The 144,179-nt window shown below is 42.1% G+C and overlaps 1 protein-coding gene across 1 annotated transcript; it reads right to left on the bottom strand.

Annotated features, from left to right (window-relative positions):
• Positions 1 to 54,786: 54,786 nt before the first annotated feature.
• NUF2 (NUF2 component of NDC80 kinetochore complex) lies at positions 54,787 to 104,828 on the bottom strand. The gene is made up of 13 exons (XM_063133277.1): positions 104,705 to 104,828; positions 95,701 to 95,775; positions 86,690 to 86,766; positions 86,191 to 86,252; positions 85,151 to 85,248; positions 75,489 to 75,562; positions 69,588 to 69,684; positions 68,729 to 68,791; positions 66,010 to 66,147; positions 62,838 to 62,978; positions 61,288 to 61,463; positions 57,445 to 57,580; positions 54,787 to 55,437 (listed from the first exon to the last, which is right to left on the bottom strand). The coding sequence occupies exons 1-13, from the start codon at positions 104,825 to 104,827 to the stop codon at positions 55,318 to 55,320; spliced, it is 1,380 nt and encodes a 459-aa protein (XP_062989347.1). The 5' UTR covers position 104,828; the 3' UTR covers positions 54,787 to 55,317.
• Positions 104,829 to 144,179: the final 39,351 nt, after the last annotated feature.

Below are 144,179 nucleotides of genomic sequence, written 5' to 3'. Positions count from 1 at the left end.
AGGGAGTCCCAGGTTCAAATCCTCCCTCAACCATGGGAGGATTTGAACTGGATGACCTTGGATCTGTCACTGATTCTCTCAGTGTAACCTACCTTGCAAGGTGGTTGTGAGGATAAAAATGGGGAACAGAACCATGTATGCTTCCCCTGAGCTCTGGAGAAAGGCTCAGGTAAATAAACTAACTAAGGGCACAAACCTATGCATGGTTAGACAGAAAAAAAGCCCGACAGTTCCCAGCATTGTGTCCTTCACTGAATTTTTAAACAAACAAACAAACAAATAAATAAATGCAGACCAAGGGGATGAGGAACCTGAAAATATAATCTGCTGAATCTATTTTGCACATTGTGATTAAAGTTGTAGAAGCATTGGGGATGCGAAGGATGCTAAGAGCTCTAAGCGCATACTGTACGAGTGAAGCTCTAAAGATTAATTATGATAAAACCAAAATCTTAGTTTTTTGGGGGGGAAAGGAAGATCCTATATTTTGGAATTCTGTATCCAAAAGATCAAAGAGAGAAGAAATGTCCAGAAATGTGAGCCAGAAAGGGAAGGAAAGAGGGCACATGTGGAACCAATCCCCATTGGGACTGCAGGAGTCAGTTGGAGAAATCCTTCCTTCACAATTTGAAAGGGGATTTCAGCAACTCTGTGTAACACATCCACACCTAGCTCTTCTGGGTGTTTAACTCACCCCTCTTCAGAGTAATTCAGCATTTTCATAGACAAAGAGCAAGGTGGTGAAGGTCACAAGGTGCCCCTCTACAATGAATTCTACAATTTATTTTTGCCCATGGAAGATGAAAAATACTAGAGATTTGTGACCATGACATGCCAGTAAAGAGGATAGAAATAGTATGAGCTCTGTGGACCGAACTAGATATAATGGAGGCAGCAGCAGTAGTTGTTCTCATGTCTGCCCCACCCACCTATAAGGTAGGGCCCATTTTTTTATGCCAAAAGTGGTGTGAAGGATCCCCCCTTACCTCCCTCTGCTTCGTCCCAGCCCAACTGAGAACAACTCAGAGAGAAACACAGCTCAGAGAGATGGGCTGCTGTGAAAGGGAAGGTTGTTAACTGGGACTAAGGTGTTGCAAACATATTAAGTCTGGTGGCCGGGTTGTTGGCCGGGAATAGGTGATGTGAACATATGAAGTCCGGTCCTGACTCACCTGCACTGATTGCCAATTTGTATCTCGGCCAAATTCAAAGTGCTGGTTTAAAACCTATAAAGGCTTACATGGCTCAGGATCCCAATACCTGAAGGACTGCCTCTCCCCGTATGAACCTACCTTGTCTCTGAGGTTGATTTCAGAGGCCCTTCTCTGAGCATCCCTTCTGAGAGAAGTTCAGAAATGGCATTTCAGGATAAGAACATAAGAAGAGCCCTGCTGGATCAGACCATGGGTCCATCTAGTCCAGCATTCTGTTCACACAGTGGCCAACCAGCTATTGACCAGGAACCCACAAGCAGGACATGAGTAAAACAGCACACCCACACCCATGTTCCCCAGCAACTGGTGTACATAGGCTTACTGCCTCTGCTACTGGAGATAGTACATAGCCAACAGGACTAGTAGCCATTGACAGCTTTTTCCATGATAGCCCTACATTTATGACATGTTCTACCCTTGAAAGCTCACCTGGCACAAACACTGTCATGTACTAGACAAAGGTGTAGTTATTTATTTTCACAGGGATTTGGACATTAGTTATGTCCCAAATGTGGTGTGCTGCTTTTGTGACGTTCACTCTAGGCTGGGGCATGTGGTTGAGGGGGAGTGTGAACTGTGGATGCACTATTATTATTATTATTATTATTATTATTATTATTATTATTTATATAGCACCATCAATGTACATGTTTTGTATTGTTTTAGGTTATGTTTTATGGTCTTTATTTGAAATTGTATTGTACTATTTATGGGTTATATTGATTTTGGTTTTTCTGTTGTGTTATAGGGCTCCATCACACCTACTTTTTGCCCCTGGTTTGCTTCTACATTTTTACCTCCATTTCATAAGCGTGTCAAGGTAATGGTCCCTTTCACATGGGTTTGTGGCATTGCGCTGCACTGTGAAACCTCCCTTTCGCTTGTTTGCTCCACCCCGCCCCTTCTCCTTCCACCTCCAGTTCATTGGTTGTGGTACTCTGATGGGCATGGGCTCCTCCCCCCGCCCCCCCCCCCCCCGCTTTGGCTTTGTTGTCTAGCAATTTACTGATTTAACATTTCATTGGCTGGGCTCCGTTTCTGTAGACAATGAGGGTGGGGTTGGAACAGTAAAAAGTCCATTTAACTGACTAATCTCAAGTCCTTTTGTTCGATACAGCATGCTGGAGGAGGAGAACCGCCCCACCCTCCCCTTTCATCAACAAGACTCCATTCAAAGCGCACACTCCAACAAAGGAAAAAGTGAGAGGACAGCAATACACGGAGGCTTAAGGGTGCATTAAATCCGCTTGGGGAAAATCATCCAGATTTTACCCACACCAAAATAATACACTAAATGGAGGAAAAGAGGTGAGTTGGGTGCAGGACAGGGATGACATCATGTGAGTCCCATGCTGCGAAACCAGATACCAGATGTCGTGAGAGTACCTTAAACCACTGGTGTGATGGAACTCATAGAATTTCTGTATTTATGTGCATCAATCACTTCAAGAGTGTTTTTGCAGTGAGAAGTGACACAAAAATTTAATAAATGTAATAAATTATCACCATCATCTATGGAACACATTAAACATGTGATGGCTACAAGCTTAGATGTTTTTTAAAAGAGTTCAACAAATTCATAGAGGATATAGGTCTATCAACAGTTGTTAGCCATGACAGCTAAATGAAACACATAAATTAGAGGGGGGGGGGCTTCAAATTTGGAGGAGATCAACCTCTACCTGCCAGAAGCTGGGAATAAACTGTGGTGTGTGGCCATCACCAGTACAGTCTTGTGGTTAGAGTGCTGGACTAGGACTTGGGAGATCTAGTTTCTAGTCCCCATTTGGGCATGAAGCTCACGGGGTAACTTTGGGCCAATCACTGACTCTAGCCTACCTCACAGGGTTGTTGTGAGGATAAAATGGAGAGGAGGAGGACCATGCAAGCCGCCTTAGCTTCCTTGCAAGAGGAAAAAAAGTTGGGGTGTAAAATAATAATAATAATAATAATAATAATAATAATAATAATAATAATAATATCACCTTCATGGCCATGCTTGTGTGCCTCCTGGAGATAGTATTTCTGAAAACATGGTCTTTGAGGACTGCAATCGATGCCCCCACCCAAAAAAGGTGTGTGGGGGAGTCTCTTGGCATGGAGATTCCTTCACAGGGGAAGGCAGTGGTGGTGCAGCAGCAGCAGGAGCAAGAGTTGAATTCCCATTTAAATAAAATGCCAAAAGGCCGTCAGTGGAAGTGACATTTATGGTGTTACTACAAATGCATTCAGTGGGAAAGCTGAGTAGCAGGAGCTGGAGCAGGGGGGAGAACAAGCTGTAGTGAAAACTGCCATCTGTATATTGTGCCCCGTTTTTAATATTCTGTATTCTCATAAAAAGTGTTGTTTCTGTCACTATTCAATCTCACAAACTCACACGGAACACTGTTAAAAGTCAGCAGTGTGTGAAATGGTATTTTAAAATAAATGAAACCAGCTCACAGAGCTGCGGAAGAATATTGCAATGCTGGGGTGCTGACAGACAGGCACTGAAAAGTAACAACCGTTATCATCTTAAAGCAAAGCGGATTAAATAAAAACCCACAGCTAGTGGTGCATTACCAAGTCTGATATTGACACAGCTGCTGGGGTGGTTATTTTTCATTGTCTCATCAAGACAAAGCATCATGGGATATCAATCTTCCCTCTGTCAGGCCAAGCCTGGTATAAAGTTGGTTTTTTGTTGTTGTTTACATTTTCATTATATTCCTTTTATCTCAGCAGGCAGTAATTTTTTAAGGGGGAACAAGAATAAGGTCCGTGCCTGGGGATAGTTCTGTGGGGTGGAACTGACCCCCAGGATCACTCATGGGTTAAAAAGTATTTCTTTTCTCACCCACTCCTACCAATTCTTCAAAGGACGTGTTGGTAGTTATTCTTGTGATTTGGTGAGAGATTAAAATCTGTGTAAGAATGGGCTGAGTGAGAGGTGGGATGGAAGATACAAAATACTTCTTTTGCCTCGTCTATCAGCCAGAGATGAGGTTGGTAGCAGGAAATTCTTGTTCCCCCGAGGCGAGAAAGAGCTGAGAAATATGATTAATGGGCCCCCCCGCCCCCCCCCCCCTCACACACACACTTCCTCCTGTGGACTTGCCTTTCCCTGTAACCAGCTTTAGTTCCCAATGAGCCTGGCTGGCCTATGAAATGTAATTCAGCTTGTAGTGAATTATTTCTCATTTCACATCTGTTTGCTGTTATACATTTTCTGTTCTGCTTTGTGGGGGTAGTCCTGACTGCTTGATAACTCTTCCCTTTACATCATGGCATATAGAGCAAAAGGGCTGTATCTCTATTTTAATGAGCCATTTCTGCATGTATTGCAACACAGCCACCTTTCATTCATTTCATACAGCCACCAGAAGTATCCTATTGCCTTCTTCAAGAGGCATGAAACTGATCCCAAAACAAAACAATTATTGGGCTAAAAAGTGCAGAAATGTCATAAAGACCACACATCCCCCTTTAAGAAAGACACTGTGTATCTCAGCGAGGTTTTGAACACATCTTCTTGTTATGAGTATTTAGAATTCCTGGTAATTCTTGACTTGTGTGCTCAGGAATATTCATGCCAGCATGCTGAAGAGGTTGGAGAAGTGGTTGGAGTAGTTGCCTCATTTTCCCCTCCCAGGCTCTGGTCCAATCTTTACCCCCAAACAAGAGTATAACATCCACAGGCAAAATCTACAGATCTTAGATGCCTTTAATTGATTGTTTGTGTGTAGCTGTTTGAATTAGGTGATTCTTCTAAGGGCTCAGATTTAGGAATCATCCCAAGCAGAGATCACGTTAAGGATTGCTTTCTTACATGCTCTGTGGCTGGAGATAGATGATCTATTTTGGAGAGTGTTAAAGAAAGCATAAAATAAACACCTTTCCTCATTCCACTATCATCTTTGGTAAATAGGTTTTATTATTATTATTACTTATTATTATTTATTTATATAGCACCATCAATGTACATGGTACATTTTGCAGAATCTTTCAGTGCTTCAAAAACCTGCAAAACCTATTTGACCAAAGTAACCATGTAACAAAAGAGAAGGTGCATGCACAACAGTTAATGGTGCTGCCATACCACCTTCATATCTCAACGGTTGCTTCCAGACAACACTTTTATCAAGCAACTTAGTCTTAGTCACGGAATTCTACAGGGCATCCAGGAGATGTAGTTTTCCCACTGCTTCTTTCATCTTTTTTCTTTCCATAAAAATTCTGTTAAAGAAGAAAAGACAGTGCATTTTGATTGGCAGCATTAGGAGCTGTCCATCTGGAAGCACCCTTACCAAGTATCCCTTATTTCAGCCTAAATTTAAAATATTTGTAATTCTTTAAAATGCAGTTTCCGTGACATCTACAGAAGATAACTGTTATGTATAACAATTCCATATCAGCATTGAGCACTGATGGTGAAACTGTTGGTGGAGAAGTTTAAGGAGCATACTATAGTGAGTTGGAAAGTGTTTTTCACTTTTTTATGGGGATTATTAATCTGTTTGTTACCAACTACATTTTTGTATTTTGATTCATTATGATTGATGTTTTCACAGTTCAATGAACAAAGAATTTTAATATTACTATTAGATAACTTCTTACGAAGATCCACGATGTGAGTACACCAGCAGATGGAAACGAGGGTGCAAGGTGGGTGAGCATTCAAGATGTACACAGAAAAGGAGAGAAATCACAGGATGCAACAGAAAGGTTTATTATACAAAAGCCCAATGCCTTTTGGCCTCTAGTTTTTCAGGCCTTCTTCAGGGGGTTGTTCGAATGTCTGCAGAAATTATTAATAACAAATTGTCTTGTGCAGACATTCAAACAACCCCCTGAAGAAGGCCTGAAAAACTAGAGGCCGAAAGGCATCGGGCTTTTGTATAATAAACCTTTCCGTTGCATCCTGAGACTTCTTTCCCTTTCTGTGTACACTAGCAGATACCCTTCCCTGTGTACTCTTAGAATGCATCTCCTTTTGTGCATTTTATAAACTGAATCCATGTTTAATTGTATGCTCCTCTTTGTTCTTCGTGGGCCTATTGTGCTTGATTATGCACAATTGAATTTTATCTTATTGTACAATAAATTGCTCAGATGGAATTGCTATACAGAAGAGTTGGGTGCTTTATAGTATTTCTTGGTGTTGTTTAGCAACTGTCACCCTTCCCTTTGTTCTGTTCTTCAAAAGACAGTAATTCAGATTCCCTGACCACCATTTTTCTAATTTATTTTTAGTCAAGGTTTCAGCCGGAGCATCATACAACGTCCCCAAGATTCAGGCTATGTAGAGAGGCACATATCTGGAGAAGTGAGCCTTCTGTGGCTCCATACCCATGTCTTGTTGGACATTTGTACAAATGTAGGCAGAGTCTCAGTGCTGCAATGTAGCATCCGTATTGGATTTTTAGGAGGCAGAACTCAAGACTACAAGTTCTGCCAGAATCAACTCCAAGTGTGCAGAAAAACAAACCGTTTTCAGCAATGTGGTTGCATTGTCTGCAGTAGTCCACATTTACAATGAACACATTGCTATGTACTTATACTCGGAAGTACATCTGATTGAGTTCAATGAGACTTACTCTCAGGTAAGAGTCTGTAGGATTACAGTACCTGTGTCCCATCCCCCCAGTTTGAAAAAATTAGGGTAAAGAAGGTACTTTGACAGATGCAAAGTAGCAGGCGCAGGAAAAGTATTTAAAAAGTTGATGCAGTGGGTACGATCCAATAGTTTTATAGCACTAGCGCTAATGATATTTTGCTAGTGAAAACCAATGCCTGTGCAATGTCATTAGTGCTTGCTAGTGCAACAGAGAAAGCAGCAATTTTGCGGCAAATCACCACCTCTTTGCTTCGCACTAGCAAATGCTAATGACACTGCACTAGAATTGGTTTATGTTAGCACAACATCGTTAGTGCTAATGCTATGACACCATTGGATCCTACCCATAATAAGCAAAGCAACCAACTGGGCAAATAATTCCTATCCATATGCTCAACTTCTGTCATTACCAAACCTGCATCACATTATTTGGGGGTTCGTGATGGAAATTTGCAACAGAACTGCTTTCTTAAATGTAAAGTTGTTTCTGGCTGGCTTTGGCCCTTAATACACTTGCTAATTTACAAGCCTAGTGCTGCTAAAGACATGGAAGCATTTTCCACCTCATTCCTAAAGCTGGAAAGTGTTGGCTGTGAATGGCAAAGCTAGTAAAGGCTGCCTATTTGGTAGCAACTATACCTAAGGGGCAATTAAAATAAAGTGGAGCTTTAAGACCCAAGCGCCGCTCCGTGCAAGGTAGTTGAGGATGGCCCAGCCCAAAGCCATGTTTAATTGGCAGCCAAGCATGAAGGCAATATTTTATTTTATTTTATTATTGCATTTATATCCCACCTTTTTTTCCTCCAAGAAACTGAAGGCAGCATCCATAATCCTCCTCCTCTCCATTTTATCCTCACAACAACCCTGTGAGGTTGGGCTGAGAATCTGTGACTGACCCAAAGCCACCCAGTGAGCTTCCATGGCTGAGTGGGGACTAGAACCTGGATCTCCTGACTCCCATACCAGCACTCCAGCCACTACACCACACTGGCTCTCAATACATCTCCACTCCCACCGAACAGGACGGCACTTTCCTCCAAGGATGGCTGTTGAGGATCCCACTGGGGCACTTTGTTGGTCTCTTCTCTCTCTCTCAATCTCTCCCAAGCTCTGAGTGAGAGGCAGCAGTTGCTAATCTGCATCTTTAATAGCAGTATAATCAAAAGTTATGATGCATTTTTCAGTAATCACAAGAAATTATCACCAGTTAGCTTTAAATAAAGGAAATTTGCTTGTGGGGGAGGAAAAGGGCAAATGTTCGATGTTCATTTGAACTGAATGAGCCAGACTCAATTTGGTATAGCAGTTAACAGTACTTGTACTCACCCATCCCTGTCCCTGTCTTGACAGCGGTGCTTTGGCATCTGCACTGGAAGGAACGCAAGTGCGAACTTTCCCTGTGATGCTGAAAGGAATGAGGGGGCAGGAACGAGGCAGCCAGGAGGGCAAGGACCAGGACACCGGGCGCCCGAACCACCTTTCCTCCCTCTGGCTGCCCATTCCTTCCCTCTTTTTTATTTTTATTATCTGTATCTGTGCAGCTGCACAGATACAGGTAATAACAATTAAAAAGGGGGGAATGGGCCTGGTCCTCTCCTCCCCCCCCCATTTTTTTATTTATTACTTTCCACGGGGCACAGGGCTCTCCAGGGCTGGGCAAAGCTGGTCATAGGCCCGGGCCAGATGGGAAATATAGGCCCCATTTCAAACTGCTCATTAAGTTTTTTAAAAAAAACAGTTCTAAATACATATGAACTGGAATGATTTATGTATATAAAAAGGTAATGGCAAGCACTTTTATTCAAGATGTATATAAGAAATTACTTCTTCACATTCAGAAATACTTTACATGCTTTTCTTTGGGCAAATTCATCATCAACAACAACAACAGAAAAATCAAGCAACTTTGCCTTGTCAATGTCAGTGTTCAAAACTGCTAATCCATTCAAACGTTCTTGCACCATTGAGTAGCCCCCCTTAAAATCATAGGCCCGTGCCAACTGGCCCCACTGGCCCACCCTCTGCCCAGCCCTGGGGCTCTCCTGAGGTCCACCCCTTTCCCCGTTCAGCCCATGGCAACCAATCAGGGGTGCCATGGGCTGTGACAAGCCTCCACTGCCCAAAAAAAGTCAGGGTAAGTGCCCGACTTTCTGGGAGTGGAATTTCCAGGGTTTGCCCCTGGATGGCTTTGCAATGGCAGCTGTGTCATGTAGATGATGTGCCGCTACTGCGAAGCCACCCTGGGACAAACCCTTCGTGTAGACGTGCCCCCTTTCTCAGGTACAATTTGCATTTAACAAACAACTGCCCCTGCACCACCTTTTGTAGAGATAGGCAGAAAAGCCTTAACATAAATGTTAAGAGGCAGCATAATTTTCAAGAAATTAAAAAGAAACTTTTGAAAAAAGAATAAGAGATGAATAAATTTGGCTGTTGCTTTGAGATTATTTTGGAATAGATGTTGTTTAAAAGTCCCCAATGAGGCCATTGCAGCAGCCATGCAAAGTCTAGAAGGGCCGGCAAAGAGTAAGAATCTCCCTGTGTCTGTGAACCTCAGCATCGAATGTTTCTTGTCATCCCCCAAATGTTAATCATGATAAAAAAAGTCCTATATTTGGATTGGCTATAGCAAAGCTTCTCTGTCTACAGTATATGAATCTACTTAATCGTTTCAATTTATAGTATTATTTATTATTTTATTTATTAATTACATTTCTATACCGCCCAATAGCCGAAGCTCTCTAGGCGGTTCACAAAAATTAAAAACATTCAAAGTATAAAACAACAGATTTAAATGTTTTATTATCATTGATAAACATTTTTAAAAATAATTTTACACACCACTAAAATAGCACTAACATTAAAAAGTGTAATTTTTTACCTTCTCTGTATATGAAATACACATGACATACTGTATTATATTCATATCTTCAGATTTAAATATGTTAAAAAAATCACAATTTAAAAACTTTACCCATCCTCAGGAAATGCCCTATCTTTGTTGGAACTCTAAAGGGCAGTTTCAAAACCAACAGGATCAGCCATTAATGTCCCTTCTTTGCTGTTCATATCTAATGCAAGGAATGAACTATCAAGAGGTCCCTTCCTAGAGACTGTTGTAGAACAAAGGCTGAGAAAAATGCCCATGATATGAAAGGCCAAGTGTATCTCGAGACTTTCAAGACCCTTCAGTTGTGTTTGGAAAGCCATTGATATAAACCTGGAGTACACCGTTTTCAACAAGTCATGTTTGTGAAGATATAAGAACATAAGTGCCATGTTGGATCAGACCAAGGGTCCATCTAATTTAGTACTCTGTTCACACAGTGATCAACCAGCTGTCAGCCAGGGACCAACAAAGCAGGACACAAAGAGACAGCACCCTTCCTATTGGGCGGCCTGTTATTGTCCTTCATCACTACATAGCCACCTGACTGATCTAGAACAACCTCAGATGTTGTACATAACAATTGCCTGGCAATCAAGTTAAAAATAGCCGATAAAGTATCCACCATGGAGAATGCTTATCACTGTGCTAAATTTTCATAAGAGCCTCAGAAAGTCCTGCTGGGTCAGATCCCTAGCCACATGTTTGTTGACACTCTCAAAGAACTCTAAAAGATTAGTGAGGCAGGACATACCTTTGTAGAAGCCATGCTGATTCTTCTTCAGCAAGGCTTGTTTATAATGCGTTTCAACTGGGTAACTTGTCTATAATTTCCTGCCCTTTGGATCTTAAAAAAAAGTGTTGTATTGACCATTTTCCAGTTTTTGTTCAAATGCTGATTTTAGGGATAATTTACATATTTTTGTTAGATAGTCAGCAATTTCAATTTGAGTTCTTTAAAATATCTAAGGTAGATACCATACAGACCTGGTGATTTGTTATTTTTTTAATTTTCAATTTTCAATAGAGCTTTTTGTTTTCTTAAGTATTGGCATGCCTTGACATTGCTAGATTCAATGTTTTATCCTCCATACCGTTACAAGGAAGATTTCAGGGTCTTCTTTTTTTGCTACATGTTTGTATCTTTGTGGAATTAGGGAGGCTGAATCTGTTACACATATGTCTTATTATACTGTCCATTTTATGCAGTGACCAGATTGGAATTATTGTCAGATTTAAGGATATCCTTGAGTGAGAGAATTGGAGGGAATAAAGGCATCTGGATAGCCACTGTGTGAACAGAATGCTGGGCTAGATAGGCCTTCGGTCTGATCCAGCAGGGCTCTTCTTAGGTTCTTATGGATGTTTCATTCTGTAAAAGAATGAACCCTTCTGTAACCCTTATCAGATTGAGGGTTTTGCTTCTTCTTCATCTTTTCTTTTCTTTTCTTTTGTAAATGGAATGAGAATAAAACTGGAAATGCTGATTTAGGGTGCAATTCTATGCATGTTTAGACAGAAAAACATGGCTGGCTAGGGTATGCTAGGAGCTATAGAACTCTCTGGGCATGTCTACGCCCATATTTATTCCAGGGATTGTCCCTGGATCCTCCCTGTGACACACAGGGGATCCTGGGAGCAGGACGGGATGATCACTCCATTTTAGCCTGATTCTTCCCGTGGTCTTGGGATCATCCCGGCTTTGTCCCACCTCCTCACGAGTAAACCTCCTCACAAGAGCACAGAGCTCTTCAGCCTCTTTTTTCTTTTTAATAAGTTTCCTCATTTGAAGTCAAATTTGACTGTGTTGGACTTTCTAGGCTGTTGGTCACATATATAGAGCGAGATCTCAAGTTTGATAACACTGTGGCCACTGTTTCCTACAACACTCACGTTTCATGCTAGGTCCCGGTCATTGTGGTTGGTCAGTTTTTGATGCCAAAAGTGGGCTTTTGAAGAAGTAGAAAAGATTTGAGCCTGTTGGCAGCTTTATCAATATTTTTATGGCTGTTTTCTTCTTCCCGTCCATTCAGGGATCATACTATATGCATTATGATGTTATGGCATCATGTGTCAATTGAATTGCCTATGTAACATCAGTGAGGGCAAAATAAGTTCTTCTATTGTCCTCATTGGGATTTGGAGGGAGGAAGAAAGCACATGTCCTTGTTGCCCAGGCAGCCAGATCAACACTCCCTGTTTCTTTTTCTGGTGGTTATATTGCCTTTGGTGGCAAGACTTTTGCCCCCAAAGGCAAAAAGGCAGCTCTGATCATGAATAATTGCACATGACAAGTTGGGGCAGAATGTACATAGGATTATGAGTCATCCATTGTTTATTATCAATGAGTTGTGAATTACCATACATGCTGTGCTCAACTGTAGAGTCCTGTCCCCATGAAGGGTGTCTGGGACTTATTTGATTGATTGATTGATTGATTGATTGATTGCATTTATATCCCACATTTTCCCTCCAAAGAACCCAAAGTGGCATACATAATCCTCCTCCTCTCCATTTTGTCCTCACAACAACAACGCTGTGAAGTAGGTTGGACAGAGTCTGTGACTGGCCCAAGGCCACCCAGTGAGTTTCCATGGTTGAGTGGGGACTAGAATCTAGATCTCTCGACTCCCAGTCCAACATTTTAACCACTATACCATACTGGCTCACCACACTTGTAAATCTCAGTACACTCCTCAGTGGGAAAGGGTGTTCTGCCAAGGAGGTGGAGCCCTGACTGTTGCTTCCTCTTTTTTCTGCCCCAGGTAATTTTGGTGGGCCCTGGGGGGGGGGGCAGGGGAATGGGGAGGTAACAGCAGAGTTGTAAGATTGGGTGACCACTTCTCATAGCAGAGCTTTATGAGTGCTCCTAGTCAATTACTTGCGACATCCCTGTTTACTTATAATTGATGAGAGCCTAAGATAAGTTTATAAACTGGGTACCAAACTACTTTCATGAGCCCTAGAACTCAGGATGTAGAGCTTCTCTAAATGAGTGATTTAGTGCACCCTCGTGATTGGCCACTCAGAAGTTTATGTATCCATTACATGATGTTGTCAACAGTCACATGCTATGCCCTGGAAAACTCTCATTTTAAAAAACCAAAGATAATATGGCATTATCCAAAATATTTTTAGATCTCTCTTCCACTAGATGGCGCTGTCTCATTAAAACACAATAGGGCCTTGGGGGGCAGGGTTTGGATGCCAACAGAGATGGTATCATGAACAAGGGGCTCCTCTCCATCTTTAAAATGATTTAAGTTAAACTTGCTTTCCCCTCAAAGAAAAGCCTCCTGGAACCAATCTCTGGAAAGATACAAATGAACTTTTCTGGAAAGGCAGAGAACAGAATAAAAAACTTTTTCAAAGTAATAAATAGAGAAGGAAAAGAAACGGAGCAAAACACACCACCAGCAGCGAGCAGAATAAACAAACTGTTGGGAGAGGAAGAAGGATCTCTAATGGCGATAGCCATAACAAAAGAGTATCTCTTTGAACACTTTAAGGTATTTAAAGATGAATTATCTACATTTAAAAAAGAGCTAATGGCTTCCTGGCAAGGGATACTTGAAGATAATCTTAATGGGATTAATGGACGGTTGGATGAAGTAGAGACCACAGCCATAGAGAATATTGAGAGAATGACACATTATGAATCGCAAACTGAAACTGTCAGAAGACAGACTGAAGTAAACAGTCTGGGGAAATGGCTCACGGGGCTGCTTCCAGCATGTGTAAACGAGGTACAAGATATGGACAGAGTATATCAGATGAGGGGATCCAGAAGGCAAGTCCCAAATTACTCAAGGGATATAATAATATGTTTTACAATATATTCAGTGAAATGGAAAATAATGAAAAGTACGAAAATTAGGAGAAATCACCTACAAAGATAATTCAGTGATGTTTTTACAAGAACTTGTGCCAGAAACGCTACAAAGGATGAGGGATCTGAACAGCTTTACAAAAATATTAAGAGAAGAAGGCATCAAATACTATTGGGGATTTCCTTCTAAATTGGCAATTATATATAAAGGAAGGACATATGTAATTACATCCAAAGAGGAAATTATAGGACTTTTTCAAGAGTTGGGGATACAATTTCATGAAGGAGAAGGGGTTGGGAGAAGCAGAAGAAGAGGAACCTACAACTACAACTTTAGCCCCAAACAAGTATTTAACATCAGAAGGAATGGGGGAAAGAATGGGGGGGGGGAGAAGGATATCTTCAGTCAAGGGAGCCAAGAAAACTAAGATCCTTCTCTCTAAAATGGAAATAATAGCAAGAATAGACAGACAATAAAACCAGAAGGGTGAGGACTCTTAACAGATAAAAGAAGAGGGGGGATTTAAAAACTAAGTGGGGAGACCCAGTACACGGAGGCCAACTTATGAAGGAAATAAGTTTGGCTGAACACCCAGTGAGGATAGGGAAATAAATAATCCCCTCAAAATGTAGTATAAACCCTGTTTTACTTTAAAGTAATTTCTTTATAAAAATCTATTACACTATTCTCTTCTTTCTGTGATTAACTGTATTAATGCTTATATTTACCTTTCACTTTATTTTTGGGAAAGGGGGGATATATACTTATTTTATTTATTTATTTATTTATTTATTACATTTTTATACCGCCCAATAGCCAAAGTTCCCTGGGCGGTTCACAAAAATTAAAACCATAATAAAACAACCAACAGGTTAAAAGCACAAATACAAAAAATACAGTATAAAAAGCACAACCAGGATAAAACCACGCAGCGAAATTGATATAAGATTAAAATACAAAAACTGAATAATATATAAGAGAAAATTAGAAACAGAGGTGTTTTTTTAAAGACTTTTGAAAAAAGGAAACAAGGAACCAAACCATGAGAGTGATTTAGCTCTAAGAGATTAGAACATAACACTCTACTAGGAGAAAAAGGAGGAAGGGAGTATTTGGGATGGAGGCAGAGTAGAAATGTGGGGGAAGGAGGGAGGGAATGAAAAGCCTGGAAAACACACATAGAAGGGGAGATATATATATATCCCAGCATAAACAAAAGGAAAAGAGAGACATCTAGTGGTAGAATATTACAATAATAATAGGAAAGGAACCTCTCGTGCAAGCCCTGAGTCATTACTGACTCTTGGAGGGACGCCAGCTTTCACTGACGTTTTCTTGGCAGGCCTTATAGCGGGGTGGTTTGTCGTTGCCTTCCCCGGCCGTTATTACCTTTCCCCCAGCTAACTGGGTACTCATTTTACCGACCTCGGGAGGATGGAAGGCTGAGTCGACCCGAGCCGGCTGCCTGAAACCAGCTTCTGCTGGGATCGAAAGTAACAAGATATACTTCTTTAAATATAAGAGGGATGGGAGATTATATAAAAAGGAATAGACTATACAAACTAATTATGGAAATGAAACCTGAAATATTATTTTATTTATTTTATTTATTTATTACATTTCTATACTGCCCAATAGCCGGAGCTCTCTGGGCGGTTCTTACAGGAACTCCACAAGCCAAAGATAAGCAATGGTATTTTAGGAAGTAAACAATGGGGACTTAAACTTTTAGCCCGTGGTACAAAAAAAGCAATCAATCAATCAATCAATAAAATAAATATTTTAATTAAAAGAGAGGTAGACTTTCAAATAAAAAAAATCCTAAAAGATAAAAAAGGAAGATATATATTTGTAGAGGGGGTATATAACAATCAAGAAATGATTACATTAGCCTCAATATATAGCCCCAATACAAATCAACTAAATTTCTTACAGAAGATATTGGGAAAAGTAAACAGATTTCTAAATCTGGGGAAATTATTGCAGGAGATTTAAATTGGAATTTACAGGGGTGGGGGGAGAGATCAAAGACTGATAAAAGAAAAAGAATCTCAAAACAAGATAAAAAAGTATATAGATATATGGACATTATATTAAAAAAAACATTTATATGACACATGGATTGAAATCAACTCAAATGACTATAGCATACCTACTATTCTGAAACACATAAAAGCTTCAGTAGACTGGACACAATTTTAATGACAGAAAACATGTTAAGAAAAACAAAGAAAATAGAGATATGGCAGATAAAAGTAACAGATCATGCTCCAATTGGGGCAGAGGTAGAATTAGAACAAAAAAATTCAAAGTGGTTACATATGGAGACTAAACACCATTCTATTAACTAGGGAAACATTAAAGGATTTTTTTTAAAAAAAGTATTGAAAGATATTTTGAAGAAAATACAACAGGACAAACAACACAATGTGGGGTGGGCAACGTGTCTTTAAGGAACTTGAGTTCCCTCCTTGTCTCTTTCTGCAGAAATAAAGTTGTTTTGTACCTCACCTCTTAAATGCTGTCATTCTTAGTGGAAATTGGGCACTCACTGGGAGTAGAATCTGCATTTTTGCAACATTAGGACATAAAGTCAAACATATAATAGAGGCAATATATATACAATCAACAGAAAAAATACGATATAATGGAATAGAAACAGAAGAAATAAGACTAAACTCAGGAATAAGACAAGGATGCCCTCTATCCCCTCTATTATTCACAATGGTAAAAGAATTTTTCAGACAGAATAAGGATGAATAAGGATATTAAAGGAATACAGGGAGGAGGGAATTTAAATTAAATCTCTATGCAGACAATATTTTACTTTCAATACAGGACACAAAGAATGGAATAAAGGAATTGACAGAAGAACTAGTGCAATTCCAACAAGTGGCAAGTTTAAAAGCAAATATGAAGAAATCAGACCTAATGTGTTTAAATATTAGGTTTTGTGAACTGCCCATAGAGCTCCGACTATTGGGCAGTATAAAAATGTAATAAATAAATAATAAATAAATAATAAATAAATAAATATAGAACCCCCAAAACAAATAGAAATTTCAAAGCAGACAAATATACCTTTAGTAACAAAAGCTTTTAGATATTTGGGAATTCAGATACCCAGACAACAGAAAAACTTATGGAAATTAAATTATGGGAAACTGTGGAAATATATAAAAGAGGATATAGTAAGATAGGAGAAGAGACAGTTATCACTTTTAGATTGGATTATGATGATAAAAATGATGATATTGCCAAAATTTACATATCTGATTAACACACTACCGCAGGAAATACCAATCAAAAACTTTAAAATACGGCAAAATAAGATAGAAAAATTCATATTTAAGAGCAAAAGACCACAAACAGCTAAAACATTTAGATATAGACCTGGGCAGGAAGGAGGTTGGGGTATACCACACTTAAAAACATACCATGATACGTACTAATTAAGACATCTATTAATGATAATAAAGGAAGGAACCAAGGCACAATGGGTATATATAGAAAAAGCTTTGATGGAACTAAAGGAGGAAGAAATACAGAACATTTTCCATTAAAAAAAGATATAAAACAACAAATAGGAAGGAAAAGAAGTACAATCAGAGGATTACTAAAAACGTGGTATTTTAAAAAAGAGAAACTGATGCCAGGGTTTTCATACACCCAGATTTTGATATTAAAAATAAAGCAGTAGATTAAAAAAATGAAATAGGAATGATACAGATTAAAGATTTTTGTGAAAAACAACGCCCTATAACACATGAAGTATGGAAGAACAGAACACAAGATACAGAAATGTCAGGGATAATATGGGCACAAATCAACAGATTCATAAATAGGGGAATTTATTTATTTATTTATTATTTATTTATTACATTTTTATACCGCCCAATAGCCGAAGCTGTCTGGGCAGTTCACAAAAATTAAAACCATAATAAAACAACCAACAGGTTAAAAGCACAAATACAAAATACAGTATAAAAAGCACAACCAGGATAAAACCATGCAGCAAAATTGATTTAAAATTAAAATACAGCGTTAGAACAGTAAAATTTAAATTTGTTAAAATTAAGTGTTAAAATACTGAGAGAATAAAAAGGTCTTCAGCTGGCAATGAAAGGAGTACAGTGTAGGCGCCAGGCGGACCTCTCTGGGGAGCTCATTCCACAACCGGGGTGCCACAGCGGAAAAAGCCCTCCTCCTAGTAGCCACCTGCCTGACTTCCTTTGGCAGGGGCTCACAGAGAAAGGAAGGATAATAAGGCAAAATACAAGAGATTTAATGGGATGGGGGGAAATTATAGAGAACTATAAGGTAGGAGACAAAGGGTTAATAACACAAATATACAAAATATTAAAATGAGATTTGGGTAAATGAGTCAATAAAACAGATATGGCAAAGGGATATAGAGGAAGAAGAATGGGAATTTTTTTTGGAGAGATTCCCATTCAAAATAACATCCACAAGAATAAAAGAAGGTGCTTTAAAACTAGTCCAGAAATGGTATTGGACACCAGTTAGGCTGGCAAAAATTAACAAGACTTTGTTACCCTCTTGTTGCAGAGGATGTAAGGACAATGGAACCCAAATACATATGTGGTGGGACTGTGGGAAAGTAAAGAAATTTTGGGACAGGGTTTTTAGAGAAATTGGGGGGGAAATACCGATCAAAAAATATATAAAAAGCCAGAGCTAGCATTATGGAATATTTTTGTTAAAGAAAATAAAGAGATAAAAGAAAATTTTTAATTGGGTATATGCTGACAGCTGCAAGGCAATTAATAGCAAGTAATTGGAAAACAGCAAAGATGCTGACAGTAGCTGTGTGGAAAAGGAAAATCTGGGAAATAGCAATCAGTGAAAAATTGACACGGAAATTACAATTACAAAGAGGAATACAACAAATAGATAACTTTAAGAAAGATTGGCAAAAATATATAGAATCTATGAAGAAAGAAATGAATAGAACAACTCTGGCAGAGGCCTATAGGCTCTGGGACTCCTGGAAAGAACTAATGTTAGAAAATAACTATATATAAAATAAAATAAAGGAAGAGATGAATAGAAATGATATAGCATCTCAGAAAAAGAAATGGGACAATCTATGGGAAACGTACCAGGCTGGGGGGAGGGAATGGGATAAAAGATGAAACCTGAATGAAAAGTAATTATGTTTATAACTTTGGGTTGTAAAAAAGGTTACTGTATAATGAACATTCATACTGGAAATAAAAACAAACAAACACACACCACAATAGGGCTTTTCTGAGAAGGGAAATGTTCAATTCCAAATCATGTGTTTGCGTTTGAAGGAGCACATCACAATGGTGCGAATACTGGAGGATGAAAGGGCCAGTAAGGCTGCAGGACTTTTCCTGTGTGTAGAGAAGCTCTCACTTTCCTATTTACCATCCACAAGCATCTTGGTTGTCTCAAGGACCAGCATTTTGAAGAAGACTCCATACAGGACCGGCGCTACCACTAGCTGAACAAGGCAGTCGCCTAGAGCACTGACCCAGAGGGGCCCAGGCAGCGCATGTTGTGTGTGGCGGCAGCGATACCCGGGTGCAACCCCACCCTCCAGCACAGCTGCCACCCACCATACGCTTCGGCTCCATCGCCAGGATGCTTCCCTTCCCAGCCGTACACCTGGCCGAGCCGCCGTCCAAGCCCCACCCATGCACCCATTCTGGCTGCAAGAGGCCAGGTGAGAAGGCAGAACTCCGGGGGTGGAAGGCATGCTCGTGTGATGCGGTGGGTGGCAGCAGAGCTTGGCCGTTGGTGGGCAGCATGGGGCTGTGAACCGGCTGAGCAGTGCCCAGGCCCTGCCGTGCCCGCCATGCCTGGCAAAGGCCAGCACTTCCAAGGGGCCCAGGTACCTGCTCTTTGCCTACAATGTGCTCTTCTGGGTGGGTGAGCGAGCGCGACGCGGCCCGGCTGGGCTGGGAAGGGGGCAGTGGGGAAGAGTGGAGCGCTGCTCTTATCTCGGGGTGGGGTGGGGAAAGGACAGGAGCTGGTTTGGGGCATGGGGAGGGGGGGACGCAGCAGCAACCATTCTATAGAGAAGGCAAATACAGGCTTGTCATTTCAAGATCATCCTTGAAAAATGGAGTGGGGGCTGCAGGGAAGAGATCCACACAGCCGCACCTTAAAGTACTCCTTTGAATCCACACTTTCAGCTCTACTGGAGGGGGGGGACCCCATTTAACAGGAAAAATGCAAACTAAGGTGAGTAACTTTGAGACCATGAGTGGGAAAGTAGACTGAAAAATAGAGTGGGGGGAATGGGAATAGATTGGGGGGGGAGAGAGGGAAGTATCAGGTTGTTGGGGATGCTTATGACACCTTCACCCCCTTTCACCACCACCCCATCACAAAAATTAAAACCACAAGTACGGCATAATAGATTTTAAAAATGAAAAATCTAAACAAAATAGGGCGGAAATACCAAGGGTTTGGTAACTCCACGGACACCCACACACCCCATGATCAGTAACATGCCCCCAATGTTGAACAAAGTACATTTAAAAATAGCTAGGGGCTTCCAGGGCCCCTTCTGACCTCCACATAAACACACACACACACCACTTCAAACTCACAAAGGAAGCAGCCCATACTCTGGCTGCAAGTGCCTCCCACTAGTTTCTCTTGAAAAACAAGCAGGAACAGGAAGATTTTTTTTAAAAAAAAAACCCAGAAACACCTCATTAGCTGTGAACATCTTGAGGAAAAACAAATGCCTGGGTCCTGGTTAGCTCTAGGAGAATGGATCAGAACCATATCTGGAAGTCTGGCAGAGCAGTCCTCACAGATGCTGTGATTTGGGGCCTTGCTAGACTTACCTGAAAACTGGTGCTTCAGGAACGGCGAGGCTGCACTACAATTAGCATGGGCCGTCCCGCCTATCTACACGTCAGACATGATGAAGCCCCGTTGCGTCCGCCATTTTTGTTGTTTTTTGTTTGTTAAATGGGCCACGTGCGCAGGAGCGCACCACCGGAAAGGTAAGGGTTGGTGTTTTTTTTTTTAAAAAAAATAGGGTTTCCCATTCCCCGCTGCCCCCAAGTCCTCCCCCAGCCACGAATCCCCCCCTGTGATCTCCCATTCCCCCCTGGCTGCCGATTCCCGTCCCCCCCCCATGTCACTGGCCGCCGATTCCCCGCCATGTCGCCGGCCGCTGATTCTCATCCCCCCCATGTTGCCGGCCACCGATTCCTGTCTCACCAGCCACTGATTGCACCCCCCATGTCCCTAGCCTCCATTTCCTGCCACCGCTGATGTCCCACATCTGGCGCTGTTCCCGGCTACTCATGTGTAAGTGCAGTAGCTGGGAACAGCAGCGGAACGGGCTACACGCCTGCAGTCGAGAAAAAATGGGCTAAATGGGGTTTGACTTACCCCACGTCCAGGGAGGTTTCACCCCTGCCTGACCCCGGGATCCCCTGTGCGACATCTGGACCCACAGGGGAGAGCCCGGGGAGAGCACTGGGCTAAACCTCCATCTAGCAAGGCCCTTAGACAGCCTTAAGGATGTAGAGAGAGAGTCCCTGAGCCACAGAAGGAAGGAGACAGAGGGTTTGCTGCTCTCAAGCACCAGCCAGCCACCCGCCATCACGAATGGAGGTTGGAAAGGGAGGAAAGGAGACAAGAGACCAATGCTACACAGTCAGAGTCAGTGACTTGCTCTCTCCTGGTGAAAGGAGGAGAGAATGGACTTGGCTGGCAGATCACGACAATGGAACCAGATACCCAGGGAGGTTGTGGGCTCTCCCACACAAGAGGCCTTCAAGAGGCAGCTAGACAGCCATCTCTCAGGGATGCTTTAAGGTGGATTCCTGCATTTGGCGTCATCTCCCTGTGGTTGCAAGGCCATCACCTCTGATCTCCCCGGAATTGTGGTAACATGATGGGTTGGTTACATTAAGTAACCTTAAATAGTATATATACTTAAAGGTATGTGAAGTAAAAGGTTTTAATGTTGTGTTGCCAATGGCGGAGATATACATTATACCAAGTGCCTTTTATTTCAAAATCATTTGTGTGCCAAAATATTTTCTTTTGTAATTGCGAAAGATAATCAAAATGTGATTATTACTTATTCTTGCAATTTAAAATAAATTTGGCTTTTTTAAGTTTTGTGCTTATTTTTTCTACAAAGCATCTGTTGTTAGAAATCAAAGTTGGCAAGTGTGTGTGTGTGAGAGAGAGAGAAAGTATCTTGCCTTGCCTAGGATGCAAAATAGTCTGGCATCAGCCCTGACTCCATAGCAAGAAGAGGACTTTCTGCCAAAAGGCAATGGGTGCATCTGGCAAAATATGAGCATATAGTCCCCTAGATTTTGATGGGAATCAGTTAACACTAAGAAGTACATACTTTGTGCTGGATCACACCCAATATTATCCCAAATTCTTATCTTTGCTGCTTCTTTCTTGTTCCTTAATGAACTACCTCTGGTTATGCAGCTAACCAGAAGAAAAGTGACTGTGCCTTTATTTATTTATTTATTACATTTCTATACCGCCCAATAGCCGGAGCTCTCTGGGCGGTTCACAAAAATTAAAACCATTCAAAGTATAAAACAACAGTATAAAACCATAATATAAAATACAATATAAAAGCTCAACCAGATAATGATGATTATGCCAACAACTCCCTCTGGCAGTCTTCTAGAGTGAGAGTGGACTCAGCCCACAGAGGGAAATGCAAGAGGGCTTGTAGCATTTTTATTTGGACTGCAAGCATTGAAAGTGACTGGACATATGCAATTACTAGAGTGTAATCTGCTGGAAATGAAGTCAATGCAATAAGGCAATGTTCTCTTCTCTTATTTTTTCCAGACTTCAAATAAGTGCTTCCCAAATTTCAGCTGAACTTACTGTTAAAATCAATATTGTCAGGACTCTAAGCATAAGACTCAATTAATAGGATGCTGGCAAGGGCTTGCTATTGATTGCAGCCTGATCTAAAGCACTACCCAATCATTTTGCAAAAGCATCTTGAGTTGATAGAGGAAAACGTAGTACTTGGATTCTACATTTTCAAGCTCTGCAGAAGGGCAGTTCTTAAGTTATATCTTAGAGCAGATTAAAAAGAAAAGAAAGTAGCAACAGTCAAATGGAAACTAAGCATAGTCTTGCCCTGAACTCTCCTTTCCTTTGTCATTAATCATGCTTGCTATTGTGACCCTTAGCATCCTTTAATCCTCCTCTTAATTGGCTAACATGCAGAAGAGAATATAGCCGACAAAGTCAGAGCCCTGGTCCACCAGGCCAAAATGGAGGAGGTCAGAGCAAGCAGCAGTAGCAGCAGGGGCTTGTCCAGACACTATATATACTCCCTTGTGGCTGCACAGTTATGCTCTGTTGTTTCTATGATGCAGCCGCCAATTCACAGCCACAGCGTAGTATTCTCCGCGAAGCCGTGCATTTTGATGTGTCGATTTACCATGAGTTTTTACTTTGATCCAATGTCACTATGGTTGTTTGCGCGTATCAGTGACAGCTTCAGTTTGGATTAAGAGAGTGGGCGTAGTTAGGAGGATTCCAGTGCAGGGTACACCTGAAAATGCAGGGCGGGGGAGGCTTCAGGTGATTGTTTGGTAAAAGCCACAATGGCAACATTACAGTCTCATCCTGGAATGAAAGTAAGGACAGTTATTATGTATAAATTCAGTGAACTGTAGCAGTGCAGCTGCACAGCTGCAGGTTTTCAAAGGTACAATATTGCACAGATTTGCCAGAAAACCACAAAGAAAATGCTTTGGGACATTTTCAGTCACTTGATATTTGCTGCACATTGCCACTGTGTGACAAAGGCACTGCAAATTTTCCTGGCGCTCACTCCTGCCATCTAACCCTATTGTTGCTGCTTCATGGCAGCAGTGTTATGAGTTTTGGGAGAAGTAGGAGCTAAAGTGGTGCCATATAGATACCACCACCCCCACCCCCCGCAGGTCACAGCCAAGTTCTGGAGAGGTCAAGTACGAGGGAGGACCAATGGTCAGGAATTCAGGAAATTCCAGAGGGCGCTCAATTAAAGAGCAATGTTGGAAGTCAGTACAACGTTAGTAGGGATGCCGCTACAGCTCATATAGTAGGATCACTTTGTTGAAAGGGACCAAGGCAGTGCAGCTGATCCCCCTGAATCTTTTGTATATCAGCCTTCCAAAGATCAATAGGGCTACACAAAGAAGCATGAGAGGAAGGCTGTACATGGAGATGCATTGCCACAGTTCTCTCCCTAGCGGTATTTGATTAAGTTAATTACATGCCAGGAAAATTACTGACAGGAGCAAACAGAAAAGACAAACTAGAAATTTTAGGAAAAGCATGAGGAAATATTTGGGCATAGCAACATGGTTAATAATGTCTGTAACGTGCTTCACATACATTATCTTGTAATCTTTACAGCAAGGCTTGGCAACTTCAGGAGATCTGTGGAGTGCCCAGGAAAAGTCAGTGGTTTGCCATTGAAATTCAGCAACAAGCCACTCCATAGCACTAAAAGGGTCAAATTTCACTTCAGGACAAGCTAAATTTGACTCTTTTAGTACTCAGTTGCATTAAAAGCCTGCAATAATAATGTTTCGTCACTGCCAAAAAATTTTTGGGGGGGCATGCAGCCCACAGGCCACACATTGCCTAGCCCTGCCTTACAGCGATCTTGCAAAGTAGGCCGGAATTATCCTCATGCTAAACATTGCCAAGAGAAAGGGGCTTCCGAAGGTTAGAACCAGGAACTGCCGGACCTCGTCGCACAGCCGCTTTATGCCACACCGCCTCCCGATTTGCCTCTTTGGTGCAGCTCTTTCAACGGACAAAGTGCTCTGCATTAGGGTTGTGCACGGACCCCCCGCTCCGCCCCGCGGGCCGCTCCGTGCCGCTCCGCCCATACTCCGCTCCTCTTCGCCGCGGAGCTCCGGCTCCGAATCGGAGCTCCGCAGAGGAGGGGAGTGGTGCCAGGTAAGGCCGGGAGAGGAGGGCGGGTGTGTGTGGTTACCGGGCCCTGCCGCCGCCGCCCGTGCGGCGATGGCGGCAGAGCCCGGTAAGGGACCAAGGGGGAGGGGGGCCTTACCTGCCTCCGTCCACGGTCCGTCGGCTTCTTCAATTGAGCCCGCGGTTCAACCAGGAAGTCTGGGCCGTGCGGCCTAGACTTCCTGGTTGAACCGTGGGCTCAATTGAAGAAGCCAACAGACCGCGGATGGATGCAGGTAAGGGAGAGGAGGGGGGATTTACCGGGCCATGCCGCTGTCGCTGCATGGGCGACAGCAACAGCGGCAGGGCCCGGTAAACCCCACTTACCTTTCCGGCGGAGCTCCGGATCGAGGCGAAGGATCCACCTTCACCTCGATCCTCTTCGCCACACTCTGCCGGCTCCCAAACCTCTTCGCCTCTGCCTTAAGGGCAGGTGAAGCCCCCCGCTCCGCTTCGCCTCCCCTTAAGGCGGATCGAGGTGAAGGCGGATCCTTCGCCTCGATCCAGAGCTCTGCCAGAAAGGTAAGTGAGGTTTACCGGGCCCTGCTGCTGTCGCTGTCGCCCATGCGGCAACAGCGGCAGGGCCCGGTAAAACCCCCCTCCTCTCTCTTACCTGCCTCTGTTCACGGTCCATCGGCTTCTTCAATTGAGCCCGCGGTTCAACCAGGAAGTCTGGGCCGCACTGAGGGTCTGTTTGCCTTTCAATCATTCATAAATGGTTATACTGCTTTACCACCAGTCAAAGCTCTGCTGTTCCTATTTTACATAAGGAAAAATTAAAGGTGTGCGGGTGAGAGAGGGGGGTGGGAGGGAGACCTGTAAATGACCTGTAAAGGTGAGTCTTGAATCCGTGCCTCCCACATACAGCCAAGTCCTTACCTGCTGGATATCGCTTGTATCTTGTACCTTTCCTCTCTTATATTTCCATTAGCTCACAGAGATGTTGTTAAACAATAGACTATTCGGGAGAAGTGCATTGTACTTGATAATTTGTGATTTACCAACATTGGGAATCTAAAAGAGCAGCAGTGAGTCTTTTGGCAGGGCAGCTATACCACCATGCTCCCCTCCACCCCCACCCCCCACCCCCACCCCATAGTTAGGATCTACAGTGCTTTCGCTGCAGTTCTTTCCAGGAGGAGGGGGGGAGAACATTTCACTGGCTGCATTGAAATGGAAATTTGTTCAAATTATTTAGCACAAGAGAGCAGCTCTTGCCAGCCCTTTGTGTCACAGCCAGAATGCGTAATCAAGGAGAATAAATAGCATCAGATCTTGGCTAAACACAGAGGCCCACACCATACATATTCAGCGCCTCTTCCTCTGCACAAGAAGAAATTCCTCCTAGCCCTGGTGCCAGGCACTGGGCACTTTTTGTGGACCACAGTCAGACTCACAGCAATTCACATTGTGGCTTGGAGTTAACTTGCCTCTGGGTGGTGGTTCCCCCCACCCACAAACTCTTCCCCCATCACACACCTTCCCCGGATCTACACCACTGCTTTAAAGCGCTTTATAACAGTTATAAAGCGCTTTAACTGCTTTAAAGCGCTATAAAACTGTTATAAAGCGCTTTAAAGCAATAGTGTAGATCCGGCCCTTGTCACGTCTGAGAAAAGTGCCACACCACAACACCTACCCAAAGCTTACAAGCCAAGCTTGCCCAACTGCTCCTAAACAAGTCATAAGCTACTCAACCTACACTCCACACACACACACACACCCGTGCGCCAACCAAACAACATTTGACAGGGGAAATAAGAGTAATGATTTTGCCTTAAGTCTGCAATCCTAAGGAAATTACATGGAACTCATAAATAAATGTGGATAGAATTGAGCTGCATGTGAACAAGGTATTCATAGAATGGCATAGCGAAGCGTCATGAGGAAATTACTATTAGGCCTGTGCTCCGCTTAGGGTCGTAGAAGCGGCATCAGAGCACCCTGATTCGCCTCCATTAAAGGCAGAGGAGAAGCGAGTCGGGGCGGGGCGAAGCATAACGAAGCAGAGCGCCCACAAGTGGAGTGCTCCTCTTGTAGTGGAGTGATCCGCCCGCCATTTTGGAACTTTTTCCCCATAGGATTGCATGGTGCAAACTAAGCAGCAAGTATAACGTTTTTGTTTTTCAAGCTACATCCTTGAAACTTACTGTGCTTATAGAGTGATCATTAGGGGTCATTTGTATCAATTTTCAGAAGTTTTCGTTGTGCGGTTTGCTTGCTAATTTTTTTAGAATGGGTAAAAGTGGGAGGGGGGACAGTTTTTTGAAGCAATGACAGGCAGATTCAAGTCCCAATCGTGTTGAGAAATGATCACCTGATGTGAAGCATACTCCAATCCCAATGTTGGAGGGGGGGACTAAGGCAGACCCACCAAGAGACTCCTTTCTCTCTCTTTGTGGGCTTGGACTTCGTGGAGATAGGAGTTAGGTAGTTCTCTGCTGCAGCTGCATTTGTTTGGAGGAGATAGGATTTAGCTTGGGGTGTGTGTGTGTGTGTGTGTTTCTGACTTCCTGCTTAGCTTTCCTGTGCTTTGTGTTTTGCCTTAGTTTGGTTTATAAATTTATAATTGTTCATTTTTGGAGTGTTTGTTTGTTTCCCAACTCCAAACCCTTCCCTGCCTTTTAAACCCTGTGTTCTGTGACTGTGTTTATTCATTTTCCTTATTTCTTCTATTTATATATTTATTTATTACAATAGCCGGAGCTCTCTGGGCGGTTCACAAAAATTAAAAACATTCAAAATATAAAATAACAGTATAAAACCATAATATAAAATACAATATAAAAGCTCAACCAGATAAAAACAGCAGCAATGCAAAATTACAAATTTAAAACACCAGGTTAAAATTTATTTATAGACTGTTAAAATGCTGGGAGAATAAAAAGGTCTTCACCTGGCGTCTAAAAGCATATAATGTAGGTGCCAAGTGAACCTCCTTAGGGAGCTCATTCCACAGCCGGAGTGCCACAGCAGAGAAGGCCAGCTTCTATATAAAAAAAGATTAAAAAAAAGAAAATTACCCCCCCCAAAAAATCTATCCTCCTCTCTTTCTCTCTCTTACTCTGTGTGGGTGTGTTTGTTGGGACTGTGAGTGATTGTGTGAGTGTGTTTGCTGTGCACTGCTTGTTAAGTGCAAAAAGCAAATAAAGTTTGACCATTCAATTCAAGTTTAGGCAAAGCACTACACAGTTTTGTCAGTTCCCCAAATATTAAATATTATTATTATTATTATTATTATTATTATTATTATTATTATTGATAATGAAAATAGGCAGCAGGCACCCGTCTGTGGCTGGGCGTGGTGAAAGCAGTGGGCAAGGCAAGGCTGGCACCAGTAAGCAGGCAGCCTCTCCTGCTCTCCTGCTGTGAAAATCAAACGTGCAGCTCCTTGGCTGGGTGCTGCTCAGCAACAGAAGCAGGAGAAGAAGCAGGCAGACGCACCCACTTCTCCAACTTGCACCTGGCGTTTGCTTTTTGAGGGTGGGAAAAGTGCCCCTTTGCAAGAGGCAGGCAACAGCAGCACTAGTGGGTTGGTTAGGAGTAGCTGCTAGAGAATAACTTTAAAAGCAACCTTCCCCAACTTGGCACTGTCTAGATGGTTTGGACTACAACTCCCAGCATTCCTGACTATTGACCATACTAAGTTCAAAACCTCTGGAGAGCACCAGATTGGGGAAGACTGGTTTAGAGGAAGAACAGCTGGCAGTCTAAACACCCCTTACCAAGATGCCTTCCTCTCTTTCTAATTAAAACTTTCCACTTATTTCCATTTAAGGATTTTTTAAAAGGCAGAACTTTCAGGAAAATGTTTACATTTTATATTGTAATCTATAATGTGCTTTGTGGTTTTAATTGTTGCGAACTGTGTTTCATTGTAAGAATTGGTTTGTGCCACTTTTTAGGATTATCACACAATCCTATGCATGTTTACTCAGAAATAAGTTATTACCAATGGGTATTAGGAGCCCTTCTGGGCAAGGAAATTGGTATTTTTCCTCCCCTCTTTGCTTTCTGTTCCCCCAACAGTTGCTAGGTTCAACAGTTTGTAAATATGGCCTAGAAACCATTTTGTTTTGCTGTAATGCATCTCAGTAATATTGTGAACATGTGATTTTAAAAAATCCTTTCTTTCCTTTTTGTGATGGAAGTTAACACATATTCCCGGCTAAATTCCTTCTGTTTCCTTCTTTTTTGAAAGCCTTTTTCCTTACAGTAATTTGAATTTGGCTAATACATGCTATATTTGAAACAAACAAACAAGCAAACAAAAAATCCTAAATTTATCAATATAAGACTTATTTCAGAATATATTGTTAGGATTGCAGTTTTAGTGAGAGATACACCATTATTTTTCTTTCAGAGATCTTAACATGTGGGATAAAGCCCACCTACCTAGAAATATACTTTGCCCCTGAATTTCCCCCCTGGATGTTAGAGCAGGTAATAAAGCAGGTCATTTTAAAACATTTTGAAGGCAATGCTGTGATTGCTAAGAGTCAGCATGGTTTTGTCAAAAATAGGTCATGTGAGACAAATCTTGTCTCCTTCTTTGACAGGGTAACTATTTTAGTGGACAAGGGGAATGCTGTGGACATAGGGCTCCATCACACCAGCATTATAGCCAGCTGTCAACGTGGGTTATGTGCATTGGACTCAGATGATGTCATCCATGTCCTGCCCTGACCTCGCTCCCCACCCCCCCAGCACTGTTTTTTGGCACGGGGAAAGACTGGTTCTTCTGGTAAATTAAAAGGACAATGCACTACCCTCAACATGTATTTTCATCCATCGTTTTCAATCCCATGTTCTGTGGGCGTGTTTCAAGGTGTGGAGAGGGCCATGCCTTTTCTCCAGTGGGCATTTTCACCTTAAAAGACTCAGTATTTTAACTCAGTATTTTAACACTTAATTTTAACTTAAATTTAAATTTTACTGTTTTAACTTTGTATTTTAATCTTATATCAACTTTGCTGTGTGATTTTATCCTGGTTGCGCTTTTTATATTGTATTTTGTAATTGTGTTTTAACCTGTTGGGTGTTTTACTGTGGTTTTAATTTTTGTGAACCGCCCAGAGAGCTTCGGCTATTGGGCGGAATAAAAATGTAATAAATAAATAAAAGAGATAAAAATTGGCACAGTGATAGCTCTTAAGGAAGGCTTTCAGGATGCCCAATTTGAAGCCGATTGGGTCATCCCTTGAGTTTAAGGGATTTTTTAAATGGAAATTAAACAAATGCTTACATCTGCGTAAGTTTTAAAGATAAAGAGATCAAAATTGGCACAGTGATAGCTCTTAAAGAGGGCTTTCGGCATGCCAAATTTGAATCAGATTGGGTCATCCTTTGATTTTTTTAATGATGTTTTTAAATCCCCCCTTAAACCCTTTTCCTGGTAGTTCACTAATGCAAAGGATCAATCTTCCATTCCTTTGATCATATGAAGCTGGGCTTCTTCAAGTTCATAAACTACAGATCTGCTGGTTCCCTTACTCAAAAGTAAATCCCACTAATTTCAACTGCATTTACATCCCACTCATACTAATGCATATTTACCTATAAGTAAATCCAATTGAATAGAGAGAGACTTACTTCTGAGTAAACACATATAGAACTGACTTTTAATAGCGTGGTCACTCAGAGGCTTTCTTTTTGAAGTCTTAAAACAGCAAACAGGAAATAAGTGCTCTGCAACCCCATGCTTACTTCTGAGGTCTTACTTCTGTTTACTCAGAAGCAAGTCTCTTTCTGTTCAATGGGGTTTACTCAAAGGTAAGCCTCCAACTGATTTTACTATATTCACGCTTCAGGGTGAGGGGAATGGGTGTAGCCTAGGCGACAGAGAGGGAGGGTGCGGTGCCCAACTACCACCAAGCATTCTGCCTGAATTCCCCATGTGGCTGCTGAGTCTGGTATTGAGATTTTACAATGTGTTGTCTACAAACTTTCAAACCTAATTTCATATCCATAAGGGCTAGAAAATTGCTTTTAAAAATGAAAACAGATCCACAGAATTCTGAATTCCACACCCTGTCCCTATTTCTGTGCTTGTGGAGCAGTGCTGGCAGATTCTCTCTAATCCCGGTTGGAGGTGAGGGTGGGGTAACAATGACATCCTCCACATACCTGCTCAGAAACAAACCTAGTTGTGTTTGGTGGGTCACACACCCAGGTGAGTAAGTATAGGATTGCAGCCCAAGGTTTTCAGGTCAAAGAATAAGACTTACAAGTAAAGTGAAATTTCAGAAGATAACCAGTGAGTCTGACTTCTAGGGTGGCCAGATACAAAAAGAAACAGGGCTAGAAGAGGGAATTTCAGCAGATTGCAGGTGCTTGCAAGGGTTTCTCTTTGAAGAAACCACATTGAGCTGTCCTCAGCAAGGTTTGATCTGCTGTGTATTTATCAATTCTAGCTGTAATCATAATTTCTGCCGATTTGCCTGGGACCAAAGGTTTCAAATCTATCTTCAAAGAAAAATTATTTCTTACAAACAGTTATGACTCATATTAATTAGGTGACTATTTGAAGGATGATGTAGCCTCTGCCCCCGACTCTTCTAGAAGATGGTAGACAGACAGACAGGACTATAATTTCCCAGAATCTCCCTGGATCCCTTTTAAAAATTAGTCTTACATTGGCTACTCTCCAGTCCTCTGGTAAGTTGGGTGATTAACAGTAATTTGCATATTTTAGTTAAATTATCAGTAATTGCACATTAGTTCTTTAAGAATCCTCATGCGAACACAGTCGAGGCTTGGTGATTTGTCAATCTGTAAATTGTCAACACTCCTCAAATTTATTCTTTGCTTGCTGTCACAACCGCTCCCCTTTTACCTTTCTCTATAAAGGATCCCAACCATGGACACAATCAGTATACTTCTGTCCCCTGGTTCTGTGGTTCTATGACTCCTTTTTGGTGCGACAGCAATCAGCTTGGCACTCTGTGTATCTTTTAATTCACTCCAGAATGAAACAGAATAATATTTATTTAACAAGAAGTTTATGCATTTGATCAGGCTTTGTGGTTTCATTAGTACAATACTTATTTGTTAAATTAAATATGTCACATTTTTCTTGCCTACTCTACCCTCTATCTCAATTCTAACTCCTCCTGGCCCTCTTCTTCTCAAAATAATAAAACGCAGACTACACTATCTATTCCCTTCAGCAGACAAAACCCCAACTCTCTCTCACTGCCAACTCTCAACTTTCTCTTCAACTTCTCCTACTAATTGCTAACCCTTAACTGTCATTCCCCTTCACACACTTTAATCCAACATCCAATCAGCATTCATTCCATACACTCACTCCCCCTCCAAACAGAATTAGCTACTTACCATCCCTACCATATGAAGTCCAAACAGCATTTACAATACAGATATATGGAATAAAATCAGATCAGTGAAACATCACACTTGCCTTAGCATCAACTTACCTTTTTTTTTATAGCTAGATAATGGTGAATCCATATCTGGCATAGTGACGGAGCAATGAGGTAAAACACACCTCCTACACTGCTGTCTATCATGCAAGGTTTAGTAGGGTGACCCTTTGAAATGGAGGACAGGGCTCCTGTATCTTTAACAGTTATATTGAAAAGGGAATTTCAACAGATGTCATTTGTATATATGGGGAACCTGGTGAAATTCCCTCTTCATCACCGCAGTTAAAGCTGCAGGTGCCCTGCCTTCTTTTAAATCTGGTGACAGTATAGCTGCAGTATAGCTCCTGCAGCTTTAACTGTGGTGATGAAGAGGAAATTTCACCAGGTTCCCCATATATGCAAATGACACCTGCTGAAGTTCCCTTTTCTATGCAACTGTTAAAGATACAGGAGCCCTGTCCTCTTTTCCATAGGGTCACCCTAAGGTTGAGGCACAGACCCAGGAGCTTTGCTGGGGCGGGGGTGGGGAGCGTTGACAACTCCATCTGTGTGTCTTTCTTTCAGAGCCGTCTCCATTTCAATATACGGTTTCACTTCTAATGGCTGTTCTTTTCTTTGTTGTTGAGAGGATTTCTTCCACACACCCTAGTTCTTGCTGACTTTAGCTGGACTCAGAAAGGGACGTCAAGCAGCAGGAGTGTCCAGGAATGTCTTTGCCACCAAGGCTCAGGGTCTCACCCTGCAGCCACATGAGCTATAACAAGGGTGAGGAAGGAAGGTGAGGCCTGGTCAATGAATAAGGCTGGCCCTTGCGCAGGAGGCACCAAGGTCCCTTGAGCATAATAACTAGCAACTGATGTGGCTGGGGATGGAGCCATGGCTAGATGAGATAAGTGTTGCAAAAGCCAACCTGCCATGGGAGAGCAGTGCAGTGCTCCCTCTGATTGGCTCAGACACTACCCTCTCTCAGGTGTGCCTGCACATGGAGACCCTCTCAACTTTTCCCGATGAACAGGTCACCTCCAGGGCTTGAACTGGGCCTTCTGCATGGGAGATCTGTGCTATTCCGTTGTGCTATAGCTCCTCCTGCAACCCACTTGGCCATGGGGTCTATGAGTGGGGGGGAGGACCAATGACCCATGATGTGGCCTTCTCCTGTCTGCTACTATGATTACAGATGGGAGCGGCTTTTAGTAGGCTCTAAGTGGCTGGGCTTTTGTTGCCTGTATCACAGCAACTCATGCAAGGGAAGGTATTGCGGTATCCCTACCTCTGATAGATTGTATGTGTGAAGGAATAATGTCACGGAAGTGCCACAATGGGTGACGTGGCCTCTTCCAGATACTGTTAACATGAAGTCATTGTCAGCACACTGCTCTGTGATTGCTGTGGCTAAGGATGCTGGGAAAGTGAGTGGCTGCTGACGTTACTATGTTCTCTGCCGATTATAGCGTTACTTTCTTCTCAACTTTTGATATGGGAGAAAATAGGATCCTAACAGCACATATACATGCCTACTCAGAAGTAAGCCCCATTTTCAATAGAGCGTACTCCGAAGTAAGTGGCTATGGGGTTGTAGCCTATATTTCACTGGTTTAAGTGGCCACTGGTGTTGCTGTGACCATAGGGCTGCTCTGCCTGGGCTAACTGTACAACACAGAGAGTCTCCCCCACAAAACAACAACAACAACAACAACTGTGGGAAGGAGATTGAGATTAGGGCCCGGGGTGGGGTGGGGAAGGGGTTAAGCTTTTGCCCCTGCACCAGTTCCCTGACTTAAATCACGGCCTCCCCTGCTCGGAACGGCTATTTGGCCCATTAGAGAAAATGTGCAGGACCCCATATTTTTATTAGGCATGGAGGAGAATTTCATTCAATTCACATACTACTAATAAAAAATGTAACAAAAATCACACTACCAAATCAATATATGTACCGGAACACAGGGGTCCTTCTATATTTGCACTTATATGGATTTTGAGATGCAATTTTACAATCAAAAATTGCATCCAAAAATGTGCATATTAGTGGTGAGTCCACGCAACAGTGAAAGAAATGTACAAAACAAGCATTACACAAGGGAAAACAGTTTACAAAAAATGTGTCAACTGGGAAAAAGTGCATACAAAAGTGCATATACTGGGAGAAGTGTATACAAAAAACCATATGAATTTCCATGTGGGCTTTAAAAAATAATTGCACATTGATGCAGGAACTTCAGGAGGCGACAGAGCACAATGAAAGCAGGAAAATGGGAAACAGAGAGAAAGCAAAACTGACAGATTCCGCTTCCTCTTGTTTTTATAAGGAAATTTCAGGGGTCGTCCCCCTGCTTTGTATACCAGAATGGCATAAATCCCCTTTACATTGCTTTGTTGCTGCTGTTTTAGAGTTCTGGATTCTCTATTTTTAAAAGTCTATTCTATAGGAAAGCCTACACAATAAGGCTGGAGACAGACAACAGTGTCTAAGAAAGTCAAAGGTGCACAGAAGCATCATTGCCCATTTGCTGTTGTCTCTGATAAACAGCTTTTGCAGGATTTTTAAGAACTCCTAAACCCTGCAAAGCTTGTTTATCAGTGACAACATTAGGGCAAGTGTGCACACCACACACAACCATGTCTGTTTCATAATGCTTTCCCAAAAAGCTATTGTCCCCCTCCAGCCTGGGGTCAGTTTAGTTCTTCCTCTCTCCAGAGGTCTCAATGGGGGTGGGGGTGGGGGTGGGATAAGAGCCCTGAGGGATCATTCTGACTTGCGTTCCCTGCTTTCTGCCTCCATAGAGATTCACTCTCTGTATTCCCAGTCTAACTGCCATTCAGCGCCATTAAATCCCTTCGCAAGATTTATAGAATGAGGAAATGAAATCAATGTGGCTGGGTTTTGAGTTATGTGAATATAATAAACCCAGAGTGTCCTGCTTGAGATGCAGTTTGTGCTTCCCGTAACTCACCAACTTGTTCATTAAACAAACGGACAAGCGAGGTAGGCAGCCACGCTATTAGTAGCCCAGGGGAAGGGAAGCAGTCTGGCCAGGAATGCCCTGGGTTCCTTCCAAGTCCCACTGCGTTCTCATTCCCCACTCACCAACCTGCTTCCATCCAGGCTCGACCAAGACATCTCAAAAGGCCCCGGAAGTGTGGGCAGGAGGTTCCTGAGGGCCCCTGTGCTTCAGCTGCTACTCAGCCGCTGTCATTGCTACATGCACCTGCAGGTCCTTCAAGCCTAACTAAATGAGGAAATGACCCCACTTTGAATATTATGTTCGATGTATAGGCATGACTATATTTGCATATACCTTAATAAGTGTCCTGAATTGGGCACAGATGGGGAGAAAAAAATCTGGCAAAGTTTAGGGTGACCATGTTTTGGAAACCAAAAAGGAGGACAACATGGCTGACCCTCAAGGGGGCATGCCCACCAACATGTCTGGCCCCAGGGCCCACTCATAGCCTTGGTCACATGTCTGATTTTACAGCACACAATTAAGACAAATCTGTTCTATATAACATCTCAATGTTAAAATCAATAAAATAAAGTGAGACATTCAATGTATTTGAAATTAACTTCACTTACTCCTACTTTTGTAGCTTTTGCTGTGCTTTGAAGCTTTTGCTATACCCTGTGTGGTACATTCTCCCCTTCCCTCAAATATCTTTTCTGCTTATTGCTTGGTCATGTCCGGTGACTCTTACTTTAAAACCTCTGCTGCCAGCCGCCTCCACCTCCTCTCCTCCCGCACAACTGCTCGACTCTGATGCACTCACACTCTGGTTGGCAAGCCAGCCCCTCAGGGCCAAGCTACAGGTGCATCTGGGTTGCCTTCAGCCTCTCTTTGCCTTATGCCATCCAGCCAACATCTCCAGCTTCCACCCTCAAACAATCCCCCCTCTCTCTGCCAAAGTCTCCGAATAGTCCTGCCAGGCTGTGCACTTGTACCTGTGGCCGGGAGTGCCAGCTTATAGCTTGGTCACATTCGGTGACACTTTTTTTAAAAAAACTCCACCTCTAGCTACCTCCACCTGCACCAACACTGGACTTTGAGATGCTTTTAAAAGACTCTGTGTGGCATGCCGGCCTCTCAGGGCTATGCTACAGCCATCTTTGAGTTGTGACTCTGTCTGAAACTGATGCCAGCCAAAGCCGCCAGCCAGCCAACGCCTGCACCAACACTTGGTTCTAAGATGCTCTTGAAAGGCTGTGTGTGGCAAGCCAGCCTCTCATGGCTCGACTACAGCCATCTCTGAGTTGTGTCTTCAGCCTAACTTTGTCTCTAAAAGATATGCCAGCTAGCCAATGCTGCAAATCTATCTATTTTTCTCTGACACACACTTCAAACATTCTGCGTTGCATGCCAGCAGTGCAGACAGAGCCTAGCTCACAAGTGAACAAAGTGAAGTGGAAGGGAAGGGGTAGTGAAGCAAAGCAATGACATGTCAGGTTCCAACATCCGCAGTTACAGGGCATTTGCAAATATGAGAGCCTCTCTCTCGGTTGGCACCTCACTGTTGGTTGTGAGAGTTTTTCTCTAAAGATGACCCTTCATTGCCCATGATGTGGAACTCTGAGAAAAAGGCCTCTGGCCTGTTCTGTTTTGCTCTGTGGGCTGCTTTGAGCAACCTCTCCTTTCCCACATTTTGATCTGTGGACACCTCACCTCTGTTGAACTCCAGGTGCCTGCTTGCCCACGAAATTTGCGACAGGAAAGGTGCCCTGCTCACCCAGCACTTCTTAGCTAAAAACTGGAGATCCCCCTGATGCCAAGGGCTGAAACTTCTCAAGGTGCAATAACCCAAAGAGGAGGTTTGACAATCTAAATTTGAGGGATATGACTCCAGCAGTTTTTAAAATAATAATTTTAAAACCTCAAAATTTAAAAAATCCCTAAAAATTAAAGGATGAATGGATTTGCTTCAAACTTGGCATGGCTAAAGTCCTACCTAAGAGCACTCACAGTGTCAAGTTTCATCTCTTTAGCTTTAAAAAAGGCAGAAATGTAAGTGTTTTTGTTAATTCCTATTAAAGTAGAGCTGCCCTTCGGGTGGGGAGGATGGGAAAAATCCGGATTTTTCTTCAAATTTCATAATCCCCCCTTCCCAGATTTGTTACCAAAACCCCTAACAAATCTGGTTTTTTCCTGTCATATGGTCACCCTAGCTAAGTTAGGATTGCTGGGAACGATGTAGGTTTTACAGACCCTGTTCGGACAGCTGCTAAGCCACAGTGGTTAAGCAATTTGAATTAAACATTATGGCTTAGCGTGTCATGTGAATCATTCCTAACCATGGTGGCTAGATAACTTCAATTAAACACACTCAATAACCATTTCCTGCAAAACGGTTAGCAGCCTAACCATGGCTTAGCATGTCATCTGACAAGGCCCATAGTGTAGCAATTCTCGAGCCAGTCCAGGCCCAGCTGCTGCTCCTAGGGACATGAGTGCACATGTGCAATCCTAAAGATACATTGAGGCTGGAGGGGTTACTGGCAGCCATTTGTGAGTGGTAGAGAAATCTGGTAAAGGTGCCAGAAAGGGAAGGTGGCTTGGTGGATATAATATAACCAATACGGTCAGAGAAGATGACCCATTTAACAGAAATCAACAGTGTGATTATAGGTCTTGTAAAGACCGGGTTCACATTCTAAAAACATTTTTTTCTCTTACCAGAGATCGAGAAGTGAAAGACTCCAGAGATAGTATCACCAAGTTACCACAACTTTCCTTATTCTGCCCCATTCCCATTGGGGCCCTACTATCACCTCCTCCCTTCACTCATCACAGTGCTCAGCAACTCTAATATAAAGTGATTGGGATTATTGGGATTATCCATTTACCTTTCAGGACTTAAACTTCATAACTCTTCCCACTTTGTCATTTTTCATTCTTAGAAGACATCTGGCAAGTGATTGATCCTCAGTGGGACTCCATGATCATTCACATTTGCTTATCTTTCACACGTTGGGGCAAGCCAGAGATTTATAGCAGCCGCGAACACTTGTTTCCAAAAGTACCCCCCCTCTCTCTCTATGCTAATTTCTAATAACTCTTAGGCATGATAGCAATTACTGACAAGAGTCAGCCTCCTTTAATAGTTTATCACAGTTCATCATACATCTTTTGTCAATGGAAGCACTTTGACAAGCCTAGGGTTAATTAAAACCAAGAAGACAATAAAATACACCTAATCAAACGTTACAGGTACAGAAATCAATTAACAGATTTATGATTCTTTGGAACTTTCTATAATGTGCCAAATTCAAAGAAACTGTCAGTTCTGTCTCCCCAAGACAGTGTAATTGAATTTCTAATTGAAACTACCTTTCAATGGGTAACACAATCCAGCAAAGTTTGATTTGCATGAAAGGGAGGTCTACAGAGGCCAAAAAGAATCTATAAAAACCTGCATCCTCCAAGCTGCTTCCTCATTATAGTACGATTTCAAAAGAAGTTTGAAATCAATAGAATTTGGAGAAATTGGTTCAGGTAGATCTCAGAAGACAACAGATTCCTGCAAGGTAAGCTGAGCTTTACATCAAACAAGCCTTTGGAAAAATCACCTGATCTCTGCAAATACTTACCAACAATCATTACCTCAGCTCTCCTGAGGTAATGAACTCAGGACTTGAAAAGTTCTGGTTAAAAACAACAGGAATTCCAAAGCTCAGCGCAACCCCAATGTCCTAAACATGTAGGAGCTGGTCCGGGCTATTCAGAGCCACTTTGTGTTTGCTCAGGGCACCATTACGTCAGAAGTGCTGCTTGTCAATGAAAATAGGTGCCAAAGCTAGTACTCAGCTCAAATCAAGCCCTTGAGTCAAGTGAAAAAGAGAGCAAGAGGAAACTACGGGGTTCATCAGACGAGCATTTTATTGCATGCTAACTACTGCCCACTCAGTTTTTTGTCATATTCTTAGACAACACTGTCCGCCTCCCACATACCTCCTGCTCCTTCTTGCCTGTTTTCCATCACAGAATGGACCCCTTTTAATCCGACTTTAAAAAAAACACACACAGAATGTGCCGCCATTTCCTGTTGTTTGCAGGAGAAGCGACATGATAAAAACAGCCCCTGAATGGGCTACGTGGACTTTGTTTACTTCCTCTTCCTTCTCCGCGAAGAAAGAGGTAGTAATGTGGAACAGGAGCAGGGGCAAAGAAGTGACAGCCCTGTTTAAATTAAGTATGTTTTAAAAGATTCTCCTACTTTTCTTTAAGTTACTGATATAATTTCATTCTTTAAGTCAGTCTGCTAACAATCCAGCATTCCATTTATATTATTGCTCTCCCTTATAAAAACACTTCCTAATATTGTTTGTCAGGAAAATGCTCAATACACTATTCAAATCTTCTGCACTTATTTACCCCACTTTTGCCTTTTTGTGAATTGAAACAGGTTGGTGGAATATTTCTGTGCTGGTTGCAAAAAGTTTTTTGGGTTTTTTAACATTCAGCACATTGTCTTTATATATATATTGGGGTTTGTTTTGTTTTTTTGCATGTTGCTTTTTGGAATCAGTCTGTTTTGACTAGTTCTGCTAAAGTTTTACTGTTTGCTGTTTAACCTTTGCCTATCTGGCCAGCTCAATCTGAGCGGGGGGGTGGGGTGGGGAGGCAGGCAGCTTCAAGAACATCACTATCGTCATGGCATGATCTTATTGCTATTTTTTGTAATGATTCTTGCTGGCGTTGGTTGCTGATCTCCTTTGTTCATTTCTGGGTCGGTAGGCGATCATTTCCCTCAGCACAAATACTTTTGTTTTAACAAAACCCATTCCCATCAGGGCCCAACAGATTCATGTAAAAATATTTTCTTGAGGTTGTGACTGAATAGGGAATGAATTTAAATCTGTGCTGCCATGCTGTGTAAAAATCTATTTGGGTTTGGCGTGTATGTGTGTGTTTGTTTGGGCCTAGAATCCATTTTTTTTTTGCTGCATAATTCATCTCAATTATATTGTGAACATGTGGTTTTAAAAAATAATTTCTTTGCTTTCGTGGTGCAAGTTAATACATATTTGTGACTAAATTCCTCCTGTTTGATGGGGTGATTTTTTCCCTTTAAACATGTGATTATGTACCCCAAACTCTCTCACTTGCAGTCATTGGCTCCTATTTACCTGCTGCCTCAGTTTATCTATGTGTGAAATGGGTTTCTTGGTCTCCCATGTGCATTTAATTTAAATGTTGGAGAAGTGGGCTTGTCTATAAATGCCTTTCTCTGTGCTGTGACAAACCCTGGATAAATTGGTGTGTGTGTTTTAAAGACACTTTAAAAAAGCCTGTTCTCTGTTGGCTCTGGGAACTTAGTGTACTGCAATTATGCAACCCAAACTCACTCTGTCTTGCCGTAATTGACTCTTACTTGCCTCCTGCCTCAGTTTGCCTGTGTGTGAAATGGGCTTCTTCCTTTCCCACCTCCCCTTGCTCCAATAAGTGGGCTCTGCCACAAACTGCTTTCTCTGTGTTATTCTGGAGAAGTTTCTGGGAGGGTGGTGACCCCCTTGGCTCTGTCTCCAGTGAACCCACTTTCTGCCACACCAATTAGGGTTAGGTAACTGAGGTTTGGGATGGGGGCACTCATAACTGCATCACACTTAAAACCCCTGATGCCTAAACTTATTCTTGGCAGTTCTCCAAACTATACTCCAGTGCCAGCAGCTAGAAGAACACTGGTTATTCCATGGATCTCTTCCTTTTTTTCCTCATTACAGTAGGCCAGGGAAAATGTGAGGGGGAGGAAAGCGTTAATCTGCACCTTCTCCACGTCTTCCTTTTTTTCTCCTCAGAGAATTAGGACAGGAATGGGGGGAGGGGGAGGAGAATTCACTCGCAGTGCAAGAGTAAATTGTGAGAATTTACTCAAAATGTTTGCTATCGATTAATCCCACCATATTCAAAGCCTCTTATTTTTTATTACATGTTCAAAGGCAATGGACTGTAATAAAAACACCCAGCTTCATCAGGAGCATCATCTTCAAAAACACTGGCCAGATCTACACCAGGCAGGAAATGGTTTGAAAATGGTATATGTCCTGGGCCTGTACAGTTGTCAAAACCATTATAAACCATTCTAAAGAAGTAGTGTAGATCCTGCTCAAGTCTTTTGGATCTTTAGACTACTATTTCACAAGCCAAGCAAAACTCAAGAAAAGGTCTGTTGTCACAGAAGCACAGGGTTCCTCAGAAAGTCTAACTGAACCAGAACTTGACTGGGAGGAGGAATTATCTGGCAGTAGTAGTGAGTCTGATAGTTCTGAAATAGATAATTCTGAAGACAAAAGTGTTTCAGAGTTGCCAGATGCTTATTTAGGGGTTGAGTTAATGCCTCCCTTTGTAAGAAAAAAGTTACCTGGTCTAAGTGACATTGCACAGTCTCAAGAAGAAAGTCCAATTCAGCCAGCACTAAAAAATTATCCATCAACAAAATATAGCCAATCGTCATGGAGACATTTCAACCCAGCATGGTACAAATGCTATTTTTGGTTAGAATACAATGTAATACAAAATGCTGTGTTTTGCTTTGTTTGTTGCCATTTCTCTGGAAAAGATCCCTGTACTGCTGAAAATCAGTTTCCTTATAAAGGGTACAACAACTGGAAAAAAGCTACTGCTAATGATTCAGGACTGAAGCTGCATAACAGAAGTGCAGTCCACAAAGCCTGTATGGTGGCATGGGAGAGTTACAAAAAAGCCACAGAAATCCAAAGGAGGCTCAGTTTTAGTGCAATTAAGTGATGCTCATAAAGAACTTATCAAAGAAAATAGGCATTATATAACCACACAACAACATACATTGGGTTTTCTAGGTGTACAGGGCCCACAGTTTGCTCTTACTTTCCTTACAGTAAGAGTCTACCTTCCTGGTTCTACCTGCACTAATTGAAAAGTAACTGTTTTCTAAAGAAAGTGTTCTGTCTGTTTAATCTGTATGGCAAGGAAATGCTTATATACTGACTACCTTATTTGAAAGCCTTTTTCCTTACTGCAATTTGAATTTAGCTAATACATGCTATATTAAAAAAACCCTGAATCAATATATGTTTTATTTCAGAATATATGGTTAGGATGGCAGTTATAGTGTGAGATATACTGTTATTTTTCTTCGGAGACCTTAATATGTGAGCACAGTCTGCCCACCTAGAAATATACTTTGCCCCTGCTGTGCCCCCCAATTTTTTTTTCTAGTGCCGCCACTGGGCAAGGCAATTGGTTGGCAGGTCTTGATTTCCTGGGTCAGTACCATTTAAAGCAACATTTTGAGATGAATTTAGAGGTTCTTGCTTGGATGGAATTTTCCAGAAATTTTGAGGAATGCAAAAACATTATTTGATGATTACTGAGATTTCTGGGGCAGGGTCTACATACCTCTTGGCCAAGAAAAGAAAATACATTATCTGTGGGTGTGTTTGAACTCTAACTCCTGGCCAAGGTTAATTGGGGTGACCATATGAAAAGGAGGACAGGGCTCCTGTATCTTTAACAGTAATGTAGAAAAAGGAATTTCAGCAGGTGTCAATTAAAGAAGGTGAAATTCCCTCTTCATCACAACAGTTAAAGCTACACTAGCTATAGTAGAGTGGCCAGATACAAAAGAGGGCAGGGCTTCTGCAGCTTTAACTGTTGTGATGAAGAGTGAATTTCACCCTCTTCAATTGACACCTGTTGAAATTCCCTTTTCTACATTACTGTTAAAGATACAGGAGCCCTGTCCTCCTTTTCATAGGGTTACCCTAGGTTAATGTACTGCACTTAAAAGTTTGCATTTTTTTTGTATCTTTGCAATTTGTTCATGTTCCTTGGCAACAGATAAAATAACTACAAAGCCGTTCAATGTGTGAGCAATAATGAGGTTTAAAAGAAAAAGACTTCCCCTCTTCACCCTTCTCCTTTCTACATTAAAAACCAACAACTCAGAACCCGGCATTTCACAAATATTACTCATGTCGTTCGCGTGAAGAATAGAGGAGCTGTTTAAAAAAAAGGGGGGGTTCTAATTGAACACAAGGAGCATTGTTTGCATATCAGAAAAATTAATCTCCATAGAAAAGTGTGAGAGCCTGCAATTCAGAAAGCAAAGAATTAGGACAGCCCAGCTGAGAATAATTTTCTAGCCAGTTAATTTAATTGCATAAATCATTCCTTTGTTAGCAATAAAGAGATATAATTAAAATGAGATTGCTTCTCAATTCTATTCTCTGGAAACTAAAGGAATTGATTTTGGGGCATGCATGCCCGAATACCACATTGGCAAATTACATATAACTTTTTCAGAAAGGCTACACCATCTTGTGCTAATGTTCTGGATAAGTTTAATTAGTTATAGATATGCCATATGATTTTAAAGAAATAATTTACTTAATGCCCACTGACATGAAGTTTGCAAATGTGTCTATGTCCTTTGGACAGAGGGTGCAGTGATTTCAACAAACAGGTCAGGAGGTTTAACTGGTAGCTGGCAGGAGATAATGCCAGGGAGCGCAAGGAGTAACAAGAGGAGGTGGTGTAAGACAAATTAATGCACTGAGTGAGGCCAATGGTCTCTCTCACCCAGGCTAGATCTACGCTACTGCTCTATAGTGGTGTTGAAATGCACTGATAACTGTTGGGACACAATACACATTTCTTTATTTTACAATATTCAAGAATTTTGGAGTGGTGGACAAATAAAATAAAAGAATAAAACAGATTAAAAACATGTTAAAAGTACATTTTTAAAAGAAACGGTACAATAACAAGGTGCAATAACAACATTCCATTTCATATTCATAATGGTGTAGATCTGGCCCCATTCCTGTTAGAGCAGTCCAACAATGGAACCAGTTACCTAGGGAGGTTGTGGGCTCTCCCACACTAGAGGCATTCAAGAGGCAGCTGGACAACCATCTGTCAGGGATGCTTTAAGGGTGGATTCCTGCATTGAGCAGGAGGTTGGACTTGTATATAGGACTGCTCAAAAGCAAGGCTCACTGAATTCAATGAGCTTACACCCATTGAATGCACGTGTGTGAGACAAATGGTCCCCCCTTCGATTTCAATGTTGCAGGGGTGGGGAAGGAGTTGTGTTGACCTTTTTGTAGATTTGGTTGGTTTGGTGCATAATGCACCTCAATCACACTGTGAACATGTGTTTTTAAAAATCCTTTCTTTACTTTTGGTGGTGAAAGTTAACACATATTCAAATTATTCCATGCTAAACACTCTTTCTTTCCTTCCACTTTATTCTCCTTACCCCATGATCAGCTACAAAGACACACGCACACACACATACTAGTTAAGAGTCAAAACTTCTTGTGAAATGCTGAAAATGCACACACAGAAATTTCTGTGACGTACACACACACCTTGTTAAGAGTTAAAACTGCTCTTTGAGGTGCTGCACTTCTTTCCAACTTTTAAACACACACACACTTTTCTATGCATCCCAGTGCACCTATACTTCCGCTATTGACTTTGAATATGGAACTTTCTCACTGTTGATGTATGATTTCCCCCAAATGGGGGAGGATCAGACTGTTGGGGGTGGTTGTGTGAGAGTTCTGGAGGGAAATGGGTGGCTGTAGAGGCATAAAAGGAGTTCCAAAGCCAATGGGTTTTGCAGTTTGGAATGGGATGGAATATCAGGAAAAGGGGAGGAAAGGAGAATAATTGGAGTATGGATCACTTAGAAGGAAAATAGAAGGCAAATTCCCTCTCCCTATCTGCTGTCTTGTGAAGTGATGGGGAGCTCTGCTGAGCATCTTCTCTGGGAAAGAAGGGGGAAGAAAAGGGGGGGTCTCTTGTGAGCAGAAAGGATGGAAGAGGACCTCTGCTTTCCCTTGCTGCACCTGAGTAATTCGTGGATCTGGGTTGCTGTTTTTGTCCTTTTTCTTACAGGATTTAATAATCAGAATAAAACAAGTCTTTCTTTTAAGATTGCTCTGAGAAAATGGATTTTTAGGGGAAGAAAGAGGACAATGGGCTCTTCTTTGTTTGCTGAGGTAAGGAAAAGATGGGAGTTGATGGGTACATATCTCTGGCTTCCACAGGTCCAGGGACCTTCCACAAGCTGTACTGAAGGCGCATGCATGCGCCCCAAATAGGACCCCAAAACGATAGTGTGCACTACAGCCAGAAGAGACGGAGGAGGCGGTGGCTGGGGAATCCGGGTGCGTCCTTGCCGCCGCCTCCCCACCAGCCTCCTGCTGCTGGGGTAAGAGCGACCCAGGTCGGAGAGCTCGGCGGAGAGGCAGCGGCGGCAAGGACGCGCCCAGATTCCCCAGCCGCCTCCTCCTCCGTCTCTTCTGGCTGTAGTGCACACTATCGTTTTGGGGTCGTACTTGGGGCGCATGCATGCGCCTTCAGTACGGCGTGTGGAAGGGCCCCTGGTGAGCAAGAAAGCCAGGGGGTCTTTTCTTAACTTCTAAGTGAGTCTTGTACAGTGATATTTTTCAATAGCATTATTTATTTATTTATTACATTTATATACCACTCCATAGCTGAAGTATCATAGGAGTAATGATTGGAATAAACCATTTAACTTGGAATAGCTGCCTGCACGCAAGTAATAGTTTTGCTTCAACATATTGATTCTACTTATACACTCTCAGGATCATAGAATCATAGAATAGCAGAGTTGGAAGGGGCCTACAAGGCCATCGAGTCCAACCCCCTGCTCAATGCAGGAATCCACCCTAAAGCATCCCTGACTGATGGTTGGTAAGCTTATTAAATCTATATATGCTTTGAATGCTTTTATGGCCCTCCTACACAAAGCCCTTGGGGTATGTGACATCTCACTGAGATCAATCAGGGGGCTATCTATATAGCTTAAAAGCCCCACAGTGGTGCTGTGTCAATTATACAATGCAGCTACCATGGGGCTTTCCTGTGAAGCTGCACGCTGGAAACGTCAGGGATTTACCCGGACTTTTCCTACTGGAGCAAGGTCACTATGGCTCTTCCGCCATCTGTCCTCACTCTGGCATCATACTGGAGGCGTTCCTCCCATTGGTCGCTGGAAGCTAGGCAGGGGGCCAGCTTGGCGAGCCAATTGGCCATGGGAAAGTTCATGCTGCCTCCTGCATTGGGGTTACCTGACACCACTCAGCTGCAATGAAAGCACATTTTTTTCTAAAAGTGGGGGCAAGCCAGCACTGTCAAGGCAGCCCCCAGATCTTGGTAGGACATCTCATGTAGATCTAGGACTACCCTTTTCCAAGCAAGCCTTCTCTTGTCATGTTTACCTCCAACCCCCAAGTAAAGTAACAATTCAAATTGCAATTCAAAGCTTGTATCAGACTCAGCACCCATTTTGTTATGCTTCCACACTTTAACATAAGAAACTGGCATTTTGACTAAGACCCACTGGACTGTGCCCAAGGCTTTCCTTATGAGAATATATGGGCAACAGAAACATGCCCAGTTCGTTTTGGGAGCAATTCCTGTGGCATGCAGGTCTGGCTGCATTCAAAGCTGCTTTTTGAGGGGCTGTCAAGAGGCAGGAGATTCACCTTTGTTCTAGCAGATCTATGGCTGGAAATAAATATTCGTTCAGTTCTGGCAATACATATTTCAGGGTGCAACAGTGTCACCCAGTGGACAAAAACATACTCCCTTTCTTATAGGCACACCTCCTTATTCTTAAAAATGGTTGCAAGGGAAGGAGGGAGATAAATGTCTACAACCCTCCAAGAGAACATGATGATAAAGTAATACTCATAATAGTGCAGGAGCATTTCACATCAATGAAGCACTGAATTCTAAAATAAATTGAAGGTCTAATCTGACATCAATACAACTTAGGTGTGATAATGTTTCACATTTATTTATTTGTTTCCTGTGTGTTCACATTGTTTTGTTATTATTATTATTATTATTTATTTATATAGCACCATCAGTGTACATGGTGCTGTACAGAGTAAAACAGTAAATAGCAAGACCCTGCCGCATAGGCTTTTGTAGTTTTACAAGAGCCCTTTCAGCTAGTATCATAAGGGGACCTCAAGTGAGAAATTGTAGCTTGGCTAAGGCCAGATGCTGAACTTATAGTACAGGCAAAATATAAACTTTGCAGCGACTTCCTGAGTTGTAGCTCTCTCTCTCGGCTTCTGTATTGCTGGGAGAATTGTTTAAAATTCATTGAAACAGTCCTGGTGACTAGAGTGTCTAGAACAGGGCTGCTGAGTCTTCTCCCTTAGGCCTTGGGGCTTTTTTGGGGCCGCATGCAGTGGTATATGGGGCCAAAGCTTCCCCATGTATCCTTTCATCCACACATACAAGAACCCACCCCACTTTCTTTCTCATACCCTCCCCAAACAAAATAATTAATTATTATAGATCCTGTGCATTCATATCCTTTTCTTCTCATCCATGTGGGAACAAATGATACTGCCAAGAGGAGCTACAAAGAAATCATGTCAGGTTTGAAGCTCTGGGAAGGAAACTCAAGAACTTTGGGGCCCAGATAGTTTTCTCATCCATCCTCCTAGTTCTTAGAAGATGAATAGAAAGGGAAAGAAAAATATTCTGGGTGAACAACTGGCTACGAAGGTGGTGCCAACGAGAGAGTTTTGGATTCTGGGACCACAGGTTACGCTACTTGGAAGATAGACTGCTGGCAAGTGATGAGTTCCACCTCACAAGGACTAGGAAAAATGTGTTTGGCCATAGCATGAAGAACTTGATCAGGAGGGCTTTAAACTGAATCCTATGGGGGAGGGAGACATAAACTTAGAGGCAACAAAAGATGAAAGCTCATGCACCATAACAGAGAAAAGCTCTAATAATGCCCCAAAACAGTCTTCAAAATAGTATAGGAAAGAAGCCAGACTATAAAGCTCATGGTCTTCGATGTCTATATACTAATGCCCAGAGTATGGGAAACACAGAACGAACTTGAACTCTTAATACATGAAGGCAAATATGACTTGATAGGATGACTTGATGGGATGACTGCCATGAGTGGAATACAGCAATTGAAGGGTATAATTTTGTTCAAAAAGAACAGAAGAAATAGAAAGGGAGGCGGAGTTGCACTATATGTTAAAAATACTTAATGACAGCCAAAAGTTTTATACTATCACATTGGTAGGACAAATTCACACCTCCTATAATTTATTTATTTACAATATTTATATACTGCTCCCCTTTGAAAATTTCAGAGCGGTGTACAAGATAAAATGAAATGGATCAAGGACCCAATAACATTATCAACTTGTGAACAGGTGTTATATAGATGCAACTTGAAAGTGGATAAATACAAGGATATCTGGTCTGCTTTTCTTGAAACCTTTGTATAACTCTCACCCCGTGTGTGTGTGTGTGTGTGTGTGAACAGTACATACGATGGAAATGACAATAATCCTATATATGTAATGTATATGGGGTTTCTTGCGTTTTCACGATGTATTTTCTGTTTTGTTGATATTCACAACAACAACAATAACAACAACAACAACTTATCTCTGCACAGAAATACAGGAGGATGAGCCTAGGAGCCCTACCGAGAGCATCTGGATTAAAATAAACGGGGCAAGGAAGAAAATAAGCATGATAGTCGGAGTCTACTACCGACCATCCAATCAAGAAGACAAGGATGAAACGTTTGAAAAGCAAATTGCCAGAGTTTCAAAGAAGTGCAATGTAGTAGTAATGGGGGACTTCAATCACCCCAATATCTGTTGGGAGACAAATTCTGCCAAAAGTGGCCCTTCCAAGAAATTCTTGACATGTGTGGCTGATAACTTTCTCCTACAGAAAGTGGAGGAAGGAACTAGAGGATTGGCTATCCTTGACTTGATACTGAACAATAGGGATGACTTAGAGGATAAAGTGGCAGTTACGGGAACTTTGGGGAAAAGTGACCACATCATACTTGAATTCTTGATTCTAAAGGTAGCAAAAGCTGAGTGTAGCCATACGCGTACTCTGGATTTTAGGAAAGCTGATTTTAATAAACAAAGTAAGGTCCTATGGCAAGTGATCCTAATGAAAAAAGGAGTGCAGGATGGGTGGGAGTTTTTAAACGTGGAAATTTTAAAGGCACAATTATAAACAATTGCAACTTGGAAAAAAGATAGAAGACAACAAAAGAAACCAATGTGGCTCCACATAATAATAATAATAATAATAATAATAATAATAATAATAATAATAATTTTATTTCTTACCCGCCTCTCCACTTGGATCGAGGCGGGTAACAACAATGAACATAAAACACATTAAAAACTGATTAAAAACATAGCATACATGATTAAAACATCCTAAAAACATTCTAAAATTTCACTGGGTAGGCCTGCCGGAATAGATCAGTCTTTATTGCTTTTTTAAATTCTAAAAGACTGTCAAGTTGATGAATCTCCTCTGGCAGGCCATTCCATAGTCTGGGAGCAGCAGAAGAGAAGGTCCTCTGGGTAACAGTTGTCAATCTAGTTTTGGTTGACTGAAGTAGATTCTTCCCAGAGGATCTGAGTGTACGGGAGAAGGCGATCCCACAGGTAGCCTGGACCCAAACCATGTAGGGCATTAAAGGTAATAACCAATACTTTGTACTTCGCCCAGAAACTAATTGGCATCTAGGTGTACCAGTGACCAGCCTGGCTGCCATATTTTGGACTAATTGAAGTTTCAGGACTAGGCACAAAGGTAGCCCCATGTAGAGTGCATTGCAGAAGTCGAGTCTCGAAGTCACCAGTGCGTGCACTACCAGCTTTAGGTTTCCAACTCTAGGAAGGGGCGCAGCTGGCGTATCAGCCGAAGCTGATAGTAGGCACTACTGGCCGTCGCATCTGCCTGGGCTATCATCTGGAGCGACGGATCCAGAAGCACACCCAAGCTGCTTAGAGATGACCTGAAAACAAAAAAGGATACATATCATAGTAGTGTTGGAAGGGGCCTATAAGGCCATCGAGTCCAACCTCCTGCTCAATACAGGAATCCATCCTAAAGCATACCTGACAGATGGTTATCCAGCTGCCTCTTGAAGGCCTCTAGTGTGTTAGAGCCCACCACCTCCCTAGGTAACTGGTTCCATTGTCGGACTGCTCTAACAGCCAGGAAGTTTTTCCTGATGTCCAGCCGGAATCTGGCTTCCTGTAACTTGAGCCCGTTATTCCGTGTCCTGCACTCTGGGATGTATGTCAGCCTGACTGGTCTGTAGTTCCCAGGTTCCTCCTTTTTGAAGATAGGGACAACATTAGCCCTCCTCCAATGGTTTGGCACTTCATCCATCTTCCATGATTTTGTAAAGATAATAGACAGCAGTTCTGAAAGTTCTTCCTCTAGCTCCTTCATTACTCTAGGAAGTGGAAGGAAGGCCAAGGTACAATAAAAGAGTACAGACAGGTAGCACAGAAGTGCAGGAATGTCATCAGGAAGCAAAAGCTGAGAATGAGATGAGGCTAGCGAGGAATGCTAAAAGCAACAAAAAAGCTTTCTTCAGGTATGCGCATAATAAAAGACAGAGGAAGGAAATGGTTGTTCAACTACTCAGTGAGGATGGCAAATTGATAACAGATGACAAAGAAAAGGCTGAAGTGCTCAGTTCCTACTTTGGCTCAGACTTCTCCCAAAAGCGGGAGAAGACTGAGCCAAAGTAGGAATTGAGCACCAACACCACCCCGCAAAAATGAAATACAAGCTGAAAGGGGAAGAATTGCAGTTTGAGACTGATAAACAAATGTTCAAAGAACACCTAATTTCTTTGAACGAGTTCAAATCTCCAGTGCCTGATGAACTGCATCTTAGAGTAATAAATGAGCTGGCAGAAGAACTCTGAGCCAATGTCTATTATCTTTGCAAAATCATAGAAGACGGTTGAGGTGTTGTTTTATTATGGTTTTAATTTTTGTGAACCGCCCAGAGAGCTTCTGCTATTGGGCGGTATAAAAATGTAATAAATAAATAAGTAATAAATAAGTTCCAGACAACTGGAGGAAGGCTAATGTTGTCCTTATCTTCGAAAAGGGCAAAGGAGGAACCTGGGAACTATAGAGCAGCTAGTATGTCATCAATCCCTGGGAAAATTTTTGGAGCTGATTATAAAGAAGTAAACTGATCTTGTTTTTTGATTAGGTAACCTCCCTTGTGGACTGGGGGAATGCTGTGGCCACAATATATCTTGACTTCAGCAAAGGTCTTGACAAAGTATTGCATGGCATTCTGATCAGCAAACTAGTTAAAAGTGGACTAGAGGGAACAACTATTAGGTAGATTAACAGCTGGCTACAGAATCGGACTCTGCTAATCAATGGTACCTTCTCAAACTGGGAGGAGGTTAACAAGTAGGTGCACTCCCTCCCTGAAATGCTTTGGATCCCGATCTGGACCGGGTCCGAACTGGTTCAGGTCTATCCGGACCTCCCCCAATCTGCTCCGGAATTGGAGCGAGATCCGAAGGTCCGAATCAATATTTGGCCATTTTGCCCCCCTTCCCCACTTACTTGCCTCCAAAATGGGGGCCGAATAAGCCCCCCTCCCTGCACGGACTGCGGCGGAGCCAGGTAAGCCCTCCTCCTCCACTTACTTGGCTCCATCGTCCGTAGTGATCTGGGCGGCAGCTTCAACTGCGGACCAGGCCTCAAGCCAGAACCAGGCTGCGGCCTGTTTCTGGCCTGAGCTGCAGTTGAAGCCACCGCCAGGGACCCAGGTAAGCCCCCCTTACCTGGCTCCGCCAACGTTGCACAGACTGCGTCACCGCCGCCGCCAGGTAAGCCCTCCTCTCCCACTTACCTGGCTCTGTTGTGGTCCGGGCAGCGGCTTCAACTGCAGCCCAGGCTTCAGGCCGGAAACAGGCCCTTGAAGAAAGATTCCTTGATGAATTACAGAAAGCAGCCCTAGCAGGGATGGATGGTGGTTGCACGGGAAAGGACTTCTGCAAGGACCCCTCAGCTGGAGCAGTGGGTGGAGAAGGCAGTAGGGCCAAAGACTTTCCAGTGCAACCTCTCAGTCAGCTGCACTTCCTGGAAAGTGTGAGCTCCTGTATAGGTGAGGGTTTAAAAGCAGCACCCAAATAAAAACACAAAAATTTCAGCCACCTCCTAAGTAAGGACCTGGAGGGTCATAGGCCGAATCTGGCCAAGAGACAGAAGGTTCCCCACCCATGGGCTAGAATTCTCCCAACGTGAATATACCCAGTCACTACGTTCAACATCTAAGGTCCTCCTCCGGGTGCCTACTCCGAGAGAGGCTTGGAGTGTGGCAACGAGGGACAGGGCCTTTTTGGTGGTGGCCCCCAAACTATGGAATGATCTCCCTGACGAGGCTCGCCTGGCACTAACGCTGCTATCTTTCCGGCGCCAGGTTAAGACTTTCCTCGTTGCCCAGGCATATGGCGGCACATCTTAATCACCCACATGTTTAGTTTTTTTAAAAAACGTTTTTAATGCTTTATGTGTGTATGTTCTGTGAATTTTAAATTTTGTATTCAATTTTCGTTTTTATCTTAATTTTAGAATTTCTGTAAACCGCCCAGAGAGCCCTGGCTATGGGAGCGATATATAAATGCAATAAATAAATAAATAAATAGCCAAATTCTGTGACTGACATACATCAAATAATGTATATTCATTTATACAATCATTTATACTTCCCTAATGCCAGCAAGCACGATCAAAATAATACAATGAACTAAAAGACATTAAAAATACAATTCTACACTGAAGCACAGACCACCACCCCTTAAAGGCGGTCCAAAAGTTTGGTGAAACAGAAATGCCTATCAGATGCAGAAATGTCCATAGTGAGTTTTTGAAATATTTTGGGAGTTCACAAGAAGAATGGTTTCTTAGAAACTACTGATACAGGCTCCCAGAATATGGCATACCCAAATTCCTTGTATAGAGTAAAGTAATAAAACATTCAGCCAACCGGATTTATTTTTTCTGCTTAGAAAAGTAGTAGCATTAGGCTTGAGTTCTTGTACATTGTCACAGGAAGAAAACCAAACATTAGGGGACAGAAAAATAACTCTCTCCTCCCCATGTCAGTACAGTCCTAGGCAGATTGATTTATATTTGCTTGGAGAACACTTAACTGAGTTTGTAATGCATGATTAATGAAAATACTGGCGAAAATCATTTATAGTTTATTTTGTAAATAATATCAAAAACCAAAACTGTACATAGCTGACAACTATTAAGCAAGGTTTTTAAAACTCTTCAATATAATTTTCCTTCAAATATTATGTAATGCTCAGAAATAAAATGCACCACAATAGTGGTGTTTCAAAAAGACTAACATTTTCCAGATTACTATAAATCCTCTGGGAGACCAAGAAAAAGAAGGAAACTCACATATACACTTCCTAAAATAAGTGTTCAGAAACATGGAAGCTTTACCATGAATTGATAGAGATCCCTAGATCCCTCAGTCATGGACTACTGATGGTGTTCCTTTTCACAAAATTACTCTAGAACTGATAAGTTTTCCGTAACTTCTGGGATAGCTGAGAAGACAATGCAATCAAATACAGAACCTGCCGATCGATCACAATCCAATGGTGTTAATTCTGGAGAAAGAAAAATAATTGAAGAGAAATGCTGGAGGCTGAATGGTCTACTATTGTTAGATAGACTCTGAAGTAGTAGTCAAATGTTAACAAGAATTGAAGTTATTTTCCCCCCAGAATATGACTCCAGATGTGACCTTAGCTGCTGCATGGGATAGTATAAAGGTTTTTATGAGACATTTATTGCATCAGCTTCATATTACAAAAAAAGATTAAGGCAAGAAATAGGAAAAGCATGATTATGGAAAGAGAAAGAGAACATAAAAGGACCTTGGCAATTAAAAAATAGAGAATTACTTTAAAAAAATACTTTCAGATACCAGATATTTTACTAAAATACTTTAAAAAAAAAACAAGAAATAAGATAGATTATGAACTATAAAAAGCAGATTCCTTTGATATGAAATGGGTTGAATACAAAAAGCTAACAAAGTATCACACATTTTACAGTATTTTAAAACTTTGTATAAGACCAACTGCCCAGGTGAGACAGCAATAAAAGATTATCTATCTTCTGTTAACATTCCAAAAATATGTTAGATCAGAATTAAATAAACTATTTATAAAAGATAAAATTTATACATCAAAAGTTAAATAAAGGTTCTGATAGACTTTCAGCAAACTTATAAAACCTTTAGTGTGAATAAATGAAAATATAGCTACTAAAAGTTTACCAAAATCTTGGAAAGGACTTAATATAGCACTTATTCATAAGGAAGGTAAGAATGCACCTTTACTGTCATATCACTTCTGAATGTAGATTATAAAAGGTATGTAGCAGTACTAGCTGATAGATTAAATGCAGTTCTTCATAAGTATATTTACCCAGATTTGGATTTATATGGAATAGGAAAAAGAAGGAATATAAGGAAAACATTACACATAACATATAGACCCTGTTAAAAAAAATAAAGTTTAGTATATAAGAGCCATGCTGGATCAGACTAATCTATAAGCATTTTATCCCTAGTTTCCAGTCATTTTAGATGCAGAGAAGGCATGGTGTTAAAGAATGGCCCCTCTAATTCTTCTTGATGCATTTGGTGGTGAATTAATATTCGGCACTTAGATACACACCTCAAGCTAAATTGATTACTGAGAGTATCCTATGTTGAACCTGACTACCTATGTCTGCAGGACCTACAAGAAAAGGTGGCAAAGATAAACTTTGGACTTTAAAGTGGCTATAGGAGAAACATGAGATGGAGAAGCCAGAAAAGAGAAGGCACCCAACTCCTTATTCTCTGAAAGATAGCATTTGGAGGTGGGGAGCGTGGGCATATTTTGACTGACTAGTGATGTAAACCAAGCGTGTTGCATCTAACCCTTCTTTGCACATAGTATTAATGGAAATGACACAGGATGGTGGTATCAAAAAGCTGCAGACAAAACATTAATAAACAAAAAATCCTTATTGTACACATTTTTATTGAATAATTCAAAAACATTGTTCAGAGATGCAATGACCCTAGCACCACAAATACACGTTTTTGTTTTTAAGGTGTAGCAAAGTCTCCTAGTGCACCAGTGGAAATGAACACGGACCGGGGATTGCACCTTCCCATTCCAAGGGCACTCACTGCTTGCTTGTCTCAGTGCAGCCATTCCTTGGAAAGTACAGGCATGAGGGAAACCTGGAGATGGTCTTCCTCTGTGCACCCTTCTCCACAAAGGATCTGCAAACTCTAGAACTGAACACTTGTTAGCTTAGAAAAAAAAGATGAACTAGCAAAGAAAACATACTGCAGGTGGAATGATCAACATTCTCCACCTAATATGATATATCAATCTGTACTACTACAAGATCTATCCAACATTAAACAGAACCAGCTTTTCCCCTGATCCAAGGCCAAAAAACCCAAACCTTATTTTAAATTGTTTCCTGCAATAAAAGTAGTCTGAAGGCGAAGGTTACAGTAACAGTAGCAGAATTATTAAATCAAAATAGTCTCGCTAACTCAGCAATCTTGTCTTCTCTTCCAGATGTGTAGCTGTCCACAATCCTCGCCAGATTTTCGTGATATTTCTCCAAGCCAACCCTCAGGCTAAGGTAGATCTCCTTGAGGGGGTGGGGGATGATGAGAAATGAGGGATAATTATTGGGAATGAGAAGTACAATGCCAGGCATATTTATAGGCAATATTGTGGTTGTCTGGAATATTTTCAACTGGAAAACATTCCAATGCAAATTAAGTTTATTTGCATAGGAAAAAAAATTAGTTTGCATCAGAAAATGTTGTGATGCCTAGAGGAAACTTGTGGCCATCCAGGTGTTTGGATTACAATTACCATCATCTTTCACCATAGGCTATGCTGATGTGAGTTGTAGGCTAAAACATCTGGAGGGCCATGAGTTGCCCACCCCTGACTTAGAGAGATCTAATTTAACAAGTTTATTTTATTTGTATTTAATAAAAAAGTACCCCTTGTTATTTTTTTGTTTCTAATACACCACAAGTATTTGACCAGAAATACTTGAGGATGGAAATCAAAGCACATTTAATGTGATTTGAAAGTTATATTATGTAGAAACCTATACTGGAATTCTTGGAAAAATGTAGGGACAATTGCTTGTACTTCCCTTACATTGTTTAAATATAAGAAAGAAAACACACTCAAAGGTACTGAAAATCATTGATACACTAAGGGTGCAATCCCATGGGTTGCGCCTTGGGTACTTCGTAAGCTATCCAATGCAGGGCAACTGCAGAGCGCCATTTTGGCTGTCTAGCTGGGGGCTTTGGAGTGGGCTGGGGAGTTGGATGATGCTTTGAAAGCTGTCTAAACCAGCTTCCATGGTCTCCTCCCCTCCCCTGGAACCACCCACTTTTTGCCCTCTCTGCGCTCAGTTTACCTTGGGGACATACAATTGTCTAGGGGACATAGGATTGCTCTCTAATTTATTTTAGCAACCCAAAAATCTGTGCATGATATGCTGACAACCACTGATGTATTTAACAGAGTTCAACTTTCTTCCACTAATGTTGTTGGGACCTTCAGTTCTGCTGTTACTATTAGTTCCATCTCACTCTGAAACATATGCATTTCAATGACATATATTAATGCAAGGGAGAACCACCTGAAAAACATTACAACTTTGAAACTGCCAAGCTTATCTGATATTGTATTTGAAATTGGCATTCATGTTTACTAATGAACTTTGAAACAGAAAACTTTCTGTGGAAAAATAAAGCCCTGGAAAATTTCCCATAGGAAAAACCCCTACCCCTGCAGTCACTGTTTACAGGTCTTCATATTCCTTCGATCACTGATGTATTTACTATTTTTAAAAAATGTATAAAAACAGCAGCATTACTTCTGAAATATGCTAAGTGTGCCAGGCACCTTTTGTCCCAACTATGAACTAAGGTGAACACGAAGTTGGGTCTGCTGTTCTGAAATTATTTGGGCCAATGTTTTCATAAATTTTTGTATGATTGGCAGACTCATCTCATCCATGCTATTAAACCTGTTCTAGAGCCAAGCAAGGGCTACACATGACCCTTATACACAATGAATAGCAAAACCCTACATATGATAGTTACAGCTATGTTGCTGGTTAACCTGGGATTAGATCAAGCTGTGGGTGATCTAATAAGTGAAGCTCCACCAGGCTTGTTAAACCCAATCCTTGTGCTCCAATGATACTTCCAAAATTACAGGAACACACCCCAGTTACCTTTCTTGACAGAAGGTTTAACCTTTTCTCCTCCTCTCAGATTACATGCAGAGAACTACTGCATCAGTTTTACAATAGGGTCAGAAACATGTTCATGTGTATGTGTGTGTATGCATGCACTGATTTAAAGCCAACAAAGGGAAACATCTAAAAATGTTCCATAGGTTTTTATGTGTGGCTACCCCAGGACCTGAACTGAACAGCATTGGCTCTCAAGTCAGGGTTGCCAGGTGAACCTTTCATTGTACTCCCCAGCAAAAGCCACATCAGCATGAAGCCCTACTTGGCTTCAGCTTGTTTGAAGTTTGACCTTGTAACCCTATTCAAGGGTAGGTAAATACATCAGTGCTGGATTTATCATGACATCTAATCTCTGCACTCACTCACCTGAGCTTTCAATTTCTCTTTTCCAACATTATCATTTAGCTGCTGAATAGCATTTTTGAGCCGCTTGTTTTCTGTGTGAGTTGCTGTCAGCTTCTCACAGACAGCTCCTCTTTTCTCCTGAAATTTGTCACAATACCTAGAAAACAATTAGTTAACTATTTAGGAGTACTATTCAAGTTCATAAATATATTAGACTACCAGTGAATTATTTTTATTTATTTATTTACATTTATATCACTCCCCATTCAAAATTTCAGAGCGGTGTACAAGATAAAATAGAATAGAAACAGAATAAAACACCTTAAAATAGGTTTTTAAAAGAAGCAAAATGAAAAGTGAACCGTGGCTGGTCATTAAGGAAAGGCTTCCTGGAACAATGATGGTTTCAGGAGGCGCCGAAAGGAATACAAAGTCGATGCCCGCCTGACCTTCAGAGGCAGGGAATTCCATAGGAGGGGGGCCACCACACTGAAGGCTCTTTCCCTGGTGGACTCCAATTGGAGGATGGGTCTATGTGGAACCACCAGGAGCATGCCCTTGGATGACCTGAATGACCAGGCAGGTTGGTAGGGGAGAAGGTGCTCTCTTAGGTATCCTGGTCCCAAGTTGTTTAGGGCTTTGTATACAAGTACAAGAACCTTAAACCTGGCCTGGTAGTGAATAGGCAGCCAGTGCAGTTCCCACAGCAGAGGAGTTAAGTGCTGGAAAGGGGCAGCTCCTGACAACAGCCGAGCTGTAGCATTCTGTACTAGTTCCAGCTTCCGGAGCAGCCTCACATAGAGCGCATTGCAGTAACCCAATCTTGAGGTTACCAATGCCTGTACCACTGTGGCCAAGCTATCCCTGTCCAGGAGAGGTTGTAGTTGGTGAACCAGCCAAAGCTGGTAAATGGCAGTCCGAGCCGGCATGGACGCTTGAGCATCCAGTGACAGTAATGGGTCTAAGAGTACCCTCAAACTACAAACCTGTCTTTCAGAGGGAGTGCAACCCCACCCAGAACAGGCAATGAGCCTATCCCCTGTGCTCAGGAACTACTCACCCACAGGGCTTCCATCTTGCCAGGATTCAGTTTCAGTTTATTGGGCCTCATCCAGCCCATTACTGAGTCTAGGCACTGGTCCAGGACCTGCACAGCCTCACCTGATTCACCGGGAGATAGAGCTGCGTGTCATCAGCATATTGATGGCATTTAGCTCCAAGTCCTCTAATGACTGCTCCTAATGGCTTCATATAGATGCTAAATAACATTGGGGAAAGATGGTGGCCTGCAGCACCCCATAGCTCAATTGCTAGGCTACCTAGCAAATACCTAGTTCCCATACCAATGATTTTTCACGTTGTTTATGCTTTACTTTGAAATGGGACAAAAGTGGAATTGAGTTTCTCTACATATAAATGTTTAGACAATGACTTTACTCATATATTAGCTCTTGTTCTAAGAATCCTAATTTTACATAAGATATACACAGCCAAGTTTATTAATGATGCCAGTAGTTTTTTGCAATTTAGAAAACAGCTTTAGAAGAAGGTTTTACCAAAACAATGGGTAGGGTTCTTTTCATCTAGTGCTGATTAATCTCCTTTTACTAGTATTTTCCATTTTCAGCATGTCAATTTCTGTACCCTCATCACCAAAATAAAGTCCAGATTGTTTTCTAGGGTTCATGATGTAGAAACCCTACATCCATCAAGATTTCCTGTACTGGGACTAGTCACTTTCGGATGTACATCAATTTCCATATTACACCATCATACACTGCAACCTGTTAAACATGCAGCTAAACTACCTTCCTTGAGCTCATGAAAACATTTTCAGTGTGAACAAGTTACTCACCCTGGCCTAAACTCTCTCCAGGTTTCTTCTGTAAATTAGTCTGTAAGAAGTCTTTTTTGTGAGTCTTTATGAAGAAAAGGAGGAAGAATAGGCCTGATGTTCTAAATAACCCAGGAACAATACTCCAGTGATGGGCTAATTCCTTGGAGCAGGCAAGGTTGGGACTGAAATGGACTCCTTCCACTCAAGAGAATTAAAGCAAGTTTATTTTAATTGTCTTACCTACTGGAGTAAGATATGATGTGCATATGTATCAGATATGCAGATGACACCACTTTGATGACTGAAAGCGAGGAGGAGCTGAGGAGCCTTATGACGAAGGTGAAAGAAGAAAGTGCAAAAGCCGGGTTGCAGTTAAACCTCAAAAAACCCAAGATTATGGCAACCAGCTTGATTGATAACTGGCAAATAGAGGGAGAAAACGTGGAGGCATTGACAGACTTTGTATTTCTGGGCGCAAAGATTACTGCAGACGCTGACTGCAGCCAGGAAATCAGAAGACGTTTACTTCTTGGGAGGAGAGCAATGACAAATCTTGATAAAATAGTTAAGAGCAGAGACACCACACTGACAACAAAGGTCCGCATAGTTAAAGCAATGGTATTCCCCATAGTAACCTATGGCTGTAAGAGCTGGACCATAAGGAAAGCTGAGCGAAGGAAGATAGATGCTTTTGAACTGTGGTGTTGGAGGAAAATTCTGAGAGCGCCTTGGACCGCAAGAAGATCAAACCAGTCCATACTCCAGGAAATAAAGCCAGACTGCTCACTTGAGGGAATGGTATTAAAGGCAAAACTGAAGTTCTTTGGCCACATAATGAGAAGTCAGGATACCCTGGAGAAGGTGCTGATGCTAGGGAAAGTGGAAGGCAAAAGGAAGAGGGGCTGACCAAGGGCAAGATGGATGGATGATATTCTGGAGGTGACAGACCTGACCTTGGGGGAGCTAGGGGTGGCAACAGCCGACAGAAAGCTCTGGCGTGGGCTGGTCCATGAAGTCACGAAGAGTCGGAAGCGACTGAACAAATAAACAACAACAACCTACTGGAGTGGGAGGAGTAGCTCCCTCTCCCAATCCACTGAAGAAGAATTGAGAGATTCAAATCTGAGGTCTGGGAAATAGTGACCTGGTTCACACATAGTTGTCTACACAAGCAAGAGTGAGCGAGTGCGCTGTCTCCTCCTGCATGTTCCTCCACTTCCACTTTTAATAAACAATTTACAATCAGCTGGGTTGTAGGTTGTGAGCATGATGTGCAAATCCAGAGTGCTGGGTAGTTTAGGGGCTCAGCAACCTAGTGATTAACTCAGTGACAAAACATTCCTGTTGTGCATGGAAAATCAAGGGTTAATTATTTAACCCACAATTTGCCATTTGGTGCAAACCTGGTCATTGTTAGTCAATGAACCTTTCAACTCTTACTGATCAACTTGCTTAAGAACCACTAAAGGATGGCTTCCCTGTCTCACACCCTTTGAATACAGCACTACCATCCGTTATCATGAAAATTGTGATTTTGTAAATGCTGCCATGTGAATTTATTGCAGTGACAGGAGGAGGAGGTAAGACTGCCTAGGAGGCTTTGATCACGTGCCATTTTCCCTTTTGCTAGAGAAGTGCTGTATCCCTTTGGGACACAAACCCCAGTTTCCTTACAGACCTTGAGATATTTGATAATGAGTAGTGTCAAGGAAATTATGAAAGATTCATGAAAGGCAAATAGGCATTTGTAGAAATCTTTGCCATGAAGCTATCCCAGTGTGACTTTTTCTTCAGGATGATGAAAGAATGAAGGGCCATTAAGTTAAATTAGAACTATGTTGAAAATGTTGCTTTCAACCTGCATTGCTGGTATAACCACCTGAGTACAAGAAAATACATAAATAACTAGTACACCTTCTTTCCAGAAGGCAGCATGACTGAGTGTGCTTTCTTTGGGAAGGGAAGTCTGAAGTTGTATTAAAATATTTAAACAGTAGGATAAAAACAGAAATACTAGTCATTCATACTCAGTAATTGCCTGCTTGCGCTGTTCAATATCCTCATGTATCTTTTTATATTTGAATTCAGTAGTGGCAAGTTTTTCCCGTTTAACAGTAACCAGTCTTTTCAAGGACATTTCTTCCGTCTTGGCATTCTTGAGTCCGCTTTTGCTATTCTCTATTTGGTCCTCTAAGGTTCGGATCTGGAATGCGAATGTTTTATAGAAGAAATGTGAGACGCAGTGACGGAAAAATATCTTCTCTTCTAGATAGTACAGTTTAAACAACATGATACAAACATTACCAACCTGTTTTTGAAAAAGATTCACAAAACAAAAACAAATGCTTACTTACTATCCTTACTCTCTGATACATTCAGGCAAGCAAAGGCATCATTTCACCAAGCTTTTGAAGACTGTTATTTTACTGTTTTGTTGGGTTGTTTGTTACATCAGATTAACTTGAAAATGAGATAGGTTATTTACACAATAATCAGTGAAGAAATTGTGAAGCAATATCTGTTGCCCTGATAGAGGTCTACTTTGAAAATTTACACCCAGGAGATCTGGGAGCAGGAGGCAAAATCCTGCCCCCCATGAGGATTAATAAAAACCAGCAACACTTTTGCCTCCCAGCCCTTTTTCCTGGGGCCATCCCTTCAAATAAAAGGTAAGGTAGGGACTTTTAGTACTTGTTTCTTCTTTGAAGCAAGCATTTCTAAGCTCCTGAAGTTCATTTTTGGGACTAAGCCAGGCATCTCTCCCACACTAGAGGCCTTCAAGAGGCAGCTGGACAACCATTTGTCAGGGATGCTTTAGGGTGGATTCCTGCATTGAGCAGAGGGTTGGACGTGATGGCCTTATAGGTCCCTTCCAACTCTGCTATTCTGTGATTCTATGATCTTCAGTGTTTTCAGACTTTTGGCTTTACGGTGACTTTTAGGCTTATTGAATAGATTTCCTTAACCGACTATGATAAATTAATGGATTGGGAACTAAAATTTATATCTTATTCGCAGGCAGAGGTAAGGTTCCAGGTTAGTAACAAGATTAGCTAAAATGTGTTTTGTTGGCTGTTGAGAATTAATTTCAAGATGCACATTTAACTCTGTATTAACACACACACCTACATTTTGGCAATTGGGTTTTCATAGAACAGTAGAGGTTTTCATTGTCCTTGAATATTTTTGGACTGCTAATATGAATAGAAACCAACATGGAATCAGCATTTATTACAGGTTCTCACAGTTATCAGTCAAGTGCCCCAACACTATTAATTTCATCTTATGATAGAATGCCAGCCCAACAACACTACAACAAGACACAATCCTGCTGGAACAAGGGCCAAATACAGCCTTCCTCTGAGTATATATGGGGTCTGCTCAAGACTGCTAGCTAGCACTTGCAACAGGAGGCTAACATATTTCCCATTTCACCATCCAGCGTTCTGTCTCTAGCCCATGGTCTAATCTGAAATTTTCATCATGGTAAACTCATGCCAGTAGGGATTGTGCCTCAAAACATTTGAGGAACAGCAGTTCCACAGCTAAAATTGAATTGTCTTTGCATGACACAAACCTCTGCCAATATATTCAGCAATTTATCCACGTTTGCTCCTTGGGTTTGCATTTTCTTCTGGTACAACTGTACCTCCAATTGACATGATGGAAACATCTCTACCAGATCTCTATAAGCTTCATACTTCTCAATGATGTCTTGCTTTATCATTAAAAAGAAAGAAAGAAGTATTTTAGCATTTCATAGGCTACTGATGTTTTGAGAAAATCTACCATGTTTGAGGATTTTCAAGAAGTTGGCAAATAGGGTGTGCTGAAATTATTGTTCAACTTTTAGAAAATCAGAAAAATAAAATACTGACTAGATAATTAAGCTATCATATATACATACTATTACCATCAATATTGATATAACATCACTCATGTAAAAAGTGCATTCCAAATAATAAGAAGAAAAGTATTTGCCCTAAAGAGCTTACAATTTAGAAAATCATACAAGGGAAACAACAGAGGAAAGGGTAGGAAATGAAGACAAGGATAAGCAGGGGAAGAGTTATATACACTACGACTTAGTTACCAGTAGGGTATGGGGACTAGGGGTTGTATCAAAGGCTTTCTGAAAATCTTTTTAAATTTTAAGCTGCTTGGTAAATAAATACTGAAAAGCACAATAAAAATGATGTAACTAAAAAACATACTAGGCACCCTTTTTAAAAAACGTAAAAATTCATCCTTGTTACCTATGTATTGCAACATCTATTCTGCCACTGCCTTGCATTTTCTCCAGTAAAAAGAAATATTGTAACTGGTGTACATAGGCTTTACTGCCTCTACTACTGGAGGTAGCAGAGGCAGTAAGTCATGCTTGAAAAGGCAAAAGAAACCTAGCTACTAGAATAACCAGAAACTTACCGTATTTCTTCGATTCCAAGACGCCATCAATTCTAAGGCGCACCCCATTTTAGAGATGTTTATATGGGGGAAAAATATTCTGCCATGCATGGGGAGCAGATTGCAGGCAGGTAAGGGAAGAGATGTGGGTGGGGGCCAACCGGGGAGCACGTGCAAGGGCCCGGAGGCTTTACCAGCTGCCACCACTTCTTGCAGGGAGCGGGTCGTTCGCGAGGCGCAGTTGCGAGTCCCGGAGCACGTCCCGCCGGCTCCCCGGCCCAGCAACTCACCTCCCGGGCATCGCCTCCGTCTTCCCGGCCGGCGCTGCTGCTCCTCCTCTGCTGCACAGAACCAGCATCCACAAGAAGCCGGCGGCACCCGCCCACCTCGCACAACCCTCCACGAGCCCTGCAGCGCCCGCCCGTCCGCCCCGGCCCCATGCACAAGGCGAGGCGCCCGCCAGGCCCGACCTGAACGGAACCGCATAGCCATGCCCACTAGGCCCAACCAGGCCGGCTGTGCTCGTGGTGCGGCGGGCGGGGCCCGCTTAGTGCTCGGAGCTCTGTTGGTGTGTGTGTGAGCCCAGTTAGCTCTGGGGAGCACAAATAGGCCCAGGGCAGCCGCGGATCATCGCTGAGGCCCCCAATCAGGCCAAGCACATTCCCCAGCCTAGATGGTGAGTGCAGAGCTGCTTAGGTGCTCAACAAGCCCTTGAGCTGCCTGGGCATCGAGAGCAGGGTGGAGGGATAACAGCGCACTTTGCAGGCGATTCTAAGACGCCATCAATTCTAAGACGCAGCCCGTTTTTATAGATGTTTATATTGGGGAAAAAGTGCGTCTTAGAATCGAAGAAATACAGTACAAAGTTCCACTGTTCTTCTGATTAACAGGTTAAGAGGGAGAGTTGGAATATTAGTGTGTATTAGTGAAGTTGGCAAAGAGAGAGAGCTAGAAGTCAGAAGAAGCCAGGACAAAAAGTATTGTAGATGAGCCAGACTCAAGAGACAAAAAGCTGGACTGAAAGAAGTAAGTCTGGAAGCTACATTACAAATGAGTTGAAAAAAGTAGCTTTATTGCTAGCCCTTGGCTAAAGTAGACAAGGTTTAGATTGATGTGTTTTCCCATGCAATTTTCATATCGAAATTGCTCTCGTAAACCCAGTTTGCACTTCATGGTGGAAAATCATGGGCTATTTAATCCTGCAAGCCACTTCCAGTTTCTGTAAACAGCCTCCAATTGGTTCTGAGTGTGACATGCAAGCATCGACCCATGAGTTCCAGCAGTTAGTCATGGATCAGAGGTTGTTTACAGAAAATGGGAGCGGCTTACGGCACCATCCTGGCAAATCATGGGTTAAGTAACTGTGAAATGCAAACTGGCCCAATGTTAACTAGTAAAACCATTTTAAAAACTGTTTTTAAAAATGATTTAATTTTCTAATTTATAAGTAATTTGATTGTCTTGCTCCTTTTTTGTTGATGAAATTTGAGAGCATGCACATTTTTGTAACGTAAAGTTTTTTGTTCATAAAATGTATTACATTTTTATGTTGTTCACATCTGTAGTTCCCTGAAGGATTTATTAAGGCCCTCAATAAACATTTTCCTGTGCATCTCAAGTTTTTTTTTTCCTTTACTTTTTCCTGAAATTGGTACAGGGTCATTTTGAACCAAAGCTGATCACCCAAGAACCAATTTCCAATGGTAAGTAGATATATGGGTTAGTAGTAAAGGGTGCTCTAGCTGCTGTATTCTGTACCAGCTGCACTTCCCAAACTCACATTAGTTAAATATGAGTTCAGCAAAATTCAGTATTCTCCAAATCTCACAAAAGGCAAAGTTAGCTATGTTGGCCGTCAGTAAAATTCCAAAAGTTAGTGTAATACCTTTATTAGGCCAACCAAAAGATAACAAAAATGTGTAAATGTTTGAGGTCTCAAGTTCTCTTCAACAGGCAAGATATAATAAGAAGCATCTGGGAAGTGGGGGAATGTGACTTGATGGTGAAATCAGAGCATGCAGAATTTAGTCATTCTACAGAGGGACCCAACAGTGGAGGAAGAAGATTTTAGAATACTGGAAGCTCTAACTTTATTCCCTGATGATTAATCCCTTCCACCTTCTAAGTAAAGCAACTGAACATTTTTAACCTAGAAAAGCATCTAAATTATCTCCTGCTTTGTTAATATAAAGTCTGTGATATAGCGATCTGTTGTATATACTTGAAAATAAATTTGTTTAATTTAGTTTTTGAGACAAACTAGAGGAAATATTTTTTTCTCACTTGTCAAGTTATCTTAATTGCTACCAATAAATAAAATGCAAAGGAGTAGCAAGACGCACCTTGTCTTTCTTGATTTTCTGTATTGTCTGCTTCAGACGTTCTTTGCAATTAGTCAGCTCCTCTGGAGACTCTGTAATCTTGGATTTCAGTTGCTCTTGTTCTTCTTTTAGATTACATATGGTCAGTTTTAGGTCATTCTAATTAAAAAGAGTTGATACAAAACTTTTCTTAATGCTACCACCAGTTTAAATTTGGTATCAGAAAAAAACTGTCTTTAAGCCTTCTTTTTTTTAAAGTGGAGTTAGTGATGATTAGATATTTTTTCTTCAAACTAGAGAAATTTACTCAGTAGCCAAATAAATCTTAGAGCAGCAGTCAAGTCTTCCACTTCTATGTACGTACTTTGGAGAACACAACAGTAGTGCAACATGCAGCAGTTTAATTCAGGTTTCTGAATTTCTAAATTCTAAAACCTGTTCTACAAAAAGAAGCAACATAGGTCTTTGGAACCATTATTTCCTTAAAATAGAAGAAACACACCACCCACTGTATAAAATAGATACCTTATTAAAGTTCAAATCTGTTTTACATAATAATATTAGACTTGCATTGTATTACGTTGTTTTGTAATTACATATTATTTTAAAATATGACTATTGTAGGAAATGAAAGGCTGTCATGCTACAACCAAATAACTGACTTGTTTTAAACTATCATTCCTACAAATAGTGAGCCTGTGTGATCTGTTGTTCATCAGTTTAAAAGAGAAATGAAGCCACACTCAAATAATGTAGTGCTTTCTACACACTCAGGGGACTTTGTACATATGCAGAAATATATGAGTAAGGGGATAAAAAAACCCAAAAAAATATAACCCTGAGAGCTTAAAGGACCTATGGAATGTTGTGGGTATAGAGATTAGAAATGTCTGAAGAAGAAACCTTTGGGTTCACATTCAATGAAAAAGACAGCAATTCCTGCCGTTGTTGCCAGTTTTGTTGAGGGTGGGGCCGTGACATTGATATTCCTGAATCAAAGCTATGCTAGAATCCTAATTTCTCCATTGTTGTCTATGGGCAGCTCTCACTTCCACCCGAGGGGAGGGGAAAAAGGGGGGGCTGGACATTGGGCAGACTGCAAGAGTCTGTCAATTAAGTCTATGGTTGAGGGCTGTTGAGCATGCAGTACTGAAGGTGTCAAAATTTTTTTGAAAAAGAATGGACAGACTGAGAGGGAATTAGTCTGCCAGAACCCATAGCAATTTAAAATAGCCTTGAGCTGAACAGGGGGAAGTCTGCCATGAGGTTAAAACATTCTCCTCCCTACATTGGAGGGCTCAGGCTATTGGGCAGTATAGAAATGTAAGAAATGAAAATGAAAATATATGAATTATTATATAGTTTGGATGGGGTTTGCATGTACACTGATGGTGCTATATAAATAATAATAATAATAATAATAATAATAATAATAATAATAATAATAATATTATAAAGTCCCAAGTCCTTTAGCACAGCAGAAGAAGACTAGTGACACCATTTTTATTTAAGTCCCCATTTCTCAATAGTTTCAAGGTATTTATATATTTATTTATTTATTAGACTTATATACCGCTTCCATAGCCAGGGTTCTCTGGGCGGTTTACAGAAATTCTAAAATTGAGGTAAAAACAAGTATACAAAATTTAAAACTCTAAAACACAGAACATTAAAAAACCGATTAAAAACTAAACATGTGGGTAATTAGGATCTGCCACCATATGCCTGGCCAAAGAGGAAAGTCAACCTGGCGCTGGAAATATAGCAGTGTTGGTGCCAGGCAAGCCTCATCAGGGAGATCATTCCATAGTTTGGGGGCCACCACCGAAAAGGCCCTATCCCTTGTTGCCACACTCTGAGCCTCTCTCGGAGTAGGCACCCGGAGGAGGACCTTAGATGTTGAACGTAGTGACCGGGTATATTCACGTCGGGAGAGGCGTTCCGTCAGGTATTGTGGTCCCAAGCCATGTAAGGCTTTATAGGTCAAAACCAGCACCTTGAATTGGGCTCGGAAACATACAGGCAGCCAGTGCAAGCGGACCAGAACAGGTGTTATATGGTCAAACCTTCTGGTTCCCGAAATCAATCTGGCCGCTGCATTTTGCATGAGCTGCAGCTTCCGAACCATCTTTAAAGGCAGCCCTACGTAGAGCGCACTGCAGTAATCTAACTTGGAGGTTACCAGAGCATGGACAACTGAAGCCAGGTTATCCCTGTCTAGATAGGGGCGTAGCTGGGCCACCAACCGGAGTTTGTAGAAGGCACTCCGTGCCACTGAGGTCACCTGAGTCTCAAGTGACAATGATGGGTCTAAAAGAACCCCCAAGCTACGAACCTGCTCCTTCAGAGAGAGTGCAATCCCATCCAGAACCGGTAGAACACCCCCCCCCCATCCTGTCAGCAGAATCACCTATTAACAGCATTCTACTAACAGCATTTATCCTACTAACAGCATTTATCCAGCATTCTGGGAAGCATATGGATGTTTCGCAGAAAACACCTAAAAATAAAATACATTATTGTGTAAGTGCCTAGGAGAGAACATAGTCTGAGAACCTCAAAGGAAAATTCAAATGCAATACAGGAATAAAGTAGTTTTAAAACAATACTTTTAGGAATTGTATGAAAAGTTTCCATATTGCATGTAGTTGGTTGAAAATCAGCGTATGTTGAGTTTTATCTTTCTGGAAGGCAAAGCTATTCTTAATTCTACTGCAACTCACTATTGAGATCTACTTACCAGATTCTGGGTTTTTTCTGCGGTTTCCATTCTTTTTTGGTGGATCACTTCTTGCAAAACACTCTAGTAGAAAAAGTAATTTCTTAGCAGTTAAGGAAATAAGAAGTTCTACTTTTCACTTTGAACTCCAAAATACTCTAAAATTTTACCTGGGATTTTGTTCTTCAGATTATGTAGCCATTTATTTATTTATTTATTTATTTAATTTATATACCGCCCCATAGCCGAAGCTCTCTGGGCGGTTTACAAAAGTTAAAAACAGTGAGCGTTAAAAAGTATACAAAATTTAAAATTTGTTTTCTCTTCCTTGCAGACCCTCTGGTGTTTTTGAAAACATTTCCCATATTCCAAACATTGATGTGGTTTTTCCCCTGTGTGGACTCCCTAGCGCATTTGAAGCTGTTCTTTCTGGGGAAAATATTTGCCACAGTCAAAGCATTTAAATGGTTTCTAGGGAAGCTAGAGAGAAACAATGTGCCCACAGAGGGAGTACTGCAAGAGTGAATGAGGAAGCAAACACAGCCATGCTGAGTGCATTCATCTATGAGAACTTTGCCCAGCCTGACTGCAATGGACGGAGGCCCAATGCAAGTAAGTCCCTCTCTGCACAGGGCACAAATAAGCCCTCACTCAAATGAAGGTAGTATCAGCATATTCGTACAAGTTGCAGCTGCATACATTTCCTAACACCTGAACAAGCCATTGATTTTAATGTTCTACAAAGGCAAGAGGAGTTCAAGGGACAAGGTGTCTTAAAGTATAACAACACCCCCAAACCTAAGGTTGTTCTTTAATAGAAAATGCAATGCCAGAGTAGCTTTACATCTCAAACTGACTTTTGTAAAAGTCACATACACACCGTTTTCTGCCGATATTCTTGGTTGAGTTTTTTCTCCAACTCTTGAATATCTTGAGACAGCTCCTTGAACTCTACTTGTTGATCTGCTGGGATAGTACTGCATGTACAAAAAAAATGTTCGGTACTTCGCATAAATTCATACTTATATAGTCTAATTACCCTTTCACTTATTAGAAAAGCTGTTCTTTTTTGATGTAACTGTCTCGCAACTTTAAGCGTTGTAGTGCTATATAAGTGGACACTGTTTATAATCTTACAGAAACTATAAATGAGAACAGTTCTCTCAATTAATGTCTTACACATAAAGGTGAATCTTTATGCAAACTAAGCCAAATATAGTTCGAATGTATGTCAATGTCCAGGGCCAGAAACTGCAAATTTAGGCAGAATTGGAAAGGATCTTATAGAGCATGGGGTAGGGCATCAGAAAAATTTCTTATGAAAATGAATCTCAACAGGGAAGCTAGCACAATAGATTATATAGCAGTTTCTGCCAATCTGCTCCCAGACATTCATAGATTTGAAGTTAACAACAGGGTTGAAAGTGATCATTTCCCTCTATCACTGCTATTTAATTTTGAAATGCTCCACCTCCCACATCCCTCTCAAAATTTAAATGGAATTCATGTGGGAGAACAGAGATTAAAGTTGTCAACCAATCTGGGCACTTCCATTTTTCAGATATTTGAGAGTCCAACTTTTAAATCCCTTTATCAAAAAATCTTACATTCTAATTCAGATATCTTAATTGCTTATCAAACCATTATTCAAAATCTTAGACCTAAATTGGTCTGTGACAAACAATTTAAACCCAATAGAGAAGTGGGCAACAGATGGTTTGATCTTGAATGTAGAGATGCTCGGAAAGCATTAATACATTATTCATGACAGGTGTTTAGAAATAATGGTACTACCTCTCCTGACATTTATTTATTTATTTATTTATTTATTACATTTTTATACCGCCCAATAGCCGAAGCTCTCTGGGCGGTTCACAAAAATTAAAACCACAGTAAAACACCCAACAGTTTAAAACACAATTACGAAATACAGTATAAAAAGCGCAACCAGGATAAAACCACACAGCAAAGTTGATATAGGATTAAAATACAGAGTTAAAACAGTAAAATTTAAATTTAAGTTAAAATTAAGTGTTAAAATACTGAGTGAATAAAAAGGTCTTCAGCTGGCGACGAAAGCAGTACAGTGTAGGCGCCAAGCGGACCTCTCTGGGGAGCTCGTTCCACAACCGGGGTGCCACAGCGGAGAAAGCCCTCCTCCTAGTAGCCACCTGCCTCACTTCCTTTGGCAGGGGCTCACGGAGAAGGCCCCCTGTAGATGATCTTAAGGTCCGGGTAGGTACATATGGGAGGAGGCGTTCCTTCAGATAACCTGGCCCCAAACCGTTTAGGGCTTTAAATGTCAATACCAGCACTTTGAATTGGGCCCGGACCTGGACTGGCAGCCAATGAAGTTGTAAAAGGACTGGCGTAATGTGATCTCGCCGGCCAGTCCCTGTTAATAACCTTGCTGCCCTGTTTTGCACCAGTTGAAGTTTCCGGACCGTTTTCAAAGGCAGCCCCACGTATAACGCATTGCAGTAATCCAAACGAGAGGTTATCAGAGCATGGATAACTGTAGCTAAGCTATCTCTGTCCAGATAAGGGCGCAGCTGGTATATCAGCCTGAGCTGATAAAAGGTGCTCTTTGCCACTGAGTTCACCTGTGCCTCAAGTGACAGTTCTGGATCGAAGAGCACCCCCAAACTACGGACCCGATCCTTTAGGGGGAGTGCAACCCCGTCCAGGACAGGGCAAACATCACCTCGCCGGACAGAAGAACCACCCGCTAACAGTACCTCCGTCTTGTCTGGATTGAGTTTCAGTTTATTAGCCCTCATCCAGTCCATTACCGTGCCCAGGCACTGGTTCAGAACAGCCACTGCCTCACCTGGGTTTGATGAAAAGGAAAGGTAGAGCTGGGTATCATCCGCATATTGATGACACCTCAGTCCACATCTCCGGATAACCTCCCCCAGCGGCTTCATGTATATGTTAAACAGCATAGGGGATAAGATAGAGCCCTGTGGAACCCCATGGCTTAGGTGCCACGGCACAGAGCAATAATCCCCCAGCACCACCTTCTGGAATCGGCCATCCAAGTAGGAGCGGAACCACTGCAACGCAGTACCTCCAACTCCCAGCTCAGACAACCTATCCAGAAGGATACCATGGTCGATGGTATCGAAGGCCGCTGAGAGGTCCAGGAGAACCAACAGGGTCGCACTCCCCCTGTCTCTCTCCCGACAGAGGTCATCCCACAGGGCGACCAAGGCAGTTTCCGTTCCAAAACCAGGCCTGAAGCCCGATTGAAATGGATCTAGATAATCCGTTTCATTCAAGAGTGCCTGGAGTTGTCCTGCAACCACCCGCTCAAGCACCTTGCCCAGGAAAGGGATATTAGCCACCGGCCTGTAGTTGTTAACATCTTCCGGGTCCAGATTAGGCTTCTTCAGGAGTGGTCTAATTACCGCCTCTTTTAAAGAGGCCGGCACCACTCCCTCTCTCAAGGAGGCATTTACAACCTCCTGGACCCAGCCGGCGATCCCCTCCTTATTTGATGTAATGAGCCACGAGGGGCAAGGGTCAAGCACATTCTAGCTTCTATGAGGTTATCTTATAAGGCACTCTTAAAACAAAAGAAAGACACAATGGAAACAATTAGCCCTCGCTGTGACGGAAAAGAATGAGAAGCAGTTTTGGGATATAACTTCTACTGGTATGCACAGTTAGACTGGTAATTATAGGGAACATTTCTTCTCATCAGTGGCATACTCATTTTAGCAGATTTTATGGAGCAACATCCCCGGGGAACCACCCTTCTACTGTTTCTGAAACTACTTGTCTGCCTTATTGGCCCCATGTCAGTGTCGGAGATAAAGAAGTTGATTGCAGCTCTTGCCCTGTGCAAGGGTTCAGGAGAAAATATCATGCCTCCAGAAATATTTAAGTATTTTCCTGAGTGGTGGGCCCCAATATTAGCTAAAGTGTTTACTCATATTAATAATACAGGTATAATCCCAATGGGCTGGAAACAGTGTTGTTGTTCCTATTTGCAAGAAGGGTGATAAGCAAGACCCAAACAATTATCGGCCTATTCGTCTTCTAGATATTGACTCTAAAACTATACAGTAAACACCTGCTAAAAAAACTGGAGGAATTTACCAACCATATTATCCACCCTGAACAGGTTGGATTTAGGAAAGGGCAGAGCACTATTGACCATTGCTTGACTCTATTTTTTAGCCCAACAAGGGATTGCTGGTCCTACCAAACATTTATTTGTTGCCTTTGTTGATTTAGCAGCAGCTTTTGATTTGATTGACAGAAACTTGTTGTGGAATAAACTGGCCAACACTAATATAGATAAGCACCTATTGTTTCTAATTAAGGAACTCTATTCCAATACAACTGGCTCATTAACTGATTCTATCCCCACAAAGGAGTAAAACAAGGATGTCTACTGGCACCATTACTCTTTAATTTATATTTGAATGACATAATCCCAGCATTGTCTGGCCCAGAACTTTTTCCGCCTTCAGTTGGGTCAAAGAAGATTTCTATCCTTTTATATGCTGATGATATGGTTCTAATTTCACTTCCCATATAGGTTTGAGAAGGCTGCTCTCTAAACTCAGTTTATTTTGCACTAAAGAAAAACTGAGCATTAACTAGACAAAGGTGATGGTGTTTGGGAAAAGACATTCTCATTTCCAATGGTCTATCAATGGTCATCAGATTGAACAATGCTGGGAATTTAAGTACCTTGGCATTCATTTTGCAGAAAACCTCTCCTGGAAGCCCCATATAGAAGCTACTAGAGCAGTGGCTTTGAGATCTATTGGAGCAATCCTTAGATTTTATCACACTACAGGAGGACACTTGGTTGTTCCAGCCCTGAAAATATTTCAAAGTAAAGTCATTGCCCAGATCCTATTTGGTGCTGCTGTCTGGGGCTGGGATGACTTTCAGATAGCTAAACTGGAGGCACTTCAGAACACATTTCTTTAAAAACTGTTAAGACTTCCACCAGGCATTGGTCCAGACAGAAGTAGATCTCCCCTCTATTAGATCTCGTATTCATTTTATTTTATTTAACTACTGGAGAATTGTATATGATTCCTCAGTTAGGATATTCCCCAAGCTATGTTTTGAACAGCTATCAAACTGCAAAAGCTGGAGTTCAAGATATTACAAGTTGCTTGAACTGTATCCTGCTCTTCTTGACAACTTTTCTGTCTTGAACTTAAAGGAGAAACTTCGGGAATATATTTTTAACCATGGTGCTCGGCTGGATAGACAGGCTATCAACAATTCTAAATTTTCAAAACGGTGGTATAGGCTTTATAAATTTGACCATCAAAGGGCTGTTTACCTGGTAAAGCTTGCATCCCCAAAGCTTAGGCAAGCATGTACAGCCCTCCGTTTTCAAACAATGCCTACAGCTGTGACAGATGGCAGATATCATCATACCCCTTTGACCCTCCGTCTGTGTATTTGTGGGGCCCCAGAAATTGAAGATTTGCCTCATTATTTGCTCTTGTTCTTTATACTCTGAACCAAGAACTATTTTTTTTAATCTATTTTGTATCAACTACACTTCAATACCACTTCAGAAAAGATTTTCTATCTCTTGTCTGACACTGACTCTAGGGTAACGCACAAGGTATTTCTTTTTCCCCTGGCAGCAATGATAATTCGGGCAAGACTTATTACTGAGATCGCAGTTGACTGTGCTGGAAATGCTCTTATCTAACTACAAATTTTATATACAAATTATGCTTTTAATTGTATTGAATTTTATTCTTTTATTATGTAAGATCTGTATGTGATTATATGTAGTATTTTCATATTGTTGTCTCTTCATGTTGTATTTATTTTGCATGTGAATGGCCTACAGCCTAAACATTAATAAATTACTACTACTACAAAATGAATCTAATTTCTATTGGAATTTTTTTCAATTCATTATTTCTGGAAAATCCAGTATCACTGGGCACAGTGACAAAATGAGGCTCTGTTCCCTTCCCCCCTGCTTATTGGGAGTTATGAGCAGAGAGGACAGCAGAAGACATAATAGTAGAACCAGAGGGGAAGGAGCCTCCCACCAACCTCCTCCTTAGGAGGAATGCACAGTGAAAAATCATGTTTGGGGCAAGAAAGAGGAAGAAGATGCAAACACCTTTCCTCTCCTCTCTGGCCAATCCCTGTCCTACTACAATGTGTTGCCACCTTACTTGTATCACACTGTTAGCCCATATTCATTCTCTTCCCCATACAAGGCAAAATAATAATAAGTGAAGCCACAAGAGAACTGTCCAAAGTGAAGATGGAAAGGACCATTTCCCATGTAAGAAAATGACAACTGTTGACTTCTATGGAAGTAAGGCAAAGTGCTGAACTCTTGTCACCATTGACCAACCCCAAAATTATCTGAACATAATCACAGAAATAGATAGCTGAAGTGAGAAGGAATGTAAGTACACAAGAATTCATTGGCTGTATCTAGTTACCTGTTAATAGTTACCATTTAGAATGCTCCACACTGAACATCTAAGGCCAATTTACAACTGACCCTAGCATGACAATATAAGCATTGGGACCCAGGAGCAAACCTTTGGTTTACATGCCATCCCAGATTGCAAAGAGCACACACAGGGATAGGCAGATCATGTAAACAGGGTTTACACTTGCAGGCTCCAATTCATACTATGGATTTTATGCCTTATAGGGAAAGATGTTTGCATCCCAAAGCATGTAGATCCTTCAAAACCCTGTGAACTGGGTCCTTAAATGCCATTGGTTGTTTTAAACTGAGGTATCCAATCAGTAGACAGCCTACTCAAGCTTCTCCAGCTTCAATGTTGCCTCCTGGATTGCCATCTGAAGTCGCTGCTCTCTTTCCATAGCTGATTTCTGAGGAAAGAACATGTTATATATAATTTATACCTTACTCTACAAAACAGCTTGTTGTCACACTTCCTCAATAGCTGGGACTATGCTTAGGGGCAGCTGAGGCAGTAACAGTTACAAATGCAGGTTGCTTACCTGTAACTGTAGTTCTTCGAGTGGTCATCTATGCATTCACACATATGGGCTTTGCGCCTGCGCAGAGACCAGACCGGAACCTTCTCTAGCTGAGTGGAACGTTTTTGGCGGGAACCCCTCCCCCACGCTACCGCGCATGTCCATGGGGTTCCCGCCCTTACCTCAGTTTACAGGAGTCCGACATTGTGCCCCCATAAACATGAGTGTAAATAAAATAAAGTACATTCCACAATATAACAGTGTCATTTATAAGTCTCACACCACCAAGAGGGGATGGTGGGTGGGTTGTGTGAATGCATAGATGACCACTCGAAGAACTACAGTTACAGGTAAGCAACCTGCTTTTCTTCTTCGTGGTCTCTATGCATCACACATATGGGCGAGTAGCAAGCTGACATACCTTTGGAGGTGGGTTGGTGCATCATCTGAAGATCTCCGAGAGCACTGTCCTCCCAAACGAGCAGTCCTGCCTCGCACGGGTGTCCAAACTGTAGTGCTTGACAAACGTGGATGGAGTGGACCACGTTGCGGCTCTACAGACTTCAGTCAGTGGAACACCTCTGGTGAAGGCCACCGAAGTTGAAACAGCTCTGGTGGAATGAGCTGTCACAGGTTTCACTAACTCTATTTTAGAAATAGAGTAGGCCAATTCAATTGTCTCCACTATCCAACGTGACAGTCGTTGGCAGGAGACAGGGAGTCCCTTAGAAGGCTCCCCATAACAAATAAACAATTGTTTTGTCTTTCTAAAATTGTCCGTTCTGTCTTTGTAAAAAGCAAGAGCCCTTCTTACATCGAGAGTATGCAAGGAAAACTCAAGAGGTGTAGTTGGGTTAGGAAAGAAAGCAGGCAAAGTAATGTGCTGGGACAGATGAAAAGTTGACACTACCTTAGGTAGGAAGGCTGGGTCTGTGCGTAGCACAACCTTGTCCTTATGAAAAATAGTGTACGGGACATCTATCCTAAGAGCTTTAAGCTCACTTGCACGTCTTGCCGATGTGATGGCTACTAAAAAGACAGTCTTTAAAGTAAGCAGCCTAAGGTCTGTCGAAGCCATGGGCTCGAAGGGCTTGCGTGTCAATGCTTGCAGCACAACTGACAGGCTCCATGGTTTCACGATAGTCTTCACAGTCGGTATCGTGTTCTTCAGACCTTTCAGAAATTTCTTGGTTGTTGGATGGGTAAAAGGTGTAAAACCATCCACACCCTGATGAAAAGATGTAATCGCAGCAAGGTGAACCCTGATGGATGCGAGCTTAAGTCCCTGCTGGAAAAGTGTCAATAAATAATTGAGGATAAGGGCTAAGTGGCAAGATTCTGGTATTTGATTACCATCTTTTGATGCAAAGTTCTGAAATCTTTGCCACTTTGCTGCATAAGATTTCCTTGTGGAAGGCTTTAGTGCTGCCAAAATAATGTGGTCCACAGTCAAAACTCTGGTTCCAGAGGAGGAGTGGTTGTTATCCTCCATGCAGTCATCTTGAGGGTCGACAGATCTGAGTGTCGAACTCTGCCCTGGTGTCGAGACAGGAGCTTCGGTATCGACGGGAGCCTGATGTAATCCCCTCTCGATAACCGAAGGGCGTGAGAGAACCACGTCTGTCGAGGCCACCACGGTGTGATCAGGATGCAATTGGAGGTGTCCATCTGGATCTTGGCTAACACCTTCGTCAATAGCGGGAAGGGTGGAAAGATGTAAAGGAGATTTCCTTTCCAAGTCCTGGTGAAAGCATCTCCTAAAGAGTGCTTTCCCTTTCCTGCTCTGCTGCAGAACCTGGAACAAGCTGCGTTTTCTTTGGTAGCGAAGACATCGACAGCAGGGCGGCCCCAGCAACGAAAGAGATCGTCTCGGACCTCGACGTCGAGCTCCCACTCGTGGTCGACACCGAAGGACCTGCTGAGGGAGTCCGCAATGATGTTTTCCTTTCCTGCTACATGGATGGCAGTCAGGTAAGTCTTTCTCTTGATGCACCAGTTCCAGATTCTGAGTGCAGAACGGTTCAGAGGGTGCGATCGTGTTCCACCCTGCCTGTTGATGTAAGCCACAACGGTGGTGTTGTCTGTTGCGATCAGGACATTTCGGCCCTCGATCATTTGTGAAAAAGTCTTTACGGCATTCTCCACAGCTAAGAGCTCCAGATGGTTGATGTGTTGTTCTCTTTGATATAGAGGCCAGCGACCCTGAGCGGTAAGGGAGTTGCAATGAGCTCCCCATCCTTCTAAGGATGCATCTGTTGTGATCGTTACCGAGGGCGCCTTCTGTTGGAATGGTACCCCATCGAGGAGCGTCGACATCGAGAACCACCATTGCAGGGATGCCCTCACTTGCTTCGGTATCGAGAGGTAAGTTCGTCGAGCATTGTGTCGAAGATCGAAAGTCCTCAAAAACCAGGCCTGTAATATCCTCATCCTGAGTCTTGCAAACCTGATGACTGCAGTTGTAGCTGCCATCAAACCTAGTAGTCTCTGAATTGTCCATGCCGAAATTTTTCGGCGGCTCTCGGTATCGATGGCTAACTGCTGAAGGGTACTCGCCCTGGCCAAGGGTAAGTACGCTCTCCCGTCTCGAGATGAGAGGGTTACCCCTATGAAGTCCAACCTCTGCTGTGGGGTCAATATGGATTTTTCTTCGTTGATCCACAGCCCCAACGAGTCCAACAGGTTGAGGGTAGTTAGAATATCTGTCCGGAGCGTGTCGCTGTTGTCCGCTACCAGAAGCCAGTCGTCGAGGTATGGATAAACAAATATCCCTTTCTGTCTCAGGTGGGTACACACCACCGCCATGACTTTCGTGAAGACCCTCGGTGCCGTGGCCAATCCGAACGGAAGAACGGTGAATTGGTACTGGGCTGTACCGATGGAAAAACGAAGGTAAGCTTGATGCGACTTCCTGATAGAGATATGGAAGTACGCATCCTTCAGATCCACCACTGCGAACCAAACCTTTTTGTGTAGGAGCTGCAAAATCGAAGCAATCGTTATCATACGAAACTTCCTCGGGGTGATGAATTTGTTCAATTGCCTTAAGTCCATGATCGGTCGAAGACCTCCATCTTTCTTCGGGACCGTGAAGTATCGGGAGAAAAACCCCTGGTTGAGTTCCTCTGCGGGTACGGGAGAGATAGCTCCCTTCGACAGCAAGGTCTGTACCTCGAGCAGCAGAGGAGGGGATGGCGCCGTTACTTTCACGCCCGAAAAAGGAGGAAGGACATCGAGCTCGATGGCATACCCCGAGTTGATGATAGTGAGCACCCAGGAGTCTGTTGTTATTAACTCCCATTGATGGTAATGGGGTGCTAGGCGGTTCGCAAAGGGAGGTGGATCTGGATCCGAAAAGTCAAACCCGCTGCTTCTTGCTGAAGTCAGGCTGCCTTTTTTCTTGTTGGTACCTGCCTTGGTAAGGCCTCTTCCTCTGAAGCTGATGTTGTTGCTGTCGAGGTTGGAGCTGGTATTGGGGTCGATGCTGTTGTTGCATCGGAGGCCTTGTCCATCTTTTTGATCGGTACTGAGTCTGAGGAGGAGCAGTAAACCCCATCTTTTTGGCTGTTGTTCTTGCCTTATAGATGGAGTCTAGTGTTTCATCGGTTTTTGAATGAAATAGACCTTCGCCATCGAATGGCATGTTTTCAATCCTAGCTTTGGTTTCGTGCGTAAGATTGGCTGATCTGAGCCAAGCATGCCTCCTTAAAGAAATGGCCCCCATCATCGATTTTGAATGGCAGTCCACCTGGTGTCGAGCGGTGGACAATTGTTGCCTTGCTATGGCTGATGCTTCGTTTTGAAAAACCCTTGCGAGCTCTTTTTTGTCCTCTGGGAGGTGTTCACACAAAGATCCCATCTTCTCCCAGAGAAAAAGCTGGTACCTCGCCATCGTTGCCTCGTATGCAGACGCCTTGATTCCTAGGGCGGAGGATGAGTAAACCCTTCTTCCAGTTTGGTCTAACTTTCTCCCCTCTCTATCTACGGGCGCAGAATGGGTTTTCTGTGACTGGCCCTGTGCAGACTCCACCACTATTGAATTTGGTTTAGGGTGTTGAGCCAAAAATTGTGTATCATCCTCTTTTACACGGTATAGTGATTCTAATCTTTTTGAAGTTGTTTGAGCCACTGCTGGAGTTTTCCAAGACAACTGAACTGCTTGTTTTAGGGCGTGAGGTATTGGGATGGCTAGACGTTGATTTGTTGTTGTTTGAAACACGTCATAAATTGGGTCGATGACCGATTCATCTGCCTGCTGAATGTCGAGGCCTAATGCATTGGCCATTCTGAGCATATGGTCTGAGAAACGGACCATATCATCCGACGGCGAAGAAGGGTCAGCATCATCGACTGCATCGTCCGGAGAAGGTGCGGTTGGAACCAAAGAGTGTGCCGACTCGGAGTCGGATGGGTAGTTCTCTTCTGGCAAAGACAGCGTCACCACTTGCAAATCTAGCCGTTCTTCCTGCGTAGATAATGCAGCCGGCGCAGCGACCGGTATCGCATGTTGTTCACGATGTCGAGGGGTCGATACCGTCGAAACTTGATGCATGTAGGGAGGAGGCAAAGGTAACTGGCATACCCTCGATGTTGGTGGAGGATGTGCATAATAGCCCTCAGGCTGGTAATGCTGCTGGTCACCTTGAAAAAATTGTTGCGGTCGGTAACGATCCCACTCGTAATAGCCGTACCTGGATTGGGGATCAGAGTACTGCGATACTCTATCCCAATCGCGTCTTGGAGTCTGTCTTGGCGAGGGCTGTACAGGGATTAAACCCTGGAGCTCCTGGGGTCTTACAGGTTGTCGAGCGGAAGCTATCGACACCGAATCTCGGATCTCGCCTTCTGATAAACTTGGAGGGCGTGTCGGTACCGTGGCCATCGGCACCGACAGAGGCCTCGACACCGAAGGAGATCTCGGTATCGAAGTGGTAGGCGCGGTAGGAGGAGTGGAATGGCTCCTGGCAGATTCCCGCGGTCGAGGTGACGCTAAAGCGGCTCTCTCCGCATCCCTCTTTCTCTTTTTCTTCTTCTTCTTCTCCAGTTCGGGAGAAGGCATCGGAGTTCTGGCTTTCTTAGAAACCTTCTTAGCCATTGAACTTGATAAAGACCGACCAGGCGTGAGGGGTATCTCAGCCCTATTTGCTCTGGCCTGCACTTCAGTGCTATGGTCTGACGGTTTGTCTGGAACAGTCTTGGTAACTGCCGTTTTGTGGGCAACGGACTTATGAACCGCCTTTTTCTCCATTGTAGGGGCCTCCGTGGCCTTGAGAGCCTTTTCCCACAGTATCGAACGGAGTCGGTCCGCTCGATTTTTTCTTGTTTGTTTGGTAAATGACATACAGTGGTGGCAGGCCTCAACAACGTGTCCTTCGCCCAAACACAAAACACAAAGGGAGTGTCCGTCAGTCGGCGGAAGTTTGGCCCCACACTTAACGCACTTTCTAAACGGGGCTTTAAGTGCCATAAAGGCCTCACGCGACCGAAGTCGCTGAGGAGAACTATCTACAATAACTTTTTTTTTTTTTTAGATACAAGAAAGTTTGTAAGAAAAAAGTGTTTAGAAAGAGTTTAGAAAAGATTGAAGAACGAAGAAGATAGTAACAAGAAGAAGCTATACGAAAACGCTAGAAGTTCGGTTAAACAGGTCTGTGCACAATGGCGGACGACGAAGAACTGAGGTAAGGGCGGGAACCCCATGGACATGTGCGGTAGCGTGGGGGAGGGGTTCCCGCCAAAAACGTTCCACTCAGCTAGAGAAGGTTCCAGTCTGGTCTCTGCGCAGGCGCAAAGCCCATATGTGTGATGCATAGAGACCACGAAGAAGAATTTTAGTTTATACTTTAGGTCCCAGTCCCAGCTAACTGTATATAAAAGGTGGGTGCTATGAAACTCTGTACAATTAAACTAGAGTCTTATCATGCCAAAGATGGGTGGTCCTGTTTAAGTCCCCTAGTGGAGGGAGCTTCACCTTTTAAAGAGGCAACGTGGCAGCTTCTGCAAAAGGAAAGTCTCCCTTCTTCTAAAGATCAGAATATCGGACTAATGAGTGCCCCAACTGAAGTTTGGAGAAAACCTATACACTCATTAAGCAGTTGAACCACCATTTCTTTCCTCTGTCTTTCACTATGCATATACCTGAAGAAAGGTTTTTTTGTTGCTTTTAGCGTTCCTCGCTAGCCTCAGCTCATTCTTAGCTTTAGCCTTCCTGATGACATTCCTGAACTTCTGTGCTACCTGTCTGTACTTTTATTGTAGCTTGGCCTTCCTTCCACTTCCTATATGTGTCCTTTTTTTGTTTTCAGGTCATCTGAAAACAACGCCCAGAGAGCTTTGGCTATTGCGCAGTATAGAAATGCAATAAATAAATAAATAAGCTTTTTGTGGAGCCACAATGGTTTCTTCTGTCGTCTCCTATCTTTTCTTCTAGTTGAAATTGTTTGTAATTGTGCCTTTAAAGTTTCCACCCATTTGGACTCCTTTTCTCATTAGGGCCATTTGTCATGGGACCTTACTTATTATAGTTCTGAGTTTAAAAAAATCAGCTTTCCTAAAATACAGAGTATGTGTATGAGTACACACAGCTTTTGCTTCCTTTAAAATCAAGAATTCAAGTATGATGTAAACACTTTCCCTCAGAGTTCCCATAACTGCCACTTTATCTACTGGGGCAAGATCTACACTACTGCTTTAAAGCACTTTATAACAGTTTAGACAACTGTATATGTAGTGTGTCCTGAGCCCCAACAGTTGTCAAAACTGTTATAAAGCGCTTTAAAGAAGTAGTGTAGATCCTGCCTAAGCCATTCCTATTGGACAGTATCAGGTTAAGGATAGCTGATCCTCTAGTTCCTTCCTCCACTTTCTGTAGGAGAAAGTTATCAGCCACACATGACAGGAATTTCTTGGAAGGGCCACTTTTGGCAGAATTTGTCTCCCAACAGATATTGGGGTAATTGAAGTCCCCCATCACTACTACATCGCACTTCCTTGAAACTCTGGCAGTTTGCGTTTCAAAAGTTTCATCCCTGTCTTCTCCTTGATTGGGTGCAGTAGCAGCTTAGCTACTGCTACAACAGGCTTCATTGCCACCATGAACAAAAAGCCACTTAGCACATTACAACACAGATACAAATGGCCAATCAAAATAAACAGAGCTGCCCTATCAAGCTAAATATTATCGTGGTGAGCTCTGAGAAAGTCACAAAGAAATCTACCTTTTTAGAGAACTAAAAAGCAAAAGTACAGTACCGTGCAAAAGTCTTAGGACACCCAAGAAAATTATGTTTGAAGTTATATCTCTGGGCATTGTTTATTTGCTAGGAAAACACTATATAACATTAGAATAAATACAAATAAACATTAATACGATTAAAAAGTAACAAGAATTCCTTGTGTTTTCCAAAAAGTTATTGGTATCTTGTGAGATGGCTAGAAGAACACAGGTTTGTTTCCCAAACCTCTCCTCAAGGCACCCCAGCCATTCCATGTAGTTTTATTTCATGTAGTATATTTGTTAAATTTCACCACCATCCAACTTAATGAGGTATTGATTAGCTGAATCAGATTTTCAAGATGTGGTGTTCAAGCTATCATAAAGAAATTTGAAGAATGGGCAAGTTGAAGACAAAAAACACAGTGGAAGACCCCGAAAGCTGTCTGCATCTGATCAACAGTACTTAAAGGTCACCACCTTGAGGGTTGGAAGGGAATCCAGTGAAATGCTTCCTTAACATCTGGCAGAGTCATGTGGCACCAAAGTTCATGCTTCGACCATCTTACAAGAAATGGTCTTGTAGGGCATGTTGCTGCTGAGAAACCATTCTTGCAGAAGGGCAACAAGAAGAGATTGTAGTACATGAAAGATCACAAAGTATGGAGCGTGGAGTCTTATGGAGTGATGAGTCCAAATTTAAAATCTTTGGTTCACAAAGATGCCAATATGTCTGAAGAAGTTTTGGTGAGAAGTACATTGATGCCTGTCTGCAGCCTTCTGTGTGAAACACAGTGGCGGCTCTGTCATGGTCTGGGGGTGTATTTCAGCTGACAGTGTAGGGGATCTGAAGGAGATCTACACTACTGCTTTATAGTGGTATTAAAGTACACTGATAACTGTTGGGACACATTCCACATTCTGCTTTCATAGAGTTATTTCCTGTTTTTTATTCCACATTATCCAAAATATTGCAACAAATGTCATTGCATGTCCTACAAGATATAAATGCGCAAGAGGAATATAGCATTACCATGATGAGATGGTAGTGATTTGATGATCCCAACATGGTAACGCTACATCCCTCTGGCTCTGGTTAAAATTGATGGAATTATGAATGCTGAGAAATATAAACAAATCTTGAGTCATCATGCTGTACCTTCAGGAAAATAATTGATTGGATAAAACTTTATTTCAGCACGATAACAATCACAAACACTCAGCAAACACGATTAAGACCTACTTAGAGATGGAGTCTGGAGATGAGTATTAGACTGTAAAGGCTAGAAGGGTCTTTAGAACTTCCTTATTAACACCATTATTTAAGCAAATGCCCAGAAGGAAACCCATAGAATGGTATTCTCCAACACAGAATAGGTTACAAAATGTTCTAGAACAGTCTGAAATGCTTATTGATGTGATGACTCAGGAGAAGGATATTAGGACCACTGATACAGGGCCTGCTGATCAGGCCTCACAGAGAACAAACCCGAGGCCACCAGTTTTCCATAGCAGTCCATCCAAATGTGATGATTCTTTAGGCCCTGAAATTTCCTTAAACAGTACTATGATTAATTCTAATATTGATAACTTCCAGTTGATATCACAAAAGAATCAGAAAACAGTGGAGGCTGAAATTAACACTACAGTGGCCCCAGTATCAAATGATTCTCAAAGGGATAATTCGATCCAGAAAACCATCTTACATCCAAATGGTGCTGTGCAGTATTAGACTGGCCACCTCAGAGTCCCAATCTCAACATAATCGAAGCTCTGTGGGATCACTTGGACAGGGAAAAGAACAAAAAGCAGGGAAAGTCAAAGGAAGAGTTATGGCAAATCCTGCAAGAAGCGTGGAAGAATTTACCACAGGACTACTTGAAAAAATTACACAACAGTCTTCCAAAGCAAATTACTTCAGTTTTGCATTCTAAGGAAGGCCACGCAAAAAACTGACTTGTTTTAAAAACTCAAGAAGTTTTTTGTTACTTTTCATTGTATTAATGTTTCTTTGTGTTTACTTCAATGTTTTTTTAACAAATAAACACTTACTGCTCAGATAAATGGCTTCCATTTGCATTTTTCAGAGTGGCCTAAGACTTTTGCACAGTATCTCTCATAATACAAGCTAACTAGTGTTAGCAAACGTTAAAATGCAAGAGGCTAGCACAATTTCCCAAGTAATCTACAGCATGATCAAATTAACAAAACTTTGAAGTTACATTTCTGAAAGTCTGACATGCAAAACTTATAATTAATCTTACATATGTGTTCTGGATTTCCAGGTAGACCTCAAGTCGTGAGTTACGGAAGAAAAGAAAGTTAAGAATGCCACTCAAAAAACGAGCTGTCTTCTTCGCTTCTAGAACATTAACAAAAAATGAAATATTTTAATGAGACTTGTGATGCATATAATTTTTTTTTAACTCAGGAATGCATGAAATTTAAACTTAATCTAGTTGAAGTGTAAAGTCTATTAGGTGTATGACAGGGGTGACCAGAAGGTAGATTTCCAGATGTGTTGGACTTCAACTCCCAGAAGCTACTGCCAGCATGGCCAATGGTTAGGAATACTGCAAGATGAAGTCTAAAATGTCTGGAAATCTACTTTCTGCCTATCCTGGTGCATAGCATTGCAGGAATCCTTGAAAATGTGCAGCACAACAAATATTTAAACAATTAAAAGAGTTTGCTCTTCTTTTAATTTCTAAATAAATTCTTGTTTTACCCTTACTTTCCCTACAAATATTTTCACCCACAAATCTTCTGAAAATAGACTACCCCTGTTTTCATTGGACAATTATAGTATGTATATGATCTGACTTGGACACTAATCAAAACAATTTATTTCAAGGATCATCTACAAGCTCTATTTTGTCGTAAGGATAAATGGGCAAGAGGAGAATCATGTATGTTTCTTCGATCTCATTGGAGGAAAGATGAGATATAAATGTAATAGAATTAATTAAGTTTAGGTCTGGTTCCTTTTTCGTACTGTGGCATGATTGCTACTTCTGCATGGCTAGGAATCCACACTGCAGCAAGGGCAACATCCAAGCCCGTGAGAAAGGCAGATCATGAAATAAGATCCCACACTTTCACCACTCCCTAAGGTTTGACAGTACAGACATGAAGCATTTCCACACAACCGCACCGATCCTTGTTATCAGGAACATTAACACTGAAACAGAATCCATGCATACAGGAAACCAAACTGCAACAAACTAGCCCTTAGCGATAATCAAGACAAGGTAAAACGTAGAACTGTCTGAGACATCACACAGATGAGATGTTAGATGCTTACTTGGATTTATGACATCGGCAATCTGGAAGCCATTGACACGGCAGATTGGGAAAAACCGCTCCCTGTCAAAAACATTATCCATTTTGTAAATAGACTCTTATACCATTTACTTCCCTGGTATAACATTAATTTGAGGGTTTGTTTGGTATTTTGTGCTATATGGCTCGGGACTAGGATAAACCACCAGAACCTAACTATTAACTTAATGGGGATTACTTCCTAGTAAATAAATTTAGGATTGTAGCCTTAAGAGTTATGCCCTGAATCAGACAAGTTAGTAAAATTTGTACAGCAAGGCCCAATTGATTTTGTGGTGATATCCAACATGCTTTTAGGACTGCTGAGAACTGTAGCAGTTTTCTCTGTCTAAATATGCACAGGTTTTCATCCTAGCAAAATACGCTGAAATGTTCTCTTAATCTACAAAGAAATTCTATTACAAATCAAATTCAAACAAAACCAAGAATTTTCATAGAACGTATGATTTCCAAATACTCACATGTTAATAAATAGATTCCCTATGGACAGGAAGCCTTCAAAAATCTGGGGATGTGCAGTTTCAAAAGTTACTGGCATCTATGAATATAACAGAACAAATAAGTAGTAACCGAAAAGGTACATAGATATGCTTTCGTCACTGAATTTATTTATATACAAATGAAGTTTAATTATTTATTTGTAGCATTACAGACCACTTTTCAGACACTTCAATAAACTACAATATTAAAACAAAAATAAATTCACAAAGCAGCTGTAAAGCTCAAGATAGAAGTCAGTCCTCAAAATAGTGTTAGCAACTTTCTAGAAACCTATTGGTAATAATGCTAGCACAATAATGGAATTAATGGAATTTACACAGCACCAGTTCTTGGAAGGATTGTCCTAGTGAACATGAATGCCACCCAAAGCAAGGCAGATTAGCTTATTTTTTTAATTTCTTAAAAGCACTTTCCCATTAGCTGAAACGTACAAGCTACTGGAATATTAAGATCTGTTGTTCAAATAACTATTTATCCCAGCTACGCCATCCAGGACACCTTAATTTCAGACTCCAACACTGGTGGTACAGGTGTTTAAGCTGCGTTACCAGAATCAAGTAATGACCATCACCCCCTCTCCTTGGAACTACGGACTGGGGGAGATGAAACCTCTGTGTGCTTATATCCACATTGCAGGCAATCGAGAAGTGGTTTCAGAGAGGAGGGTTAAGTGGCCATCTGAAGTTGAATTAAATTAAACTCCTCAATTCAGACACAATCCTGGATTATAAGTATGCCTTGTTGCTATCCTCAGATTCTGGAGAATTTTTTGTTAAGCTTTGAAAAAAACATTGAATTAATAAGACCTAGATGGATCATTGAATCTGGAAATTTGGGGAGGATAAAGCAGACCAAGGCATGGTTTGATAGAGATTGCTAGAATATCAAGCGTGAATTGAGGCAAGTACTGATTAAGTTAAGGGTACCCCAAGAGCTAGAGATATTGCTTGAGGTAAGGAGAAGGCATAAGCAACTCCAGCAGGAAGGGGCGGGGATGTTGGGACTCAAAACAGCAGACCCTGCTGTCATCAGCAGTGACAGACGTTCTGTTTTTTTGTTTTTTTTAATAAATTTTTTATTGCTTTTCCACATAATTAAACATACACCATTACAATAAAGAAACAACAACAACAACATACTACATACATGTTGAGTAAATGTTGAATAGATATATATTGATTAGATATTAACTATAACATAACATATCATAACATAATCATAATCATTCTTAACATATAAGTGCACCCACCACCCCGGGATCTATTCCTGCTTCCAAAATCTCATACTGTCTTCTGCTGGTGGTTTCCCACTTCCCTTAGAAAACACAAATATTAGGAACTGTTTCCAAATTCCTTCAAACTCGTTTATTTTAGTTATACCTTTCCTCCACTTAATATTACAAGTCAATTTATCATTAATAGCTATATCCCATACTTCTTTGTACCATTCTTCAATAGAATATTCCCCTTGAATCTTCCAGTTCCTAGCTACCATCAATCGTGCTGCAGTCAGCAAACTCGATATTAATTCTTTAATTTCTTTTCCCCATTTTAAATCTTCATATAGTGACAGTAATGCAATTTTTGGTGTTTGTTCTATTTTCATTCCCACTATTTCTTCAATTTCCAAAAACACCATCTTCCATAATCTTTGTACATATTTGCATTCCCACCACATATGTAAATACGTTCCTTTTTCCCCACATCCTCTCCGTTTGCTGAATGCTGATTATTTATCTTATTCAATCTAATTGGGGTTAGGTACCACCTCCACAAAATTTTAAAATAATTCTCTTTTATTCACACTGACATACTTCTCAATACTCTTTGTTTCCAAAGTCCCTCCCAGCTCTGTCGTCCTATTTGTACCTTCAAATCTGTCTCCCATACCAATTTTCCTGCACTATCCATTAGCCCTTCCTCTAGCAATATTTTATATATTTCACTCATTAACCCTTTTAATGCTAAACTTCCTCCCTTACATTTTTCCCTTTTAACTATTAATTCCTCAAACTTCGTCATTTCTCTACAAACTCTATTTTCTTTAATCCACTTTTTATTCCACTGTTCTAATTGCCTATACTCTAACCAAGTTAATTTTTTCTCCTTTAAAAGCTCTTCCATATCTTCTCTTGTATTTATTTCTCTTAACCAATCCTTTAATTTCATTTTATTTTTCTCTTTTAATATTTTACTTAATCTACCCTTCAGTTCCTCCGGGAAATTCTTTAACATTATTACCGGTGACAAAGGAGAGTTGCTCGGAAGCAGCTCCCCTTTACATTTACTCCAAATTTCCCATTGAGACCTCAGAAGTGGATTATCTATACTTTCCACCCATTTTCTCCCTCCTTCCTTAAAAAAAACATTTTCCAATCTCATCTCTACATTACTTGTAGTTTTATCCTCCATCCAATCTAAATCTCCTATTCCTATAATTGCTTCTACGATGTGTCTTAACCTATTTGCTACATAATATAATTTTATATTTGGGGGACCCATTCCTCCCTTTTTTTGGCTTAAATACCATTTACTCTTATTTACCCTCGCTTTCTTATCTCCGTTACAATATTTGTTTATAATATTTTGCCAACTTTTTATCTCTGATTCTGAAATTTTTATTGGTAACATCCTAAACACAAAATTAATCTTTGCTAAAATCTTCATTTTTATTAATGCTATCCTTCCAAACCAGGATAAATTTAATCTTTTATATTTTTCCAATTTTGCTAAAACCTCTTTTTTTAACCTCGTTAAATTCTCCTTTTCTAAATTATCTAAGTTTTTTGTAATTTTAATTCCCAAATATCTAATCTGTTCCTTAACTCTCATTTCTATTCCCTTTCGTTCCCATTCCTTTTCTTCCTTCTTAGTATAATTAAACAAAATCATCTCTGATTTGGACCAATTTATTCTTAATCCAGTAGCCTCTTCAAATTCTCTTAATTGTTGTTTAATTCTATCTATTTTTCTTATTGGATTCTTAATAGTCAATAGGGTATCGTCTGCAAACATAGTCACTTTTATTTTTCTTACATCACCAATTCCTTCTATCTCTCCGTCATCTCTTATTGCGTTCGCCAATACTTCCATAACCATTACAAACAGGACCGGCGAGAGCGGACATCCTTGTCTTGTATCTCTGGCTAGTCGTATCTTATCGGTGAGTCCGTCGTTTACCACCACTACAGCTGTATTTTGGGAATATAACTGTTCTATTATAGTTTTAAATTTATTTCCAAATCCCATTTTATCTAGAATAATCTTTAATGCCTGCCAGCTCACACAATCAAACGCCTTGAAAATATCCAATGCCAAAATTCCTGCCTTGATCTTAGATTTTTTTATCACATGTATTGCATTTAAAACTCTTCCCACTAAACTATGCATCTGCCTCCCCGCCACAAATCCACATTGGTCTTCTATATATTCAGATATAAATTTATTTAACCGTTTCGCCAAAATAGATGAAAATTTTTTTAGCATCTTGATTTATTAATGAGATGGGTCTATATGAGTCAGGGATAGTCAAGTCTTTATCTAGTTTTGGAATTAATATTATCAATGAATGTTCCCTTGATTCTGGTATCTTCTCTCCTTGTGATATAGCGTTATAAAGTTTCAGTAATTTCAGAACTAAAAACCCTTTAAAGACCTTATAATATTCTGATCCGAAGCCATCTGCTCCCGGTGATTTACCCACTTTCAGATTATCGATTACATCTTCAACTTCTCTTTGAGTTATTACCTTCTCCATTAGCTCTTTATGCTCTATTTTTATTCCCTTCTTTATATACCTTCCTATATAATCCTCCACCTTCTTTTTTTGAATATCTTTACCCTTATATAATTCCTGATAAAATTTTTGAATTTTTTTTATTTTATCCTTCATTGAATGACAATAATTCCCTTGATTATCCTTCAATGCTCCTATCCCATTTCTCGCTTTTTCCTTTTGTGTGAGTCTGGCAAGCAATCTAGAATTTCTATTGCTATTTTCAAAATACTCCCTTTTCATATATATTACATTTTTCTGAACTTCCTCTAAATTTAAATTTTCGAATTGTTTTTTCTTAACTTGTATTTCTATTAATTTGTATTTGTTTTTACCCTGCCAATATTCTTCCTCCAAACTCCTAATCTCTATCTCTAACTTCTCCTGCTCTGCATACTGTTGTCTTCTTAAATTACACATTTCTCTAATACAAATTCCTCTTGCTACAGCCTTCATGGTGTCCCAAACCACTGACCCTGCTGTTCCTCCCTTTTCATTAATTTCCCAGGACTCTGACAATCATAATGTATTTATCAGTTCCCTCTGAATTTTTTCTACCACTTAATTATATTTCAATATTTTTGTGTTCATTTTCCACCTATACGCTTCTTTGTAATTCTTCTTAACTGTAAATTCTAAACTTAACAATGCGTGATCTGTTACCTTTATTACCCCCATTTCCATTTTACAAATCTTAGTTGTAAAGTCTTTTGAGACAAATATATGATCTATCCTGGAGTATGTATGATGAACTGGGGAGTAATATGAGAACCCAGGCTTAGCCCCATTAAGTAAACGCCAACAATCCACATAGTCATTTTCTTTTACTAATTTATTCAGCATAGTGAGATTATTTCTCTTTTCAAGTTAGTGGGGTTTGACCTGTCCCATCTATTGTCCATAACCATATTAAAATCCCCAGCTAAGATAACATACCCCTCCTTGAATTCTTCTATTTCTTTAAATAATTTTATAAAAAACTCTCTGTGTCTCTCATTTGGGGCGTAAACATTAACTAGTGTATATACTTTACCTTCCATTTGACCTTTTATCATAAGGAATCTACCATTGTCATCCTTTTTTATAGTTTCTAATATAAATCCACTTTTTTTTAGATCAAAGTAGCCACACCATTTTTTTTGAAGTCCCCAATGACTTTTCATAATAAACTGACCACTTTGTTTTTATCTCATTTACATTATCGAAGCCCTGATGTGTTTCTTGCAACATAATTATGTCAGATCCTTCTTTAACATTTGTTCTATTCTCCTCCTTTTCACGACTGCCCCCAAACCTTTAACATTGAGTGTTGATACTTTTATTTTTTTATCCATAATCACCCTTTTGATGCCTCTTCCGATCCCTTGTGCTCTGTAACTCAAATTCACATACATAAAAACACAAACACCATAATAAAAAAACACCCTCAATTCCCTTACTCCAACCCGCTCCCCCCCTTCCCCCCCACCCCACCCCCCACCTCTTCCCCCCCCATATCCCCGCAAGTCTATCACTCCGGCCATCTACTTAGGGGGGAGGGGGTGGAGGCAGCGCTTCGCCTGGCCGGCAAGGTCTCTATACTTTAACAATTCCATCAACAATTATCTCATAATGTATTTATCAGTTCTATTATATCCCAGATGCCCCAGCCTCACTTCCCCCCTGCCTGTTCCAGCCAAAGTTGCATGATCATACAGACCCAAGCTCTTCAACAGCTCTTTACCCTGATCCAAAGAGGTTACTCTGTGCTCCCCCCCACCATATGTAAATCTTAAGAATACAGGATATCCCCATGCATATTTAATTGTTTCTTTCACTAGTATTTCCGTTATCTGCTTGACACTGCATCTCCAATTAAGTGTGTGCTGAGAAAGATCGTTGTAAATTTGCACTGGTTTACCCTTATATTGTAGCAAGGCCATGGATCTCAATTTCTTCATAACTTGCTCTTTCTTATAATAATTGCCAAATTTCACCAGAATGTCTCTACTAGCTCCTTTATAATTTTGCCCCCCCACTCTATGAATTCTGTCGAAATCGCAGTCCTCTATTTCCAAATCAGGCATCATATCTTTGAACCATTGCAGGATTATATCTCTTAAGTTTTCTCCTGGTGCTTGAATAAGATGTTTAACGCATATCGATGAACGACGATTCTGGTCTTCTAATTGGATCAGCCTTAATTCATGGTCCTGGAATTGCACATTAGAGGTTTCTTCCAAAAGGTCCTGTCTCTTCTCCATCAAATTTGCTCCTGCTTCCAATTCTTTTATACTTTTAATGTTCTGGGCAATTTTCTCAGCCAGCACAGCCAATCGCTTATCTGATCTCTCTGCCTGTTGATCTATTTTCTTGAAGATACTTTCATTGTTTTCTAATATAAAGCTTTTAATTTCAGCCATGGTGGCTGGCTCCTTGCCAACTGGTGCCTTGCCACCTTCCGCCATTTTAAAATCTGCCGCTGCTTTCTCTGTCTCTCCCTGCACTTCTTCCGAAGCCAAGTTCTCCAGGCGTGGGAGGTTGTGGTTACTGGGTTTTTTCCTTGACCAAAATACTTTTGCACATTCGGTTTTAATTTTTTTCTTTGTACTCGACATAGAGCATAAATCTGTTTCTTAACGTCACAGCTCTCCTCCTTGTCCGGGCTATTTTTATCTCTTCGTAGTCAACACAGTCTATCAATCCTGCCCAGGTGCTTTTATCTTATTGTAATTCCGGTGATTAACAACTTATTCTTCTCAAATAAAGAATGAGATTCACCATAATCAAGTCAATATTTGCTGTGAAATCTCATTACTATAACAAGCAGCTTTCACAGTCCCGGCACACAGACAGCTTACTTTCACTTTCCAGTCCGTGAGACGCTGTCCCACAGCCAAGACCGCATCAATTATCACACTTCTTATCTCATTTCCACTTCGCAAATGTCAACAACACCAACAGATAATATTTATAGTCTTTTTCCAACATACTCATTTAAGATTTATGCCCTTTTAAAAGAGATAATTGACTTTTCTGGCATAGCCTTTGAGAACTCTAAGAAACTCTTACCAGCTTCATGGCTGCCAAGCTCCACCCCCCAGTGACAGATGTTCTGTCTCATAGCCGTGCACAGGGGTGGGCGCGTGGAGACTGGGGCCTACACATCACCCTATTAGATACGACTCCCATGGAACACATTGTGTTACAGTGTAATTTGTTTAACTCCCCAAGTCAGAAGTTCATCGTGAATTGGTTGAAGGATAAAAGAAGCTTGGGAGGAGAAGAAATATTGGTATCTCTCTTTGCAAACCTAAAATACAGGATTATTACAGTTATGTCTATAAAGAAAGAATTCTATCTTTGCCAAGATGATGACATTTAATAAGAGGCGGGAGTATGTTAATAGTAGGACTCTTTAGCTTAAGGGTCCCACCATGGCAAGGTGTGCCATTTCAGTGGTGGATCTGTTTGTTTTGTTGTTGTTTCATTATGAATAACTTCTGCTATTTCTGTAACTTTTTGTGTTGTGGAGCACCTCCCAATTGTAGGTTGTAATGTAACAGCGGAAGAGATGGAGTTTTCAAACCAATGAGTTGTCCACTGAAATGTCTGATATTGATTTTTTTTGTTTTGGCATTATCCAATTAAGGTTTTGATGACAAGAATTCTGTGAAGGCTCTTTTAAGGACAAAGGTGTGGGATATAAACAACCTTAATACACAGGCTTCAATACTTGATATGGCAAGGGTGCTACCACCCTCTGAGAAGCCTGATGAGCAGCAAGCCTCTCACCACTTTGGAGCTGTAGGCGTTGTTGAGGATTGTCCCAGCAGCTTTGAGGTGATCCTCCCCCACCCTGCTCCAAGTTTGGGAGAAAGTGGGGTGGGTTGGCAAATGTATGGCCAAGAGCCTTGGATACCTTGGCCATGCAGTGGCAAACTAGCAAATCCTACCCAGCTGCCCAGCAACAACTAAAGTCCAACATTTCCCTTTTCTTTCCCACAGAAAGGGGAAGCTGAAGGAGCTGCACCTAGAGATGTAAAATTTCCGTAAAATTTTGAAGCCATGGGAAAAAAACCGTTTTTACCCGTTTTTTTTGGGGGGGGGGGAACGGAAATTTTTGGAAAAATTGAAATAATGCAATATTAGCACTTTTTATAGATTGAAAGTCACTTTGTTACTTTAGGAACATAACATGTAATTATGACCAAGTTGGTTTGGCATAAAATTATTACATTTGGTATATTACAACTAGTGTATTCAAACAATTATTACAAACTTAATTTCCTTTTTTTACTTTTTTTTTTGGGGGGGGAGGGTAACAAATGGAGCTGCAAGCTCCTGAACTGTTAGGAACACCTGAGGACCTCTTTGGTTCTGCCAGAATACGAGCAGGCAAAAAACAATTTTAAAAAACAACTGAAGAAACCACCAACATTAGTAACAAAGAAAATTATTTATGTCTCCACTAGTCCTCCAGTGTCAAAACATAAAGCCCCCATTCCCATAAAATGAACTGAGAAAAATGGGGGGGGGGGGAGAGACACTAAGTTTCAATGAAAATGCATGAAATTTAATCAGACTCATTTTCTGTCCTATAGCTATCAGTATCAGTCTCTGCTTCCATGGAAGTGCTGCCCCCTAGAGGCAGAAATGCATCTTCCTCTTGCATTTGAGAGTTGTAGTCTGTTTGCAACCTAGGACTTGCTTGTCCTTGGTGCACACAGACATTGTAATAATCAGATATTGTACAGTTTTTAGAAATCATTTGGAGTAGTAAAGATCCGAACACCTTGTCTTAAACATTTTATTCATCATGCTAAAATAAAACATTCCGTAATCCGTTTTTTCTTCATTTTTTCAATTTTTCCTATTTTTGGGGGGGAAACCCAAAAAAGGCTTTGGGGGGAAACGGGAAAAAACGTTCCCCCCCCCGAATTTTTCTGGTTTTTTTCCGGGCCTTCAAATCTCTAGCTGCACCACCACTGCTGAAGGAGTCATACCACTGAGCCGCATTTGAAACTTGCAAACTCCATGCAAATTCTCAGAAGGGTTGCAATATAGTCTGTTGCAGTGGCATAAGCTTCCATGGACTACAACTGCCACAATTGACCTGTTAGTCTTTCAGGTGTAACAAGACTTTGTAGAAAATGATTAAGATTCTACTTTTATTTTAGATTCAGTGTACTTTCCACAGGTTTTATCATATACTTACCATGTAAAAGTGTTCCTGACGGATTCCATATACACTCTGTAAGACTCTCATGAAGATCATGTGCAGTACTTCAGGCTAAAAAGAAGATATACTGATTTACCAGAACAGACTAGACTAAGTTTAGATTTTATTTACCTCTCAGTAAATGATTTAATTCACGTAAAATTTCCACTACCAGAGGCAACATTTTTGCAACTACAAATTTCAACGCGAACATGTTCTTAGAATCACAGAATAGCAGAGTTGGAAGGGGCCTACAAGGCCATCAAGTCCAATCCCCTGCTCAATGCAGGAATCCACCCTAAAGCATCCCTGACACATGATTGTCCAGCTGCCTCTTGAAGGCCTCTAGTGTGGGAGAGCCCACAACCTCCCTAGGTAACTGGTTCCATTGTCGTACTGCTCTAACAGTCAGGAAGATTTTCCTGATATCCAGCTGAAATCTGGCTTCCTGTAACTTGAGCCCGTTATTCCGTGTCCTGCACTCTGGGAGGATCGAGAAGAGATCCTGGCCCTCCTCTGTGTGACAACCTTTTAAGTATTTGAAGAGTGCTATCATGTCTCCCCTCAATCTTCTCTTCTCCAGGCTAAACATGCCCAGTTCTTTCAGTCTCTCTTCATAGGGCTTTGTTTTCAGACCTCTGACCATCCTAGTTGCCCTCCTCTGAACACGCTCCAGCTTGTTTGCATCCTTTTTGAATTGTGGAGCCCAGAACTGGACGCAATACTCTAGATGAGGCCTAACCAGGGCCGAATAGAGAGGAACCAGTACCTCACGTGATTTGGAAGCTATACTTCTATTAATGCAGCCCAAAATAGCATTTGCCTTTCTTGCAGCCATATCACACTGTTGGCTCATATTCAGCTTGTGATCTACAACAATTCCAAGATCCTTCTCGTTTGTAGTATTGCTGAGCCAAGTGTCCCCCATCTTGTAACTGTGCATTTGGTTTCTATTTCCTAAAATTATTTTCTTAAATTATTGTCATGATCAAATGTCATGTTAAACTAGGGCAGCTGAATCTTTACATCCCCCAGAGATGCATTCCCTAAGAGGAAATCTGTCCTGGGCTACATGCCAGCAGTGGCAGGGCCAGAGCCACCCTACATTCCCTCTTTCACACACTCATCCATACATCCATTCACCACTATTGATCATCCAATACACACACACACACACACACACCACACCAGTATCCTTTGTTCAGTTCTGTCCCCTCACATGGTATAGCTAATGTTCTGAGGAGGTTGCAAGAGTGGGGGCTTGTCTCTGGCCACAGGTGGCATGCCAAGGTTAACCCTTGTCATAATCACAGGCAGGACAGATTGGGTGTCTATACCAAACACACACCAATTCGAGAGCTTTGTGCCCAACTCACTTCTTCCAAAGTTCTCTTCTAGCCATTCATTGAGGAGGCGTTATTCCAGCTCATATTGTGCATCTTAGAATAGTAGAGTTGGAAGGGGCCTATAAGGCCATCGAGTCCAGCCCCCTGCTCAATGCAAGAATCCACCCTAAAGCATCCCTGACAGATGGCTGTCCAGCTGCCTCTTGAAGGCCTCTAGTGTGGGAGAGCCCACTACCTCCCTAGGTAACTGGTTCCATTGTTGTACTGTTCTAACAGTCAGGAAGTTTTGCCTGATGTTCAGCCAGAATCTGGTTTCCTATAACTTGAACCCCTTATTTTGTGTCCTGTACTCTGGGAGGATCGAGAAGAGATCTGTGTGGCAACCTTTCAAGTACTTAAAGAGTGCTATCATGTCTCCCCTCAATCGTCTTCTCAAGGCTAAACACGCCCAGTTCTTTCAGTCTCTCCTCCTAGGGCTTTGTGTCCAGACCCCTGATCAACTTCATTGCCCATCTCTGAACCCCCTCTTGCAGTAACTCAAGATGAGGCCTAACTAGTGCCGACTAGAGGGAAACCAGTACTTTGCATGGTTTAGAAGCTATACTTCTATTAATGCAGCCCAAAATAGCATTTGCTTTTTTGTAGCCACATCACACTGTTGGCTCATATTCAGCTTGTGATCTACAACAATTCCAAGATCCTTCTCACTAGTAGTATTGCTGAGCCAAGTATCCCACATCTTGTAACTGTGTATTTGGTTTCTTTTTCCTAGGTGTAGAACTTCGCATTTATCACTTTTAAATTTCATTCTGTTGTGTTCAGCCCAGCGCTCCAGTATTGGTCATGACCATGAGTCATAGTTTGGTGGCAAGAGAAGACTTGGGAGTTCCACCCAAGGCACGCTGGGCATTGTACGCATAAGCCTCGGTTTTGTATTAAATTCTTTAATACTTCAAATCCAAAATTTCATGTTTTTAGATTTTTCTGGTACATTGTACAGCCAAACTTTCAGCGTGCCAAATTTCAAGTTTCTACCCAGTGTTGCTTGGGACCCCTACGATATATGTCTGTGAGGTAATCATTTTAAAGTAGTAGGCTAGGCCTGTGAGTTTACCTTTAAACAAATTAAATTAGTTTCTCCCCACCCCTCTCTTTCACCCTCAATGCATGGCCAGGACCACCTTGAAGCTGCCGCCATGCTTTTCCTTGTCCCTACAGAAAACAAAAACAACTCCCAGCATGCCTTTTGCTGCAGTGCCTGACTTGCCCAATAGGAGTCCTGCTGCTGAAGCTCATGGGAAGTGAAGTCTGGCTGAGCCAGTCCACACTACACTGTGTAATCGGTGCCCTTGAGGGAGCTGGCTGGCTGACTCATGGTTAGCTTGGTTATTGCCGTTTGCGATGGTCCCAGAGCTATGACCTCCTTCCCTTCTGTTCCTGATGGTGCCTAGTAACTGAGGCAGCCAGCCCAGGCACTCTCCCTTTAGGCCCAGGATGGTGAGCTACTTCCAGATGATGGCCACCAAAGCCCGATCAGTCTTCCCTCCCGCCCAAGGCATGCTGGGAGTTGTAGGCATAATAATGTGTTATCTTTAAACACTGTCTCAGATGTGGTAGGAGAGTGGGTCTTCTTAGTTGTAGCACTCTTATAGATTTCCCCCCCAGACAGGCTTGTCTAGTGATTGCATATTAAAAAAAATAAAAATTCCAAGGCCTTTTAACTTGACGAGAATTTTTATGCTGAGTTTTTTTCTGTTAAACTAAACCACAACATTCCAAGACAGATGCAAGACTTACTGAATAAAGTTCATGATTTTTATGTAAAAGTCTGACTTTACTATTGAAACAGAAGAGTGAATGGAGGAATGACTGATAGCGGAGGCTAGAATGGAATGGTGGCAGTTGGAGAAAGTCAGTTAGAAGGAGAATAAAGACAGTTAGTGAGAGGTCAGAAAAGTGGGGGCTGAGTTAGGACTGAGAGATTGATCCATCATGGGATCAATCATTAATTATCTTAATTCCAAAATCAGATAAGGATTTGACAACCCCTATTCTTATAGACCTATCTCTTTAATAAATCAGGATGCAAAATTTTCTCATCTATTTTGGCAAGGAGGATGAATACCTTCATAGGGAATTATATTGGAGAGGATCAGTGTTGTTTTGTTGCAGGAAGACAAATGCATAATTTAGTTGGAAGAGTTATAAATATGACGCAGGAGGTAAAGAAATTAAAGATAAAAGCGGGAATAATAGCGTTGGATATATTTAAGGCATTTGATTGTGTGAGCTGACAAGCACTAAAGAGGGTAATAACAAGAATGGGATTTGGAGATAGATTTAAAGGTATAATAGAACAATTATACTCTCAAAACACAGCTTCAATTGTAATAAATGATGGGATTACAGAAAAGATACAACTGGCCAGAGGAACTAGGCAAGGATGCCCACTCTCGCTGGTCCTATTTGTACTGGTTATGGAACTGTTGGCAAATGCGATAAGAGAGGACGGGATCATAGAAGGAGTAGGTTTGAAAAAGGAAGTAAAACTACATATGTTTGCAGATGACACGTTGTTAACCATTAAGATAATGGAAAGAATTAAACAACATTTGAAAGAGTTTGAAGAAGTTACGGGATTAAGAATAAATTGGTTAAAATCAGAAATGGTGACATTTAACTATACAAAAAAAGAAGTGAAAGATTGGGAAGGTAAGGAAGAGAAAATGAGAGTTAAAGAACAGATTAAATACTTGGGAATTAAAATTACCAAAAATTTAGAGGATTTAGAAAAGGAGAATTTATATAAGTTGAAAAAAGATGTTACAGATAAAATATAAAAATATAAAAGGTTAAATTTATCGTGGTTTGGGAGAATAGCTTTAGTAAAAATGAAAATAGTATCAAAGCTTAATTTTGTATTTAGAATGTTACCAATAAGAATATCCGAAAAAGAAATAAAAAGTTGGCAGAATATTATAAATAATTATTGTAATGGAGGTAGGAAAGCGAGAATAAATAAAAAGTGGTGGTACCTAGCACAGAAGAAAGGAGGATTGGGAATCCCCAATATAAAGGCATATTATACAGCCAATAGGTTAAGACATATAGTAGAAGGTATTGTAGGAGTAGGGGAATTAGGTTGGTTGGAGGATGGGGTAAGAAAGGATAAAGAATGGCAATTGGAAAATTTATTTTTTAGAGAGTGTAGTAAAAAGAGGGGGGAAGAAATTGAAAACCTTCTCTTGAAAAACCATTGGGAAATTTGGCGATTATATAAAAAGGGGTTATTTTCGAGTATATCTCCATTAACACCTGTGATAATGTTAAGGAATTTTCCTGGGAACTTAAAAGAGAGATTGAGTAAAATTTTAATAGAGAAAAAAATAATGAGGTTAAAAGATTGGTTGAGAGAGGCGAATACTGGTGGGAAATTAGAAGAGGTGTTTAAGGGGGAGAACCTAACTTGGTTAAATTATCGGCAATTGGAGCAATGGATGAAAAAATGGGTAAGAGATAATGGAGAGTGTAGTAAAATGACGAAATTTGAAGAGTTGATTTCAAAGAAAGAAATTGAGAAAGGAGAAAATAAAAGGATAAAAGGTTTAACAAGTGAAATATATAGAATATTGGTTGAAAAGGGAGAGTTAGGAAAAATGGGGAAGATGGTTTGGGAAACCGATTTGAGGGTGCAGATAGGGCAGCAGAGTTGGGAGGGAATATGGAGACAAAGAGTGTTGAGAAATATGTCTGTGAGAATAAAAGAAAATTATTACAAAATTGTATGGAGGTGGTATCTGACCCCGGTGAGATTAAATAGAATAAATAAGACGAACTCAGCAAATTGTTAGAGAGGATGTGGAGGGAAAGGAACGTATTTGCATATGTGGTGGGAATGCGAATTTGTGCAAAAATTGTGGAAAATGGTGTTTATTGAGATAAAAAAAATTGTGGGAATAGATTGAAGAGACACCTACAGTGGCATTACTATCATTATATGGTAACTTAAAGTGTAATAAAGAGACTAAAGAATTGATAACAAATTTGTTGAAAGCAGTAAGGTTAATCATATCTAGGAACTGGAAGGTTCAGGGAGACTATCATATTGAAGAGTGGTATAAGGAAATATGGGATATAGCTATTAATGATAAATTGACGTGCAATATAAGGTTAAGAAAAGGTATAACAAATGTAAATGAATTTGAGGGAATTTGGAAACAGTTCCTAGAATATGTATTCTCTAAGGTGGGTGGAAAACCACCACCAGAAGAAACAATGAGATTTTGGAAGCAGGAATAGATCCCGAAGGGTGGAGGGGAGCACTTATGTTATGTTATGTGATTAGGTAAAAATTGATAATTATAAATGTAGAATTATAAGCAATTTATGTTTTGATTTATGTGTTTAATTAGTATTATGTTGTTGTATTTTAAGATGTGAAACTAATAAAAAAAAAATAATAATAATAATAAAAAAAACCTACAGATCCCAGAATGCCTTTGGTGGCCTGCAGGTGTCCATGTTCTCTGAAAGGCAATTCCCTCCTCTCATTGCTGATTCTGCCCTTCTATAGAGGATTGAGGAGTAGTATTGCAAACGAGGTGAAGTAAGCGGCTGTCAGTGGACATGCCCAGCTCCAGCCAAGTCCTGCCAGGACTGCCCCAGCTTGCACTTCTTGCCCACCAAGTGCTCCATCAGGAGCCTGTACTGAAGGGTCAGGCTTCCCTTTCCTCCCTCCCTCAAGGGTGAAGGCTGTGTGTGTGCTTCCCTCAGTTTCTGAGAAAATAGCAATATCAGGACAGGGTACCTTTGAGTATGTCCAGAGTTCAGCCTCTCAAAGACATGCTGTTGTATCTAGTTACGATTTTAAAACCACACATGGTAGGTGGGAGGAGGCACCGAAAATGGATGCAGCCCATTTATGGGGATTGTTTCCTTTTATGTAGAATTGGGTTGACTGCTTGAGAATGACCGTAGGAATCACAATGGCTGCCAAAGGCCAGTAACTCTGGCCTCCCACCCAAGGCATACTGGGAGTTCCGCCCAAGGCATGCTGGGAGTTGTACATGTAAACTTAGGTTTTTATTAAATTCTTTAAAAATACTTAAAACCCCAAAATTCATGTTTTTAGATTTTTCTGGTACATTGTACAGCCAAATTTTCTGGTACATTGTACAGCCAACATGCCAAATTTCAAGTTTCTAACTCATCTGGAAGTGGGTAAACATTTCTGGACATAGGTGACACACACATACTTTTCACTTTATACATAGAGATTATAAGGGATGGGGCCATAGCTCTGTGTGATAGAGAAGGCCCCAGTTTTGATCTCTGGCTTCTCCAGGTAAGGCAAGGAAAGAACCCTGCCAAAAACCCTGGAAAGCTTCTACCAGCCAGTGTTGCCAATACTGAGGTAGATGGATCAACAGTCTGACTCAGTATAAGGCAGCTTCAGATGTTCCTACATATCCTATCATTCCGAACAATTGAGATACTGGTAAATATAACATATTACTCTAGATTAAATTAATAGCTCAGTTTGTATGTGTTTTAACCAGTTTTATGAAAATACTTGTAGTTATAGTATAAACCTAGTTGTTTAATTAAGCAACAACTAAGATGCCTGCTTAGTCTGGTGTATGGATTGAAAGAATTACTAATCCAAGAGGAATTAAAGTAAAACATAAAGTGGAAGTTCAGGAGATGTGCATAGAAAAGCACACACAGATGGATGAATAGAATAAGTTAGAACTGCAGTAACTGATTTTGAAAGTAGAAGACTAAAGAAAAATTAAGAGTTTTACAGGAAGAAATAGAAGGGAGGGTTTCTTGGGGGGACTTTTGAAAAAAAAACTAGGTCTGCATTAGGATTGCAAGACAGGAATTATTAGTTTATATTGGCATATAACCAAATGTAGCAAACACAAACAAAAGGCAGTATCTAATACTGCCACTGCAACTGTGCTCATTCTGCTGCAGTAGGTGCTACTGACACACGGGCGGTGTTGGATACTGCCCATTGAGTCCTGTGGCTCCTTAGAAACTAAAAAACTTATTCTTCTAGTATAAGCTTTTTGGACTGCATCAGATGCAAGGTGTTTCAGGTTTTTATTCAGTACGTGTAGAAGATAGGGAAAGAATAGTAAACATGAGCTCAGAAGGAAATTCAATTTATACCTAAAACTCTAAATACTTAATGAATCTGATGAAGTAAACTATAGCCCACAAACACACCAGGATAAATTTCTTAGCCTTTAAGGTGCCACTTTTTAGTTCCATTTCAAACTGAAATATATGACTGGGTTCAGAGGACACAATATTAATAGTCAACGGTGGGTTAAGCAGTCAATGGTGGGTTAAACGATCAACAGTTGGTTATTGTATCATCTGTCAGGACTTTTTCACACCGTGATTGGTTATTCGCCGAAATAACGAAGGCAAATAACTAACGCAGTGCAGAACTGATTATTTGAACAACAGTTGGTTATTGTGTTGTGTGTCGGGCACTGTTGACTATTTCGTCATACAGCTGGTTATTTTTGGTGACTACAGGGTCCCCTGTCAAGAACGAGCAAAACGTAAGCTGCCGCTCTAGTCCAGCTAGCAGAACTTGCAATGGCTGATGGGACACCAACGGGAGGATGGAGGGGAGAGAGAGGGTGGGGATGTGTCAATTAAACACATAGCTTACTAATAGTCAACTCAACACTGGCCTTAATCCACACTGGCCTTAATCCACACCACAGTTGATTATAATCATGTCATGTGGGGAGTACCCCCTCGATAATCAACCCACCATTGACTATTGTATTGTCCAAATGCAGCCTCTATGTATTTCAATGACATACATATATTCTTCCACATATTCACTAGGGATAATCACCTGAAAATATATGTCACAGCTTTAAAATTGCCAGGCTTGCCTATGGTTGTATTTGAAATTAGCATGTATTCATGGTTACTAATAAACAGGAAATGGATTTTTTTCCAGAAAAAAATAAAGCTCTGGAAAAATTTCCACCCACCATCACTGACAGTTACCCTCTGGATATTTGTATTATTTTTAGGATTAAAGATGCGATTTTATAGAAAATTTGGAGAGGTCAGAAGTTGAGGATAAGGAAACAGGTATTAGCAGATGTACACCCAGAAACATTAAAGAAATCTCACATTGGACAGCATTTACAGAAAACACACATTGTTGGAATGTCCCATTCAAACTGTGAGTAATTTGTGGACAAAGTTTCAGTGGATTAAAATTTATAGAACATATAGCAGCTGTTACAGATTTGGGTAGATTTCTGCCTGTCTTTAAGGAAATTGGCTGAGGACTGGGGGAATTACAGTGCAGTTTCCTCTTAATTCCACTGATAGTAGAAACTGCATTTAAGCCTTCTATTTGGGCTACTGCTATTCAATCGCTAAAGTACACATTATACAATAGATTCATACAGTAAGTTAAAGATTACCAAGTTTGGGGCCAAAATAATATGCAATATAAATACTCTGTATCGAGCAAGGAAATTTTAGTACTCAAGCTTGAACAAGCAACTGAAAAATGAAGATCAATGTCAGATTGTCAGGTCTTTAAAATTGTAAGACTGAAGGCAGAGCACACTGAATTTCACTTCTACCAAATGAACAAACTCTTTTACCTTAACATTTGGAAATAAGTCACTTTTGGAAAAGTTTTTGGCCTCACTTCCAGTAAGCACAGAGTTGCGGATATGTACAATGATGTCACTGTCACTGTATCTCGGAAAGGTACAGTTAGCCATCCTGTAAAAAACCAAAATACTGAGTATGTGATTTGAGTCAAAGCAAAGGATCACTTCATATCATACATTTTCCTACATCTGTAATGCATCCATGTGGCCGTAATGGGAACACATTAATCAAGCAGCCCAGTCATTTATCTACTGTAGAAAATACAAAATTCTTTATACATTACGATATATAATTCTATAAAGAAAGCAGCCACATAACTGGCTTCAAAACAAAGTTGAGGGGTTATTTAGAGCAGAATACTGTTATAAATTGCCCTAACCAAAACACCAATAGGGTAAGGAGAAAATCATATGACACCGCAATGCACCTTTGACAATGAACAAACTCAGAGATAATAATATCGTTATATTACATCACTGCTGCTGTAAGCCCTGATTCAGGGTAGCCAGTTTTAACATTTCACAGTAAGACAACGGGCCGGTTCGCATGTTTATAAGCCACTCTGAAAACAAGTGTTAATCACTCACTGAGCCATGCTGCTGCTGACAGATGATCAGGCACTCGCTGGCTAGCCATAGTTTATTTCCCCCTTCGTCCTGCCACCCACTCCCAGCAGCCGTTGTAGCATAATGCATCTATGCTCCTGCAGTGATGATATTTCCCCCGCCCCTTCTTGCTTTGCAAAGCACCTGTGTTAACATATAATATATAAGCCGTATCCTCAGAGTGGAGGGGGGAGGCTTACTTTACTTTTGTTTTTGGCTGAGGGTTTTATTTATTTTCTTTCTTCAACAATTAAAAAAAAAGTTCTCAGGGTGGTTTAAGCCACCATGCCACGTTCGGACATTGCCAGTAAATATTTGAAGACATAATAACTCAACAGTAGATACTTTCCCTACATATTGTTTATATTTTTAGAGAAAAAAAGGAGGTGACTGCCAAAATTGCTGTTCGTAATGTTACCGTATTTCTTCGATTCTAAGACGCACTTTTTTCCCTAAATAAACAGCTCTAAAAATGGACTGCGTCTTAGAATGGAAGCAATACAGTAAGAGGAAAAGAGGAAGCTCCTGCAGCAGCCTCGAGCCATGCGAGCGAGGAGCTGGTCGGGTAAGCGCCTGTTTTTTTGTTAGGCAAATTTATTCGTAACTCGCGTGTCGTCGTCCCCTGGTGCACAGACAAGTAAAGAGCGGGACTGGAGAGTTAAGTTTACTCTTGGTTTCAACGCCCCCCCCTTCTTCCCGCGCAAACGGCAGTTTCTTCTCTCACGGGGGGGGGGGGGAAGGACACAACCATTAGAAGAAAGCGCGGAGGGGGGGAGGAGGTTGGCTGGGCGGTGAGGGAAGTATTTCTTTGATTCTAAGATGCCCTTTTTTCCCAAATAAACATCTCTAAAAATGGGGTGCGTCCTAGAATCGAAGAAATACGGTAGTAATAAAGACAGACAAAAATCTATTCACAAACACAGACACTAGAGATTGTCAAATGAAACGGTTAACCACAATTTAAAATTTGCCACAGACTGCACCACGCTGCCCTAAGGTTGCAGTCCTTATGAAAATTTATTTATTTTATTTTATTTATTTATTTATTTATTACATTTTTATACCGCCCAATAGCCGAACATCTCTGGCAGGTTCACAAAAATTAAAACCATAATAAAACAACCAACAGGTTAAAACCACAAATACAAAATACAGTATAAAAAGCACAACCAGGATAAAACAACACAGCAAAAATTGATATAAGATTAAAATACAGAGTTAGAACAGTAAAATTTAAATTTAAGTTTAAATTTAGGTGTTAAAATACTGAGAGAATAAAAAGGTCTTCCGCTGGCAACGAAAAGAGTACAGTGTAGGTGCCAGGCGGACCTCTCTGGGGAGCTCGTTCGACAGCTGGGGTGCCACAGTGGAGAAGGCCCTCCTCCTAGTAGACTTTCCAATGTTGATAACATTCATAACTGCTCATTTTAAAATATGTCAACGTCTCTTGTATATGTCAGGCAGAATCGAAGTGCACTAGTCCTAGAGTTGTAGCTGCCGTTTTTGCTCAGAAAAAAGGGGGGGGGGAAACACGTTTTGACTTATTAATTTATTTATTTATTACATTTCTATACCGCCCAATAGCCAGAGCTCTCTGGGCGGTTCACAAAAATTAAAACCATTCAAAGTATAAAACAACAGTATAAAACCATAATATAAAATACAATATAAAAGCTCAACCAGATAAAAACAGCAGCAATGCAAAATTACAAATTTAAAACCATGTTATTTAAAATTTATAGATTGTTAAAATGTTGGGAGAATAAAAAGGTCTTCACCTGGCATCTAAAAGCATATAATGTAGGTGCCAAGCGAACCTCCTTAGGGAGCTTATTCCACAGCCGGGGTGCCACAGCAGAGAAGGCCCTCCTCCTGGTAGCCACCTGCCTCACTTCCTTTGGCAGGGGCTCGTGGAGAAGGACCCCTGAGGATGACCTTAGGGTCCGGGCAGGTACATATAGGAGGAGGCGTTCCTTCAGATAACCTGGCCCCAAGCCGTTTAGGGCTTTAAATGTTAATACCAGCACTTTGAATCAGGCTCGGACCTGGACTGGCAGCCAATGAAGCTGGAAAAGGACTGGCGTAATGTGGTCTCGTCGGCCAGTCCCTGTTAGTAAGCGTGCTGCCCTGTTTTGCACCAGTTGAAGTTTCCAGACCGTTTTCAAAGGCAGCCCCACGTATAACGCATTGCAGTAATCCAAACGAGAGGTTATCAGAGCATGGATAACTGTAGCTAAGCTATCTCTGTCCAGATAAGGGCGCAGCTGGTATATCAACCTGAGCTGATAAAAGGTGCTCTTTGCCACTGAGTTCACCTGTGCCTCAAGTGACAGTTCTGGATCCAAGAGCACCCCCAAACTACGGACCCGATCCTTTAGGGGGAGTGCAACCCCGTCCAGGACAGGGCAAACACCACCTCGCCGGACAGAAGAACCACCTGCTAACAGTACCTCCGTCTTGTCTGGATTGAGTTTCAGTTTATTAGCCCTCATCCAGTCCATTACCGTGCCCAGGCACTGGTTCAGAACAGCCACTGCCTCACCTGGGTTTGATGATAAGGAAATGTAGAGCTGGGTATCATCCGCATATTGATGACACCTCAGTCCACATCTCCGGATAACCTCCCCCAGCGGCTTCATGTATATGTTAAACAGCATAGGGGATAAAATAGAGCCCTGTGGAACCCCATGGCTTAAGTGCCACAGCACAGAGCAATAATCCCCCAGCACCACCTTCTGGAATTGGCCATCCAAGTAGGAGCGGAACCACTGCAACGCAGTACCTCCAACTCCCAGCTCAGACAACCTATCCAGAAGGATACCATGGTCGATGGTATCGAAGGCCGCTGAGAGGTCTAGGAGAACCAACAGGGTCACACTCCCCCTGTCTCTCTCCCGACAGAGGTCATCCCACAGAGCGACCAAGGCAGTTTCCGTTCCAAAACCAGGCCTGAAACCCGATTGAAATGGATCTAGATAATCCTTTTCATTAAAGAGTGCCTGGAGTTGTCCTGCAACCACCCGCTCAAGCAACTTGCCCAGGAAAGGGATATTAGCCACCGGCCTGTAGTTGTTAACATCCTCCGGGTCCAGGTTAGGCTTCTTCAGGAGTGGTCTAATTGCCGCCTCTTTTAAAGAGGCTGGCACCACTCCCTCTCTCAAGGAGGCATTTACAACCTCCTGGACCCAGCCGGCGATCCCCTCCTTATTTGATGTAATGAGCCAAGAGGGGCAAGGGTCAAGCACACAGGTGGTCGACCGGACTTGGCCAAGCACCTTGTCCACATCCTCGGGCCTCAATAACTGAAACTCATCCAATAAAACTGAACCGGACGGCGCTCCGAACACCTCTACTAGTGGAGCTGCGTTAAGTGTGGTGTCCAATTCATGACGAATCTGAGCGACTTTATCTTCAAAGTGCCATGCAAACTTGTCGCAGCGTGCTACCGAGGGTTCCACCATCTCTCGCCCTGGCCCAGAGTGTAACAGGCCACGAACCAAACGGAAAAGCTCCGCCAGACGACACTGAGAAGATGCAATGCTGGTGGAAAAGAAGTGTCTCTTTGCCACCCTCACTGCCACAGAATAGGCTCGATAGTGAGCTCTAGCCCGTGTTCGATCAGACTCAGCACGAGTTTTCCTCCACCTGCGTTCTAGCCGTCTCCCCTCTTGCTTCATTGCCCTCAGCTCAGGTGTATACCAAGGAGCTGACCGGGCTCTGCTCAGAGGGAGAGGGCGCTTGGGCGCGATCATGTCAGCTGCCCGAGTCATCTCTGCATTCCACAGAGCGACCTGGGCTTCGACAGGAGCACTGGCCATATCAGCAGGAAAATCCCCCAGAGCCCTCTGGAATCCATCGGAGTCCATTAGCCTCCGGGGGCGGACCATTTTAATAGGCCCCCCACCCTTGCAGAGGGGAAAGGCTGCTGAAAGTCTAAACCTCAATAGGAAGTGATCTGACCATGACAAGGGGGTAGATGTTAATTCCCCCACTTTCAGATCCCCATCCTCCTGCCCAGTTGAGAAAATCAAGTCAAGTGTGTGTCCCTTTGCATGTGTTGGGCCGATGACATGTTGAGACAGCCCCATGGCTGTCATGGCGGCCATGAAGTCCTGAGCTGCCCCGGATACAGGAGCCTCAGCATGGAAGTTGAGATCCCCCAGAACCATCATCCTGGGGGTTCTCAACACCAGATCCGAGACAACCTCCGTCAGCTCAGGCAGGGAGACTGTTGGGCAGCGGGGTGGACGGTACACCAGCAGAATCCCTAATCTGTCTTGAGTACCCAACACACAGTACAAACACTCCAGACTAGTACTCGACTGAACAGGAAGCCTAGAGAGGGAGATTGTATTCCTATAGATCATGGCAACCCCCCCTCCCCGGCCCTCAAGTTGGTGCTGGTGCTGCACCGAATACCCAGGAGGGCAAAGCTGGGTGAGAGTAACCCCTCCCAGTTCACCCACCCAGGTCTCCGTGATACATGCCAGGTCAGCCCCCTCATCCAAAATCAGATCATGGATGAGGGACGTTTTATTTTGGACTGACCTGGCGTTCAGCAGAAGCACAACCAAACCCAAGGGCAAGCTGGTAAGGCTGCCAGGAACCATTTGGCTGGGGGAAAAACCAGAAGAGGGGATAGCTGTAAGAAATATTAAGACTTTGCACATAAATATCTACTTACCACCCTACCTCGTTAGCCAGAGCCCCGTGCCTCCAAATCCTGTGGGTCCTCGGAGGGACGCCCTTCCCAAGGCCCATGATGGTCCAACCTCTCCCCCCACCGCCCACGAGAAGGACACCTGCCTTATGGATTGATCAGACTAAGAGGTCCATCTAGCCCACACTTTGCCCCTAACCAGAAGGGCCGGTGCTACCATAGAGGCCACTCAGGCGGCTGCTTAGAGCGCCAAGCTAAGAGGGGCATGGGACGCAGCACTCACGCGCGTTGGCTTTGAGCCGGCCTGGCCTGAGGATTCAGCTGGGCCTGGGCAGGCAAGATGGCGCCCCGTGCCAGCTGAAGTGAAGCCAGGGATGCTGGAGTGGGGGTGGGACGGTTCCACGTTCGGACTTCCGGAACACACCCGGGAGAGAGAGAGAGAGAGAGAGAGAATGTATGGGTGAACGGGGTGCATGCAGGGTGCATGCAGGGGGCCTTTGAGTGAATGCTTGTGTTTGTTTGGAGTGAGTGATGCTGAGTGTGTGTGAGCTGGGGGGGATGATTTGGAGGCGATATTCCTATTAAATGCATTTTAGACCCATAGATGTTCCTTTCCAATTTGTTTGCTATAATTGGCATGACGTATTTCTTGCACTTTAAAATAAATTTTACAGTTTCAAGTTTTGTGCTTATTTTTCCAGGAAAGATATGTTCTTAAAAATCAAAGTTGGCATTTTTTGGGTGGGTGGGGTGAAAGTAGCTCACCTTGCCTAGGGCGCAAAATAGCCTGGCGCCAGCCCTGCTAACAAGAGGCGGACGACGCCCCCATCCAGCAGCCTCACAAGCAGGGCCATGACGCAGGCTGCCCCCCCCCGTCCTGCCCCGCTCCTGAAGGCGCCTCGCCTCCGTCCTCTGCGCCCCTCCGAGAGCTGAGAGCTGCGCCGCTTTCTCCCGCTCTCCCCGCCCCCACGAGGGCGCCCCTGGCGCTGCCCAGAGTCCCTGCAAGCCAGCCCCTCCCCTCAGGCACCCCCGGTGGGGTGGCGACAGCGGGCCCCCATCCGCTCACCTCTGGTCGGGGGGGGGTGCCGGGATCCGCGCCGCCTCCTACCGCAGCTGACGGGCGCCTGCACAGGCACCGGAACGAGCGGTTAAAATTTGGCGGGAGCTCCGCCCCCTCCGGCACGTAAAGTGACGTCGCGCCGAAGGGCTGGGCGGGGCTGTCGGCTGCTGGGCTGAAGTGCAGCCGCTGCGCCGGGCGAATCTGCGTTGCGAGGGGTCAGGCGGGGGCGGCGGGATTCTGGTTTCCAAAGGGGCGTGAAGCTCCTTTCCCCCGGGCCCGTGGCCTTGCGTTTATGCCGCGCAGCTGCCGCCCGTGCGGGCTGCTGTGGCGTGAGGAAAGGGCTGGAGGGCGGCGGTGCGCAACGCTTCCCCCCTCGCGTGATGGGGGGGGGGGCGGCGGCCGTGGGGGTCGAAACACAGAAAGCGACGTGCAAATACAGAATTCCAACGGGGTAGAGAGCGGGAAGTAGCGCGCTCACCCAGAAGCATGACCAGGTCGCAAAGCAAGCAGGAATCGATGCTCGTTTTATTTATTTTTAACATGTTATTGAAAAGCTTTCTAATTACAGCAGCATAAACAAAATGACAGCACATGGAAGGAAAAACAAATCAAGATAATAGTCATTATACAAGAGTTACGCTAACCGTCCTTTATCTATTATCATCAAGACCTTTTTCCTCCCCAGCAAACAACATACGCACGTCCGAGCAGTTGGGGAAAGTCCTACAATTCCCAGAATGCCGCAGCCAGCGGGATGGGATGCTGGGGGCTGTAGAACAGTTTTCTGTCTAAACGTGCGTAGGATTGCACCCTAATATGTGTGGTCGTGAAACAGGTATAGATATTTTTTAAAGGATTTTATAACATATGTCGTAATATTTTTCTGGATTCGGTATAGAACTTCTTTGTGCATCTGAATGAGACAAATGGTAGCTAGGTTGCTACTCTTCTAATTTAGTTCTTATTGTGAAAAAATGTGTGTTGCTGTTTCAGCTTTTGAACATTAAAAATAAAGCTCTGCTGTTATTTGTATATCCCTATATTATGGGGAAGGCTGCTATAGAGGTACAACAACCCAGTAATGCACTTTACTAATATTGCAGGCTGGAGGTGATGCTGCGGCTGGTTTTGCTTGCAGCCCCAAATACCCCTCAGGTTGTAGCAACGATCAATCTACATAAATTGTCTGCTCAACAGGGTCAGCCCTACTATTAGGCAAAGTGAGGCAATTACCTCAAGCAACATATACTAGGAGGAGGCATCAAAGTGTTGGAGGAGAGAGCTGTGTGCCACACAGAATACCTTGCACCTCCTAAACTAGGTTGTTGCCTTCAGATGCAGTGGAGGACACTGTCCAATTGTCACTGTTGAAGAAAGATTCAACTGCCAGTACAGTCGGCTTTTGTACTTGGATTGGGAGGGGACACCTTGTTCTTTGACTTAGGCAACAAAATACCTGGGCAGCGAAATATCTTCCAACCCAAATCTAGGGAAGGTTACATCAACTGAGATTGTTTAGCTTGGAAAAAAAGGAGGCTAAGGGGAGACATTATAGAGGTGTACAAAATTATGCATGGTATGGAGAATGTGGATAGGGAGACATTTTTCTCCCTCTCTCAAAATACTAGAACCCGAGGTCATCCCATGAAGCTGATTGGTGGGAGATCAGGACAAATAAGAGGAAGTACTTCTTCACGCAGTGCATAGTTAAATTATGGAGCTCACTACCACAAGATGTGATGGCCACCAATTTGGATGGCTTCAAAAGGGGGTTGGATATATTCATAGAGGCGAAGGCTATCAATGGCTACTAGCCTTGATGGTTGTGTGCTATCTCCAGTATTCGAGGCAGTAAGCCTGTGTGCACCAGTTGCAGGGGAACATGGGTGGGAGGGTGCTGTTGCACCATGTCCTGCCTTGTTGGTCCCTGGCCGATGGCTGGTTGGCCACTGTGTGACCAGAGTGCTGGACTAGATGGACCCTTGGCCTGATCCTGCATGGCGCTTCTTAAGTTCTTATGTTCTTAGGGTGCAATTGCCTGCAGAAGCTTTGTGCTTCATTTACCTGCTTGCAGATACATTGTACTTAACTTTTTTTAAAAAAATATCCATGTGAAATAACGCCTGGCTGCTATCTTTTGTGGCATGGTGGTGGTGTTAGAGATGCATGTTCTCCCCCATCACAGTTATGCTGTAAATCCTGACTTTCTCCATGGTTTTCTATGAAGAGCTCTCACTTCCACCCTGAAATGTGTTGGGGGGCAGGTGGCTTCCAAACTGAATCTGGAAGCTCAGTTCTGGATTACAGATCTACTGTTATAGGACTGGGGTTAGTCTGACCATTCAAGGTACCCTCCCAACCCCTTGGTCTGTGATTGCAAAAATACACTCTTCCAAACCAATTTGACTGATAGGATTGCTGGAGATTAATCTGGTGACCCTGGTAGAGTAGTCAAGTATTCTTCCTTGTTAGGAATTCAAGTACCCATCTCCAAAGATGCCTGGAGTATGTCAGCTATCAGTTTCCTGCTGGGTGTGCTACAATGCTTTCCCATTGCTGTACATGGACCAGTCACATTCGCACATGGCTGATGTGGGGTGCATTAGTATTTGTTAAGATTATGGGATTTTCCACTGCTTATTTCATCTTTTCTCTTATCACAGATAACCCATTAAGAGGGGGTGGGAAAGACAGAGAATAGCTGCACAATGACTTTTCATTGGTAAAACTAGCAGCCCTCCATATGGAAAGACCATAGAGTCACTCAGCCATAGCTGTGTATTGATTTGTGCCTTTCTATACATGGTTAATGTGTGGGCATTAGCAGTAGTCAGCAGGATTGGGGGGAGAAGGGAGTTTCTAGTGCTGTTGTGGGAGTGTCAGTGTTCCAAAATCCATGGCTAGGCAATGGATTTTAAGGATCAGCCAAATAAGCACAAAATTGTGGGTGTCATGCAGGCCCCTGCCTTGATGGCGGCGTTTTGGCATCTGCACAGGAAGGAACGCAAGTGCGAACTTTCCCCGTGGCTCTGAGGGGGCTGGAACGAGGCAGCCAGGAGGATGAGGAGAGGGACTCCGAGTGCCCGAACCACATCTCTTCCCTCTGACCTCCCTCTGGCTGCCCATTCCTACCCCCTTTTTATTTTTATTATCTTTTATCTTCTTATTATTATAATTATTAAAAATAATTCTTATTATTTTTATAATAATTAAAAAGGGGGGAGGAACGGGCCCCATTCCTCCCTTCCCCCCATTTAATTTTCTTTAAAGAGGCGTGAGGCCTGTTCCTCTCCTCCCCCCCCCCCCCCATTTTTTGTTTATTATTTTCCATGGGGCGCAGGGCTTCCCTGTCCAGCCCATGGCGACAAATCAGGGGGTGCCATGGGCTGTGACAAGCCTCCACTGCCAAAAAAGTCAGGGTAAGTGCCCAACTTTTTTGCAGCGGCGTTCCTGAGGTTTGCCCCTGGATGGCTTCACAATGGCAGCTACATCATGTAGATGGCCTGCCGCTACTGCGGGGCAAATCCTTCATCAAGTCAACCCCAGGTTTCAAGCTAGACATAGAACAAGCTAAGTGTAAACCCAAAATTAATTTCTAACTTTGCTAATTAAACACTGCTATGCTTCTCTTTACTTTCTTGTTTTCAGCATACCAAGGAGCCTATGTGTTTTGATTAAGATTGGAGGCAATTCCGTAAATATTAGATTTTGTATTTTCAAAAATGGGGGAATTAGCCATTTTGTATATATTTGTCCCAATGGTCCTAGGATGTGACTTCAAACCTAGTAGGGTCAAATACATTGAAGTCTGTGGCTCTTAAGTCTGTCTTCCATCTTAAGACTCTGACAATTTCAGTATCAACGCAGCCTTCACCTTCACCACCACCACCACGCTACAACTTTTGTTACACCTTGTCTGACTAAGAGATCGGGAGATCAAAAGCTTGCCTACAATTTTGTGCATATTTGGTTGGTCCTAATGAAAGTATTGCCTAACCTAGGATTTTGGAGTTTTCATTATGGACTGGCATGGCTTACTCTGTTTTATCTGTCAGCATTGTTAACTCTGCTGTTTGATCCGACTGTAATGAGCTCATTAGTTTTGCATAGCGACCATCCAGTGTACCAAGAATACAGAATCACCCTTGTTGACTAGGTTACAAGCAAACTATACAGGTAACATTTCAAGAGCGTTACATATTTGAGTTTTACAGGCAGAATTATTTTTCTAACATGATTAGTACAATCTGTAGTTGTGAATTGGGTGCAATATTAAAAAAAAAAATGTTAGATTTGAATTGCTACAGCCACAAGGTGTCACTGTTGTATTAACTGTTATATTAACATGTAGGCCAGCCAACCCAGTTCTGGTTTACTTGCAAGTAAATTCTGTGACCTTTTCCCCATGCCACTTCAGGACTGTTATGATATAGGAATTTGAAAGACATGGAAGACCCTATTGCAAGTTTCTTTACCATGCAAATATTGGCCAAATCTTGCCAAAATGGAATTAAAGACTCCCTGCTATTCAATAAAAGGCTATGTATACAACAGGAAACAAACTAAGACCTCCATCACACCTACTTTTTAAAAATAAGTTTTATTTATTTATTTATTTTATAATATACAGAAATAATAAACAGAAATAGAAATAAAAATACGTACAATCATATTTATTTATCCCTCCCCTCCTCCCCTCATATGAAATCAAAAATACTATTTAATACAAAATTATCTGTTACAATATATGCATATATGTATATTTCTTGCATTTTCTTTTCTTTGTAAGTCAAAAAAATAAAAAGAATAAGTTAACTCATCACAAATGAGATACCTTTCAGTATGTCAGCTAAAAGGATTTGAATTCTTTTGGAATGTTATTCTCCCATTGTGACGAGGCTGTGTATACCATGAAACAATACCAATCCTTATTAAATGTATCTTTGCATCTTGTTCCTCTTACTAATCTCAAATTATTTGTCAGTTTCTCCATTAAGGCTACATGCCAAGCCTTACTGTACGAATTTGTTAGCGTGGTGCCAGCCAAATCTTTCCAATATCTGACTCTAACCAGTCTGGCAGCAACCAAAAGAAATCCTATTAACTGTTTAAAATCAACTTTTTCATTCTCCTCCTGAAATAATCCTAACAATGCTAATTCTGGTAATTTAATAACTTTTTGCCCTGTTATCTTTTCAATTTCTTTAAAAATTGAGTCTCAAAAAACTTTTATTTTAGCACAATGCCACAACATATGCTGAAAAAAACCTACCTCTCCACATCCCCTCCAACAGTATTGCGAATTAAATTTATTAAATCTTGCCACCCTTACTGGAGTTAAATACCATTTTTGCAGAATTTTAAACATAGTTTCCTTTGTTGACACTGAAACTGATTTGAATGGAAATTTGCTTAGCAAATTTGACCAAACTGTGCCCTCTACCTTGATAGACCAGTCTATCTCCCATATTTTCTTTAGGCCTTCAGAACCGCCCTTCTCTAAATTAAGAAGGATGGAGTATAGTTGAGACACCAAACCTATATTAGTGCTTGTAGTGGACTTAATTAGAAGTTTGAACTGTGTAAGAGGATGCGTGGCACATTCTTTAACATGTAGTTGTATGAATGTGCCCACCTGGTACCACTCCAACCATGTAATGTTGAAGGCCTTCAGATGCCTTCTCCACAAATACCTAGAGAGAGGAGCATTATCCTGACAAAAATCCTGCATTCTATACAGCCCTTCTCTCTTGAATGTTTCTACCCTAATTTGCCTTGCATTGCTCATAAATTCTGGATGACTGTATAATTGGAGTAATGGAGAAAGATTTGGCATTAACTTATTCAACCAACGTCTACAGAAATTAAATGGTCCTATAAAAGTAGGTATTGGGCTCTTAGCCACTTGTCGTAATAGTCATTTTATAAATGGGATGCTTTCAGAAGATTCTGTATCTAAAAGAAGTGTCTCTATCTGTGCCCAATGCGGATGGCCATCTTTTAAAAGAAAAGATGTCAGATGTCGGTGTTGGTATGTGTCATAATATGTTTTAAATAATGGAATACCCCCCTCTGTGATAGGCCTATACTGATGTACCTTAATAGTTCTGTGATGACTGCTCTTAAATATAAAGAATCCCACTTTCCTCTGCCATGAATTATTTGATTAGAGACAGATATGACAGCTTAGGTAATATTGACATTTTGACTGATGCAATGTGACTAGTTAAGGATAGTTTTAGTTTAGAACATCCTTTAAGATCTATTAGAATTTTCTTCCAAACAGCTCCATAATTAGCTCCCAGTGCCTTACTCGGATTCTTAGTCAGATATACATCTAGATATCTGAACTGTTTGTTTGTTAGGGGAATGCTAAGCTCTTTCGATATCTTAAGTTGAAAATTTGGAGGTATATTTAAGCACATTAAATCCAATTTGTCCCAATTGACCCTTAGCCCCGAGACTTGTTCAAATTTATTCAGTTCCACTTGTAGTACAAACATTAAGAGCATGTTATCCACATAGAGACTGATAAGATGTTTGGATCCACCAACCTTCTTTATTCCATCAATCAAGTCATTTCCTCTTAATGAGTTAGCTAGGAACTCAACTACCATTACAAATAATAAAGGAGAAATTGGACATCCCTGCGTAGTACCACTCTGTACTTCAAAGGTCCATGAATCTAGGGTGACCATATGAAAAGGAGGACAGGGCTCTTGTATCTTTAACAGTTGCACAGAAAAGGGAATTTCAGCAGATGTCATTTGTTTACATGGAGAACCTGGTGAAATTCCCTCTTCATCACAACAGTTAAAGCTGCAGTAGCTATACTAGAGTGACCAGATTTAAAAGAGGGCAGGGCACGATTTAACTGTTGTGATGAAGAGGAAATTTCACCAGGTTCCCCATATATACAAATGACACCTGCAGAAATTGTTGGATCCTGGAATGGATCCTGGTTATGTTTTCCATTGATTTGTTAATTGCTGAGGATCTGGAGGAACAGAAGACTCAGCAGAAACTTAAAGGTCAACTCTACACCTGGACATTGAGTGTCATAATTGAATAATTGTTTAACTGTCTTCAATTAAGGGTTGCAAGGAGTTGCATCATTGTACAGGTTGTCTATAAAAGTAAATGTATTTTCATGTGCAAGTAGAAGGCATAACTTCCATGTCCCTCATGTGAGCTGTATTGACTGACCGTTTGTAAGTATTTGTATCTGTATTGCCATAACTAAATTATATATTTATTTGCCAGTAAAAAGGTTTATTTTAACCTATACAAATCTCTGTCTTAATTCATGTCTTTGCTGACTTGGCTGAGAACCGCTGTAATCTCTGCTAGTTTCTGTAAGGGCCCAGACAAAAACTTAACACAAAAGGTTATGTGCCAGAAAGCCCAGTCTGTGCAATAACTAAACAGCTTATAAAGCCATAACTCAACAGAAATTCCCTTTTCAGTACAACAAAGATACAGGAGCCCTGTCCTCCTTTTCATATGGTCACTCTAGTGAATCTAACTTATTAATGTGAACCTGCACTTTTGTCGGAGAATAAATCGCTCATAGCGCATTTATAAATTTAGGGCCAAATCAAAACTTATCTAAAGCTTTTAGTAAAAAGTTCCAATTAACACAACCAAATGCTTTGTACAAATCTAATCCCATAAGTGCTAATGGTTGTCTACAAAATTCTCTACAAAAGTTTATTATACTAAAAGCCTATCTTACCGGTTCTGCAATATATCGTTGTGGAATGAAACCAAATTAATCCAGATTAATAATACTATTAATATGTACTTTTAGCCTATTAGCAAGTACTGCTGTAAAGATTTTATCATCACTATTCAAAAGTGAAATTGGTCTATAAGAATCCATGTTAAGGGAGTTTTGGGGGCTTCAATAGAACTATCCTGGATTGTGTCCAAGTCTCAGGAAGACAAACTCCCTCCAAAACGTCATTATAAACTGCGACCAGGTGTGGAATAAGAGCAGTATGGAAATGTTTATAAAATTCTCCTGTGAATCCGTCTATACCGGGAGACATAACTTTTCAGGTTTTTAATCACTGTTTCCACTTCCTCTGAAGAAATAGGTGCATCAAGGACCTTTGAAATTTCCTCTGGTAATTCATTGACCTTTGCAGCAGCTTGATAAGCCTCTATTTCTTCCAGATAAACTTGTTGATCCTTTTATATGTTCTCAAAGTAATTTGAAAATACATTAGCTATCGAACTTGAAACTAAATGTCTCTGGCCCTGGTCTTCCTGAATCGCTCTGATCATATTTTCCCCCTCTTTTTTTTAATCTATTGGCCAATAGCTTAGACTCACGTCCATCAAATTCATAGTGTCCTTGTTTAAGAAACAGCAGTGACATCATAGTTTTGTTGAATCCAGAACTGTCACTTGAGGCATAGGTGAACTCAGTGGCAAAGAGCACCTTTTATCAGCTTAGGCTGATATACCAACTATGCCCTTATCTGGACAGAGATAGCCTAGCTACAGTTATCCATGCTCTGGAAACCTCTCGTTTGGATTACTGCAATGCGTTATATGTGGGGCTGCCTTTGAAAACAGTCCGGAAACTTCAGCTGGTACAAAACAGGGCAGCCCGTTTACTAACAGGGACTGGCCGGTGAGATCACATTACACCAATCCTTTTACAACTTCATTGGCTGCCAGTCCAGGTCCGAGCCCGATTCAAAGTGCTGGTACTAACATACAAAGCCCTAAACAGCTTGGGGTCAGGTTATTTGAAGGAATGCCTCCTCCCATATGTACCTGCCTGGATATTAAGATCATCCACAGGGGCCCTTCTCCGTGAGCCCCTGCCAAATGAAGTGAGGCAGGTGGCTACTAGGAGGAGGGCTTTCTCCGCTGTGACACCCCGGCTGTGGAACGAGCTCTCCAGAGAGGTCCGCATGGCGCCTACACTGTATTCTCTTCATCGCCAGCTGAAGACCTTTTTATTTTCTCAGTATTTTAACACCTAAATTTAAACTTTGCTGTTTTAATTCTGTATTTTAATCCTATATCAATTTCTGCTGTGTGATTTTATCCTGGTTCTGCTTTTTATATTGTATTTTGTATTTGGGTTTTTAGATTGTTGGATGTTTTATTATGTTCTTAATGGTTTTAATTTTTGTGAACCACCCAGAGAGCTTTGGCTATTGGGCGGTATAAAAATGTAATAAATAAATAAATAAATAAATAAATAGTTTAAATTCAATAGGTTAAGTTCAGATCTTTTTGTATCCATTTTTTTCTAGTGTCGATTGAACCAGTTGTTCTATATTGCTTTGTTAATTCATCTGTTTCAGCTTTCAAATTTTCTATTCCCTCTTTATGTTGCTTTTTCATTATACAGCTTTTCTTTATACATATTCCCCTTACTACAGCTTTCATAGCTTCCCAATGAAGAGAGGCGCTGATAGCAGGATCTGCATTGTCTTTAAAGTAATTTTCCAATCCTATCTGTATATTTTTAGAGCTCGAGCTAGTAGTGAGTAATGGGGGGTTGAATATCCAAGTCCATGTTACTTTGGAAGTGATAGCAGACTTTATAGATATGGTCTGTAACCTGAAATAGTGTTGAGCCTGAAAAAGCTACCATGAGGTCATGAGTAAAAGGTGTAACTATGGTCTAATGGATTCAACTGCCCATCCATCTTTTAGTCCATTGTCCTGAAAAACTTGAAACATTTTGGCTGCTCTCGTGTGCTCCCTGTGTATCTGAGGGCCAAGATCCAATTTATGGGAAAAACTTAAAAACACCACAATTGATAAACGCTTACTACGGTTGATGGCTAAATTGTATAGTAACACAAGCCTTAGAGTATGATTTAACAGAGAAGGTCAGCTCTCCAACCCAATTACAGCAAATAGGGGGTCAAGCAAGGACGCGTTCTGGCCCCACATCTGTTTAACATATATATAAACTCCTTGATCCAACGGCTCCAAGCTTTAGATATACATGCCCCAAAAATAGCAACTAAGAGACTACCCATGCTGCTGTATGCAGACGATGCAGTCATTCTCTCCTTGTCTCAGATAGGCCTTAGAAGAGCCCTAAAGGCCCTTGCCCTACATTGTAAGGAGGACTGATTACAAATCAATTACTCTAAATCAAAGATTATGATGTTTGCCAATAGCAAAAAGATACACAGATGGTATATAGATAACAATGAGATAGAACAAGTCTCTTGTTTTAAATATCTAGGTGTCGTTTTCCAAGCATCTAGAAGGAAAACGGCACAGATCAATTATATCTCCTCACTTGCCAAGAAAAGTTCAGCAACCATTCTGAGGTTCTTTTGTACACAAGGAGGAAATTTTATTCTAGCTGCAATTAAACTGTTTGTGGCAAAATCGAGAGCACAGCTCTTGTATGGAGCACAATTGGGACCATTTTCCAACTTAGCCATATATGAGAAAATACAATCGGGCTTCTTAAGGTCATTCTTTCTGACACCAAGAAGTGTCTCCAATGTGACATTACGAAAGGAGAGTGGATTAATTAGAATTGAAGCTAATGTGTGGCAAATTACTATATTTACCTGGCTTAGACTTAAGCTGACCCCAGCGGGGCTGCTTCCCCTAATTTTACAAGACAATTATCAGATGAAATGGTGGAACATTATCAAAGAGAAATTATGCACCTATGGGCTCTCTACAGAACATCTACTAGCCATAGGCTTAGAAAAAGCCAAAGACCTTGTTAAGCAGCGTATTTGGCATATTGAACTGCAGAACGATCTAAGCCAAATCCTATATATTTACCGTTCTCAAGATATACAGGGCGGTGGCCCTGCGGCCTATCTGAGCTCCCTTACATATAAATACAAGTGGGCGTTTACTAGGGCTCGCTATAATGCTCTCCCTTCCAAGTTCACAGAAGACAGATATCAAGGAATTCCAGTCTCCCAAAGGTTATGCCCATGTGATTCAGGTGAGATAGAGACATCCTCTCATTGCTTTTATACTGCTCGTTCTACTCAGAGGCCCGGTCAGGCTTAATCCATCCTCTACTACAGGACTTTCCAGGTAACACCGATGAATTTTATACCAAGTTCCTCCTTGCCGATAGAAACCCCTCAGTTACCTATAAGGTTGCTAAATTCTGCCACTTGGCTATGAGGACACGTCATAACCTATTAACCTCAGAGGACTGTTAAATATCTGGGAGATGGGAACTAAGGATCTGTACTATGTATGGTTGTTGTTGCTGAATTAATGTTGTGCTGGTCTTGGACCGTAATAAAGTGATTGATTGATTGCTTTTAATGTATTTTCCTGAGGAATCATTAGGGTTCATTCCTTGTAGATTCCAATTAGTCCCCCCCCTCCCAGAATTGTACTACCTGAAGCAAACTTCCAAAGTTTTTTAAGCACTTTGATTACGAAACATATCTGGCCTTCGTTAGGTGCATATATTGAAGCAAATGTTATTATTTGGTCTTGAACTAATAGGCCTAGAAAAATAAATCTGCTCTTCGGGTCTTTTTGAATCTTTTTTAGCTCAAATGCTAAATCACAGTGTAATAAAATTGTTACCCCTCAGGCTTTCCCAGTACCTGGGGCTACAAATTTCCTTTCCCATTTCTCTTCCAGGAATAATTACATCTTTTTGAGAAGCCTTGTGAGTTCTTGCAACATGAGAACTGAAGGATTTTGCTCTTTAATAACTCTTTTCAACCTAGACCTTTTAATTGGGTTTCTGACTCCTTTTACATTTAAAGTAGGGCTGTGCACGGACCCCCCAATCCGCTCTGGATCCTGATCTGCAACTTTTGGATTGGGTCCGCTCTGCTTCTGGTCGATCTGCCTCCGTTCCGCTCCGCGGCGGATCCATTTCTTTTAAGGCACATTTCTTTTAAGGTGAAAATGTACCCCTGGTCATGCTTACTCTGGTGGAAGAACCTAGAGTTAACTGGGGCCTCTCCCCCTCCCACTTCACGGTTGAGCGGAGAACCACCCCGCCCTCCTCTTTTGTTAGCGAGACCTCCCTTAGACACACACGCCCCCAACAAAGAACAGGATGGACGGATAGAACGCAATGACAGCAATACACGGGAGGAAGGAGCACATTTCTTTCGCATGGAGGGGGGGGAAAACAGACTTCCCCTGCTCCAAAAAGAAACAAAACATGAAGGGGAAGAGGCAAAATGAGTGCAGGACATGGGTGACATCATGTGAGTACTGGGCTGCAAAACCGCATACCAGGCATGGTGAATGTGTGATAAATCGCTGGTGTGATGGAGCTCTAAGTAGAAGACAAAACTCATCAGGCAACTGATGACACTAAATTTCATGTTTCATGCTTCATAATGGCTCAGTTGCTTATAATGCATATCTCTATATCCTCCAGAAATCCCAGTATAAAAAGAATCACTTTTAAAGTGGTAATAACTGGAAAACAGCACGAGGCCCATTCTGCCATGCCCGGCAAAGCCTGGGCATGGGGAGGGATTTGTGGGCAGAGCTGGAAGAGACGTGGGTATCCTGCATTGGCAGGATTTCGCGCCACTAGGGCAGGGAGGGGTTTTGGCCCTTTAAAAGTAGGTGCCGCACCCCTCCAAGCCCTCTTGCTTCGGTGGCTCCGGACAGACAAGCTTCCTCCTCCGTCCCACTTCCTTTTTCAGCCTACCAGGGATACCTTCTCACCTCACCTCTCACCGATCATCGGCATCTTCGGGCTTCGGCCCTAAGGTTTGGAGAAGGGAGGGGGAGGAAAGCCTTGTAGCTGGCTCCTTACCCAGGCCTCCGGTGAGCCGCCGCACGCGGCCCTTACAGAGCCGATACTTTCGGTTTCGCCTTGGCCACATGGTCGGGCCTATTCGCCAACGCTGCCCCCGGTCTGGCTGCCTCGTAAACCAGGCCGTGGGGAGCCTTCCTCGACGGGTTCCAGCCCAGCCACGTTCCCAAAGGAGGCCCCCCGTTTCCGTCCCCGCGCACTACCTCCTCGCTCCTTTACTTGCTGGGTGGGGGCGGGCCCCGCCGTCGTAGCTTCTTCCACCTTAGCGCGGCCGGCCTCGGATCTCCCCGGCCTCTTCTCTCTGCCCCGGCACGTGCGCAACTGCAGCCCCGGTGCGGTCAGGCCTAGCCGGCGCCTTTCGGCCCGGCTCACGCATAACCGCCGCAGCCTCGCCGCGGCCAGGCCCAGCCGGCGCCTCTCGGCCCGGCACACAAGCAGCTGCCGCTGCAGCCCCATGCGGTCAGGGCCGGCTCGCAAGTAACCACCGCAGCCTCGGCGCGGCCGGGCCCAGCACACAAGCAACCGCCACCACAGCCCCACGCGGTCAGGGCCGGCTCGTGAGTAAACGCCGCAGCCTCGGCGCGGCCGGGCCCAGCACACAAGCAACCGCTGCCGCAGCCCCGCACAGTCAGGGCCAGCTCGCGAGTAACCGCCGCAGCCTCGGCACGGCCGGGCCCAGCCGGTGCCTCTCGGCCCAGCACACAAACAACCGCCGCTGCAGCCACCATGCGGGCGGGCCAACCTCTGGCCTCACATCTCGCAGCCTGGGCCGATTGGGTGGGTCCTCACCAGCACGTTGGCGCGGGCGGGCTCGGCCGGCGCATCTCGGCCCCGGCGTGCTGGCAACGTCGCCCCAGACCCCGCCCTTGCACCGCGCCCGGCATCGCTTCTTCCCTGGCCTCGCAGACTGAGCCGACGACATTTGCCCCCCTTCACCGTGCCTCTAACAATCTTGGTGTGGCCTGCTGGCAGGACCGGGCTCTCTTGTTGGGCCGGCTCCGTGGGGCCTTGGGGGACCTGTGTTGGTTCTGGGGGGGCGGACTCTCGTGGATGTGCACTGCATCCGCTCGGGTGAGGAACCTCCTGCGATCGGGTGTTGTGGCGGCGCGTGGGGAGGCTGTGGGCAGCGCGTGTTCAGGGAGGCAGCTTCACAGTTAGCCACTCGAACCGCGGAGGCCTTCGCCTCCTCTGCATGGGCTCGTTCTTCTCGCGCAAGGTCACTACTTGGTGTCCTCTCACGGTAGACGAGGCCGGCTCTCACTCCGGTCGTGGGCAGAGGGGGTGCTGATCAGGTAGAAGGGTCGTGGGCTGCTTGTTGGCCACATGCCCTCCCGGTCAGCGCCACATGTCCTTTCCCGGGCTGTGGTGAGCGTGCGCGCGCGCGCGCGCGCGTGTGTGAGTCCTCTCTCCGACCAGCTAGTCGGCCCCAGCGGGCCTCACGGTGGTTTCCTGCACCTTGCATAGAGCTTCGGCCATTTAGCGGTATAAAAATACTTCCAAACCATTTGGCCTCGGGCCTGCAGCCAGACCGCACCCTCTTTGCTCCCTCTTTTAATACTGATTGGATTGGCACGAGCACGATGCCACCCAAAAAGGGATCAGGAGGCACCAAAGGCAAAGGTAAAGCAGCCCCTACGCAGTCCAAAAGAGTAAGGCATCGCGATGATTCTTCTGATGAGGAATTGGATCCTCAAGTAGCCGCCTTGCTAGCAAAGGTGCAAGCTTTAGAGAGAAGCAGGGGGGTGGATCCCACACCGACCGTGGTTGCTCAACCACGGAATACAAGGCCACGCCTAACACGTTATCAAATGCAATCAGATTTGCTTCAATCCCTCACAGCTAGGATTGACGCCATTGAACCTCAGCCTGCCCAGACTATGGAGCAGCATCATACACCCAAACAAGACAATAGAAATAGCACCGCACAGCTGGATGTAACAGCACAGCTAGGACAAGCACTGCCGGACGGGATTCAACCGAATGCCATCATTCCTGCACTGCCTAACCCAGGTATGCAACCTGCAATGTCTATGCCACACGCCATGAACCCTTGGGGTTGGTTTCCATGGTTAGCTGGGATGCCCTGGCCGCAAATGCAAACGCCCACCCTACCTATTCCCCCCGTGACACAACCACTCATACCAGCCACCCAGGACACACAGGGAGTCTTTACACCCGCATTCAGTGGGGGTGCGGTTATTAATGCTGGACAAACGGTGCCTTCCAACACAGGTGAGGGCAACACTCAACTCACATGTTCCGGAATACACAAGGCTGGCCCATCTACAGTTACCACTGCTTGTGCAATGGTTTGGCAAGGCCCATCAGGCAGCAGTGCAAATGTTGAGAGCGAAAATAACACAAACACTGACCCATTTTCCGGGGCGGAGCGCAACACATTGCCTAAAGGCTGTGCTTCTACACCCCTGGGATATCATTTGCTCCCGTCCACCAGGGAAAAGATAGTGAGAGGAGAATATGTGGACATCTTCTCATTATTATTCAGGGAATTAGAAAGCAGTGAGGGGCGGAGCTGGACGCCATGAGAGGGGAAGACGTCTCATTAAAGGGCTCCCTGGCGGGACCTAATTATCTCATTCAAAAGGCATGGATCTTTAATGAAAATTAATGGAAATGACTGTGATTTATGACTGAGGGTGAATTTGTGATTTTTGAAAGCATAATCAGTATAAGGAGTGAAGAAATTAGCCCGGTGTTCGGGCTGTAAATCAGCTAGGTGGAGCGGAGAGCTGAAAACGAAAGTGAGGATTGTTATTGTATGGTTGAAGCTCTCCCAGCGCCTAGCTTGACAAATTGCAGTGAAATATACTCCTTATCTGGAAAGAACGTCTAATTGGCAATAAATTCACCCTTCAGGAAGCAGCGAAAGAGGAAAGTGGATTATATGCAGGAAAGAGAGACGCTGTGGATTGTTATGTGGGACATTAAGTAATAGTTATAATAAGATCTATGCTGAACGGTAGAAAATTGAAAAAAAAATGCTGAAAAAGTTACCTGGTGCCGAGTACGCCCCTCCAATCATAATTTGGCACGTCTTGAGAACGAACCCGTAGAAGAAGTTATAGAAATTAGTGAAGGGGAGAGTGAAAACTGATGACGAACAACTTAGAGCCACCTACTTCTTTTTTTTTGTTTAGCGCAGCCCTTCCCTAACCTGGTGCCCTCCAAAGGTGTTGGACTGCGACGATGGAGCAGGTAAGAAACCCCACCCCCTCCTGCCTGGCCCTGCTGCCAGGTAAGCCCCAACCCACTTACGTGTTCCATCGTCACTGGGCCCGGGCTTGAACTGAGCACCCTGGTCCATCCGGAAGCTCAATTCAAGCCTGGGCCCGGGGACGACGGAGCAGGTAAGCAACCCCCTCCTGGGCCCTTACCTAGACCCACTGCCACTGCTGTGCAAACTGCAGCAACGGCTCCAGGCAAGCCCCCACCCCAGCCCACCCCACTTACCTGCTCCGTTGTTGCTGGGCCCCGGCTTGAATCGAGTGCCCTGGTCCACCCGGAAGCAAGTCCGCACCTGCAGCCTTGCTTCTGGGTGGACTCAGGGGCTCGATTCAAGCACAGGCCAGGCCATGACGGAGAAGGCAAGTGTTGGGGTGCGGGGGGGCTTGCCTGGAGCTGCCACCACAACAGTTTGTGCAGTGGCGGCTCCAGGTAAGGGGCCAGCCAGGAGGGGGGTTGGCTGGAGCTGCCGCACTTTGTGCAGCGGTGGCAGCAGGTCCAGGTAAGGGGCCAGGTGTGTGTGTGTGGGTGTTCTTACCTGCTCCGTCGTCGCCTGGCCCAGGCTTGAATTGAGCCCCTGGGTCCACCCAGAAGCAAGGCTGCAAGTGTGGCCTTGCTTCCAGGTGCACCAGGGCGCTCAGTTCAAGCCCGGGCCCAACGACGACAGAGCAGGTAAGCGGGGGGGGGGTAGGGGGGGCTTGCCTGGAGGCGCCGCCCTACGTTCCCCATCCTGCTGTCCCAGCATTCCTGACCATGGGACATACTGACTTGCAATGATGGATCGTCGTAGTCCAACACCTTTGGAGGGCACCAGGTTGGGGAAGGGCTGCTCTAAACAAAAAAAGAAGTCGGTGGCTCTAAGTTGTTCGTCATCAGTTTTCCACAACCCCACAGTCACCTCTGCATATCCTATTCTCCATCCTGTCCTCATGGTTTATCTGCTTTGGCAGAATGAGAATTTCACTGGTACTTTCTGCCTCCTTAGGGAGGATGTGGCGTTAAGGCTGGCGAGCCTTAACTCCCAATTTCCCCTCTTTTTGGTGCTTGGTGGGAAAGTGTACGTCCTTAACGTTGTTTTATAAACCGTAGGTTTTTTGTTCATTGAATAGATTATATATTTGTTTCAAAAGAGCTTGCAACTAAGGTATGTAAAATGGAAATGGGGGTAATAAAGGTAACAGATCACGCATTGTTAAGTTTAGAGTTTACAGTTAGAAAGAATTATAAAGAAGCGTTTAGGTGGAAATTAAATACAAAAATTTTGAAGTATAAAAAAGTGGTAGAAAAAATGCAAAGGGAATTGTCAGAGACTTGGGAAATTAATGAGAAGGGAGGAACGATAAGGGCAGTAGTTTGGGATACCATGAAGGCAGTAGAAAGAGGGATATGTATTAGAGAAATGTGCAATTTAAGGAGGCAACAATTAGCAGAGCAGGAAAAGTTGGAGGAAGAGATTAAGAAATTGGAGAAAGATTATTGGCAATTTAAAAATAAACATAAATTAATAGAAATACAAGTGAAGAAAAAGCAATTAGAAAATTTAAATTTAGAAGAAGTTCAGAAAAATTTAATATATATGAAAAGGGAGTATTTTGAAAATAGAAACAGAAATTCTAGATTGCTTGCCAGACTCACACAAAGGGAAAAAGCCAGGAATGGGATAGGAATATTGAAAGATAAACAAGGGAATTATTGTCATATAATGAAGGGCAAAATAAAAAAATTTCAAGAATTTTATCAAGAATTATATAAGGGAAAGGATATTCAAAAAAAGAAGTTGGAAGTTTATATAGAAAAGTACATAAAGAAGCAAATAAAAATAGAACATAAAGAGTTAATGGAGAAGGTAATAATTCAAAGAGAAATAGAAGTAGTAATTGAAAATTTGAAAGTGGGTAAATCACCTGGGGTAGATGGTTTAGGATCAGAATACTATAAGGTGTTTAAAACTTTTCTAGTACCGAAATTATTGGAGCTGTACAACTCCATATTGCAAGGAGAAAGGACACCAGAATCATGGGAACATTCATTAATAATTTTAATACCAAAACCAGATAAAGATTTGACTGTCCCTGATTCATACAGACCTATTTCATTAATAAATCAAGATGCTAAGATTTTTTCAACTATTTTAGCAAGGCGGTTGAATAAATTTATAGGTGAATATATAGGGGAAGATCAATGTGGATTTGTAGCAGGTAGACAAATGCATAACTTAGTGGGAAGAGTTTTGAATGCAATACATGTTAGCAGAACCAACTCCATTTTTAACAGGAAACTGTAAAATCTCCATTGCACACCAAGCGAGATGTCACGTACCAAGAATGTCTTCAAGGATGTTTCCTGTGTAACTATCTTATCCATCCAGAACAATAGCTTTATGTTCCCAAGCGGAATGTACTGTTACAGAAGAAATGTTTTGCAGAAGATAAGGGGGCTCTCTGGTGTTACATTCTGATTGGTTAATGCTGCTACTGGGCCCTGCCCCTTGAAAGCTTTAATACTGTACCATATTCCCTATGTCTTTTGTCTGATTGCTCCCTTTGAAGAGACCAGGCCTTGATTACTAATCAATAAAGCGCTTTTGAACCCTCTGTCGCTGGAATGGTGGAGTCGTGCTTAAGGGCTGTTTGGATCTCGTCCTTGGGTGAAAAGAACATTGATCTAACAAATGGTGCCGTGACTCGGATCTACCCCAAGACGGATTCATGCCTGCCAGTGGAACCTAGATTGAGGAGCGATCGCCAAGAGAGATTTCTCTTGCCTCAAGTAGGTTAACATGCACTGTGCAGACATGGAGACCGAATTGACGGGACCATTCGAGCCAAGGTTACAAAATCGACTCCACCCGACAGATGGAAGGGAACAGGCAACAACAATTTGCAATCAGACGTGATTAGAAAGGGCGAAGACGGGAGACGGCTATTTGGTGAGTGAAACCTTTAATCCCATGGACCCTGACGGGAAATGGAGGGAGTGGGTGTTCACAATTGACCTCAGAAATGGGAAGCTTATAGTTCGTATTGGAAAAGAGTCCCCGAGCCCTTTGGGTAAAGTTGTTGTCTTTGGGAAGCTTTCATTGAAATTGAAAAAGAGGAGTTTGAAACTGTAACAGTGTAACAATGAGTTAAAAATGTTTGTGACTGTGAATGGATGTCTTTTTTATGTTAGATTGCCCCTTGTGGATTTTTGAACTTGATCCAAAGTTAATTTCAGCTGTGTCATTGGAATCAATTTGCAAACATAGAAATGTAATTGAGTAAATGTACCTCTCAAAGGATCGCCCTTTAGTGTTGGAATGTGAATTACAGAAAAGTTGGTGTTGTGTTAAAGTGAAAGAAAGAAAAAATTGTCAGTTTGTGTTTTCCACCCGGCCCAAGTGAAAGAAATTTGAAGTTTTTGTTTTCCTTCTGTGGCTAGATTGGTGTTACATCCCTCCTATGCTTAGCAGCTAGAGATAAGCAGTTTTATTTTCAGTGAAAGTAGTCCAAAGATTTTTGAAGACTTTGTGTATTTTGTCTTTCACTAACCTCAGATAATTAGAAAATGTAGAACCCCATTTTCACGGAAGAAATGTCTTCCATAACTTTGAAGATTCACTGCCTGAGTTGAAAAGCTCAAGTCCTTGTTGCCAACCGTTTTGCCAAGATGGGAGAAAGAAAAGTATGTTGCTAAAAGTGGGGAGAGAGAGAGAGAGAGAGAGAAGGCTGTGCAGAAGAGATAGTTTGAAAGACTTTTAAAAAGGTTGTTTTGGTTGTTTTGAAAAGATGTTGATTTGAAGTGAAGTTGATTTGAAGAAGAGTAAAGTGTATGTGAATAGAAGGAGATGAGAAGTTGAAACGTAGAAAAAAAGAAGAAAAAGGAAAGTGTTTGAAGGTTAGTGTACGTGGCATGGTTTTTGACCAGAAGGAAAAGGGGGGTGAAGAAGCCCTGCCTTGAAAAAGTTAGTGAATGGACAATCTTGCATCCTCTGCTGATGAAGATTGGAAATACTGAATTGCTATATTTTTGTGTGTGTTTTGAACGTTGTGTTCTGAAAATTGCCCAGTGGCTCTTTTTTTTGGGGGGGCAGAGATATTCTAACTTTGGCCTAATAGAACTTTTGAAATGCTTTGAGCCCTGAGCCTGAGCCCTAAATGCAACTACAATTGAAGTCTAAAAGCACCCCTGTGTTCTTGCATCAGTATCCTTTGAAATTAGAAGCCAGAAGAAGAATACAGCTATTGCTTTTTAAAAATGGACTTGTGAAATGATTAAAGCAATTAAAAACTCCAGCTTGCATTACTGTGTTTGCACTACCAGCCTCAAGTGTGCTGTGCCAAAAACGTGGCACAGACCAGTGGAGTACAGTGGAAGAAGCTGACACCTGAACCCTGCCTGCCAGTCCAGATATGAGATCAACCTCCTCGTGGACCCAAGGCTCGCCTCATTGAATCCTGCCACGTTGATACCTGAACTACAAAGAAGAAGTTCCAGAGCATGACTTGAAGTCTTGCAACTTGGCACCAAACCTCGCCCAGACCTATACGATGACCTCGAGTTGTTTACTGATGGATCCAGCTACAATTGTACAACAAGCAGCTGAACTCGTAGTATGCACAGAAGCCCTGATGCTTGTTTCAGGAAAAAGACTATATTTACTGATTCAAAATATCACATGGACAGATTTGGAAAGAAAGAAGATTTGTGACTGCCCATGGAGCAGTGACCCATGGAGAATTAACAGTTGATCTGTTAGAAGCCCTGATGTTGCCAAAAGAATTGGCTAATTTGTCTACAAGCGAGCTGCCATAATTGGAGCTAGCCCATTTCTCAGTATTTGAATCCACCTTATGAAAAAGAAGACTTGGAATTAGCACAATAACTCAAAGTTTTCGAGAACCCAGAAAGATGGGATTTGTTACCCCTGATGTGCCAAGAATCATCATGACCTCCCTGTTTAAAGATCAGGTGTTTAAAGACCTCACAAGATAGACAGTGATCAGACTCTTCAGTGACTGAAAGACTTTTTTTGAGAACCATGATCAGCCAAGGAATATAAATGCTCAGTGAATTGTTTTTACTGGCTTCATTTGTAAATGCATCAAAAGAAAAGCCTCTGCAGACATGGACTTGTTATCTTTTTTTAAGAATCCAGATTGACTTTGTTGAAATGTAAAAGTTTTTCTGAACACCTACTGTTTTGTTCAGGCCTGAAACCATAGAATCAGATCTAAAAAGCTATTTTACTTCTTAAGTAGTGTAGAACATGGCACTTTTGTCCTAAAAATAGGCTGGCATCTCATGAAGATTCCAGTCTGGAAGGCAGATAGAGTTAATAGGACCCTGAAAAGAGACCCTAGCAAAAATTAAATTAGAAATTTCCTTGAAATGGGTGGATGTATTTCCAATTGCATTGTTAAAGTCAGAAAAAGTCTTAAATTGTTTCATTTTGAGCTAATGTTTGGCTTTTCCTCTCAGGTTTTAGTGGGGGAACAAGAAAAGAATTAAATAGGAATTGGGAAATGTTTTATTCCAAGAATATGTAATTGCCCTGCAGTTTTCTCTTTTCCAGCTCCATCGTTACCTGCACCTTTCCAGAGATTGTCGTTAGAAGAACCCTGCCTATTCCAGCCTACCTGCTTAAAAGTAGGACCCCAGGATTGAAAAAAAAGCCCTTGCTGCTTCGTACTTGTAAGTGAAATTATTATAGACACATAAATGGACACATTGTTCTAGAATAAAACATTTTCATCAACCTCTGCCTCCTCTGAGTAGCCGGAGCTCAGAGGACACAGGCAACGATCATCTGCCTTCTGGTGCACCGGAAGCCACCAGCAACATAGGCGAAGAAACCAGCACGGAGCAACCTAGGTACTCAACCCAACATTTAAAAGACACTAAAGTTATCTTACATGTGTGTGAAGATTATGTAGCTGTAATTTTGATAATTGTTACTTTAGTAGTTCCAAGTGTTTCTTTAATTGCCATAGCAAATGTTTTTAAGAAAGGATTTGTGCCTTTTACCACTCATAAGTGACTTGGCTTCGTTCCACAATTGCCAAATGTTCTTTGCAAAAGCTTATCTTCCTGCCCTGCAAAAGCTTGTGATCACCACACAAGCCAAAATATAAGATAATTAAAGGTTCAGAATCATAGACACATATTATGATTCTACCCAAGGACTTTTAGAGCCCTACGTTAGTTGTAAAAGAAAGTTAACAAAGAATCATAGAATAGCAGAGTGGAAGGGGCCTACAAGACCATCAAGTCCAACCCCCTGCTCAATGCAGGAATCCACCCTAAAGCATCCCTGACAGTTAGTTGTCCAGCTGCCTCTTGAATGCCTCTAGTGTGGGAGAGCCCACAACCTCCCTAGGTAACTGATTTCACTGTCGCACTGCTCTAACAGTTAAGAAGTTTTTCCTGATGTCCAGCCGGAATCTGGCTTCTTTTAACTTGAGCCTGTTATTCCGTGTCTTGCATTCTGAGAAGAGATCTTGGCCCTCCTCTGTGTGACCACCTTTTAAGTATTTGAAGAGTGCTATCATGTCTCCCCTCAATCTTCTCTTCTCCAGGCTAAACATGCCCAGTTCTTTCAGTCTCTCTTCATAGGGTTTTGTTTCTAGACCTCTGATCATCCTGGTTGCCCTCTTCTGAACACGCTCCAGCTTGTCTGTGTCCTTCTTGAATTGTGGAGCCCAGAACTGGACACAATACTCTAGGTGAGGCCTAACCAGGACTGAATAGAGAGGAACCAGTACCTCACGTGATTTAGAAGCTATACTTCTCTTAATGCAGCCCAAAATAGCATTTGCCTTTCTTGCAGCCATATTGCGCTATTGGCTCATATTCAGCTTGTGATCTACAACAATTCTCGTTTGTAGTATTGCTGAGCCAAGTGTCCCCCATCTTGTAACTGTGCATTTAGTTTCTATTCCCTAGGTGTAGAACTTGGTATTTATCCCTATTAAGTTTCATTCTGTTGTTTTCAGCCCAGCACTCCAGCCTATCAAGATCAATTTGAAGTTTGTTTCTGTCTTCCAGAGTATTAGCTATCTTACCAAATTTTGTGTCATCTGCAAATTTGATCAGCGTTCCCTACACCTCCTGACAAATCCATGTTGGCTTCTAGTAATCACTGCATTGATTTCAAGGTGTTTACAGATTGACTTCTTTATAATCTGCTCCAGAATTTTCCCAGACTGACTGGTCTGTAGTTCCCAGGTTCCCAGGTTCCTTTTTGTTTTTTTTGAAGATAAGGACAACGTTAGCCCTCCTCCAGTCGTCCGGCACCTCACCCGTCTTCCATGATTTTACAAAGATAATAGACAAGGGTTCTGAGAGTTCTTCTGCTAGCTCCTTCATTACTCTTAGATAATCGGGCCCTGGAGATTTAAACTCATTCAGGGAAATTAGGTGTTCTTTGACCATTTCTTTATCAATCTCAAACTGCAATCCTGCCTTCTCAACTTCTGCTTCACTTTTTCCAGGAAGGAGTCATAGACCCGCTTTTAGGAGAAGACCGAGGCAAAATAGGAATTAAGCACTTCAGCCTTTTTCTTTGTTGTCTGTTATCAATTTGCCTTCCTCATTAAGCAGTTGAACCACCCACTGATGATCTATTTAGATGGCTCACTAGTTATCCAATATGGAGTAGTTAAAAGAGGGATTTCTTGCATTGTATTTTGTTCCATTGTAATGATTTTTGTTTATCCTTGCTTTTTGCCTTCCCTGTATTTTGTCTTTTGTGAAAAGTCTTGCAAAGTCTGTAATCCACCAGCAAATGTATTTGTATTGTGAAGCCTTAGCCACAGATGATCTAAAAGAAGCTAGCAAGCTTAAGTTTTGAATTGCTTTAAAAGGGGGGAAATTGTTAGCAGAACCACCTCCATTTTTAACAGGAAACTGTAAAATCTCCATTGCACACCAAGCGAGATGTCACGTACCAAGAATGTCTTCAAGGATGTTTCCTGTGTAACTATCTTATCCATCCAGAACAATAGCTTTATGTTCCCAAGCGGAATGTACTGTTACAGAAGAAATGTTTTGCAGAAGATAAGGGGGCTCTCTGGTGTTACATTCTGATTGGTTAATGCTGCTACTGGGCCCTGCCCCTTGAAAGCTTTAATACTGTACCATATTCCCTATGTCTTTTGTCTGATTGCTCCCTTTGAAGAGACCAGGCCTTGATTACTAATCAATAAAGCGCTTTTGAACCCTCTGTCGCTGGAATGGTGGAGTCATGCTTAAGGGCTGTTTGGATCTCGTCCTTGGGTGAAAAGAACATTGATCTAACATACAGGTGATAAAAAAGTCTAAGATTAAAGCGGGAATTCTGGCATTGGACATTTTCAAGGCTTTTGATTGTATGAGCTGGCAAGCTTTAAAGATGGTTTTAAATAAAATGGGATTTGGGAATAAATTTAAAGCTATAATAGAACAGTTGTACTTTCAAAATACAGCCGTAGTGGTAGTGAATGACGGAGTTACGGATAAGATACGACTAACCAGAGGGACAAGGCAAGGATGTCCACTCTCGCCGGTCCTGTTTGTAATGGTAATGGAATTATTGGCGAATGCAATAAGAGATGATGAGGAGATAGAAGGAATTGGTATCATGAAAAGGGCGTTGGAGGCTGCAGTGCTGTGAGTCTCCGCGACTCAATAGAATTTAGTTTAGAAGTTTTACTGTTTTATTGACCTATTTTAAGCAGTTTTATTGTTTTATTGTTTTACTCTTTCACTTGTTTTTAATTGCTCTTACTGCCTCTGCATTTCCAGCTTGCAGTTTTGCAGCTCTTGATGTGCTGCCTCCTTCCTTGAACTGCAAACTGCTTTTTACCAAGAATTTAATTAATACTTGGCAGCTTTCGAGTTTTAGTTGCCACTCCCTGAAAGGGGTTTTAAACTTTTTAGTAGGGTGGACTTTTTTAGCTTGCTTACCTCTTGGTCATTTGACTGACCATGAGAAGGAAACGAGTTTTATCACCTCCACAAAATGCAAGTAACGTGCCTCGTGCTAAACAGTGCAGGCTCGACAGTTTTATTGCTCGGCAGCCTCCTCATGCCGTCTCTGCTGCTTCTCCGAGAGATGAAATCACGTTGTCTAACAGATATGCTCCTCTGGCCGAGGGAGGCGAAGTTACCGGTGAGTCTATCTTAGGGGACGCTGGCGTTTCTCAAACAAACCAGCCAACTGGCAAATCCACGGAAAACTCCCAAAGTGAAGCTTCTTCCTTTGAATTACTGGCTGAGCAATGTTTTCTAACAGCGAGGACACTCCAATCGATTAGCTCTAACTTAGAAACTGTGCTTAGCTCTTTAAATAAACTGTTGACGTGGCTCCCAGAAAAGCTTCTCTGCCAAGGCATCCAGGCTCAACCTCCACCACGCCCTCCCCGCTTAGATCTGGTCTTTGAACCTCACTGCAATAATGGAGGCTGTTTATCTACAACCCCCAATAGTGGACCAGATATTGGAATAATAGAGCGAAAAAATGGTGGCCTAGTTCTTCAGCCCTGCTCGATGGTTATAGATGTACATCCCCATGGAGGACAACACCCATTCTGGGCATCGGTTCAAAGTGCTAACTTAAACCTCAAATGGCTGCTAAATATTCAGCCATCATATTTGTTGGCTGTGGAACTACTTTTCTCTTCACCTGTTTATAAGAGGTACCTATTGAAGTTTACTAAACCTACCACCCCAAATTTACTAATGAAGGAAAAACTTTTTCTGCACACTGTGGGGATCTACCCATCACGGCTTTTTAAAGATCTCCAGGTTAAACCATTAATATCCATCAAAAGCCGCTCTAATTCTATCCTCCAGCTGCAGTGTAATGCCCCCAAACTGAGTAGCAGCAAATCCATGGCGTTTTCAACTGCGGTGACTGAAGAAGTAGATTTACCACACAAAAGCTTTATACCATCCTCCTGCCTACTGTGTGAAGACCAGCCTCAAAGCATGCAGCAATCTCCGAGCAGGCCCTCCGACTCCCTTATCTTGGAACAGGAACTGTTTCCTGATTCACTTCATTCGGGGGTGGAGGGCGATTCCTTTTGCGCTCAGCCCTTGGTCGAAGGGCAACATACCATCTCTACCTTGCAAGATCTGATAACTTTTGGCCAAGACACTCCTGTGAAAGTTGACAATGTTCGTCCGACGTCGTGCCTCTATCCAGGAGTGCTGCATACATCGGTGGGGAGCAAGACGTCATCCATCCCATCCTGCCAACTGCCACAGCTGTCTGGAGGGCTGCCTAATGCTAATCAAGTAGGGCCGACATCAGAGTTAATATCGCCCAGTATCATCGATTCCGACCCACAGCTTCCATCGAACCACATGACAGCAAAAAGGAATGGCTGCATTCAGAGGGACATGGATGGATCACTGATCGGGATTACCCCACTGGATTGATGCCAGTGGCCCCAGGGTGATTCCTACCTCAGGATCATATCCTGGAATATTGCAGGCTGGGCAAACAAACGTTGGGATAGCTGCTTTTGTCAATATATCTCTTGCTTTGATGTAATCTTGCTTCAAGAAACCTGGGCCATGGACACTGTTATTGTTAATGGATTTTCCTCCTACTCTTTGAATGCTCACCGGGTAAATAAGAAAGGCCGTCCAAGGGGTGGCCTTGCCATTCTGGTGTCCTCTTCACTGATAGCTAAGGTTACTGAATTGGAAAACTGTGAACAACTGGTGTTTGGAATTTGCTTGGAAATTAATGCTAGTCACTTTATTTTTGTGAATGTTTATATCCCTCCTGCTAAATCCAATGAGCAGATCAAGAAACTCTGGCATAAAGTAGAGAGCTATTTATCCACTCAAATTATTAGGTTCCCTGATGCATATTTATATATTCTGGGTGACTTTAATGCCAGGATTGGCTCCAATAACAACGATCTAGAAGCAAGATACCCTATCTTGAGCGAACTTAGGGAAAATCGAAATTTTCCACACAGAAACTCAAAAGATCAGTTTCTGAATTATGCTGGCTTTTGCCTTGCTCAACTTCAGCTCAGTCTAGATTTAATTATTTTAAATGGGGTGGACCTCTGGGAAGGCTCAGGTGAATTTACCTTCTCAAATTTATTTGGTTCAAGCACAATAGATTATGGGCTGGCGTCTAGAAATGCCTTCCAGTTAGTTTATCATTTTTATATAGGTACCAGAACCTGTAGCGATCACCAGCCTTTAACCCTTACTTTATGTGCCCCAACTCCTAATTTAAGACCACCCCATACCCATTTAACTGATATCCTGTTTGAGTGCCCACACAGAATAAGGGTAAAATGGTCTGATAAATTAAGCAGTCTTCTAGAGGAAAGATTAAACTCCGATTCAATAATTCGATTAAGATCAGCAATTTTGTGCAAGGAATCGGCTGCATCCTCTATAAAAGAATATGATGATTTAATCGACTCCTTCCAAGATGCTTTAACTCATGCAGGCAGGTCAGCCCCAGACAATACTGCCCCTACGATCTATAAGGGCCCTATTTGGTTTGATAGAGAATGTTACCTGAAGAAAAATGAGTTAAGGGAGTCTTATATAACCTACAGAAAATCAGGCTACAATTATCTCCCTTCGACCTATTTTCAGCTAAAAAAGCAATATAAGTCCCTCATAGCCCAAAAAAGACGCCAAGCTGAACGAAACTCCTGGTCCCTGTTGTTAAATGCCTCCTTGAATAATGATTCAAAAATGTTTTGGCAGATTGTGTCGGGCGCCTTACGATCCAACTGCCAAGCACCCAGTTGTACAATTCCAGCTCAGGTCTGGGAGGATCATTTCAGAGCCATTTTCACCGACCCAGACACTGTACAATCAGCTCAGGTTGATATGCAGGATGTCACTTTCTCTTCCCTCCCCCCTTGGAATTCAGTCTCTAAGGAGGAAGTGATTGAATTAATCCAACAACTTAAAGGGGGTAAGGCACCCGGCATAGATTTTATCCCTGCTGAATTTATTAAAATCAATCAGGATTGGTGGGCCCCTTTGTTAGCTGCTCTTTTTACCGTTATAAATCAATCTGGCAAAATCCCTGACAGTTGGAGACACGCAATTGTGGTTCCGATATACAAAAAGGGACATCCAAAGGATCCTGGGAATTTTAGACCTATCAGCCTCCTCTCAATAATAGGCAAGCTCTATGCTCGATTTCTATCTAATAGACTAACTGACACCCTCGAGGCCAATAATGTGGTCACGGAGGCCCAAGCTGCCTTTAGAAAGAATCATTCCACTTCTGATCATGGTCTGATTCTTTTTCACTTAGCCGAGAAACATCTTAAGTTTCTACGTAGCAAACTGTTTGTTGCCTTCATGGATCTGAAGTCCGCTTTCGACTCCATCCCTAGAACTAAACTATGGGAGAAATTAGATAAAATCCTGGTGGACAAAAGACTTCTTAATCTTATAATGGTTCTATACAGCGACAGCAGGATGCAAGTTAGATGTGGCACACAGGGACAGCTTTCAAATGAAATTCCTATGTCTAGAGGAGTAAGACAGGGCTGTATCCTCGCACCTACACTATTTAACCTATATATAAATGATATTGAGGAGGCCCTGTCTGACCATGAAGGACACTTGCCCAAACTTGGCGCAAGGAAAATTCCTATTTTACTTTACGCAGACGATGCTGTTATTCTCTCCCGCTCTAGACCTGGTTTGAAACATCTTTTAATGAAATTCTCCAACTTTTGTTTGACCAACGATCTGAAAATTAATTTTGAGAAATCTAAAGTCATGGTCTTTGAAAATAGATTTTCTCAACGTCGGTGGTCCCTTGATGGGCATATCCTGGAACAGGTGAAAATTTTCTCCTATCTGGGGCTGCTATTCCATCATACCCTGTCCTGGAGTGCCCATAGATCGGCCACCCTTAATAAAGCTTCAGTCAGTTCAGCTGTAATAACACGCTTTTTCTTTACTAAAGGGAGAATGTTTATACCGTCTGCCATCAAAGTGTTTAATGCCAAGTCTGCAGCCCAGCTTTTATATGCCTCCAATATTTGGATAGGGGGATTAACATCTGAGATAGATAGGCTGCAGACAAGGTTTTTGAGGACCCTTCTTCAACTCCCAAAGTGTGTCCCTAATTCGGTACTTTTGTTGGAAACCGGGGAAAGCTCTCTTTCGCTTAGGGCTTGGTGGTCTGCCTTAAAATTTTGGATGGAAGTTAGTCTTTTTGGGAGGGGCTCAGGTCTGCTTCCCTGTCTGGCTCAGGACAACTACGTGAACAGTTGGTCCAAGCTTCTTGCCAGGAAGGCAGCTTCAATAGGTCTCTCCTCTTCCCTTCTCCTTAATCTGGGCTTGAATTTTGCTTTTAAAGCTATCAAACAAAGACTGTGGGATATAGCCTTCTGCGACTTACGTGCTCGCTCTCATGTTTCTTGCTCTCCCAGTGCATTGCACGTTCATTACGTTGGGCCTCTTCAGCTGGCTGACTATCTAAAGAACTTGTCGGTCGCTAAATATCGTATTGCCTTCTCCAAGGCCAGATGCAATGTTTACTCTATTGAATTACTTCAGGGCAGATATGCTGGTATCCCTTATCAGGAACGACGGTGCCCCTGTAGGAATACGGAAGTGGAGACGATGGAGCATATCCTTCTGTCCTGTAGCTTTTATAATCAGGCCCGCCATCTTATGATTACCCCATTGTTGAGCAAACTGCCCAGAACTTCAGGCAAATTTTATGTTAAGTTTCTGTTGGAAGATAAGTCTTCAAGTGTAACTTTGGCTGTTGCTAAATTTCTTACAGTGGCGGCCAAGATTAGAGCTCTTTGTGTATTAGACTAAAGTTGATAATAGCTCTAATTGTATGATTTCATGTCTGATTCTTGTGTTTGGTTGTTTGTTGTTTGTTTGTTTTCTTTTTATGGATCTATAGATCGCAATAAAGAAAGTAGTAGTAGTAGTGGTATCATGAAAAAAATAAAACTGAATATGTTTGCAGATGATACTTTGCTAACCATCAAAAATCCAATAGGAAAGATGGGAAAAATTAAACAGCAATTGAGAGAATTTGAGGATATTACTGGGTTAAGAATAAATTGGTCCAAATCAGAGATGATGTTATTTAATTATACTAAAAAGGAAGAGAAGGACTGGGAAGAAAAGGGAAGGGAAATGAGAGTTAAGGAACAGATTAGATATTTGGGAATTAAAATTACACAGAATTTAGAGAGCTTAGAGAAAGAGAATTTAAATAGTTTAAGAAAAGAGATTTTAGTAAAATTGGAAAAATATAAAAGATTAAATTTATCCTGGTTTGGAAGAATAGCATTAATAAAAATGAAGATTTTAGCAAAGATCAATTTTGTGTTTAGGATGTTACCAATAAAAAATTCAGAATTAGAGATAAAAAGTTGGCAAAATATCATAAACAATTATTGTAATGGAGATAAGAGAGTGAGGGTAAATAAGAGTAAATGGTATTTAAGTCAAAAAAAGGGAGGATTGGGTCTCCCAAATATTAAACTATATTATGTAGCAAATAGGCTAAGACATATTGTGGAGGCAATTATAGGAACAGGAGAATTAGATTGGATGGAAGATAAAACTACAAGTAATATAGAGATCAATCTGGAAAATGTATTTTTTAGGGAAGGAAGAAAAAAATGGGTGGAAAGTATAGGTAACCCGCTCTTAAGGTTTCACTGGGAAATTTGGAGTAAATGTAAAGGGGAGCTGCTTCCAAGCAGCTCTCCTTTGTCACCGGTAATAATGTTAAAAAATTTCCCAGAGGAATTAAAGAGTAGATTAGGTAAAGTTTTAATAGAAAAAAATAAAATTAAAATAAGGGAATGGTTAAGAGGAATGGATACAAGAGAGGATATGGAAGAGGTTTTAAAAGATAAAAAATTAACTTGGTTAAATTATTGGCAATTAGAACAGTGGACTAAAAAGTGGGTAAGAGAAAATGGAGATTGTAGAGAAATGACAAAGTTTGAGGAATTAATAGTTAAGAAAGAAAAGGATATGGGAAAAAGAATAGTGTCAAAAGGGTTAACGAGTGAAATATATAGAATATTGGTGGAGAAAGGGTTGATGGATAGTTCAGGTAAAATGGTTTGGGAGACAGATTTAAATATACAAATAGGACAACAGAGTTGGGAGGGACTATGGAGGCAGAGAGCGTTGAGAAATATGTCAGTAAGAATAAAAGAGAATTATTTTAAAATTATATGGAGGTGGTACCTAACCCCGGTTAGATTAAATAAGATAAATAATCAGCATTCAGCAAATTGTTGGAGGGGATGTGGGGGGGAAAGGAACGTATTTGCATATGTGGTGGGAATGCAAATATGTACAAAAATTGTGGAAGATGGTGTTTTTGGAGATTGAAGAAATTGTGGGAATGAAGATAGAACGAACACCAAAAGTTGCATTACTGTCACTATTTGAAGATTTAAAATGTAAAAAAGAAATTAAGGAATTAATAACGAATTTGCTGACGGCAGCAAGATTGATTGTAGTTAGGAATTGGAAGATTCAAGGGGAATATTCTATTGAAGAATGGTATAAAGAAGTATGGGACATAGCTATAAATGATAAATTGACTTGTAACATTAAATGGAGAAGAGGTATAGCTAAAACAAATGATTTTGAAGGAATTTGAAAACAGTTCCTAATTGTGTTTTCTAAGGGAAGTGGGAAACCGCCAGCAGAAGAAAGTATGAGATTTTGGAATCAGGAATGAGATCCCGTGGTGGGGGGTGCACTTATATGTTAAGTTTATAAGAACTTAACATCAACCCGCCATCTCCAAGGGGAGCGCGGGGCGGGGGGTTCAATCACGCCCGCCTTGCTGGGAGTACAATTCCAAAGGAATGTGCTTACGCTCCCCTTTCAAGTATAAACTTGATTGCCTTGCATGTGGGGGAGCACACCCGTCATCTAATTGCCCCAAAGCGTGATCGAACAGAAATTCCTTTAAGGAAGTGCAGGGTGGACGTCATCAAGGAGGTCAGCACCAACAACGTCCTCCTAAAGGGCCCCAGCCCAGTTAAATTAGAACCTCTCGTGGCCCTGCTTTCTGGTTATTCCAATAGAGAGGATGCAGAATTCTTGTTATTAGGGGTGTGCACGGACCCCCCGCTCTGCTTCACTTACAGATCCGCAATTTTCGGATCAGCCCGCTCCCCCCGCCCCCGCTCCGCCTATGTCCGCTCCGCTCCGCTCAGAGCTCCGGATCCGGATCGGAGCTCCGTTTTCCCCCCCATAGGCTTGCATTGAAAGCTAAAAAATTATACAACTTTTTTTCTGTTCAAGTTAGAAACCTCAAGTTTGGCACCATGACACCTCATGGACGTATACACACGCACACCAAATTTCAAGGGAATCCCATCATCCCCTGATTTTTGGCGTGGCTCTAACCTCTAACACACCACCCATATTCACACCCCTTTCGATAGCTCCGTCAATTTGCACGTTAGAAACCTCAAACTCGGCACCATGATAGCTTATTCATGTGTCCACATGGATGCCAAGTTTCAAGGGAATCCCATCATCCCCTGATTTTGGGGGAATTTTTGAAAATCGGGCACCCCATTCACACCCCTTTTGATAGCTCCGTCAATTTGCATGTTAGAAACCTCAAACTTGGCACCATGAAAGCTTATCCATGTGTCTACATAGACGCCCGGACTCAAGGGAATCCCATCATCCCCTGATTTTTGGCGCGGTTTAACTCACCCCAAATTGTCCCATTCTATAACTACGTCAATTTGCACGTTAGAAACCTTAAACTTGGCACCATGATAGCTTATCCATGTGTCCACATGGACGCCAAGTTTCAAGGGAATCCCATCATCCCAATTTTTTGGGAATTTTTGAAAATCGGACACTCCAGTATGTCAGGGATTTAAAGTTGCAATGCAGACAGCTCAATGAGGCCAGTTGAAAGGAAATCCCAACATGCCATGAGATAACCCTAAATCTTCTTCCACACTTGAAAAATGGATTATTGAACTTGATAAAGTCTAAGTGAGCTGTAGAACCTCCCATGAAGAGCTTTGGGGATGCTTCCTCAGCTATCTTATCTTGGCCGAACAAGGGTCTTTCTTTTGGTGGTGAGTTACAAGCGCTGTTGGGGTTTTTACTGTTGCTGTGCTCTTGGGTTCTGCCTTCCTCT

The sequence above is a fragment of the Elgaria multicarinata genome, chromosome 1 (genome assembly GCF_023053635.1).
Source record: "Elgaria multicarinata webbii isolate HBS135686 ecotype San Diego chromosome 1, rElgMul1.1.pri, whole genome shotgun sequence".
In the NCBI taxonomy this organism is placed as follows: domain Eukaryota; kingdom Metazoa; phylum Chordata; class Lepidosauria; order Squamata; family Anguidae; genus Elgaria; species Elgaria multicarinata.
This window is presented reverse-complemented; position numbering and strand designations above follow the sequence as displayed.

Coding starts and splice junctions, on each gene's coding strand:
- NUF2 (XM_063133277.1), bottom strand. CDS start 104,827: ATGGCTAACTGTACCTTTCCGAGATACAGTGACAGTGACATCATTGTA. Junction 69,685..75,488: donor TTGAAGCTGGAGAAGCTTGA/GTAGGCTGTCTA, acceptor TTGTACATGCAG/TACTATCCCAGCAGATCAAC. Junction 61,464..62,837: donor TGCTGAATATATTGGCAGAG/GTTTGTGTCATG, acceptor TTCGCATTCCAG/ATCCGAACCTTAGAGGACCA.